The 144,179-nt window shown below is 43.4% G+C and overlaps 2 protein-coding genes across 3 annotated transcripts in view; both read left to right on the forward strand.

Moving 5' to 3' along the window:
- The first annotated feature begins 12,586 nt into the window (after positions 1–12,586).
- Positions 12,587–50,127, forward strand: PPP4R3A (protein phosphatase 4 regulatory subunit 3A). Of its 2 annotated transcripts, none has more exons than XM_047080213.1 (15): positions 12,587–12,866; positions 23,851–23,906; positions 27,253–27,351; positions 30,990–31,607; positions 35,456–35,533; positions 35,615–35,731; positions 36,155–36,310; positions 38,125–38,256; positions 38,358–38,460; positions 40,189–40,347; positions 45,546–45,715; positions 46,851–46,993; positions 47,573–47,763; positions 48,148–48,374; positions 49,397–50,127. In XM_047080213.1, exons 1-15 carry the CDS (start codon positions 12,725–12,727, stop codon positions 49,505–49,507), a joined length of 2,502 nt encoding a protein of 833 aa, XP_046936169.1. In that variant the 5' UTR covers positions 12,587–12,724; the 3' UTR covers positions 49,508–50,127. The 2 variants fall into 2 exon arrangements, with proteins under 2 accessions (XP_046936169.1, XP_046936170.1); XM_047080214.1 differs by having other exon boundaries at positions 36,155–36,271.
- Positions 50,128–92,316: 42,189 nt separating this feature from the next.
- Positions 92,317–144,179, forward strand: part of CCDC88C (coiled-coil domain containing 88C) — a 130,497-nt gene continuing 78,634 nt past the window's right edge. Inside the window, exons 1-3 of the mRNA XM_047080215.1 lie at positions 92,317–92,459; positions 93,194–93,294; positions 100,291–100,399. Of these exons, the coding sequence (XP_046936171.1) occupies positions 92,400–92,459; positions 93,194–93,294; positions 100,291–100,399 (270 nt within the window). The 5' untranslated portion in view covers positions 92,317–92,399. The remainder of the gene's footprint in view (positions 92,460–93,193; positions 93,295–100,290; positions 100,400–144,179) is intronic.

Raw genomic sequence — 144,179 nt, forward strand, 5'->3', positions numbered from 1 at the left:
TCCTCTTTGGTAAAATGCTCATATCTTTGGTCATTTTCTAATTGGATTGTGTGTGGGTTTTTTGTTATTGTTGTTTTGAATGTTCTTTTTATGAAAAAATATTTTGTCTGACATTATGGTTTGCAAGTAAATTCCCCCAGTCTCTATCTTTTCATCTAGAATCTATCATCAAGGAAGTTTCTATTTTTGATGAAGTGCTTTTTATCAACTTTTTTGATAAAATTGGAGTCCAAGAATTTTTCCTTCTTCGAGTTCACAAGGAATTTCTCTTTTTTTTTTTTTTTTTTTTTTTTTTTTTTTTTTTTTTTTTTTTGGTAAATGGGTTATAGTTTTACATTTTACATTTAAAGGCAGGGTCCAGGGGCGCCTGGGTGGCTCAGTCGGTTAAGCGTCCGACTTCGGCTGAGGTCATGATCTCGCGGTCCGTGATTTCGAGCCCCGCGTCGGGCTCTGTGCTGACAGCTCAGAGCCTGGAGCCTGCTTCGGATTCTGTGTCTCCCTCTCTCTCTGACCTCCCCTGTTCATGCTCTGTCTCTCTCTGTCTCAAAAATAAAAACATTAAAAAAATTTTTTTAAAAATAAAAAATAAAATAAAAATAAAGGCAAGGTCCATTTTTAGTTAATGTTGTATAAGGTGTAAAAATTAGATCAAGTTTCTTTTGTGTATGTGTGTGCCTATGGATGTCCTAATGCTCCAGCATCATTTGTTGCAAAGGTTCTCTTGCCTCCATCAAATTAATTTTTGCACTTTTGTAAAAAAAAAAAAAAAATTCAGTTGGACATATTTACATAGGTCTATTTTCTGCGTTTATATTCTGATTAATCTCTATGTGTATCCCTTTACCAATACCAATCTTGATTACTGTGGCTGAATGTAGTAGGCTGAATGGTGGCTCCCAAAAAGACATGATCACATCCTAACCCCCAGAACCCACGAATATCCCCTTATACAGCAAAAGGGTAATATTACATTATATGACAAAAGAGGTCATTAAGGATCTTGATAGGAAGTTTCCAGTGAAACATCTGGGCCTGAAGATTTCTTTCGGGGGAGATTTTTAATTACAAATGCATAGGGTTAACAACGCTAGGGCTATTCAAATGATCTATTTTATATTAGGTAAGTTGGGGTAGTTTGTGTTTTTCAAGGAATTGGTCTATTTCATCTCAGCTGTCAGATTTATGTGCATAGAGCAGTTGATAGTATTCCCTTCTTACCCTTTTGATGCCTGCAGGGTCTGTAATGATATCCCATTTCATTCCTCACTTGGACCATTTGTCTTTTTTCTCCTTTGTCAGTCTTTGTAGAGGTTTGTCAATTTTATTGATCTTTTCAAAGAATCATCTCTTTTTTTAATTGACTTCCTCTATTATTTTTGCTTCCAATTTCATTGATTTCTGCTCTAACCTCTATTCCTTCCTCTTTCCTGTACGCTGTGGATCTATTTTGCTCTTCTTTTCCTAGGTCTTGAGGTGAAAGGTTAGGTGATTATCTGAGAATTTTCCTCTTTTCTAACCAATGCATAACTATAAATTTTCCCTCCACTGCCTTAGCTGTGTCCTACAAATTGTAACATGCTATTAAAATTTGTATTTTAGTTTTCATTCAGCTCATTTTTATTGTTAAAATAATGTATTTTTATTGTTCTTCAGTTAATTTGTTTTTTTTAATTTCCCTTGAGACTTCTTCTTTAATACATGGGCTATATATACATATGTTGTCTAGTCTCCATTTGCTAGAGACATACCTGTTCTCTTTTTGCTACAGATTTCTAGTTTGAGTCTATTGTGATTGCAGAACACACTCTGTATGATTTCTATTCTTTTATTTTTTAAAAATGTTTGTTTACTTTTTTATAATTTTGTTTTTATTATTACATTTCTTTATTTTTGAGAGGCAGAGAGAGACAGAGCATGAGTGGGGGAGGGGAAGAGAGAGAGGGAGACACAGAATCTGAAGCAGGCTCCAGGCTCTAAGCCATCAGCCCAGAGCCCGATGCGGGGCTCAAACCCACGAACTGTGAGATCATGACCTGAGCCGAAGTTGTATCCTTAACCACCTCAGCCACCCAGGCGCCCTGATTTCTATTCTTTTAAATTTATTGAGGTTTGTTTTAGGGCCCAGGATATGATCTACCTAGGTATATTTTGTGGGCACTTGAAAAGAAAGTTCATTGTGCTTTGTTGGGTGGAATTCTATAAATGTTGATTGGATCCTGTGGTTGATGCTGTTGTTGAAGTTCCTCGACAACATTGCTGATTTTCTGTCCAGTTGCTCTATCAATTTTGAGAGGGTGTTGAAGTTTCCAGCTGTAGTTGTGGAACTGTTTATTTTTCCTTTCAGTTCTATCCACACATTCTGAAGCTCTGTTGTTTGGATCATATACATTTAGGATTACTATGTCTTCTTGATGGATTGACCCTTTTATTATTAAATCAAGTCCTTCTCTGTGTCTGGAAATTTTCTTTGTTCTGAGTCTTCTTTTTCTGATCTATAGCTCTGCAGCTTTCTTGTGGTTGTCTGCATGATACTTTTTTTTTTCTATCCTTTTACTCTGTCTACATTAAAAAATTTTTTTTTAAATGTTTATTTATTTTTTAGAGAGAGACAGAGCGTGAGTGGGGAAGGAGCAGAGACAGAAGGAGATACAGATTCTGAAGCAGGCTCCAGGCTCTGAGCTGTCAGCACAGAGCCTGTTGCAGGGCTCGAACTCATGAACCATGAGATCATGACCTGAGCTGAAGTCAGACGCTTACCGACCGAGCCACCCAGGAACCCAACATTGTTATATTTAAAGGGAGTTTCTTGTAAATGACATATGCTTGGGCTGTTTTTAACCCACTCTGCCAATCCGTGTCTTTTAATTGGTGTATTTAGACCATTTATATTTTATAATTATTGGCATGTTGGGGCTTAAGTCTGCTATTTCATTTTTGGTGCTTAGCTGTTTTCTTTTTCCCACTATTCTATGGGGTTACTTGAGTAGTTTTTAGAATTCCATTTTGATTTATCTGTAGTGTTTTAAGTGTGTTTCTTTGTATGGCTTTTTAGTGTCTGCTCTGTGTGTTTGTGTGTGTGTATATGTATATACATACACAAGAATGTGTGTGCATATATATGTACATATGCAAGTATGTATATACATAAATATAAATTATATATATATACATATATATATATGTAGTCTTATCATAGTTGACCAATGTCATTTTACCAGTTCAAGAAAAGTGTGGAAAGTTTGCCTATATCCCTTTACCCTGTTGCATATATTTATGTTAGGTGTTTCTTCCTTATACATTAAGATACACATCAGACAGTGTTATGATCTTTTTTTCAACAACCAAATGTACTTTAGAAAACTCAGTATGAGAAGGGAAGCCGGTTGTATTTATCCATATTTTTGTTTGCCACGTTCTTTTTTTCTGATGTTCCAAGATTTCTTTTATTGTTTCCTTTTTCCTTGGAGAATCTCATTTAGTCATTTTCTTAAGGTAATTTTCCACCAACAGATTGCCTCTGTGTTCCTTCACCTGGGAATGCTTTGATTTCTCCTTCACTCATGAGGAATATTTCCCCTGGGTATAGGATTCTGGATTAACAATTCTTTCAGCACGTGAAAAATGTTGTGCCATTTCCCTCTGGCCTCTTTGGTTTCTGATGAGACATTTGCTGTCATTCAAATTGTTTCCCCCTATAGTTAAGGTGCTTCTCCCTGCTTTCAATACTTCTTTAGTTTTCAGAAGCTTGACTATAATGCAAATGGTGCTGTTTCTCTAGGTTTACTGTGTTTGGAGTAGACTCAGTTTTTTGAATCTGTAGGTTTATGGATTTTGCCATATTGCAGGAGTTTTCAGCCATTATTTCCTTGGGTACTTTTTCAGCCCGGTCTTCTTTCTACCTGTCTTTTGAGTCTCCAATAACGTGAATGTTGGATCTTCGTGAAGACCCACAGGTCTCTGAGGCTCTGCTCATTTTTTTTCCCAGCCTATTCTCTCTATTGCTCAGATTGAGTAATTTCTATTGTTCTGTCTCCAAGGTCATGGATTCTCTCCTCTGTCTCCTAGATGCTGCTACTGGGCTCATCCATTGAGTTTTTTATTTTAGTTTTTCACTATATTTTTTTATTTCTCAAAATTTCTAATTGCTTCTTCTTCTATTTCTTTGCTGAGACTTTGTTTTTTCACTTGTTTCAAGTGTATTCATAGTTGCTAGTTGAAACATTTTTATGATGAATGCTTCATAATCTCTGCCAGGTAACTCTAACATCTCTGCCATCTCAGTGTTGGCATCTGTTGAGTGTATTTTTTCATTCTATTTGGGCTCTGCCTGGTTCTTGATAGGACAATGATTTTTTAATGGAATCAGGACATTTTAGATAATATGTTATGAGACTCTGGATCTTACTTAAACCCTGTATGGCTTTTTCTGACCCCACTCCAGCCAGGGAAGGGAGTGCTGCCTCATTCCGGCCAGGTGGGGGTGAAAGTGCAGGTTTGCACTTGGCCTTCTTGACTTCCAAGCTGAGACGCTCCTCATGACTGCTGGGAGAGAATGGGAGTTCCAGCACCCCCACTGATAACTTCCCTGTTTGGGAAAGAAAAGAGTAATTGAAATCCACTCCTACACCTCTCTACTCACTGACACTGCCTTAAATTCAAGAATTTGTCATTTCTTGCCTAACTTGGGACAGTTAATTTATAAATGGACCCTTCTGCTTTGATGTCACTTCTCTTTAATTCTTCCTCCACAATGCTTCCAGAGGGATCTTGAAAAAGCATAAATCCAGTTATCACATTCCCCTACTTTTAAAATACTTTCATGGGGTACCTGGGCAGCTCAGGCGGTTAAGTGTCAGACTCTTGATCTCAGCTCAGGTCACGATCTCATGGTTCATGAGTTCAAGCCTCACATCAGGTTCCTTCTGATGGCATGGAGACTGCTTGGGATTCTATCTCTCCTTCTCTCTGTCTCTCTCAAAATAAATAAATAAACTTAAAAAAAAATCCTTTCATGAATCCCTGTACCCTCCAGAATAAAATCCAAAACAAAGAGAAGCCTTCAGGATGTGGTCCCCACCAAATTCTAGCACCATCTCGCTCTACTATAGCCCCCTGCACCCCAGCCACATCAAACTACTTGTCCCTGACAGAACTGAAGGAAAAAGAGGACAAAAGAAAAAATACCACAATCACTTTCTCCTCTTATTTCTTCCCTCAATAATCTCCTGCCATTCCTCCTACCAACCGGAAACAATGAGCCACAGGGCAAGAGAGTCTGGGTGAAACCCTCCATGGGGATCAGTACCCAAGCCACAGACCCAGGGAAGGCAGTCAGGTGAAGAATAACTAGCACATTTGACTTCAAGCCAAGGTAAATCCTAGAGTGGCTATAAACCAAAGATTTTATCTTGCCAAATGCTATTCTCATCCCCTAAGATCCTGAAATTTTCTGACAAGCGTTCATCAGTGTGTGAGTACCAGCATCCCAGACCTCAATTCAAATAATATTAAATGTGTTCTACAAAATTCCATTTTTATTTTCTGGTTAGAGCCATGGACAGAGTGCTTTGTTCTCTATGGTTTCAAAATTCTTCATAGTTCAAAAAGGAATTAGATAATTATACCCAGGGTCAGAATCTGGTGAGTGGTATAATACGGATGGTTAAATACATGCCCAACTATTCTCACTGACCAAAACATCATTTTATCACACTTACAATAGCCATTTCTTAGGATGTGAAATGTTTTTATGATTTTCAGGCGGAAAAAAGAGTTCTTTTTTAGCAGAATGACTAAAATCTACCCAATGGGTTTTAAACAAATTGATATGTTTGCCATTATGTATAGTTATAAGCTTCATAATTGCTGCTAGAATCTGTAAGCAGAGGAACTTGTACTATATGCTTTGGATACCATTAAGCAAATATAAAAAATAGATTTTAAAAATAACTTTTAATATTTAAAAAGAATATGAAGTATTTACACTCTCAATAAATTCGAAAGCTAGATTTTTAGACCGGATTCACCCAGGTGTGACCTAATAGCCTCCACAGTTGTGTGTCACATGCTTTTCTCCCTTCCCTCCCCAGGGCCTCTCCAGTGCTGTAGTGTGGGGGTGCCATGAGAAACCACTCCAAGTCCAACCGTGCATAACTCAGAAGTGAACACAGTTGGCGAACTTTTGACTAGGGACATGGGAACTATGGATAAATGCCCCATTTCACCCCCCAGATTAATGGTTCGTGGAACCAAAGAAATCTTCATCCGCGGCGGTGGCGATGTTTGGGGAACACCTCCCCGTATTGGTGCCTCCTGCCTTTTACCCCTCTTCCTTGCTTTTCTTCACATTCTCCAGCCGAATACTGATTTTCAAGTCTTTGTCTCAGGCTCTGCTTTCTGAGGTACCTTAGCTAGGACACCTCAACTTCAACTATGCTTCAGTTCTCTCCTTTCCCACACTAATCTGGCAAGCTTGTGTTCTTTGTTTTAATCAGTCCTGCTCAGAGCCTGAGAAAGGAACACTGACCTTTAACTGTCTCTCGGAGAAAACACAGTGTTCTCGTAGTCACTGATAGAAAGAAGGTTCTGCCCTCATTTTTTATCATCATCTCCCCCTTCCTTTTTCCCCCTTTGATCCAACTTCAGATAGAAAGAATAAGTGAAAGTTAAGTTTAATGAAACAAAATTTTCAAGGCCAGTTTTGTAAAATAAAATAAAATAAAAAACACCAAAACAGAGATTTTCAGTATTATAAAATATCCATACAGTTCCTATAAGGTTGATTTAATAAGATCTGATCTATATTTCCCAAATCAAATTTTGGAACCAGAGTCAGGTATTTGAATCTAGACTGTGTCCTTGTATTTGCTTAAGAGTTCTACAAGGAACCTATCAGAAGAAAGGTTTTTAAAAATGCAAAACAATTTAAATTCCATCTATTCCACCCCTGGAAAGTGTACTGCTACATTTCTTTGTGATTAGAATAAATTACCCAAGCAAACCTATGCTCTTGTTACTACTGCTATGTAACAAAATGACCTAATGCTATGTAACAAATGACCTCAGTGGCTTACTGTGGCCATTTTATTTTGCTCTCGATTTTACACTCGGGAATTGGGGAAGGGTTTAGCTGGGTAGTTCTCGTCTGAAGGTTGCTGTGTGGTTGTAGTCAGATGGTTGTGCCGCTGTCATCCAAGAGCTCAACGGGGCCATGGTTGTCTAAGATGAAGCATTCACAAGGCTAGCAGCAGTTGACACTGCCTGTCAACTGGGAGCTCAGCCAAGACTGTCTACCAGAGCGGCGACATTCAGCCTAGTAGGAGAGGGGAGCTTCTCACCTGATGGCACAGAAAGCATTCCGAGAAAACCAGGCAGAAAGCACTCCAGAAAACCGTTGCCCCGCCTCCAACGTCACATAGCGTCGCTTCTGCTTCGTTTTACTGATTACAAACAGGTCACCAAGACCAGCCCAGATTTTAAAGGAGGAGACAAAGACTCCATTTCTAGTGGGGAAAAATGTCAAAGAACTTGAGGGCAAGTTTTTAAACGATGTTAGATGATGTTTACTCATGGAGTTCTAAGGAAAGAGATTGCATTCATGACCAATCATACAAGGGAACTTTCAGAGGCCAAGATAGGGTATAGATGAAAGGACTGGTTCATCTCTCTTCTTAATAGACCTCAGAACCTCAAAAGACCTGGGCACTGCATTCCAGTATGCTTCTCCCAACCTTCTCTCCCTCTTACTTCGCTCAGGATTAGACGCATGCCTCTCCCAGCCATTCTGGCTATTTCCTTTCAAATAGGTGTTTCCTCAAATAAAATCCTTACATGTTAATGAGTTATGAGTTAATGAGTTGAGTTGAGATGAGTTGAGATGAGATGCGTTCTCTTTTTGAAAAAAGAGAATCTCTTTTTGTATTGCAAACCTACAGACAGAAATCAGAATTCTTAAGAAAGATCAGAGAAAGAACAAAGTGAAAGTTGTATTTAAAACCTTCTCATCCTGGGGGGCGCCTGGGTGGCTCAGTAGGTGAAACATCCGATTTCAGCTCGGGTAATGATCTTGCATTTTGTGGGTTCAAGTCCTACAACGGGCTCTCTGCTGTCAGCACGAAGTCCACTTCAGATCCTCTGTCCCCCTCTCTCTCTGCCCCTCCCCTGCTCAAGCACACACTCTTTCTCTCTCTCAAAAATACACATTAAAAAAAAAACAAACCTCATTCTGTAGAAAAGCTTTAGCAAAGATTATAAAAGTCAAATACATTAAGTACATATCAACTCTCAATATATAATTCAGCAGGCCTCAACATAACCATAAGTAAATTTTTGTTTTCTCATTCCTAGTTAAAATCTCGTATCGTGGATAAATCAAGACTTATCCCTTTTACATTTAAAGACTTACTGCATCTAAGAGCTGAATTTAGCACTAGTCTGGGTCCTCCAAAAAGCACACACCAAGAGCAGATTAACATGTAAGGATTTTACTTGAGGAAACACCTATTTGAAAGGAAATAGAGAGACAGAATGGCTGGGAGAGGCATCTAATCCTGAGTGAAGTAAGAGGGAGAGAAGGTTGGGAGGAGCATCCTGGAATGTTGTGCACCCTAAGGAAGGTTTGGCAAAGCTGGTCAGGGAGTCCTTGAGCCAAAGTCAGCCTATAGAAGAGATGTCTCCCAGGACAACTGCCTTAGTATCCTGCTGCATCCAGTCACTGGTGGGGAGCACCTTGTGGGAGGTATGCTGTACCTAAGCACCGTGATAAATTTCAGAGTGCAGCAGCTGGGGTCTTTGGTGAATTTTGTTCCTTGTAAAAAGAGGTCTGCAAAGGCATGTTCTCGTGACTGCCACATTGGCCATCACCTGAATAATGCACACAGCTAGAGCTATTCAAACACCTAGCAAGCAGCAGAAAGGGGCTGTCCATTTGTAAGCACACAAAGCATTTCCCCTGAGGGAAATGTACAAAACTAAGAAAGCATGTGTGCACTGAAATTCCCCATGGTTAATTCCAATACCCATCTCCTCTTTCTCTTTATTGCTCTAAATATTTCCTTTGACCATTCCTTAGGAATCCTTGCTTTTACTTCTGGGTGCTTGGGCTGTCATGCATGAGGGCTTGGGAGACAAGTGGGAGACTGTGCAGCATGCACACTGAAAGAAGTCTCTGGGTTCTCCGTTGCCCTGCAAACTAATATAAATGCTGATGCTAATTAACGCTGCTACTTTCTGCTAGTGCCTGGGAGTGTTTTTCACAGGGCTCTGAGCAGCTGAATATCAACAATTTCTGGACTTACTTCTTGTAACTTAGTTGGAAAATTTCAGGTGCAACAAATCCTAGGGTGATGACCAAGGAAATAAAATAGCAGAATCAAATCCAGGGGATATGAAAGAGAAGTAAGTTAGCAGGCCCTGGTGAGGGACTCCGTACAAAGGTGAAAAAAACGTGAAAATGACTCACATTTTTACCTGAAGTATTAGAAAATGGTTGTGGACTAAATTGTTGCAGACAGCTCATTTCAAATCTTCATTAAGTACCTATGCATCTCAACCAAATAAAGCACTCTTTGACACCAGTCTCGAAAAAGGTGAGAGAGGAGACTTATTTGTCAGAAGTGGTAGAGAAAAAGGAAAGGATACATGGGCATCAGTCACCTCCCCACCTCCCCAACCTGATTCCCTTCCCCTAGATCGAAAGCAGTTTCAGGAACTGGGTTGTCTCTCTCAACACAGATATGCCTGGTGAGAGACAGGACGCTAATGGCCCATTTCAGACCATGATTTAGTCATTGTAGACCTCTGTTTTCAGGTGCTGGGCTTGTTCTTAGCTGGGAAGTTGGCTTGGCTACAAAAGAATCCACTTAAGGAGCACGTTGTATGCCACAGCAGCACCCACCTCCTGAGTAGAGACACCAAAGTTACCCTGTTGCGTTCCACAGGTCACCTCCCAGTAACACCTACCCATTATGGCAAGGTCTGATTTTCACTGGTGCCCTCAGAAGGGAGAGGAGCTTTCTTTCAACGGCTCAAGTTCTTTCTCTTAACCTAGAATGGGGAAAAATACAAATAGTAGAAATAAAAACATATTGGCTGGCTAGATTGTACTTAACTCGGACAAATCACCACCAGTTATAATATACAGCATGTTTTAGGAGGGAGGTGAGAGTGAAGGCAGTGACACCAGCTGATTTTCCCACAAATTATTTCATGTTTGGTTTGAGGATCGAGTAAATAATAATACAAATACATGTAATGACGTCTTACTGCATCCAAAGTGGACAAAATTGCTGTCATGCCCTGATGCTTGAAATTATAGCATTTTACATTTTAGAGAAAACTGCCTTGTTTTTATCATTTTCCACTTTTGTTTGCAAATAAAAGTCTGCAGCTGTTCTTTGTAAGCGTGTCTTTGCATTTGACTGGGAGGTGGGAGGGAGGAAAGGTCCCAACTTCTGATTTTAAAACAGAAAATCCCACATCCTGGGGAACTCCTCAGCACTGGTCATGCTGTCAGGGCCTCTTTCTGAATGTAGATGGGTGTAACACGAACTGCATTGCAGGTCTGAGATGAGATTATTGGTGATGTAAGCACCTGAACCTGCCTTAACAGTGGCCACTAGACACAGGTGGCTACTGAGCACTTAAAACGTGGCTTACCCGGGAATGGGGAACTGAATTTTAAGCTTTATTTCATTTTAATTGAATTTTACATTTAAAAATTGATAGTTGTTTTTGGAAAATCATTTTTGAAATAACTTGAGCATGTAAATCTACTTTTTCAGTTGTAAATTTAATGAACTTTAAATACAGATTAGGTATTTGCGATGAAAATTTGCCTTCCAAGTAGACATTTACACCATGAGTAAGCCACACCTCGCATCTTGAACTTAGTTCGGAAAAAAAAGGTAAAATGTCATTAATTTCGTATGAGTATTTTGAAGAGACTGCATTCAATAAAACACATTAAAATAAATTTCAGCAGTTTCTTTGTACTTTTTCAAAAAGCGGCTGCTGTAAAATTTTAAATTACAAGGAGTTCATTTTATTTCTAGTGGACAGCAATGACCTAGACGGCCTGGCAAACAGGAAAAGCCCTCCAAACGGCGGCTTTTACTATCATGAGCGTAAGAATTTGGAACGAGAATCTGATTCCTTTGTGAAGATTAGCAGTGTTTAACATCTAACGTTGGGAGTTACTCATCCCGATTACATTGTATCGTATCCGTATCTGGTTTCGTAAACCCTTCACGATCTTTTTTTTTTTTTTTTTTTTTCTTGGCAACATGGAGGACTAGAAAAGAACAGTTCTGATGAAGACTAAAGGAATGGCGGGAGTAGTGGGAATGTAAGGGGAGGTTTTAGACTTGTCACTTCGGGTCTGGCGCCAGCCGTCCCGTTTCTGGATTAGCCACACCAGTGCGTGCCCCATGGCGGCTCCCAAGACCTGCGACTGACCTCGCCGTGCAAACCTGCGGCCTTTCCCGGAAGCTTTTCAGCTTCTCCCCAAAGGAGAAACGCCTGGAGTCCGCAAGGCTCCGGCGCCTCCCGGACCCTGCGCTCCGGGAGCCGAGGCCGGGAGAGGATACTCGCGGAGGCGGACACGCCGCGACGGGGCCCCGGGGCGACGCGGCCCGGCGCCTGCCTGCAGGCCAGGCAGGGACAGCAGCTGCCGGACAGTGAGCCACCGGGGAAGGCGGCCGCACTCGGAGCCCGAGACGCCAGGCGCGCGGCGGGCACACAGCGGGCAGGCGCGCCGAGGCCGGAGGCGAGTTCCACGCCCCTTTCGAATCCCCGAGCGGGGCTGATGACGAACACAGGGCGCGACGGCGCACACACCGCCCCGCGCTCGCACGACGGTGCGTGCAGGGAGCGCGAGGGAGCCCCGGGCCGTCACCGGCGCGACCAGCGTTCCGCCTCCTCCGCTCCCTGCGCTCCCGCCACCTCGGCAACTCGGCGCCCGCCTCCCGCCTCCGTCCGCGGCCTCCGCCGCAGCGAGGCTCCCGGCCTCGCTCCTGTCTCTTTAAATGGTGGGGCCAACGGGCCGCCCCTGCAGCTGCTGCCTGGGTGGCCCCGCGCGCCGCTATTGAGGGGCGAACCAAGATGGCGGCGGCTTTGGCTTCGTGAGGAAGACGGAAGAGGCGGTGGCAGCGGCGAAGGGAAAGGGACTTCCAGGAGCCAGGAGCGCTCGTGCGCTTGGGGGCTCTCGCGGTCTCCCGCGCAGTGGTAGCAGTTGCAGCAGGAGCAGGCACCCCTCGGCTGGGGACATCTGAAGCAGGGGAGCGGAGCGGAGCCACTGGCTGCGGTGGCAGGGCCAGGTATAAGGAAGGAAAACATGGCGGCGGCGGCCTGAGGAGGCGGCGGCGCGGGAAGCGGCTTCGCGGAGATCATGGCGGAGGCGGGAGCAGGGCAGTGACCGGCGCCTCGAGTTCCTACCGCATCGGGGCGGGAGGCTGCGAAGCGCTGCGCGCCCCTGTCGGGGCGGCCGGGCTCGCCGGGCCTGGACAATAGCGCCGAGGAGTCGGAGGCGAGGAAAGGCCGGGGCCCAGAGCTCGGGCCCAGGAGCGGGCCATGCGGGCGGCCCCGCGGCCCCGCAGCGGCCAGCGGCGGTAGTGAGGCTCGGGAGTCCTCCGCTTGCGGGCGTCCTCCTGCCTCGGCTCCCGCCTGTCCCGGCCCCCCTTCCTGGGCGACGCCAGCGGGGCCTCTGCCCCGGCCCCCGGGCGGCACGATGACCGACACCCGGCGGCGGGTGAAGGTTTACACGCTCAACGAGGACCGGCAGTGGGACGACCGGGGCACCGGGCATGTTTCGTCGGGCTACGTGGAGCGGCTGAAGGGCATGTCCCTGCTTGTCAGGGCCGAGAGCGATGGTAAGTGAAGCCCTTTGCGGCGGGACCCTTGCTTCCCCTCCCTCACTCCACCCCGGCCCTGGGCCACCTCCCTGGTTGGTTGGGGCTAATGCGAGAACGGAGGGGGCGACTGGGGCTGGGGGCGGCTGCCGCCCTCGGGGAGGACGGGCCACCAGCACCCCAGTCCTCCCGGAGCTAGCTAGCTGCACGGGGAGCGCTCGAAATGTCTTTTTCCTCCCAGCGCTTGGTAGCACTTGCGGGGACGAGGGGAGCCCAGCACGCTTGAACTGTGCTGCCTGGGCGTGTGGAGAGGTCGGGGGCCTAAGATCGGGAGCCCGGACTGTTCTTTTGCACTAGAGTGACCTTGAGAAAGGCACTGATTAATCCGATCTTCTGCCTTAGTTCACTCATCTGTAAAGCAGGCGTGAAACTTTCTCGGAGCGAAGAAAGTTCTTAGGTGTTTCAGTCTTCGGAGAACGTTTTGCTGTGCCCTTTTTTTTTTTTTTATTTTTTTTTAACTTTTTCTGCTACAGTTTTTTGATCGTGTTGCAGGTTGGCAACACTGGTTCATGAATCCGGCAACTCTGCATTCAGCAGAGAAAATGCTGCTTTGCCGTGAGAAGATCGATTTGTGTTCCCCCAGTGTTGTCTTTTCCACAAATACAGATTTTTGTGTATTGTTTGTGTAAACTTCTTGTAAGCTTGGAATAATTTTATACGAGCTGTTTTTGTTTGTTTTTGATTGCTTAAATGTATATTCATTATTTGGTTCAATTAACAGGTGGGGAGAAATTGGCCAATAACTTTAAAACCTTTTGAATCTGCCTTAGTGCCTGTGCTTCACATGTTTTGAAATAGCCCTCCAGGTTCAAAGACCCAGTTGTTTGAAAATAAGTGTTTCACATTTTTCAAGACTTACTTTATTTAGGGATTGCCACTTCTCTCTGTGGCATAGCTTGGGTTTCACTTAAAATGTTCACGTCAGGTGAAAGTGTTTTCAAATTGTTTCTCCCGAATTTGAAAACTTGTCTTGTTACATTAGTCTATAATTTCACTCTAGCTATTTGTTTATTAGGATTGTAGTTGTTCTGTATCAGAATTATTACAAACTCGTTTCAAGGAATTTTAATTGGACTTTCAACCCTGAACTCCCCATTCCATGAAAAACAAACAAGACTCACCCTTCTGTAATTGAACACTCAAGGGACATCGATTTTCAATCTGATTTGAAAAATTGTAATTTGGAGTTATATTGGCCACAGGTTATCTTTATAAGGCTACCCAGAATAGCCTAATTGGAGAGATTATTTCCTTTGGTAGGGATTTAAAGGATTTTGAATACATTGGGAATATTTTTCTGAGGCCTCTTATTTGCCTCTTAAAAATACAAGTTTGAATGTGTTAGCATGCTTTTGTGTGACTATCACAAAGTCACCACTACTCTAACATCTCCTCCTTTGCATGTTTGGAAAACTTTTTACATAATGAGTTGAAAGAATGGGCTTTGTAGGTTCAGTTAACTTCCAAATGAAACTGTGGGTAGATTTGAGGTCAATTCTTTGAAATCTCATAACTTAAAATAACATGTTTAACATTCACATCGTGTATTTAATTGGACTCATTATGCAGAGTGTTTTGTTTAAAGTATTAAGTGTTATGTTTTAATGTCCTACTATCCTAGGGAATCCTCCTGTTCTAATGTACTGATGTAGGGATCTGGTTGTTTCCCATTTTTATTTTTACCTCTTTGGAAATAGCCCCTAAACTCCCTTTCTCCCTTTGGAAAGTTTGGAACTCTGCAATAAAACAGGTTGAATGGCAAAAACAAAATGGTTTTAATTTTTATCCATTAGTTTTATTTATTTTTATTTATTGATAGAGAAAAAGCTGAACTAAATATAACTGATGTGCCTTTGTTACATTTAAGATAAAGGAAAACTAAATCCAAAGAGTGGGTTTAGAAAATTCCAGCACACTTATGGCATAATGTCGTAAATAATCTCTAGTTTGGGGGCACCTGGGTGGCTCAGTCAGTTAAGCATCCCACTCTTGATTTCGGCTCAGGTCATGATGTCACAGTTTGTGGGATCGAGCCTTGCACCAGGCTTTGCACTGATAGTGCTGAGCCTGTTTGGGATTCTCTCCCTCTCTGCCCTCCCCAACTTGCGCATGCTCTATCTCAAAAATAAATAAATATTAAAAAAAAACAATTTAAATAATCCCTAGTTTGGTTAATGCTTTTTCTAATAGGAAAACTCCAAATAGGATTCAAAGTAAAAATTTATTGAGTACCTGCTATGTGCCAGAGACTGTTTACTTGTGTCATCTGGTGTAGGTACTATTATTAGCTATATTTTGCAGATGGGGAAACTGAGGCTCAGACAGCTAGCCTATGGCTTGAGACTGTTATTATTTAATTATCATTAACTGTTTATAGTGTGTTTTAAATTCCCATTATTGCTGTCTACTTGCATTTGCTGCTTTATACTTACAGACTCAAAGCTTATTTCAAAGAACATAAAAAAAATTTTTAGCCTAAAGATATTTAAAATTATAGTTTATCTTCACGCCAGATGGAAGTTTTTATATGGACTGCTAATTTGGGTCATCCATTATTGTGTGCTTCTCCCATTCTCCATTATAGGATAATTGAGAATCTCTGTATTTATTGTGGTGAACAAAATGGAAAGTATTTCTGATTTTCCATAAAATGAGCCTTTTATCTTGTTAGAGGCCTTTATACACTACACCGAAAATCAGGAAGGCCACTTCTGAATGGAAGTACTTGTGGCCTCTCTGTTGACAGGGTGCATCTTTGTATGTAAGTATGTGCCTTTCCCCTCTGAACTGAGTGGCTTGGCAAATCTGTAGCCCACCTTGCCTTGGAGGAAGGGATGTCCTGCAAGCTATCGAGCCCATTTTTTTAGGGGTTCCTTATTCATTAGTTCATACTGGTAAAATACTTTGTATGAACACAACCCTTTCTTTAATGAAGATAGATTACTTCATTTCTCAGGTACCTGCAAAATTCCATCTAACAATAAAAATTACTTGGTATTGTGTTTTTTTTTTTTTCTTCTTTCAACTTCTGTACCTGTTAAGTTGCTTGAAGTGAAGGATAATAATGTCATCCCTTACCTTGCCCTCTCAGTTTATTATTTCAGATCATTCTAACGTCTTATTGTGGCTTTTACCACTTCCATCTTCCAATTTTAGAATTGATAAAAGAATTTGGAATTTCTCCACACAGTGAAGGATGTCTTTTTTACATAAAATCATATCCATGTTCTTTTTTTCTGGATTACTTGCCAAGCATCAAGAATAGTGTTCTTACATTTGGTTTTTACCTTAAGTTATATTAAGTAATTTTTACATTTCAAAATAGTTTCCCCTATTGTCTGACTTACCTATTTCAGAGTTTAGAAGGTTAAATTTTCAGTATTACTTGGAGCATGAAGAAAATGAGACGGGGAAGTGTTTTTGTCGAGGCAGAACTGCTACTGTGGCGAAAACTAGAATCCTGTACGTCTGCCTCTTGTAGAACGTAGTAGTAGGTAGTGGCTCACCCCCACTATAATTAGAAAAGGAGGTCAGAACACTTTAGGTGGAAAGCTTGTTTTGTTTGGGCTGTTGTGGTGATTTGAACAGAGATAGTAACAGCATTTTTTTTTCTCTCATAAATTAGTAAGTAGTATAGAATCTTGTGTACAGTTGGCATTCCAGATTTAGCTGCTAGGGAGAGCTCGGTATCAGTAGTGGGAGAAAGATTTCACTTTGAAAAGTCCATTTAAAGCCCCCTGTTTTTTTTTTTTTTTTTCTTATGTAGACCTACTTTTGTAGAAAATCAGTAGGCCTAGGGTGAGCAAACCCTTATTTATCATCTGTTGTGGGTGGTAACTTCGACAGTTTGAAGTCCATCAGCTAGGTCGGGTATAGGTGATCGGGCTGGAGTGTAGTGAAAGTTTGACATAGGCGTGGAACCTCTTAATGTAATGCCACCATTTTTTCCCCCAGGCTTCATTTCAGTTTTTAAACGCTGTGTGTAACTTGAGCCACAAAATCAGGAGAGAGGGACTTGGAACACAGAATTGCTATAGGTTTAAAGTGTATGCTGCTGTCCTATCCAGATGATATTTTGGACTTGAAATAACTCATTTTTGATGGTGTTTTATTTCCTCTAATGAAGCACAGTACTTAAGCTCCTGCCCTTAGTTTTGAGCATTAAGGACAGTATACCAGAGATGAGTAGATGTTAAACTGCTTACTGTGGAGTGACAGCTGGATCTGTTCATTCTGAAATCTTTAATTTATCCAAATCTAAACTGTTTCTTTTTTCTTTTTTAAAAATTTTTTAATGTTTATTTATTTTTGAGAGAGACAGACAGAATGCGAGGTGGTTAGGGGCAGAGAGAGGGAGACACAGAATCCGAAGCAGGCTCCAGGCTCTGAGCTGTCAGCACAGAGCCCAACACGGGGCTCGAACTCACGAGCTGTGAGATCATGACCTGAGCCAAAGTTGGTCGCTCAACCGACTGAGCCACCCAGGCGCCCCTAAACTGTTTAACAACCTGAACTTGATTCGTTGGTTGATACTGAAAATAGAACCATAAAAGTTACAGAAACTGTAACATCTCATTTCTCCAGTGAAAGGAAATGCTATCTTCTAATCCAGTGAACTTTCTAGCTAAATAACACTGTATCAGAAGATTAAAAATCTTAACAGTTTTCTTGGAGTGTTTTCTAAGTATTATTTGCTACAGTATTTTTCTTAAGCAATATAAACCTGTTGATTAATCTTTCATTGTAATATGTTTCTGGATCATTGTTGTTACTAATTTTTCTGCTATTCAGCAGCACAGTGATGCCAGTGAAATGATATTTTGACCATGCTTTAAAAAAAACAAGTACCGAGTGCTGGTTATGTAGTAGATGCTGGGGTTGGCACTTGAAATTTTTGGTTAATACAACAACCCTAGGGATATCATGTTTTCTAACCATAAGTCTTGCTCTAGTGACTCTTTGATTAAATAGTTTAGTTCTGTGGTCTTTTTTTCCTGCACTCAGCCAGAAATCTAGATTTTTTTTTTTAATGTAAAGTCTTTGCATTTTAAAACATTTTCATGAATTCAGTGTATGAATGTGTGTTAGACTGCAACCCAAACAGGCTGTCTGCTGGCTGGATCCAGGCGGCAGGCACTAGTTGTAGGTTCTCTGATTCAGACACTTTTGGAATGATGCTTCACTGGTGTGCTACCAACTACTTCTCATCCCACTCCCTGGAGGTATTTGTTTTGATCGAGGTGTGTTGGGAATTGGCAGCAGGATACAAGAATAGATTCAAGGATACATTTCATTTTACAGGAGGAACAAAGATGTCATGAAGCAGGGAGGTAAAGTTTTTAATGACCTCAAATCATCTATACTCATTGTTGTACTAAATGTTTTATTGTCCATCATTCTTGCTTATCTATGTTTGACAACTTCTACTTACAGTTGTCTTGGTGATGTTCTGAGTGGCATTTTCCTTCCTATACCATTGTTCCCCCGTTTCCTGAGTGTACAGACCTCCTTTTTTGTCTATATATTTAGGGCATCTATGTTAAGATACACAGATCTGTCATCTAAAAGCATAGTAAATCATTGTATATGTTTAATTCCTGCAAGTATACTGTTGCTGGCATAGAGTAGCATTTCTGTAACTTTCTTCCCCAGGAGATCTTTATACTGTTAGAACTTGGGATCCCCCAAAACTTTTGTTTTATGTGGATTGTATCTACTGATATTTGCCATATTAGAATTTAAAACTAAGACTTTAAAAAGCTTTTCTTAAGTCAGAATTTAGTGAGAAGAGTGTCCCTTGTTTCGTAGTTTTACAAATCTCTTTAGTGTCTGGTTTAATTTCTTAACCTGCTTCTGCATTCAATCTTTTGCAATATCAGTGTCAACACTGAGAAAAATAAGGGTGAAAAAGGTAAATAATATTTTAGTCATATTATGAAAATAGTTTTGATTTTCCAGACTCCTTGAGGTCCCCCACTTTGAGGACAGCTGGCATAGAGATTGTTTCTACGTTTTTACCATTACGGATGCTGCTAGTGACCCATTTGTTCGTATACTTGGCACTGTGTGAACATGTAGGCTAATTTCCAGAACTGTTAGACCAAAGAGTAGTATGTGTTTAAAAGTCTTTTAGATACAGATAAAATGACCCTCCCCAAAAGTTGTGCTGGTTGTCAGTCTTGGTATTAGTAAAAAAAAGAATTTTTTTTTTTTTAAGAAGTCTGTGTGCAAATATGGACTCGTAGGCCTATCAGAGCTTCTTTGACATAGACTCCGACAAGCATTTGCTGTGTAGGAATACACTTTAGCTCACCTGAGGGTGTTTGATTTTGCTACTGGTCTGAATGATAGATTCTGCAGTGACAAATTGAATTCCATGTATTGATGCATTCCTTTTAGTTTGATCATGGTCTTGATTTTTCTTTGTGTCCAGTATATCCTTGCCAACTGGCTTTTCTCAAGTCTTTGATATTGGGGTTTGCTGTGTAGGCTTGTCTTTCTCTAGTCTGTGTGACAGAGTGTCTTTGTCAGACGAGGAGGAGGTGTCATGGAGAGGGTGAGAGTGAATTCTTCTTGGGGATAAGGCATCTTTTATTGGAGAGGATGGGTATGTTTCTCAAATGAAGTTTGGGTGGGGACTCTTGTGCATATGTGCTTCAGTTATTAAGCTAACATTGAACCTACCTGGTATCAAAAGCATGTGTTCTCCTTAATGAGAACCAACTCTACCTCCTGCAATGTTGCTTGAGGTCTGCTGCTACGGATCATCTTCCTCATTTCTCCCCTGTTGTCTCTGCTACCATGATAAATGCCTCTCACCTACAGTTGAACTCTATATCCCCAGCCATACCCATATATTACTAGGATGAAATGGCTATTCCGGGTACTGTAGCTATAGCAACTGAGACAAGTAAACTTGGGAGAAAGGATTGTGTTAATGCGTATTAACACTCATCTGGTTCTTTTTCAGTTAATTGGAGAAGTGCTCATAACTTGATCTAGTAGAAACTAAGATAGGGGAAGGGAACCTACCTAATAGATAGCCTAGATATAAAACTAGAAATATGTCTTTGTTATTATCTTAGTCCCCACACTAAAAGGAGTTTCCATGCTTCACCCTCTGCAGCCTACTTACTGCTTTCTTAGGGAGCATGGTATTTGGGGACCAGAGCTGGACTTCCTAAGGTGGTATATTAGGTCAAAGCCATGGGATGTGACTGAAAATGTGTTTCAGAAGATACTTCCCTTTAACATCTTGAGCGGCCCAGAAAAAAGAAAAACTTGCCAACATCAGAAGCTTCTAGTTATGTGCTTATTCTTGCTTTAGCTAGGGCTTTTGGAGGGAACACTTGAATTTGTGGTTTTTCCTTTCTAATTACCCTTAACCCTGTAATTTTATGAAGAGAGAGTTTTGAAGCAAATGCAAAGGAGTTGGTACCTGAAAAATAATAGTTGTACCACTACCACTTTTTGTTCTTAGAGCGGCCAAGTCAGGTGTGTGTTTTTCTTCCTTCCTTCCTTCCGTCCTTCCTTCCTTCCTTCCTTCCTTCCTTCCTCTTTCTTTTTCTTTCTTTTTATTGAAGTATAGTTGACACACCTTTACAGGTGTGGTTTTCGAAAGCACAATTTGAAGTGATAACTCCACCCCTCTGTTTACCCCTACTCTTGAACTTTTAAAAAAACTTTTCAAGTGTAATACATCAAAAAGGCACATAGATCGTAAGTATTCCGCCTGATGAATTTTTGCAAAATAACCAGCACTGTGGAAGCCTGTCCCTTCTCAGTCACTATCTCCACCTGTGTATGAACACCACAGGTTAATTTTTGCTAGTCTTTAAATTTTATGTAAATAGAATTATATGGTAGATATTTATAAGATTCACATATTTGGTTCACTCATTAACACTGCTATGTGGTATTCTACCAAATGAGTATTTACACTTTTTCAAAAACATTGTTCACATGCCATATAATTCACCCATTCAGGGTGTATAATTCAGTATTTTTCAGTATATTCACAGTATTATGCAACCATCACCACAATCTAATTTTAGAATATTTTGTCCTCTCTGAAAGAAATCGTGTAACCATTAGAAGTCACTACCTATTCACTCCCCTTTCCTCCCCAGCCCTAAACAATCACTAACCTATACCTCTTTCTCTGATTTGTACACTCTGTACATTTCATATAAATACAGTCATAGAATATAGGCCTTTATGATTGGCTTCTTTCACTTGTAATGTTTTCAGGTTTTATCCATGTTATGGCGTTTTTTTTGTTTTTTGTTTTGTATAGCTGAATAGTATTTATGCATTAGTTTTTGGACATTTGGATTGTTTCCACTTTTTTGCTGTTATGAAAAAGTGCTGCTAAGAAACTACATGTACACATATTTGTGTGACCATACATATGTTTTCATTTCTCTTGGGTATATACCTAGGAGTGGAATTGCTGGTAACTCTAGCAATTGAGGAACTGCCAAACTGTTTTACAAACTGGATGCCTTTTTACATACCTCAAGCAAAATGTATGAGGGATCCAATTTCTCCACATGGTTGGCAACACCGTCTTTGATTATAGGCATCCTAGCAGGTGTTAAATGGTCTTATTTGTGGTTTTTGTTTGCATCTCTTTAATGACTAATGGTGTTGAGTATCTTTTCTTATGTTCATGGTCCGTTTGTATATCTTTGGAGAAATGTCAGTTCAGATTTATTGACCAAAATTGGGTTGTCTTTTTATTATTTAAGTTGTCAGAGTTCTGTATAAAAATCCCTTAATCAGATCTATGATTTCAATTATTTTTCCCCACTCTATGGGTTGTCTTTTCACATTCTTGATGGTGTTATTTGTAGCACAGATTTTGATTTTGATCCTGTCCAATTATCATTGATCAATGATGTCCAATTTTTTCTTTTGGGTAGATCATGCTTTTATTGCAGCTTAACTTGTTTTTTTTTTTTTTTTGGTTCATTTATTTTGAGAGAGAGTCCACATGAAAGTAGGGGAGGGGCAGAGAGAGAGAGAATCCCAAGCAGTTCCTGTATGTCAGCAGAGTTTGACACGGGGCTCAAGCCCACGAACCATGAAATCAAGACCTGAGCTAAATTTGGACACTTAAATGACTGAGCCACTGGCGCCCCTGTGCAGTTTTAACATTTATTCATTCATTCATTTAAACATTTGTTTATTTTGAAAGAGAGAGAGACACAGAATCCAAAGTAGGCTCTGAGTCAGCACAGAGCCCGATGCGGGACTTGAACCCGTTGACCGCGAGATCATGACCTGAGCCAAAAAGTCAGATGCTTAACCAACAGTACCACCCAGGCGCCCCTAATTTTAAAGAGGCATTACTTATTTTGGTTGTAAGACACAAGACCTCTTGGATCTTTAATCCAGTTTCAGTCTGTTATTTATGTAGTTTTTTGAAGATGGATTGTTTTTGAGGATGTGATAGGTATTTCAAGTAGGTTTTGGGAATGTATTTTCTGCTAGAAACCACGTTTTGAGTATAATTGTATGCTACAACTCATCTATAAAAAGTTAAGTTTGATCCATAATGTACCTGAATACTCTGATTTCACTGGGAAACGACAGATTGCAATTTCTGTTCTAGTATTTACAGGAAACAGTGGAGGAATATTTACAAAGATAGTTGAAGGCTTTTAATAATGTTGACTCTAGATATTCATGTCCTTGCTGCTTTTTCGTGTTATGAATGCAACACTAGACAACTTCTAATTACAAAATTTAAAAGCCCAATAATTGTGCATAAAGAAAATTGAAGCACGGAGAAATTTATCAAAGTTTATTTTTTTTTTTTAATTTTTTTTTTCAACGTTTATTTATTTTTGCGACAGAGAGAGACAGAGCATGAACGGGGGAGGGGCAGAGAGAGAGGGAGACACAGAATGGGAAACAGGCTCCAGGCTCTGAGCCATCAGCCCAGAGCCCGACGCGGGGCTCGAACTCACGGACCGCGAGATCGTGACCTGGCTGAAGTCGGACGCTTAACCGACTGCGCCACCCAGGCGCCCCCTTCAAAGTTTATTTTTTAAGGGGAGTCTTGGTGGCTCAGTCGGTTAAGTGTCTGGAGCCTACTTCGGATTCAGTGTGTCCCTGTCTCTATGCCCCTCCCCTACTCATTCTCTCTCTCTCTCTCTCTCTCTCTCTCTCTCTCTCTCTCTCTCTCTCAAAAATAAATAAACATTTTTTTTTAAGTTTACTTCTGAGATAGAGTGTGCAGAGAGCAGGGGACAAACGGAGAGAGAAAGAATCCTCAACAGGCAGCACAGAGCCCGACGTGGGGCTCGAACCCACGAACCGTGAGATCATTACCTGAGCTGAAGTCAGACACTCAACCGACTGAGCCACCCAGGCGCCTCAACAAAGTACTAGTTATTTCCTGAATATCGCAAGTCTTATGATATGGCCAGGGGGGAAAAATACAGAAATGTGCAAATTAAAATTAGTTTACTATCAGAAAACAATTGATTATTTGAAGATGGAGAAGTGTGGCAATTCTGGAACAGAAGTAAGAGACTTTCTGAAGGTGAAGCATAATGTGGGGATGTACTGGGGAAATGGATCGTATCCAAGTCCTGATGTGTTTCAGAGATTTAAACCCAGGTCATCCTGCTACGTGCTGTGCCATGTCACTACTCTGTGCTGCCCGTAAGGTGTTAGATTTCTTTTACCACCCATTCCTCACTCTTCAGATAATTGTGTTCTTCTTGTTAAAAGTAAACATAATATATCAAGTATTTGTTGGGTTACAAGTTTTATTATATTTAAAATTGTTTTTAAAACACTGTTTCCTTAACTGAAGTTACATTTGTATCAAGTGTTCAGGAAAGGAAATGTGTGTGTATGTGATGGAATGTAATTGTGCTGCTTTGCAATCACATAATGGAATGTTTTGTTTTGTTTTTCTTTTGTTTCCCAGGTTCTCTGCTTTTAGAGTCCAAAATAAATCCTAACACCGCATATCAGAAACAACAGGTAAAAATGTGAAGATGTTATGTTTTACCTTGTATGTTATCCTCTCAGTTTGGTGATTAAATGAAAATTTACCATTGATTACTTGCAATGAGAAATTCAAAACAGGTTACAACATACTTTCCTAGTCTAATTCTAAAATGTGATTTCAACCAATCTCTGTATAAAGCAATCATTTTATTTTAAATAAAAAAAAATACTTCAAGTTAAACTTAGTTTATATTTCAGATATTCTAGCAACTAAGATTTAATTCTCAAAAGTTAAAACTAAAACAGTATAGTTTTCTGGTTTCTCCCTAAAGAAAAAAGTGGCTACTGATATAATCAGCTATTAACACAACGAAATGGTAGAAACTGCTTTCTTTGCTGTTGTAGATGCTAGTGCAGAAGGGATATTTCTGTCCCTATACAGCAATCCAGTGTAGGTAAGAGTCTGATTTCTTACATAGCCTGAATAGGACCTTATGGTAATATAACAGTGATGCAGTTTGTTAAGACAACTTTTAGTTTCAGTATGCTCTTTCTTGTATCCTTCAGAGAGCAAGTGATACCTGAAAGTAAATCTTTCTCTATTTGGTACCTAGTAGCACTGTCATCAAAGGGTATTTATTCAGAACCCACACACACACACACACACACACACACACACACACACACACACACACACACACTCACACTGAGTGCTGTACAAAGCCAGTAAAAGCAGTATCAGTCCCCGCATTACCCTGAAGGTATAGATATAAAATAATTTAGACTAAAGGCTATTACCAATGCATTCATATGTGTATATTACTTTATAAATATATTAACCTATAAATAAATTGTAAAGTGCTTTGCTTCATCACTGACCATTAAAATACTACTAGAGGAAAGTTAGTGTTGGCTTTACTTTGCACATTAGATCCCTAAAGATTGTGACTTGGTTGAGGTCACACAGAGAGTATATGGGAAAGCTGATATTAACTCCTAAATCTGTTTAGTGGTGATGTATTTGTCCAACAAACATTTGGTACAATTGAAATATTTTCTTGATAGTCTAATGTTCTGCTAACACCGTTGCATTTAGTGATCTTAAGAAAACCATTAAGAACCATTAAGATTGGTTGATTCGAGTGGCTGGAGACTAGAGTATTTGCCATTGCTATTCCATCCCTAAATACATAAATTAGTGTTTTGAGGTTTTAGTTAGTTGAAGAATGGAAGTCATCTGAAGGAAAAGGAAAGATCAAGTCTATTTTGAGGATGAATGAAGAGCTCCGTATGTCTTAACCTATAGGTTAATGTTGGATGATAAACAAGATGATTTTAGGCTCTTTAAGGAAAACAGAAGAGCGATTCCTAAAAATTTTCAAACTTCTAAATTTGTCAAATGGACAGTTAAGAGCATATGTCTAACTGTGCACTGATATTTTTTTGAAGGTTATTTCTGTATTTTTATTTAACTTTATTTTTTATTTTTTAAAATTTACATCCACATTAGTACATAGTGAAGCAATGATTTCAGTAGATTCCTTAATGCCCCTTACCATTTAGCCCATCCCCCCTCCCACAACCCCTCCAGCAACCCTCAGTTTGTTCTCCATATTTATGAGTCTCTTTTGTTTTGTCCTGTTTTGTCTCTTAAAGTCCTCATATGAGTGAAGTCATATGATTTTTGTCTTTCTCTGACTAATTTCACTTAACATAATACCCTCCAGTTCCATCCACGTGGTTGCAAATGGCTGGCTGTGCACTGATTTAAGCCTGTAGATGAATCTGAATTTACATTGTACCAGAGTAATTGCTTATGGTTGTATTAAATCTGTCTTATTACTAATGTGATCATTGGTTTTAGGTTTGTTCAGTAGGTGTTCTATTATCAGCAATTTTCATAACAGTATGTATTCTACCTATTTTAAAGATGAAGCAGACTCTAGGGGGTTTCCCAACTGACTAATTTCTGGTGTGTTGATCTTACAATGTTAATATAAATTATTTTGAGTTTGAACTGCTACTCAGTCACTGTGGAACAGGTGCGTGCCTTGTATCTATGATCTCTAGAAGTTCTTGAGGACAGTAAAAAGGAGTCTTTGAGCTGTTTTTTAAAATTTTGAATAAAAATTGTGGATTTATTCTATTAGTAATACTGCACAGCCTATTCAGATGATCATTTATTTACTTCTGGTTGGCATCACTGTAGTTCAGCAAGAGACTACTGGTCCTCATGATGGACAGTTACATAATTGACTGAAAGGAATTAATATGCCGGTTAGGAGACAAATTTTTAATCAGGGGATCCATCTGTGTACAATAAGGGGTATCTTTGATAGGGAAAAGTATTAGAAGCTTCCTCCATGTAGACATATCTTTTAAGTTACCTTAAAGATGGACTAGCCATGTTTCCTTCTTAATACAGGAACCTTTTATCATTCTGGTAGATGCTCACCTAGCCTTTGCTTGGCTCCTTGCAGTTATTTCTTAGATTGAATTATGTTTTCTTTATGTTGTACTCACATCCTCCTAATTCTGACTTCTCCTAATTCTTTTCTTTGGACCAGCCTGAAAAAAAAAATGCTATATGGTAGCTGTTCCATTAGGCTTCTTTTTGAATGTAATTCTCCTTGGTACCATTCAAAATTTCATATATGGGTCACAAACCTCTCTCAGTTGGAGGGCTTATTTTTGAAATAGTTGATGACTCTGGAACAGTGTATATGCTTATTACTGTCAGTAAGTTTGAAAAGATATCTTAGACCCTGTAAATATTTTTACTATTCATTAAACTTATTACCATTAAATAAAAGCCTGTCCAAGTAGGAGCAAAGGAGTTGTGGGTGGTAGGAGCATCTTGCTTTTTGAACTACAGCACTTTGGTGAAGGTTAAAAAACTTTCTGCCCAGATAAGTGCTCACATATTACAGATTTAGCCAGTAATTTCATGGGCTTCAGGTGCCCCAGGTAAAGAACATCCAATGTTGACAATAGAGAGATGAGAGAAGGAATTTTGTTTATTAATCCCATCCTCCTAATGTGCCCTAATTAATGAATGCTCAGGCTTCCTTTCTGGGCATTGTGACTAGAGCATAAAATGTAACTAGTGTGCAGGCAAAGGATTGACACAGTGTTTAGGTATGTATCTTTTAGTACATTTAGATTGGTCGCTTTGTAGTACTTTTTATTTGTTAACTTCTCCTTAAGGAAAACATTGTTTTCATTTTATAGCCAGGTATACAGAGGCTTGGGAATTACCAGTATGGATGTTGCTGAGTACTGTTCACTCGCATGAACAGTTGCTTTGTTTATTTAAGCCTTATACTTTAAAGTAGTTTGTGATAATTGATACTAATCAGACTTTTTTTTTTCTCTCAAGGATACTTTGATTGTGTGGTCTGAAGCAGAAAATTATGACTTGGCCCTTAGCTTTCAAGAAAAAGCTGGATGTGATGAAATTTGGGAGAAAATATGTCAGGTAATTTTAGGAAACTAGAAAGTTAACATGCTCTCTGAGTATATTGTTTTTTTGCTGCGCTTTTAGCTAATGCCCAAGATTTTAAATAGCATTTCATATTTCTTAAATTCACTGTTGGTCTGTGAAAAGCTTGATTTATAGGCAAGTGCAATTTATCTACCTCAAATCTGTGCTGAACTCCACACTTTCATATCCAGCTGTCTTTGAGAGCTCCTCTGTGAGTGTTCACTAGTGTCTCATTTAATAGTTCAGAACCGAACATAATCTCCTCTGAATCTGTTCATTCTCCCATCTCCCTCATCTCAGTAAATGCCATCCAGTTGCTGAAACCAGAAACTTGTGGGTCATATTTATCCTTCCTTCATCACTTAACATCCATTCAGTCCTTCAATTACAAATTTTAAATTCGTTCACTTCCCTTTATTTTCACTGCTATCACAATTTACTAAGCCACTGTCATTTCTTGCCTTGTTTATTGCTTTCACCCTGACTGGTCTTCGCAAATCCATACCACAGCTAGAAGGATCTTTTTAAAAATGGCAATCTGGGGCGCCTGGGTGGCACAGTCGGTTAAGTGTCTGACTTCAGCCAGGTCACGATCTCGTGGTCCGTGGGTTCGAGCCCCGTGTCAGGCTCTGGGCTGATGGCTCAGAGCCTGGAGCCTGTTTCCGATTCTGTGTCTCCCTCTCTCTCTGCTTCTCCCCCGTTCATGCTCTGTCTCTCTCTGTCCCAAAAATAAAAAATAAACGTTGAAAAATAAATAAATAAAAATGCCAATCTGATCTCACTTTGTTCAGTAACTTCTAGTAGTTCTTGACTATCTGTTCCACCTCATCTTGCGTGTTCTCAGTTGATTCTGGAATTTCCTAGTGACTCTGGTACCTCTAGTCACATGATCTCCACCGTCTTGTCGGGTATGCATTTGTCATGCAGTCTGTTTTGCATTTATTATATGCTAAAGCCACTGGCTCTTGTTATAGACTCATTTAAACGATTGCATCCTAAGGACAGTTTCTCAGTCTCCACACTTATTTTAATTGGAGAATAATCTTTAGCAGGTTCTTTAATTTATTGGTTCTCAAAGTGTGGTCGTCAGACCAGCAGTGTGACCTGAGAACTGATAGAAATGCAAATTCTGAGACCCCCACCCTGAGACCTACTGAATCGGAAGTTCTGTGAGTAGGTCCTAGTAATTGTATTTGAATTACATTTGAACAAGCCTTCCAGGTCACGTTTTCTCTGTAAAGGGCGGGATAGTTGTTGGCCATGCAGTTTAACAGCCATTCAACTCTCCTGTTGTAAAATGAAAGTAGCCACACGTGATGCATACCTAAAGAGCGTGGTTCTCTGGTAATAAGATTTATTTACAAAAATTGGTGGTGGGCCATGTTTGGCTATCATTTGTCAGTTCCTGTTTTAGGTGATTCTCAATGCCCCCCGAAGTTTGAGAGCCATCGCTTTAATAAAACTGCAGTGTCCTTGAGGCACGGTGTTTCCTTATTTGCAGAATTTATTTCTGCTTGATCGCCTATTCAGCTGTGTTCTTCACATATTAACGTGACCAACAAACTGTCCCTTTTTGCTAATGTGTGAAAGACTGACATTTATATCTGAATTCCTTTTTCTTCATTCTTGTTCTTTGCTTTCTTTCCCATATGTTTGTTTTCATAGCACTTGCGTCCAGATTTTGTCCTGTGTGTAGTAGTTCTCCCATAGAGAGAGGAGATTGAAGAGCTCGGTATACTAAGGGCACCCACCCATTGCTCAGACAGACCTTGTTCTCCTTCACTTTTCTGAGTTGAACAAGCTCACCCTGGACACAGTCTATTAGGGCCAATACTCACACCTGGGACTCCATGTGTTGCTGTCATGACACGCTTTAATAAATTTAATAAATTGCCTTTAATAAATTGTCACATCCTCACTATACGTATCCTTAGGCTGTAATTCTTCATTTACACTTGGGCCATAGGTAGTAGTATTTGTATACTTTGTCTCTAGTAACTTTCCTAGGACTCACTGGCTATTTTATGATTTTCTGATCTTCCCCTTCAACTTGTGCATACTTTAGATTCAAATTGTTGTTTCTCAGTCACAGTCTTTCATGATCCTGTCTGTACTTCTTAATTTCTAGATCCTAGCTCTGAGGAATGCATTACCTTTTGCTCTTTTGAGATCTTAACATGTTTTTCTTACTCTTGAACTCTGCTCGTTTCTTGATCTAGAAACAGCAAAAAGTCTCCCCCATTTTCTAGTATCCTCCTTGATAGTAGATACTAGGTTTGTATATATCTCTTCTTCCTTACACTTTTCATGGCCTCCACATTCTCATTTTCATTTCGTTTCTAAGACTTATCCTTTCTCTTAAGGAAGACTTGTAGCTTATTCTCCCTTTCTTCTGTTTTCATTCTTCATTACTTCTTCTCTGAAAGTAAGACTGAAACGTATTTGTCAAATCATTACAATTCCACCTTGATTCCCTGAGTAGATCAGATTCCAAGAATATCCTAACCACGGGCCTTTTTGATTCCCTTCATATTTGCAGATAAACTCAAGATAGCATTGTCATTACAGTAAGGGTTTTTGTCCCTTTACATTTGGTTTTTTAATCAAATGCTACTGTATTTCTATAGGTAAAGGCATAGCCTGAGTATCAGGAATCTAAAGCTGTATTGAGAGTTTATGTAGTTAACAAATCCAAAGCCAACTTGAGACTATGGCTGGTACAATCCGTGAATGTGCCTAGTTGCCTTTCAGTGGTTGTTGCCCACTGGGTTAAGGTCAAGATGATATCAACTTGGAGCATAATTTCAAAACCTATTCCAGGCCTTCTCCCCTTCCAATATCCATTAACAGTCTCTCTTAACCATGCTAAGCAATTTCAGTTTCTTGGCCGTTTCATAAAAGGTCTAAGTTTTCCATGCCTTTATCATTCAACTTGGCCTGTTGGGCTGCTAAATTTAGTGACAGTGTCTCAAATTATAGGGCTAAGATAGCAAAACTTATTTTATTTCAAAATAAGTCTATGCCCTTTGGTAAAAATATCCTTTTACCTTAAAATGTATTTAATTGTGAACCCTGAGAGCCCATATATTGACATTAAGTTGGGGCTTACAACACTTTTCGGGCTTCTTGGAAGGGATCATGAAACCTATAAATTTGGGTGAACAGAAAGGAAAACTTCCATGGTTTGGTTACTTTTAGTAGATAATCTTGGGGACTCTTCTCTACTGTGCTCTACTACGTGTATGTTACAGTTGCTTTTTATAAATAGTTTCACTTTTGTGTAAATATGCTTGTTTCCCATAGTTTTTCTTAACTGATATTTTGGGGCCACCAACCAGCACTCATAGCATATCACTGACCCACTTTGGTCCAAAGCCAGTTTGCACATGTCATTGGCCCTTGCTTTCAGGAATTGATATTAAAATTTTCCTTGTAACTTATAATTAATTACATGTTTTCTGTGATCACAACATTATGATGTTTGATATTTATTTGAATTTTACTTAAACTTTGGTGGCTCTCCTGGCATACAGTGCTAGGATTCTTAAAACATCTCTTGTATTCATCTAAGAATATCATTTAGATTTGCTTGATTATATTCTATGACAGCCATCGTAAATCTTATTTAATAGGTTCAAGGAAAGGACCCTTCAGTGGATATCACTCAGGATCTCGTAGATGAATCTGAAGAGGAGCGTTTTGATGATATGTCATCACCGGGTTTAGAATTGCCATCTTGTGAATTAAGTCGCCTTGAGGAAATTGCAGAACTTGTGGCATCATCTTTACCTTCCCCCCTGCGTCGTGAAAAACTTGCACTAGCACTGGAAAATGAGGGTTATATTAAAAAGCTCTTAGAGCTTTTTCATGTGTGTGAGGATTTGGAAAATATTGAAGGACTGCACCACTTGTATGAAATTATCAAAGGCATCTTCCTCTTGAATCGAACTGCTCTTTTCGAAGTTATGTTTTCTGAGGAATGTATAATGGACGTCATTGGATGCTTAGAATATGATCCTGCTTTATCACAACCACGAAAACACAGGGAATTTCTAACAAAAACAGCCAAGTTTAAGGAAGTGATTCCCATATCTGATCCTGAGCTGAAACAAAAAATTCATCAGACATACAGAGTTCAGTACATCCAAGATATGGTTCTACCTACCCCTTCAGTCTTTGAAGAAAATATGTTATCAACACTTCACTCCTTTATCTTTTTCAATAAGGTAGAAATTGTTGGTATGTTACAGGTGAGTTAGATCATTTTATTTTCCTACTTACAGAGATACTTCTTGATTGATACCGTTTAAACTGTTAATTGATTTAGCAGAAGTAATTTATTGTTCCTTGTAAATACCTAAATTGAGTTTTGGTTTTTGTCTGAAGGTATGTATGTTGGTGTTATTAGAAGAGACTATAATATTTAATACTGTGGGACCAGAGGGGTGTTATGTTTACGTCAGGGAAGGTAAATGTGATAAAGAAGTCTAGCTTGAAGAAGTTAAGGGAATGGTCTTAATGAAATGGTTGAATGTAGAATTAACTGAAGAATATAAGTTCTGTAGAATTGGTAACGCTGCCAGGTAATTATATATAAAGGGACCCAGTTTTTAGGGTCAAGGGAATACAGATGTTGGCAAATTATAGTTGCGTCTCTCCTTAGCAAAGGGCATGCATGCTTCTTTATTAGACGAGTGGGGGGAAGTTGGATGTGGATATGAGTTACAGCTCCACCTGTCACTTAATAGCTATGTGACTTGGGCAACTTTCTTAACCTCCTGAAGCTTTGGTTTCCTGATCGGAAGGATGGTGATATTAGTATCTACCCTGTAAAGTCATATGACGATAAAAGATCATGCATGAACGTGATGTAAGCCTTTTGAGCATTATTTTAAAGTATCTATTAATATTTGCCTTATTAAACCCCAAATTTTCTTTTTACAGTATCCCCAGTCTCTCAGGTCTGGTGTTTTAGGTGTGCTTGTATCAGAATTGCCTAGGGTGTAATGTTTCCTGGATTCTGCCCAAAGCACAGAAATCAAAATCTATGAGAGCTAGCCAGCAATCCACATTTGTAACACCTTCAAGGTCCAAAAACTTCTCAGGATATTATCCTATAGTGTAGGAATTAGTCTAGTCTAACCGAGATAAATCTTTGCGCTATGCGCAAAGTTCTATGATTTGTGCACCTGCCATGTTTTTTGTTTCTTTGATGCCCATGATATTGTAAGAATAACAGACAGATGATATGACTTGGAAGATATAAGACTTTACCTCAGATCTACAAATAATTGAAACCTGGTTTTGTTAAAGGAGGCAAATGTCGGTAAGAGCTGCTTGATAGGACATGTTATGAATAAAGTAGTAAGTTTAATTTTTATGGTTGTTCCTTTTTAGAATATTGATGTATTTTCAGGGTTCTTGCCTTTGTCACCTTAAAGAAACAAAACTATAAGTTCAAATAAAAAAGTCTTTTTTTTTTTTTTTTTTTTCATTTTTATTTATTTTTGAGAGACAGAGCACAAGTGGGGAGGGGCAGAGAGAGAAGGAGACAGAATCCAAAGTTTAGGCTCTAGGCTCTGAGCTGTCAGCACAGAATCCGATGCGGGGCTCAAACTCACAAACTGTGAGATCATGACCTGAGCCAAAGTTGGACGCTTAACCGACTGAGCCACCCAGGCGCCCCAAATAGAAAAGTCATTTTACTAACACTGCTGTCCTGGAGCTGGGAATAATTCCAGTTCATGTTGACTGATTTGACATGTTCTCCATTCTTTTTAAAAGAGACATTTAAACAAATAATACAGTCAATACAGTAAAGGACAATAGTAATCTCTGTACAGTATATTGTGATTGATATAGACCAGGGAGAACGTTCCAGTACCAATTTCTATTTGTTCTTTGATAAGCATCTAGTTTTTACTGGAGGCTCTTTCTGGTTTCCTTGATAGTCCTGAGTGCTTCTGGTCTTTTCCTTTAGCTCCACGTGATTCTCATTTTGTTATGCAGGGATTTGTCACTTCTGTGTTTTCTTGGTCTTCATACCTGTGAGATGCCAGTTTTACTCATTAAGTATAAGTAATTTGAAGTTATTGAGTCTGTTTCCCTACAGTATGCTTTGCAAAATCTTGGCTGCCAATGCTGTAGTTTTGTTTCTCATGATGCGGGGCCACTTAGATCCAAAGTGCTGGTACGAAGGAAAGAATTTTATAAATTTTGAAAAGGGATGATTGAGATATAATTTAAACCAGGTTCTACCCACCTTATGTACACAATCATACTCTCCCCTTACTCTTAACTGCTCTGTGTAACATTATTAGATATTTAAAAAAAATTTTTTTTTAACATTTATTCATTTTTGAGAGAGCATGAGCGGGGAAGGGGCAGAGAGAGGGAGACACAGAATCTGAAACGGGCTCCAGGCTCTGAGCTGTCAGCATGGAGCCCCAACGCAGGGCTCGAACTCAAAAACTGCGAGATCCTGACCTGAGCCGAAGTCGGACGCTCAACCAACTGAGCCACCCAGGCACCCCATATTAAACATTTTTTTTTTTTAAACATTCTTATTCTCTGAACTTCTGTATCCCCAAATAGAGCAATTCAGAGAATCTTTTTCAATCATTTGATTTCCACTTGGTGGGATATGTTATATCTGGGATGTGTCTTAAATTTGGGTGCCACTTGAGGTATGGTCTGTTTGTATATTTTAGAAAAAGTAAAGGTAGGATTAACCAATTTAATATCACAGAAGATGTTTCCTGAGCACGTACAACAGAGACTATGGAGTTTATGATCTAGTGGGAGATTACATACACACATATGTATATATCTATACATACGTACTAAGTATATATTTTTAACTTAGGCATGTCTGTAGGGCTGAAGTAGTGGTTGAATCTAACACTAGCTGAGGTAGTATGGAATTAAAGTATAACAAAGTTTTTTATATCGATATAGATATTTTAAGTTTATTTTGAGGGAGACAGAGACAGCATGAGGGGTAGAGATAAAGAGAGAATCCCAAGCAGGCTCTGTGCTGCTAGCTATGGAGCCCAATGTGGGGCTCAAACCCACAAACCATGAGATCATGACCTGAGGTGAAACCAAGAATCGGACGCTTAACTGAGCCACCCCAGTGCCCCAAAGTATAATAAAATCTTAGTGAAAAATAGTGATGGAGGGGCGCCTGGGTGGCTCAGTCAGTTAAGCATCCAGCTTCGGCTCAGGTCATGATCTCGTGGTTTGTGGGTTCGAGCCCTGCATCAGGCTCTGTGCTGACAGCTCAGAGCCTGGAGCCTGCTTCGGATATTGTGTCTCCCTCTCTCTCACTGTTTTTCCCCCGCTCACAACACTGTCTCTCTCACAAAAATAAATAAAGCTTTAAAAAAATTTTGTTTTTAAAATACATTTTTAAAATGTTTTATTTTTGAGAGAGAGAGAGCATGGGAGTGTGAGCAGGGGAGGGGCAAAGAGGGAGGGATAGGATCTGAAGTGGTCTCTGTGCTGACAGCAGAGAGCCGACATGGGCTTGAACCCACAGACCATAGGATCATGAGCTGAATGAAGATGGAATGCTCAACCACATGAACCACCCAGGCACCCCAAAGGAAGCTTTTCTTAATTTTTACCTTCATTTGAGAGGTTGTAGAACCTTACCCTCTAAAGGTAAGGTTTTAAAATCCTATGTAAATGAGGGGGTTGCGAACTATAGCCCATATCCTTTTTTATAAATCAAGTTTTATTTGAACACAGCCACGCTCATTTACATATTGTTTACGGCTGTTTCTTACTATAACAACAGAGTTAAATGATTGTGGCAGGGACCATATGGTCCACAAAGCCTAAAAATATGCACATGGTGGCCCTTAAATAGGCTTAAGAAATTAAAGCCTTGCCCAAATATAAAGAAGAATTTTCCTTGATAAATCCCCAGTTTCTCCTTTAATAGTTTGGTTTTTCCTTCTCTCTTTTAAAGAGTACCATTACCAATACCATCTTTCCTTTTTCCAGTTATTCAGTTTGTACCTTCTATAGTATCTGAAAATTATGTTTTAATATACTCTTACCATTAGCATAAATTTGTCCTTTGATTTAACAGGAAGATGAAAAATTTCTGACAGATTTGTTTGCACAACTAACAGATGAAGCAACAGATGAGGAAAAGAGACAGGAATTGGTAAGAAATTTGATACTTATGAAAGGCATAAAACTAAAACAACAGATCTTTTATATTCACTTGTCCTTTTCCTTCTTTTAGGTTAACTTTTTAAAAGAATTTTGTGCATTTTCCCAAACGCTTCAACCTCAAAACAGAGATGCTTTTTTCAAGACTTTGTCAAACATGGGCATATTACCAGCTTTAGAAGTCATCCTTGTAAGTTTGTTTCTGTTTATATTTCCATATTTTTAATCCACAAAGATAATATATTTTTATGTTACATGCAATTATTTGGTTATAGCCAAGATTTAATATTAGCTGTGTATTATTACAGTAAAAACTATGAAATTCTAGTGTTAGAGAAGAGTCCTTAAACCTTATTGAAAGAATACTCAGGAATTTTCCGTATTTTTAATAATAAATTGTTAAATTTGCAGCCCATTGAAATGTGACAGAAGAAAAGTGAACAGGAATAAAAGAAAGTATAACTTTATCCACAGAACAGGTTCTACGTGCCAAATTACCTTGACCTCTTTCTTACTGCATTGTTTTCTTATAATTTGTTAGGTTTTGGGTTTATGTAGCTGTAAGTTCCATATTTTTATAATCCTAGGAGAAATAAGTGCTTTTTATCTGCAGGGCATGGATGATACACAGGTGCGAAGTGCTGCTACTGATATATTCTCATACTTGGTTGAATATAATCCATCCATGGTACGAGAGTTTGTCATGCAGGAGGCACAACAGAATGATGATGTAAGTAAGAAGTTAACAGAGCAAAAAATAACCAACAAGGTAAATATTATTTGCGCTAACAGTAAGTATTTGTACATGGGGAGCTGTAACTGTATTTATTATTCATTTTTAAAGATTCAAATAGCTAATATTTGGGAAAAGTGTAGCCATAATACACATGGCTTTTTCTTCCCCTAAATTGGCTCCTTAGTTTAGAAATTGTGTCTTACAGCAATTATTTGTTAATGCTCACCTTAAGTTTCTTTTTAAATTTTTGAGATCACATTTCTTAATTCTGTCATTAACTTGATATGCTATCTTATTTGAATCATTAATCAATAAATTGCTCTTCTGTATGTGGAATTATAAGTAACTTCCCTAGGAAAACATTGGCTTTGCTAGGGATAGATTCTCAAAAACACCAGGAGTGAAGAAAGGAAGCACAGTCCCTTGGAAAAGTATTTAGGGTACTTTCTTTACTGCCTGACCATTAGGGAACGAGCTGTGGCCTTGTTTACTCGCACGCGCGCGCGCACACACACACACACACACACACACACACACGTCAATTTTAAAGTGAGAGAATCCGTAGTGTGAAGCGTGCTCCTGGAGTGTGCTATATGGCGTATGCAGCAGCCCCAAATGTGTGTGCTCTTCTGTTTTATTCTTAGATATTTGATCCAATGATTCTGAATTTTTTTTCTTCCTGCTCCCATAAAATTTTAGAAGTGACTTCTAAAAATAAACTAATATGTTTTGCCCTCAACTGCATCTTGAAAGGGGAGGGAGGCATTTAGGAAAAAAATATCTATGCAGAATTCTTGCATTGTTTACAAATTGAGAAAATAGATTTTACTTTTTTATAAAGTCTTAAATAAAATGTCAAAATGAAGTGGAATGCCTAATAATTTTCTGTATTTAAGGGTTGCTCTTTTTGTTTGTTTGTTTTTTAATCGTAGTACCAGGGTAAGTGTAGAAAAGTACCAGTTTGGACTGTTAAATGTTATGTCACATTTTTCTTTTATAAGTAGTCCTATCCAGAAAACCAAAATACCTGTATTATTAAAAATAAAGGCTATTCTTGTTGGCCCTGAAACTCACTAGTTGCACATACATTAATTTAGTATGTCACTTTCATGCAGTAGGCCTCTTAATTCCCAATTTCGATCTTTATGTCCATCCTGCTGCTGAATATACAGGCAAGAGCAGAGATTTCCTCACTGAATCCCTCTCTGTTTTTATTTTACTCCTTGGGCTAGGAACTGCAGTCATAGAGCTTCAGGAAAACTAGCAATCAGTTTTCATTGACATTGGGAATCATTATAATACATTTGTTCTCTATGCTATCTAAATACCATAATCTTATTTCTTCTAACTTCACACATTTAGGTACCAACTAAATTTATTTTTAATGGAAATTTTGTATCATTTCCATAAGTGGAGAACACATACAGATATCATTTGCCATAAGTAGAAAGAATCTATAGAAATGCAGTGAAAATAGAACAATGCTGTAAATTCTAGCTAAATATTCTATGAAACTGAAAGCCCATTAGCTTTCTTCAGAAGGGAAATTTTGTTATCAAGAAGTACAAAGCTCTACGGGCACCAAATGAACTTTGTGTTTGCCTTAATCAAAGGGATTTAAAGATCAGAGAGAAAGAAAGAGACTTTCTTTTCTGTACTACTTAGTGTAAATGTGCCTGTAGCGTGCTTGAGGGAAACACTGCCATATATCCTGTTAAAGAAGTTAGTCATTTCTTTTGTTTGCAGTTAACAAGGCAGCTAGTATAATGCTGTAACGTGTCATAGTGTGTGCTTTTACATTCTCACTCATAGTAAGTGATCCTTATTGTATGTACTTTTCTCACCAGGATATTTTGCTCATCAACCTCATTATAGAACATATGATTTGTGATACAGACCCTGAACTTGGAGGAGCAGTCCAACTTATGGGCCTGCTTCGAACTTTAGTTGACCCAGAGAACATGTTAGCTACTGCCAATGTAAGCCACAGGCATTTTTCTCGTTTTCATACTAGTATATTGTTTATAGCTGGTAGGAACCAATGCCGTTAAAGTTCATGGAAGTGTTTTTGATTCCTTAGAAAACAGAGAAGACTGAGTTTCTGGGTTTCTTTTATAAGCACTGTATGCATGTCCTCACTGCTCCTTTACTGGCAAATACAACAGAAGACAAACCCAGCAAAGGTAAGATAATGCAGGTTGGTAGTGAAGTTCTTTGTTCTTGAATTCTGAAATTCAGAGTTGATGTAGAGTAATAGTCTTTAAAAGTTCAAGCCATTTGGATACATTTTCAAAAAAGGTGCTCAAGGTAAAATTTCTTTAAAAGTGCTATAATTGAAGACAATAAAACGTAATAGGAGATAATTGTTGCTTTCAGAATTTGAAAAGTTTTTAAGGCAATATTCATATTTTTTTATTTTTATTTACATAGGTTAAAAAATAGAAGGAAGTAATTATGAACAAAGTAATTTTGTTATTTGCACTCCAGATGTGCAGAGCAAGGCTGTGCTCACTATTAAACTCTTTCTTTCCATTTGGGGATTATTCATATACTGATGACTCATTATTTCTGCATTTCATTCCTTTAGCTTGCGTGTGTGTATTTCAGAGAGGTTTTTTTTAATTTTTTTTTTTTAATGTTTGTTTATTTTTGAGAGAGAGAGACAGAGCATTGAGCAGGGGAGGGGCAGAGAGACAGGGAGACACAGAATTGGAAGCAGGCTCCAGGCTCTGAGCTGTCAGCACAGAGCCCGACGCGGGGCTCGAACTCATGAACTGTGAGATCACGACCTGAGCCAAAGTCGGACACTCAACTGACTGAGCACCCAGGTGCCCCCAGAGAGTAGTTTTAGGATGTTCAAGGGAAATCCTTTATTGATGTTTCGAGAAGATGATTTTGTTCTCGATGAATTATCAGTACAATATAACTTACCACTTAGAAAATAAATATTAAATTTAGTTTTTTGTGACTCTAGGATTAAGTCTGGGAACATGATAATTCATTTTTCTGTCTACTTTATTTGTACTAGGTAAAGCTTAACCTAGTTCCAAACACATTTATTTAGTTATTTAAACATTTATTAAAAACACATTTATTTAGTTTTTTTCCAAACACATTTATTTAGTTCTTTAAACATTTATTAAAAACCTGTTGTGTGGAAGTTACTGTGCTATATATAATCTTTAGGGGCTAAATGGGGGAAATGAAAAAAGTAAGTAAAATACTTCCAGAAGCTTTCTGCCTGGTGAGGAAGAAAGATAAGCCAATGATTATAACTCAGTGTGGATTCATCCTGTGTAATAAAGGAGCCACAAAACATAGTGGAATCACAGGAGCAGAGAGAATAATTCCACCAAAGACCAGATGGTATCTTTCAAGCCCTCCTATGCCATGTGTACTGTCCATCTTATGAGGGATGTGTTAAGACATGGTAGAGCATTCTTGCACCTTGGAATAAAGCAGATCTAATAGATTCATGTCTCATCTCTGCCTTGCTGTTCATACTTGGGTTTTGTGAAACAAATTCCTCTTAGAGTTGCTGAAGAAAATGTAAAGCACAGTTCTTGGCACATGGTAGGATAGGAATCCATTGTTTGTTCCCTTTTCCTTAACTTGAAATTTGGGGTTGGGGCACCTGGGCGGCTCAGTTGGTTAAGCATCTGAGTTGATTTCAGCTCAGATCACAATCTCAACGGTTTGTGAGGTCAAGCCCCCTGTTGAGCTCTGCGCTGACAGCTGGAAGCCTGCTTGGGATTCTCTATCCACCACCCCCCCTCCTCCCCGCCAAGTAAATAAACATATAAAAAATAAAATTTTGGATTGATAGGATTTTACTTGATTGGAATTTAGATACTTACATTTGGAAAGGAAAAGAATATTAGTCATTAAATATAATCGTGTTTTGTTTTTAGATGATTTTCAGACTGCCCAGTTGTTGGCACTTGTACTGGAGTTGTTAACATTTTGTGTGGAGCACCATACCTACCACATAAAGAACTACATTATTAACAAGGACATCCTCCGGAGAGTGCTAGTTCTTATGGCCTCAAAGCATGCTTTCTTGGCATTATGTAAGTGTTACTTCTGGTAGAATTAGTTATTATTGATATATTATCATGTTGGTACCTTTGGGTCTTAACTGCCTAAGAAAAGATCATGGATTTCAGGTCAAGAGACCTACATTCTAATAGGAAACTACACTGATTATATAATTTCACCACATTTTGAGATGATTTTCCTCATTTGCATATTTCTCAGTTATATAAGCAAAGGGATTGGTGTGCATCTACAAAATTAATATTAAAGTATTCCATTATTAAAATGGCACCTTAGATCATTTTACCTCCGTAACTTTTTTAGGACTGCATTACTAATTATAAATTAGGCGTTCCTGGGTCTCACACTAAATCATGAAGAATATTTTTGTAATTTGGAAATTTATAGCTAACAGCACTGACTTCCTAAAACACATTCCGAGTTACAAAATGCCCAGCACAAATGTCTGTAGATGGTCCATTCATTGACTGCACAAATACTTTTTTCTCATGTTTATTTCTATTTGACAATATAACATTTTTTTAAACATATAATTTATTGTCAGATTAGCTAACATACAGTGTATATACCGTGATTCATCACTTTACATACAACAGCCAGTGCCGGACAGTATAACATTTTATTACCTCTGACAATTCAGAGCGAGAGGGGCAGACTTCAGAGGTGACCAGATCCAGGCTGTGGTCTATTTTTGCACAACTTACAAGCTGAAAAGTGGTTTTCATGTTTTTTAAAGGGTTGTTAAAAAAAAAAAAAAAAACGCTACAGATGCCATACATATGTGGCTTAATAAAGCCTAAAATGTGGACTTGTAAACCTTTATGGGAAAAGTTTGTCAGCTCTCTTAGAGCAACACATGGATTGTTCTTAGTTGTACACGTTTTTCAAAACTTAACTGTTAAGGCCCTATTTGTTGAAATAAAACATGTTTCAGAATTGCAAATAGGTTATTTGAGAATGTACTTGATCATGTAGCAGCCAGCCTTTGGTAAGTTGACAGACCAATGTGGGGGGGTACCTTAGAGGCTCGATAAAATGTCTGCTGGTAATTTGTCTTTTGGTTTTTATGGGTAAGTTTGGTTGTTTTATCATTGTTTAAAGGCATCACAGTCATTCACTAATTGAAGGCCTGAATATATGTATATACATGTATATCCATTTTTTGCTATTTTTTTAACTACTTTTACAATTTTTTTACTTAATAGATTTTTAAAATATCCTTAACATTATAAGAACATTATTTTTATAAGGATGTGTCTGATGTTGATTTGCTCTACAATATTTTATCTTTAAAGTAGTAAGTAGAAGTACATTTCCTTCTAAAAACATTAAACATTTTTATCAGGGTAACCGCTAGTTGACTTAGTTTTTCGGGCCAATGTACACACAGCAGTATGGACTGAGACTACACGTAGTCATAGCATATTTTCATTTTTCAACTTTCAGATATTTAGTAAAATTAGTTTCTGTTGATTGTCCAGAAACTTTGATGCTACCCTTGGTAAACTTTTTCAGCCAAAAGTAACTCGGAGCATGTGTGGCATTAATCTAGACTGCTAAGAACAACAAAAAAATAAATGGGACAACAAAAAAAACAAATGCATTATTTCAGTCCTGCCTTACTAATGTACTATCCATGAGCTCAGCATTTGCAAAAGAAGGGCTTTTTAAACTCATTCACTTTCCTTCTATACCAACCACAGCAAAAGTGAGAGCCCCCTGACTAAATTGAGAGTGAATTCATAATGAACACTTCTTTCGTGTTAAAATAGAAGGTTTTGTTCAAGTGCGGGGAAAGGCAGTTTAGGACAGAATGGAAAAACTAAATAAATGAGTATGTTGATCATTTATTTCAATAAATGTATCAAGTACCTACTATCCTATTTTGTCAGTACTAAGCTCTGCATTTTAGACATTTGTCATCTGTGAGATCAAGGTGAGTCTTAAAATTAATGGCATGTTGTTGTGAATGATAGTTTGGTTTGGTTTTCTTAGAGTAGAAAAAGTTTCTTGTAATCAGTGGCATCTTAGACTTGATGAAGTATGCTAAATACCTGGTACAAAGAAAATGAAGATGATTAAGACCTGGACTCAGCTGTCAAAGGGATCAGAGTTCATTAGGAGATAGTCCTGTAAAAATCAAAATACAATGCCCTAAGTACTATATTGAGGTGTGTTTGGAAGCATAGTGGAAAGAATTTATTCTCCACGAATGAGTCAGATCAGGAAAATTTTGCAAAAGAGGTAAACTGGGTTGCATTGGTCATGGGAGAATGTGGCATGCTTGGTTGAACACACAGCTAATGTGCAGATGTGGGGAAAGTGTGACATGTTAATGGTTTGGTGTAGGTAGAACACACGAGTCCAGTGGGAGAGTGGCAGGAGAGGGATAAAAAAGGCTTTTGGTTCGCAGTTCTTGATCTCATTATTTTGCTTGCAGTATCATCAAGAAAAGGTCTCAAAATTTAATGAGAACGAGGAAGAGATTTCATTTCAGGGAAGGTTTGTATTGTAGGAAAATCTTAGTTATGCTTTATTCTTCGCATTTTCCAAACGGAGTTAGCATTAAACCTAACTCACTCTCAAATTATTCTCCGTGTGGCTGTCTTCCCAGATTGAGAACGTGAGTAGTTTCTGGAAGAGGATGCCAGTCATAAGGAATAAGCACTCTAGGACTGGCTGTAGAGTATAGAGTAGGAGTTTTTGATCGAGGATTTCTTAAAGAACGAAGTATAAATTTGAGGAGATGTAGAACACTTTCAGTCTGCTAACATCACATTGAAAGAAAATGTTAGGTACAGTGTTCATTATAAGTGAATTTAGACGCCAGATTATAAGGACAGCAGGTAACGAATGAGTGGTTAAATGTAAACAAGTTGGGAACTTCACCGAACTTGCCTTTTTTTTTTTTTTAATATCCGCTGCTTATTAGAAGGCTTTTATCCTAAAGCCAACAAATCGGTTCTGTAGGGGAGACCAGCAGTCCTTTCACAATGTAGGCCTTTATAGGTTAGATATATACATAGAGCAGTTTTATCCGTCTGATTTCCTTGGTTTTTCAGGGTTCATGTCTAGTTTTTTTGTTAAAGATGTGGACATCTATAAAAGGAATGAAATAAAAATGTTACTGTAGATGCTTTATTTGGCCATCATTAGTTACATATGAGGCAAGAAGTCTCAACTTGTGACACGAAATCTCCCGTTGTGTGAGGTGAAGAGGAATGACTTTAGAGATGATTGAAACGAAGCACCAGAGATTCCTGGAATGTTGATAAAGTTTAGAGGGAAGCATGGAAGCAGAGTGCACTTTACATCGAAAGTCCTCCAGTTACGCCACTGTGGCCTCTCCCAGAAGCTTTCTCTAATTTACTCTGAGCAACTTGACTTGATAGAACTCACTGGTAAATTTTTGAAAGCAACCTTTATTCAACAGCAAGTAGTGGTTGGATACTCTTGATGCAGATTTGCTTTTGGGGAAGACTTTGAGTGGACGTGACCCACTTCTGGATATAAATAAATGAGGGCAAATGGAAAGGAGGAACAAAACAAAGACCAGTAGAACCGTCTTCCATCTACACCAGCAGTTTCTGGACAGAACTGCTCTTGAGGAAATAGTGGTCCCACTGCACACCTCGGTCTTAGTGAATTCTAGGAAGGGAGTTTCTTACCAATTACCTAGGAACCGCACGCAGACCACAGGGTGCAGCTAGCGTGTGTTATGGTAGGACACAAGTCTCCACAAAGCCTGCAGAGTTCAGAGTACTGATTCTTGAAACAATAGCTCGTGCCTTAATTACTAAAAACAACATCTGGCCTGAGCTCCAATGGATTGTTTTTTATTCTGACAAATGGAACTGCCTCACTAAGTTCCTTTGTCAAGTGACATCACAAAAAAACCAAACTCTAAAATCACTGTTTTGGGAAAATAAACCCTTGTTAGGCTTGACTTAACATACAGGTGCCTCTTACTGTTTAAAATGTCTTAATTTCACCATGCTTTTGTATTTGAAAATAATTCAGTAGTTGAAAAAAAAATGCAATTACTCTTCTATACATTATTTTGAAATTCCCTGCCCAGAGTGTCACTTTAGAAAGAGACACTCTTCAATAAGTTGCATTGTTAAGGCAGTTTATAACCAGCTTGTACCTAAATGGGCATTCACTTGTGGACCTCTTTTCTGCCAACTAAAGAAAAATTGAGCTGCTTTACTCCTCTGCCTTCCCACCCAGAAACCGTGTCAGCATGGTTGCCTGGCTACCTGCTCATGAAGGACTTGATTAATAACAAATTGGCAATTTAACGAGCCACTTCCATGATCTCCAAAGAAACCAAAATACAAACACAATAATTAATCTTGCCAACCGAAGACGATGTGACTGCATGAAGTGAGTATGCTTTTTTGAACTGTTTACAATAACTGGGGCATTAACTTACTGATAAACTCCATTTAGGTAAAGAGGGTTTGTCTAGCTGTCTGAGTATATTTGGATCTTGACGAATGGTGACTTAAGTAACTCCCCATACCTCAAGATGTAAATATACCTTTTAATCTGTAAGTTAAAGCCTAATTAATTGTAAAAAGGAAAATTAGGAAAAAAAGTTAAAAAGCATACTCGCTGCAATAAGCCTAGAGGACCACGTTTTAAAAGCAACATTCTCTAAATTTATTTCAAAATTATGGGAAGGCAAGTTATGGGTCATGCAGAGTTTTGTGGGTTTATAGTAGTGCTCCTGACACATTGACAGATCAGCCATCGTAAACCCAGAACTCTGATGCAGAATAGTAAGAGTGTCCAAAAATAATGAATATCAAATTATACGTGGATTGCCCTAATAAAACAATGGTTTTTGTTGTTTTCAAGGTGACTGTAGAAGGACATATTTAGAATTTTCTCATCTTTAGTATAAAGCTTAATTCATTTGTCAGCCCTGTTTTAGCTCTTATTTTAGATGTGAAGTACATTTTGGTCATTAGTAGGTTCCAGAATTTTTCCACTCTCTGAGACTTGTGTTCTATCATGACATACACTATTTCCAGAATACATTTTTCTGGTAACCCTTTTGTGATCCCTGTTCCTTAGGTACATACTTCTGGAAGCGGTAACCTAACACTGCACGAAGAAATATTTATTACACAGGTTTTTTTGTTTTGTTTATCTAAAATATGGAAGTGGGGTATATAATTTGAACAACGATGCCTCTGTGTTTCAGGTGCTCTTCGTTTTAAGAGAAAGATTATTGGATTAAAAGATGAGTTTTACAACCGCTACATAATGAAAAGTTTTTTGTTCGAACCAGTTGTCAAAGCGTTTCTCAACAACGGATCCCGCTACAATCTGATGAACTCTGCCATTATAGAGATGTTTGAATTTATTAGAGTGGTAGGTTCTGTATTTTCCAGTTAGAATTTTGGTTTTAATTGAGAATACTGAATATGCATTATTGATATTGTGGCTTGAGATTATACTTGGAGAAAATTTTAAAAAGAAAACCCATGTAACCAGAAGCTTGTAAGGGATTCAGTTCAAAGTAATACAGTCTCTCAGCAGCTGTGAATCCTTTACAGGATAGTTTGACGACTGATTTAACACCGTCATGGTAATCATTTTAAGAAAGTAGAATTAACAAAAACCACATCAAAACTTTGAGGGCTTCTGAATTGTGACTTTTCCCTATATACTTTCAAAGAACAATTTCAGGGGTGCCTGGGTGGCTCAGTTGGTTAAGTGCCGACGTCAGCTCAGGTCATGATCTCACAGTTTGTGGGTTTGAGCCCCGCGTCGGACTCTGTGCTGACAGCTCAGAGCCTGGGAGCCTGCTTCGGATTCTGTGTCTCCCTCCCTCTCTGCCCCTCATCCACTCGTGCTCTGTTTGTTTCTCAAAAATAAACGTTAAAAAAAATTTAAAGAATAATTTCATTACAGACTTCTGAATCTTTAGTAATAGAGTAGGCTAGTGGTTCTCAAACAGTGTGTTAGAATTATCTGTGACATGCTTTAAAATTATGGTGAAACATACATAATGTGAATTTACCTTTTTAAAAAAAATATTTGAGCATGTGTGCAGCTCATGACCTGAGTTGAAACCGAGTCAGGTGCTTCACCAACTGAGCTGCTCAGAAACCCCCAAAATTTGCCTTTTTAAAAAGCGTACAATTCATCGGCATTAAGTGCACTCACACTGTTGTGCAACCATCACCACCATCTGTCTCTAGCACTTTTCTGTGATGTGCTGATCCCACCCCACACTTACTTAAATTTAAGAATCATCTGGGGGTGGGACCTGGGCATTTCCTTTGGGAAGACCCGTTAATTCTGAGATACACCAAAAATCAGAGACACTTTGGTACGTAGCATAGCCAATTATGCCCATTTTCAGCATTTGATTAAGACTGGCTTATAATTTTATGAAGTTCATCTGTTTGGAGCAGGTTATTGAATTCTCTACAATTAAGCCTCCTCTCAGCAAAAGTAACATTTTCCTATTGTATGTTTTCATTATAATTCTTTTCTGTAGGAAGATATAAAATCATTAACTGCTCATGTAATTGAAAATTACTGGAAAGCGCTGGAAGACGTAGATTATGTACAGACATTTAAAGGATTAAAACTGAGATTTGAACAACAAAGAGAAAGGCAAGATAATCCCAAACTTGACAGGTAAACTACTACATTTTTTAAACTATTCATTCAAGTTCGACGGTGGTGCCTCTTTCTGGCCTGGCTGGGGGAGGGAGGGATGGGATAAGCGGGAGTTGTAGTTTTCTGCAATGGCCAACGTGAATGTTGTCCTGAAGGTGTAGGTGGATATTGGCTTGGTCTTGGACTCTTGTTTAGGCATTTATCAGACTAGATAGTAAAAAAGAAAACCCAACACTTATGTGGCAGTGGGGCTTCATTGATTTGCTTTGAATTACTTTGTTACCAGTTACTTAAGAAATCTTGTATATTTTTCTAAATGCATGAATTCACATACTTACGGTAGATTTTAAAATCCACGAATTAGGATTAATTCCTGATGTTAACAAGTTTAACAAGTGATCCATAATACTAGAGATGGTGGACTTTTTCAATCATATATGAAAAATCTGGTTGGGTAGAGTCTGGTTCTTCATTAGCCTGTGTATAAATCTGTTCTCTCCTTGCTCTGTTAAGACGGTCTAATTCGGAGCACCACTTTGAAGACTGTCTAAAGGAGTCTGTGGAGGAGTCGGTTTACTTTCTTCTCTTTACTCCTAGCATGCGGTCCATTTTGAGGAATCACAGGTATCGAAGAGACGCCAGAACACTAGAAGACGAAGAGGAGATGTGGTTTAACACTGATGAAGATGACATGGAAGATGGTGAAGCTGTCGTGTCTCCATCTGACAAAACTAAAAATGATGATGATATTATGGATCCAATAAGTAAATTCATGGAAAGGAAGAAATGTATGTTGAAAAGCTGGGCAAAAATGACAGCTTTCCCACCCTGGTTTCTTTCTCTCTTTCTTGAGAAAACGAGTATCTACTTTGTGTCGTGTCCTAGATTTCAAAGACTTAGTTGCTTTACAGAATGTGACTTAATGGCTGGGGGTGAAAGCATGGACTAAATTTTCTTAATTTGACTTGACTTAGGAGAACTAGATTATTTCGGGAAGGGTGGAAACACTGGATACAGAAGGAAGGTTTCATCCCTTCTCAGTAGTGTGTTGAACATGTGTTTTCCCCCAGCAAAGGAGTAAGCTAGGAAGTTGTGTTTAGTGCCACCTCATTTGGGGGGATTAAAAAAAGACAAGTATGGGTGACAACTATTGACAATATTCTTATTTTTAGTAAAAGAAAGTGAGGAAAAAGAGGTGCTTCTGAAAACGAATCTTTCTGGTCGGCAGAGCCCAAGTTTCAAGCTTTCCCTCTCTAGTGGAACAAAAACTAATCTCACCAGCCAGTCACCTGCAGCAAATCTGCCTGGTTCGCCGGGATCCCCGGGATCCCCAGGATCTCCAGGCTCTCCTGGATCTGTCCCTAAAAGTACATCTCAGACGGCAGCTATTACTACCAAGGTACATTTTGACTTCCAGGCCTTTCTCATTTAATCTGGTTCAACAGTAACTGTGACTGAGATTTCCTTTGGGTACTGTCTTTTGGAACTGATCAAACCTTTCTGAACTAGAGGGAATGAATAATCCTCCCACTACTACCTGAACGTATGCAGAACTTGAGCAATTTCTGAAAGTTTTTTATGACCAATACCAAAGTCTGAATAAATTATTTTGGTGGTTTGCGTTTTAGAACTCCGGTTCAGATTTGTTTCAAAACATACACAAAATTTTAAAGTTATTCTTTATCAACTTTCCCAATTAACACCCAGATAAAGACTTGTGTGGAAGAAAAATAAATACCTGGACATTCCCAACACTATTTTTCCAAGCAAGGTATATAAGAAAGGATCAAAATTTTAACACCAAAAATGTGGACAAGACATAATCTTAGGATAAAAACCTATTCCCTGGGTCACCTTATGCTGCCCAGGACTAGCAGACTGGGCATTTGGAATTCGTTGATCTAAATTGGGAATACAGTGCCCCACCCACAGTTGTTTTTTCTTTGACAATTGCACGAGACCCCTAAGGGCTAAGAAGTGAATCTGAGAGATGCTGAAGTGAAGGGACCACAGAGCAGTGGGACTTCTTCCACAGCCTCCTAAATAGAGCTGCAGTGGTTTCTGGCAAAGGCACGGGTCTAAAAGGAAGCTGGAAGGAAAGGCAGACTCCCTTTCCTAACTTCTAATGGTCTGCCCTCCTGGTCTGTTGATCTTCTGTAGTTTGTTAATGCACTATTAAATTTTAAAACATTTTTTCAATTCAGTAATTACTGATTCCATCTCCTGGGTGATTTGTTAGGATTATAGACTAAAAATTTTATTACGGAAAACTTAGGGAAAATACAGTGAATTTCAGTTGCATCTAATCTCACGTAACCACACAGTATATTGGGAGGGGGGAATCTGTATCCTTTATCTAGACTTAAAATATGTGCTGGAAATGTAGTTTAAAAAAAAAAAATAAACCTTATTTCCGAACAGGGAGGCCTCGTGGGTCTGGTAGATTATCCTGATGATGATGAAGACGATGATGAGGATGAAGACAAGGAAGACACGCTACCGTTGTCAAAGAAAGCAAAGTTTGAGTCCTAATAATGGCAACTGCCTCTGATCAGTACCTGTTGAGAAAACTGGTTCTCTACCCCTCCCCCCTACAAAATCCACAACAAAGCAGTGGTCTCTTGTGAATGACTGATCCAGATCAGCCTCCCACACTTGACTTCTGCTCATCAAGTGCCAATTCAATGGAGCAGGAGGAGGGGATATTATACATTTAGGGGAAAGACTTAAGCCTTTGAGCTCTCCAGCTTGGACCACACATTGCCCTTTTCTCAGGGAAGGAAATGGAAACAAAAAGCCAACAGGGCAGGGGTTTTGTAAGTGGAACTCTGGATTGACTGGTCAGTTGCTACAATCAGAATATGCTTTCTCGGACCACGTTTGAGACTCAGAAGAATAGGCTCTTGTGCCCTGATTCTTCACTAGTTAAGAATGCCAGCAGTTTCTTTGTATAAAGAGACCTGCCTTTAAAATCATACATTCTGAGCATTTTAGTCAAGCTACAACAGGTTTGGAAAACCTCTTTGGGGGAGGGGCGAATATAAAGTTTCCTCTTTTTTATCTGTTCCCTTTGCCCTTCAAACTGCAGATTTTTTTTTTTTTTTTTAAGTGGGGATTTGTCCCTACTTGATTAAAGATTGAGTGGAATTCTAGATGTGGTCATTTGTGTCATAATTTTTTGGTTTCATTTTGTTTTTGATTTTTTTTCTCCCCTGAGTGTATGCTTAGTTGTTGAGTATATATATTTGGGACCATTAAAACTTTTTTTGATGTAATATAACCTAACGTTGTGCTGGTACCTGTTTTACCATGTGTAATTTTTGTTCTACATCACAGTTCTTAATTTGTTTAGAGTTTTATGAAAGATGGTATAGTTTTTATTGACAAAAACAAAGTAATCTTACAACTATGTGCATACAAAAGCAATACTATTTTGTGACTAAATATTTTATATTAAAATTTACATCAGCAACTGTCTTGAGAATTCAGGGAAATAGAGTGGAATTTAAAATTTCAACCATTTTGTTAAACCTAGAAACGTGAAATTAGTATTCCAAAGAGATTCTGAAATTTCATATCTTGGGAAAATGACGGTACATTAAATCTAAATTGAGGTTGGATGATTTAAAAATAACATATTTGACTTTTGAATAATAAAAAGAAAAGTGAAGAGTAAGAGAAATTGTATTAGTTGTATGTTTCTTTTCTTTTTTTTTTTTTTTTAACTACTCCCTTTGGAATACCAGCTGGAGTTGTAAGTGGTGGTCCCTAAATAAATACGTGGCCAAAGGACCATCAGCTATCACCTTAGTGCAACAGTATTTTTAAATAGGTTCCTTTTATTGTCGTAGGTGTTAAAATTCTTTTAAGGAAGTGAAAACATACCTTGACATCACGTACCCTCACTTTTTTTTTTTTTAAATAAGCTTTTAGAACTTAAGAATGGGTTTACAAATGTGAATAAAAATCCATATCCAGGAAATGATACTATTTTAAGTATCATACTTTTAACTGAGTTAATCTAACAAGCACTGTGTGCTTCTACTCTTTTGCTTAGCCCTCAGTAAATTCTAACATGTGGTACCAAAAACAAGGTTATATTTAATAGTTGGAAAGAAAACCAGGAAGTGATAACTTGTTACAGTCATGAAACAAGTTTTATTGTTGGCTGTTTTTTTAAACAAATTTTGGGTGCATAATTAACTATAAGCGTTTAAGTGTATTTCACTACAGTCTAGAGATACTTCGGAGACTCCAGTTCTGGCTATTAATAATTGAAGTTAATCAAGTTACCTTATCAATAAAGCAAAGAAAGATCTTAAGTTTAATTATATTACGTCTTCCTTTGTTACCTAGCAAGTCCCATGTTTGTGCCTTAACCGTACAGTTTAAACTCACTGCTGGTTGGGCTCCTGGAACACTTGTCTTGGTGTTCTCACAGCTCTGAGTAGAGGGGAGGAGCGCCCCATGCTTTCATAAATTCCGGTCCAGTAGTTAAATTAACTATTGGCCCTTAACAGGTAAGAGATACCCCTTCATTGATGGATAGCTGCATTTTCTCAGCTATTAGCAATTACAGGTACTGAAGCAGAAAACTGACACCAACTGCTATAATAGAAATTAGTTCTAAAACAGCTGGTCACTTTGCAGAGGGAAACTTAGCAATAAATTGCTAGAAGGACAACACTTGAATTGACAGGTCCACCTGACTCAAAAGCCTGTACTGTTGAATAGATACGGTCTTGAAAATAGATGTAAATATAATGGTGTGAAGTTAGAAATTCTTATTTTCCATTTTAATGATACCTATTGGCTCTTTTGCTCATTTTGCAGTGCTTAAAATGAAAAACAGGGGCGCCTGGGTGGCGCAGTCGGTTAAGCGTCCGACTTCAGCCAGGTCACGATCTCGTGGTCTGTGAGTTCGAGCCCCGCGTCAGGCTCTGGGCTGATGGCTCAGAGCCTGGAGCCTGTTTCCGATTCTGTGTCTCCCTCTCTCTCTGCCCCTCCCCCGTTCATGCTCTGTCTCTCTCTGTCCCAAAAATAAATAAACGTTGAAAAAAAAAATTAAAAAAAAAAATGAAAAACAAAAATTGCATTTCTGTGGGGTGATTTCCCAACAACTTCTGAAAAAGACTTACAATTAACTGCATGAAACACCTTGATATCCTGTCTGGTCCAGAAATGCCACCCTGGCTTTTTTTTTTTTTTTTTTAAACAGAATTGAAGCCTGATAGTTTTTTCCCTGCCTGACTACACTCAAATCTTGCACATGATTTTCTCTGGAAGTCAGTTTTTGTGAATTTGGAAATGAAGGAGAGAAGTATGGAACGGGGGACACATTCCTCCTACTTTTGTCCTTAAGCAGTAGTCTTCGTAAAGTTACCAAGATAAGAATAGAATAGCAAGCAGTTGATATTAGAAGATCTCTTTAAGTGGAAAACTTTTCAGTTTCTCAACAGAGTTTTGGTATTTATCATAACTGTTTAAACAGCACGGTCAAAATCACTTTTGGAGGAAAATTTAGGACCTTCAAAATTCTTATATATACAAGGTTATATTAACTTTTTCTGCCATAATATCCATTTTGAGCAAGAGGATTATAAAAACAAATTTGTATGGGCTGGATTATTGTCTGCTGTTATACTGGGACACTCAGAGAACACAGGGAAATGGGGAGATAGTATATTGTGATACCCAGTATAAACTGGTAAGCCAGTTTGATTCCTTTCTCTGCCTTTCATCTTGGCTCCTGAGAATAGTTCTGAAAGGAAACTGTAGAGCGCCTCTCTTCAGACAGATAAATGTCTAGTGGAGTCAGATGTCTTGGTCCTTAAAATAGCTCTGGTTGGAGACAGAAGTTTACTTGACCTTTTTGCTGTCCTAGGTTAAGTTCTTCCATCGACTCGTAGGGAACACTGATTTCTCCAACATGATGCTGAATGGGTTTTGATTTAAATTCTATTCCTACTATTCCAAAGACACTGCTCTAGTGTAAGTCACATTCTACCTACAAATTTGGAGTGGACCCTTGTTCCATCCTTATGTATATTTTTTAAAGTTTATTTATTTTGAGAGAGAGCGAGAGGGGCAGAGAGAGAATCCCAAGCAGGCTCCGCATTGTCAGTGCAGAGTCCCACGCCAGGCTCGATCTCACGAACCATGACATCATGACCTTAGCCAAAATCCAGAGTCAGATGCTTAACTGACGGAGCCACCCAAGCACCCCTCCATCCTTATGTTTCTTGACACTTAGGTCAAATCTTTAAGCACGTGGTGTTAATAGAGGCCAAGGTATGGAGAAGACCGTGGATAGTAGCAGATGCTCTCTTCCTTTGACAGCTCCCTTGTTTATCCCTTAAATGCTGGGATTCTCTACTGCCCCGTCTTGGGTGCTCATCTTCCCAAGCTCCAGCCAGGGCATGTTAATGTCCCTGTCCAATCATGCTGTGCCCTACAAGACTGCCTAATCTGTCATGTGCCCCTTTGAATGTTCTTATTGCTTTGCCTGCTGATAAACTTATATTCATCTTTCAACCTTGGGAAGTGTGCTCCTGACACTACTCCTTCCTTGAGGAAGGGGTTATATCCTCTTCAACTTTGTTTCCATAGTACCTAGCAAGATACCCTAGCCCACAGATGGCTCTCCAAAACGTTTACTGGGTGAATGAAAGATGGAGTAAGGTGCACACAGATTATACACACTGGGGAAGTCTTTTGGCTGATGCCCTTACGTAGTTACGAGTCTGACTCCTTGACCATGAGATTCCCACTCTGTGGATATAAGGGGAAGACTCGAGACCTCTGTCCTGTCTCCTGTCCTGCCTCAGGTTAGAAATACCAACAAAGGGCTATCTCAAGTTCACAGAATTACCCTATATTGAGTTATTTCAGCAACTCCTAAAATTCTGTTTAGGCTTTCCTGGTCTGTTCATCCCTGGCTCCAGCACCTTTAAGTCATTCTCTCTCTTACTGGTCTTTCGATCATAGATCTTCGCCTGTAAGTACAGACCCCTGCCTTTTATCACTGGACCAAGCCATGAGCTACCAATTCCAAACAACACTTGCCTGTTGGGATGGAGTGTTTATTAAGCCTCATTCTATTAAACTTTTACATCTTGGCATATTTCCTGGAACGTGAGATCCTAGAAGGCGGGCCCCAGATTTATGCGATTCTCTCTTGTGCAGCTATTAGAACACAGATGGTAGGTAGACGGCACGTAGGTCAGGCAGATAGATTTCCTATGTAGGATTGATCAACTGATACTTCTCAGTAACTTGATAAAAGGGATTCCTTTTCTTTATTTCTTAAAGAATAATTCATTTTAGATAAAGAGCCTGAAAAATGTGATCAAAAATTGCAGCACTTAATTTTATCACCAAATATCTTTCTACAGGAATGTGTTTCTGTTGCCTTACAGAAAAAAAAGCAGATTAATTTTACTTTAATGTTACTGTAATTCGTGAATTGCTACCTCAGGTGTTCTCATTCTAACTTGTAAAGCACTACTCTCGAGGAGCATAAGGAAATCATGAGACAGTTTATTAACCAGCCTCCAAGATGGTTCTGTCGGGTTTGTACTGTGAGGTAGGAGTTCCATCAAAACTAAGAGCCCAGAAAAATTTGGCCTTTAGAATTCCCAGGTGGCTTTCAAAAAGTTTAGGTAGGGAATGTGAGGAATTGCTATTAGTGAAAACCTTTCACCAAAGTCCACCCCCAAGCCCCTGACCCTGACCCCTTTTGAGACCTCAGGAAGAGGTCTATTCTGGAAGACCGTGATGGGGGTAGATAAAATAAAAGAGGCTGAAGGAGCGCTCAGGAAACCTCACAATATGTGCTCCATGCATACCGAGTGGTGACTAGATTCTAACAGCAGGTTTCCTGGTAGAAAGTGGTGAAAAGCCGAGGGCATGGACAAAGTACCTATGTGGCAACAGCATAGTCAGAAAGCTGTGGGTGTGAACAATCACGGTTATTCAGACCATGGGCAAGTTCCTTGAACCTTGGTTTCCCCGTCTGTAATGGGAGTGACTTCACAAGCTTGAGGACGGCAGAGCGGATGTGTACACGGACAGCAACTCCCACGGGCAGCTTTTCCAGGGACAGCAGCCATTTAATATGGTGCACTAATACAGTCCCCACCTGGAGGGAGATGGGCTACGGTGCGGACCTTTTAAAACCTGAAACTGCCTGCTTTTAGAAGTCGCTCGTAGTCTCTGCAGTGTAGGGACCAGTATACAATATACTAGTTACGATTATACATCCAGGGATGGCCCGGGGTAAGGAGCCTGGCCGATCTTCCCTCAAAAAGCAATTTAAAAATGGCAAAATTGTTACAGTCAACCATTTCAGGGCTTTCCAAACTAGCTGAAGACACGTAACAGACTGAAAAAAAGTTCACTCGAGAATCTTCAGACCGGTGAAGAGTCTGTGCCATTTGGACCTGTGGTGACTCATCCCCACCCCTGCTCCTCCCTCAGCTCAGTCTGCTAGGAGCTCTACCAATGCAGTTTCCTAACTGGAAGTGGCTCACTTGGAGTACAGGAAAACACACACGTGGTTGTTCACAGAAACAGGAGCTTGACCAAGAAAAATGATTCCGATTATTCAATTCAGAAATGAGAGACATTTGGTTGGGGCCATCGTTATCCACCTTACAGAAAGAAAAAGAATTAGAAAGGAATATTATGATTAACTGTATGCCAATACACTTCGGTAACTTAGGTAAGAATGGACCCAGTCCAAAAAGACACAAAACTACTGAAATTAAGTCAAGAAGAAATGGACAAAAATCTGAACAGACCGGTAATCAAAAACTTCCCAAGAGAAGTCTAGGACCAGATGGCCTCACTGGTGAATTCTAGCAAACATTTAAAGAAGAGTACCAATCCTCAAATTCTTCCACAAATTAGAAAAGGTAGGAACAACTTCCAAATTCATTATACAAAGCCAGCATTGCCCTGAAAGCAAAATCAGACAAGGACACCATAAGAAAAGAAAGTGACAAGCTAACATCCCTGAAGACCACGGATGCAAAAACTGTCAACAAAATATTATCAAACCAAATTCAACAATACATTAAAAGAATCATGCACCACGACGAACCTAGATTTATTCCAGGCATATAAGGGTTCAATATCCACAAATTCAATCAATGTGATAAATCAATAAAATGAAGGATAAAAATCATAGGATCAGCTCCGTGGATGCAGAAAAAGCATTTGACATAGTTCATCTAATTATGATAAAAACTCTCAGAAAAAATCAGGCATATATATATAAAGATATCCCAACATAATAAAGGTCATATATAACAGGCCTACAGCTAACATTCTTGGTCAATGGTGAAAAGCTAAAAGCTTTTCCTCTAAAATCAGTAACAAGACAAGGATGCCCACTCTTGCCACTGTTGTTCAATACAGTATTGGATGTCCTAGCTGAAAAAAAAAATAAGCAAAAAGAAAAACACAAGACATCCAACTGGAAAGGAAGTAAAACTGTCACTATTTGCAGATGACATGATATTATATAGAAAAAAATGAAGGCTCCACCAAAAAGCTATTAGAAGTACTAAACAAAGTCAGTAAGGATGCAGGATACAAAATCAATATATAAAGCTCTCTTACATTTCTATACGCTAATAACAAACTATGAGAAACAGAAATCAGGCTCAGGACCAAGGCAGAGCAGAGAGATCCTGAGCTCACCTCCTCCCGCAGACATGCCAAATTCTACGACTACACACACACACAACCACCACCTCTGGGGAGGAACCAAAACCAGCAGAACAGATCACACCCAACCAAGGAGGTAAGGAAAAGCCACGTGACACACCGGAGGGGTGGAGACACGGTTTGGTGGGGACCCGCACTGTAGGAACGTAGAGGCCCTCCCTAAGGAATGAGGGGTCTGGGCCCCACATTGGGCTCCACGGCCCGGGGACCTGCATTGGGAAGATGAGCCCCCAGGGTGCCTGGCTGTGAGAATGGAGGGGGCTTACTGTCCGGGAGAGGAAGAGCAGTGGGAAACCAAGACGCTGCTCTCGAAGGGCACGCCCACAGTCTCATCGCTGAGTTCCAGCAGAGGCAGCAGTCTGAAAAGCGCCTGGGTTACATGTGAAGGAAACCCACGTGCTAAATGAGGGCACTGTCAAAGGGGCAGGGATCTGCTGGAATGCTTGCTCCCTGGCAATGTGAGAAAAGTGGTGGGCACCATTTTGTGTTTTGTTGTTCTGTTTTGGCACTTACCTCCCACCCGGAGGCCCAGTGCCGGCAGGCGCCTTTTCTGAATGTCACCATCTACTGTGCCACCACTGCTGGCCCCTCCCAGGTGCTCCCCTGCGGACGTGCTCTGTCAACCCTGGAGCCCCTCCCCAGTGGCTCCCTACCCCACCTCATGTGCTGGGCAGGCTCAGCCAGCCCTAGAGCCCTTCGAAGCGCTCTTACCCCACAGCAACGTGCCTGCGGCAGTGGTGGCCCGGCCTCTGAGCCAGACAGGCCAAGGCCACACTCGCACACCCATACCACGTGCAGCCGAGCGCACAGGCAATCACTCTGGGGGACAACCCCACACACGAGTGAGCCTGCGCCAATGCCACCCAGCCACGACAGGAGGGTGCTTGCAGCCCACACGGACACTTCTATGGTGCCTGGTTTGGGTGACTGGGGCGGGGGGCGGGGGTTGTGTTACTGGGCCCCAAGAGACACCTTCTGCATAAAGCCACTCCTTCAAAACTGGGGGAAGTAACTGATGTAATACATTACAACACATAATAATAAGAGGATTGGGCAAAGTGAGGAGATGGAGAAAGATGTTCAAGATGAAAGAACAAGACCAAACCTCAGGAAAAAAGAAAAGGAAACAGATAAGGATGTTCAATGGACTTGAGAGAACAACAGATGACCACAGTGAGAACTTCAAAAAACAGAAAATGGAGAGCCAACCAGAGCTGGAGAATATAATAACAAATAAAAAGAAAATACACTAGAGAGACTCAACGGCAGATAAGAGAATACAGAAGAAGAGATCAGTGATCTGGAAGGCAGGGTAGTGAAAATCATCCAGGCTAAACAACAATAAGAAAAAAGAATATTAAAACATGAGGCTAGGTTAAGGAACCTCTGGGACAGCATCGAGCATACTAACATTCACATTATAGGGGGCCCAGAAGAAGAAGAGGGAAATGGGCAGAAAACTTAATTGAAGAAATAATAGCTGGAAAATTCCCCCGAACTGGGGAAGAAAAAACATCCAGGTCCAGGAAACATAGCCCCAAACAAGATAAGCCCAGGCAGGTCCACATCAAAATACACACAAAAACAGGACCCATCTGAATACTGCCTGCAAGAGATGCTTCAAACATAAAGTCTGATACAGACTGAAAGTGAAGGATGGGAAAAGATATTCCATGCAAATGCTAAACCTAGGTTAGCAATCCTTACATCAGAAAAAATAGACTTTAAGATAAAGATGATACCAAGAGACAATAAGGTCATGACATAATGATACAGTGATCAATCCAACAATACAGAAATTTAAGGTTTATGAACCCAACATAGGAACACCTAAATATATAAAGCAAATATTAACAGACATAATAAGGGGAACTCACTGTAATGCAATAAAAATAGGGGACTTTAACACCCCATTTACACCAATGGATAGATCATCCAACAGAAAAATCAATAAGTAAACGATGGTTTTGAGTGACACATTAGACCAAATAGACTTACCAGATATTTACAGAACATCCCATCCAAAAAACAGCAGGCCACATACCTTTTCAAGTGCACATGGAACATTCCCTAAGATTGAACACATGGCAGGCCACAAAACAACTCTCAATAAATGTGAGAAGACTGAAATCATACAAAGCATCATTTCTGACAATAGTGGGATGAAACTAGAAACCAACCATAAGGACAAACTGGAAAAACACAAACATGTGATGCTAAACAACATGCTATTAAACAACCATGCAATACATTAACAAAAAGGTAAAAACCATATGACCAGCTCAAAAGATGTAGAGAAAGCATCTGACCATATTCAATATCCATTCATGATTTAAAAAATTATCAGAAAAGTGAGTATAGAGGGAACACATCTCAGAATAATAAAGGCCATATAAAATAAATTATACCCAATGGTTAACATCATAGTCAATGGTAAAAAGCTTAAAGCTTTTCTTCTAAAATCAGATATAAGACAAGGATGCTCACTCTTGCTACTTTTATTCAACAAAGTATTCGAAGTCTGAGCCACAGCAATCAGACAAGAAATAAAAGGCATCCAAAATGGAAAAGAAGTAAAACAGTCACTAATTGCAGATGGCACGGTGCTATATATGGAAAATCCTAAAGACTCCATTAAAAAGCACCAGAATAAACGAATTCAGTGAAGTTGAAGGATACAACATACAAAAATCTGTTCATTTCTAGACACTAGTAAAACTACCAGAAAGAGAAATTAAGAAAGCAATAACATTCACAACTGTATCAAAAAAAAAAAAAAAAAAACCCACAAAGGGGCATCTGGGTGGCTCTGTCGGTTAAGTGTCTGACTTCAGTTCAGGTCATGATCTCATGGCTCATGAGTTCGAGCCCCGTGTTGGGCTCTGTGCTGACAGATGGGAGCCTGGAGCGTGCTTTGGATTCTGTGTCTCCCTCACTCTCTGTCCCTCCCCCACTTGTGCACGCACACGTGCTCTCTCTTGAAAACAAACATTAAAAAAAATTTAAAAACTCCACAAAACAACATAGGAATAAATTTAACCAAGGAGAAAGACTTGTAGTCTGAAAACTATAAGACATTAATGAAAGAAATTGAAAAAGACACAAATAAATACAAAGATATACCATGCTCATGGACTGGAAGAATACTGTTAAAATGTCCACAATACCCAAATAATCTACGGATTTAATGCAATCTCCATGAAAATCATCATAGAAAAGCAAATAAAAATCTCTTTGAGTTATCAACTCACACCTGTCAGAAAATGGCTAGTATCAAAAAGATAAGAAATAGTAAGTGTTGGTAAGGATGTGGAGAAAAGGGAACACTTATATACTATTGGTGGGGATACAAAATGGTACATTCACAATGAAAAACAGTATGGAGGTTCCGCAAAAAATTAAACACAGAACTAGCATATGAACCAGGTATTATCCAAAGAAAACAAAAACACTAATTCAGAAAGATACACACACCCCTATGTTCACTGCAGTATTTACAAAGCCAAAATATGGAAACAACCTAAAGCGTCCTTCCATCAATAGATGGATGAAAAAGATATGGTGTGCGCGCACACACACACACACACACACACACACACACACTGGAATATTACTCAGCCATAGAAAGTATGAAATCTTGCTATTTGCAATAACAAGGGTTGACCTAGAGGGTATTGTGCTAAATGAAATAAGTCAGACACAGAAAGGCAAGTCATACACACACAAAAAGATATGATTTTACTTCTATGTGGAACCAAAAAAGTAAAACGAATGAACAAACAAAAACAGACCAACTGATACAAAGGACAATCTGGTGGTTTCCAGACAGGAATAGGGTAGATGATGGGCAAGATTAAAAAGGCATTAAAGGTACAAAATTCCAATTATAAAGTAACTAAGACATAGAAATACAATGTACAGCACAGGAAACAGTTAACAATATGTACCAACTTTTTATGGTGACAGATGGCAGCAAGATTTATCATGGTGATCACTTTTAATATACATTAACGTTGAATCACTATGTTGTACACATACAGTCAATATTCTACGTCAATCAAAATGAAAAAAAAAAAGAGAAATTAAGAAAACCATTCCATTCAGGACTGCGTCAAAAAGAAAACACCTAGAAATAAATTTAACTAAGAAGGTGAACAACCTGTACGCTGAAAACTATAAGACACTGATGGAAGAAATTGAAGACACACATGGAAAAAGAAAGTATTCTGTGCTCATAAATTGGAAAAAATATTGTTAAAATGTCCACACTACACAATGCAATCCACAGATTCACTGTAATCCCTATCAAAATTCCAATGGCGTTTTTCACAGAAATAGAACAATCAATCCTAAAATTTGTATGGAACTACAAAAGACCTCGAGTACCCACAGCAATCTTGAGAAAGAAGAACAAAGTGGAAGGCATCACACTTCTGTTTCACATTGTATTACAAAGCTATAGTAATCAAAACAGTATGATACTAGCATCACAACAGAAACATAGATACCTAGAACAGAATAGAGAGCCCATAAATAGCAGGGAACAAAGGCGCTGGCCAGTGCCATCTCCCTCTCCCATCCCCCAGCCGAAATCCCAAAGGGAACCAGTTCCCGACACCGAACTTGCTTGCACCACGCAAACACCCAACGCTGTGCTTCTGTGGATCCATCCCTCCGAAGGGTCGGCCTGCCTCCCTCCGGTGCTGCAGGGCCCCTCCCACAGGGGACCACCTACGGCAAAGCGAGCTAAGCCTGCCCCTCCTGCCCCTGTGCACCTTGCGGATCCACCCCGGCTAATACGCCAGATCCCATCAAAGCAGCACCACAAGCCTGGCAGTGTGCAAGTAGCTCAGACAGGGGCCACACCACTCCACAGTGAGTCCTGCCCCTGGGAGAGGGGAAGATAAGGTAGACACCAGTCTGACTGTGGCCCCAGTGGTGGGCTGGTGACAGACATCGGGTCTGACTGCGGCCCCGCCCACCAACACAAGTTACTCCAGACAGCACAGGGGAAGTGCCCTGCAGTTTGGCCCCACCTCAGGGACTACCCAAAACGACGAAACAGAAGAACTCTCCTCAAAAGAAACTCCAGGAAGTAGGGACAGCTAACGAAGTGATCAAAAACAATTTAAGCAATATAAAGGAACAAGAATTTATTATTTTATTTTTTTATTTAAAAAAATTTTTTTAATGTTTATTTATTTTTTTTTTGAGAGAGACAGAGTGTGAGCCGGAGAGGGGCAGAGAGAGGGAGAGACAGAATCTGAAGCAGTGTCCAGGCTCCGAGCTGTCAGCACAGAGCCTGACACAGGGCTCGAACCCACGAGCTGTGAGATCATGACCTGAGCCGAAGTTGGATGCTTAACCGACTGAGCCACCCAGGCACCCCAAGAATTTAGAATAATAGTCATAAAATTAATTGCTGGGCTTGAAAAAAGCATAAAGGATAGCAGAGAATCTATTGCTACAGAGATCAAGGGACTAAGAAATAGTCATGAGGAGCTAAAAAATGCTACAAATGAGGTGCAAAATAAAATGGAGGCGGCCATAGCATGGATTGAAGAGGCAGAGGAAATAGGTGAATTAGAAGATAAAATTACGGAAAAAGAGGAAGCTGAGAAAAAGATTTAAAAAATCCAGAAGTATGAGGGGAGAATTAGAGAACTAAGTGATGCAATCAAATGGAACAATATCCGTATAGTAGGAATTCCAGAAGAGGAAGAGAGAGAGAAAGGGGCTGAAGGTGTATTTGAACAAATCATAGCTGAGAACTTCCCTGATCTGGGGAAGGAAACAGGCACTGAAATCCAAGAGGCACAGAGAACTCCCTTCAGACGTAACTTGAATCGATCTCCTGCACAACATATCATAGTGAAACTGGCAAAATACAAGGATAAAGAGAAAATTCTGAAATCAGCTAGGGATAAACATGCTCTAACATATAAAGGGAGACCCATAAGACTAGTGACAGACTTATCAACTGAAACTTGGCAGGCCAGAAAGGAATGTCAGGAAATCTTCAATGTGATGTACAGAAAAAATATGCAGCCAAGAATCCTTTATCCAGCAAGTCTGTCATTCAGAATAGAAGGAGAGATAAAGGTCTTCCCAAACAAAAACTGAAGGAATTCATCACCACTAAACCAGCCCTACAAGAGATCCTAAGGGGATTCTGTGAGTAAAATGTTGCAAGGACCACAAAGTACCAGAGACATCACTACAAGCATGAAACCTACAGACATCACAATGAGTCTAAACCCATATCTTTCAATAATAACACTGAATGTAAATGGACTAAATGCTCCAACCAAAAGATACAGGGTATCAGAATGGATAAAAAAACAAGACCCATCTGTTTTCTGTCTACAAGAGACTCATTTTAGACCTAAGGACACCTTCAGATTGAAAGTGAGGGGATGGAGATCTATCATGCTACTGGAAATCAAAAGAAAGCTGGAGTAGCCATACTTATATCAGACAAACTAGACTTTAAATTAAAGGCTGTAACAAGAGATAAAGAAGGGGATTATATAATAATTACAGGGTCTATCCATCAGGAAGAGCTAACAATTATAAATGTCTATGCGCCGAATACGAGAGCCCCCGAATATATAAAACAATCACAAATGTAAGCAACCTTATTGATAAGAATGTGGTAATTGCAGGGGACTTTAATACTCCACTTACAAAAACGGATAGATCATCTAGACACAGGATCAACAAAGAAACAAGGGCCCTGAATGATACACTGGATCAGATGGACTTGACAGATATATTTAGAACTCTGCATCCCAAAGCAACAGAATATACTTTCTTCTAGAGTGCACATAGAACATTCTCCAAGATAGATCACATACTGGGTCACAAAACAGCCCTTCATAAGTTTACAAGAATTGAGATCATACCATGCATACTTTCGGACCACAATGCAATGAAGCATGACATGTGGTTCATGTGGTTGACATGAACCACAGGAAAAAGTCTGGAAAACCTCCAAAAGCATGGAGGTTAAAGAACACCCTACTAAAGAATGAATGGGTCAACCAGGCAATTAGAGAAGAAATTAAAAAATATATGAAAACAAATGAAAATGAAAATACAACAATCCAAACGCTTTGGGATGCAGCAAAGGCAGTCCTGAGAGGAAAATACATTGCAATCTAGGCCTATCTCAAGAAACAAGAGCCCATAAATAAATCTACACATATATGCTCAATTAATTTACAACAGAAGCCATGAATATATAATGGAAAAAGGATAGTCTGTTTGATAAATGGTGCTGGGAAAACTGGACAGTCACATGTGAACGAATAAAATGGGACCACTAACTTAGACTATACACAAAAATTAACTCAAAATAGATTAAAGACTTGAACGTAATACCTGAAGCCATAAAACTCCTAGAAGAAAACAGGAAGCTCGTTCCTTGAGAGGAGTTTTGATGATTTTGGGGGGGGTCTGACAGAAAAAGGAAAGACAACAAAAGCAAAAATGAACAAGTGGGACTTTGGCACACAAAAATGCTTCTGCACAGCAAAGGAAACCATCAACAAAATGTAAAGGCAATCTACACCAAATGGGGGGAAATATTTGCAAATAACATCTAATTAAAGGATTAATATGCAAAATATACAAAGAACTCCTACAACTCAACACCAAAGGCTCATACAATCCAACTAAAAAGTAGGCAGAGGATCTAAATAGACAGTATTCCAAAACAGACATACTGACTGCCACAGGCACTTGTAAAAGTGCTCAACATCACTAATCGCTGAGAAATGCAAATCAAAAACCAGAATGAGATCTTACCACACGCCTGTTAGAATAGCTACTATCAAAAAGAGATAACTAGTGTTGGTGAGGGTATGAGAAAAGGGAACCCTCGTACACTGACGATGTCAATATAAAACTGCCCCTGCCAAAAAAGTACGGAGTTTCCCCAAATTACAAAGAGAACTATCGTATGATCTAACAATTCTATGTCTGAGAATTTATCTAAAAGAAATGAAAACATTAACTTGAAAGATACATGCACCAACACTGAATCTTCCACGTGGGACCACTCCCCTAGAGTAATCAGCCAGCTACCTGCTAGTAGGTTAACTACACTGGATGCTTCCATCACGGAAAGGCAGGATTCTTTTTCCTTGCTAGAATACACACATACTCTGGACACAGGTTTGTCTCCCCTGCATACATGCTTCTCCAAAAATCATCTGTGGACTTACAGAGAGCCTTATACACCACCACGGTGCTCCGTATCATTGCTTCTCATCAAGGAACTCACTTCACAGCCACCGAAATGCAGGCATGGACTTGTGCTTGTGGAATGCAGTGAGTGGTCTTCCCACATTCTTCACCACCGTGAAGCAGCTGGCTTCACAAAGGATGCTGGAATGGACTTTTGAAGACATAGATACAGCATCAGCTAGGTGGCAATACCTTGCAGGTTGGTGCAAGTTTATTAGAAAACTCTATATGCTCTGAATCGGTATCCAATATATGGTACTGTTTCTCCCATTGCCAGGACCCACAGATCCAGTAATCAAGGCTGAAAATGGGGGTGGCACCACTCACTATGACCCCTTGCGCTCCACGGGCAAAATTTCTGCTTCCTGTCCCTACAACCTGATGCTCTGCTGGCTTAGAGGCCTTAGTTCCAAAAGGAGAATCGCTTTTACCAAGACGATTTCATTAAACTGGAAGTTAAGACTGCCACCCAGCCACTTTGAACTCTTTGTACCCTTGAATCAACAGACAAAAACGGAGTTCTGTGCTGGCTGGAGTGACTTGATCTAGTCACCAAGGGGGAAATGGGGCTGCTCCTCCACAATGGATGTAAGGAAGAGTATATATCTGGAATATAGGAGATCTCTTAGGGCATCTCTTAGTATCACCATGTCCTGTGATTAAAGTCAACGGAAAACTACAATTCAACTTATGCAGGACTCCCAGTGGCCCAGACCCTTCAGGAATGAAGGTTTGAGTCACGCCGCCCAACTAATGAAGGTCAAGAGCCATGACCACGTCAGGTGTTTACTGAGAGCAAAGGAAATGTGGAGTGGCTAGTGGAAGAAGGAAGTTATAAATAACAGCTATGACCAAGTGATCAGTTACAAAAGTGAGGACTGTAACTGTCATGAGTATATCTTCTTTATTTTGTTATGAATGTGTGTATCTCAAATATATTTTTTTGTCTCTCTTACCCTTTATCATCTTACCCTAAGGTAAGAGGTCCTGACTTCATATACTGAAGTGTTGTTAATGACATCAGAGTATTTCAGTTATAGGACTTCAAGTACAACAGGTCATATCACACAGGACTTTGTATTCTCTTCTAGGGAAAAGTTCGGCCCAATTTTAGTTGTGCACAGGACGAGTGTTACCATGTTAGGCAGAAACATAACCTTGTTATTGTCTTTTTTCAGAGATAGAGTGTGGTTTAAGAAGATGTGTTTGGGCACCAAGCTGATTAAGTGGTAGATTTAATCAGTTCATTGCGATAGTTCATTTTATGTGCTTACTTAGCTAGGCCGCAGTACCCAGAGACTTCACGGAACATCTGAATGTTGCTGTGAAGGCATTTTTTAGATGAGATTAACATTTAAATGGGTGGACTGTGAGTAAAGCAGATTTCCCTCCAGAGTGTAGGTGGGCTTCATCCAATCAGTTGAAGACACAAAGAAAATAACTGAGGTCACTGGAGGAAGAGGCAATTCTGTCTCTGGACTGTCTTCAGACAAGAGCTCCAACATCATCTCCTCCCTGGGTCTCTAGGCTGCTGCCCTAAACCTGCAGGTATGAACCTGTCAGCTCCCACAATTGCATGAAACATTTCCTTAAAATAAATCCCTCCCCCCATCCTCTCCCTCTCTCGATACACTGACATGTACACACACACGTGTGTGTGTGTATGTATGTGTGTATGCACATATCAAATATAAATACACATACAAATATAGATACACACATCTTATTGGTTCTGTTTCCCTGGAGAACTCCGAGTGATACAGATGCCAAGCCAAGATCACATCATTCAACGGGGAAGAGTATTTTCTACAAATGGTACTGAAACAAGAGAGAGCCACATATCAAGAATGAAACTGCATCCTTACCTCATACAAAAACCAACTCATAGGGGCGCCAGGGTAGCTCAGTTGGTTAAATGGCCGATTTCGGCTCAGGTCTTGATCTCATGGTCTGTGAGTTCGAGCCCCACACCAGGATCTGTACTGACAGCTCTGAGCCTACAGCCCACTTCAGATTCTGTGGCTCCCTCTCTCTCTGCCCTTCCCCTGCACGCACGCACGCGCATGCACACACACACACACTCTCTCTCTCTCTCTCTCTCCCCTTCAAAAATAAATAAACATTAAAAAAAATCAACTCATACTGGATCAAAGCCCTAAGTGTAAGAGCTAAAACTATGGAATTCTTACAAGAAAACATAGGAGGTTCAGCATTTTGATCTTGGATTTGGCCATGAGCCAAAAACATGAGCAACAAGAGAAAATTATATAAACTGGTCTTGATCAATATTTTAAGGTCTTGTACTTCAAAAGACAATGCCAAGAGAGTGAAAAGACAACTCACAGAATGGGAAAAATATTTTCAAATCATACACCTTATAAAAGACTTGTACCTGAAATATATAAAGAACACTTGCAACTCAAAAGCAAAAAGACAAATAATTAAAAAAACAGCAAAGGATCTAACATTTATCCAAAAGATATACACAAATGGTTGATAAGCACATGAAAAGATGCTCAACATCATTAGCCCAGCCATCAGGGAAATGCAAATCAAAACCACAATGAGATGATACTTCACACCCACTAGGATGGCTGAAATCCAAAATGTCAGATAATAAGTGTTGGCAAGGATGTAGAGAAATCATACCCCTCATACATAACCGGTGGGAATATAAAATAGTGCACTTTGGAAGACAGTCTAGTAGCTCCTAAAAATAAATAAAGACAAAGTTACCACATCACCTAGCAATTCCATTCCTGGGCATACACCTTAGAGAAATGAAAAAACAGGTCCATACAAAAACTTGTACGTGAATGTTTATAAGAACATTACTCTTCAGAGCTAAGAGGTGGAAATAACCCAATGCCCATTAACTGATGAATGGATAAATAAAAAGTGGTATGTCCATACAATAAAATATTCAACCAGAGTAAGGAATAAAGTACTAATACAAGTTACCACATGAAGGAACTTTGAAAATATTATGCTAAGTGAAAGAAGCTCAGAACAAAAAACTATACTATATGGTCCCACTTATATGAAATGTCCTGAATAGGCAAATCTAGACAGATAGAAGGTAGATTAGCGGTTGCTTAGGGCTGGGGGAAGAGAGGAATAAGGAGATGATAGCTGGACCAAGATGGCAACATAGGAAGATTCTGAGCTCACATCCTCCATGAATTTACCAAATCTGTATCTATGTATAGAGCAATTTCTCCTGAACTAGAACTGAGGGCTGACTGAACGGCTTCTGCACAATAGAAGACAGAAGGACCACATGGAAAACAGGAGAGACAGAGACAGGGTAACAATAAGAACCACCCCACCAATGCTCTGAACTGCAGTGGGAAAGGATAGTACTGTGGGACTGGAAGCAGATTTATCTGTCCTGGGGCACAGAAATAAAAGTTGTGGTTTAAAAGGGCAACTGAAATACAAAGGAACTAACCTTCCTATTAGGTGGGGGAGCCTGCTGGAACTGTTTCCAGGTCAGAGAGGCTCATGAGCGCCACTGTTTACACTGCCCCTCCACCATGAAGGTACAGACAGGAGCAGGATCTGGGCGCCCCAGTTGGCTTGCCACCTGAGCAAAGCTCCAGGCCCCTAGCCTATACCAGCCCAGCCTTTCCATCAAGGAGGAGGCTCCAGCACAATGCACATGAGGACACCTCTGTGCAGTGTCCTCTACTGCTCCAGCCATCTTGCCAAGGCAACACAGGCATAAAGCACCTTGGGAAACCCCAGGCTCCTACCTGCTTCAGCTCCAGACTACTCACCAAGGTACCTGCTGCATGGAGCATCCTAGGACCTCCCAGCCCACACGTGGTTCAGCTCCAGCTTTCCTGCCAAGGCACCCGCTGCACAGAGTGCCTGAAACCTGGGGCTCACAGCCTCCTCAGCTCCAGCTAGCCAGCAGGGCTGCCTCAGCTCAGAGCACTGGGACCCCCCCCCCCCCACCCCCAGCAGCTCCAGCCAGCCAGCCACAGCCACCATGCACACACAGTGTACACAGGTAATGTCCCTAGGCAAAGCCATTACTTCAAGTTTAGGAGAAGTAGCTGTTCTGCTTAATTCATGGACACAAACACAAACAAAATGAGGAGACAGAGGGATATGCTCCAAATAAAAGAACAAGTCAAAATAGGAGAAAAAGAAATAAATGAAACCGAATTAAGCAATCTACCTGATAAAGGGTTGAAAGTAATGGTCTTAAAGATGCTGACCAGACTGGAGAAAAGTGTGGATGAACTCCGTGAGAATTTTAACAAAAAGGCAGAAAATGTAAAAAGGAAAAAGAGTTAAAGAACACAGTAAGTGAAATGAAAGAGCAATCAACAGCAGATGACAAGATATGGAAGAATGGATCAACAATCTGGAAGACAAGATAATGGAGAGCACCTAACTTGAACAGTAGTAAGAAAAAAGAATTCCTAAAAAAATGAGAGCAGGTTAAGGGAACTCTGGGACAACAGCAAGTATGTGAACATTCGCACTACAAGGAGTCCCAGAAAAAGGAGAAAAGAACAGAAAACTTACTTGAAGAAGTATTAGCTGAAAACATCCCTAACCTGAGAAAGAAGAGAGACATCCAGGTCCATAACATAGATGACCCCAAATAAGATGAAACTAGGAGGTCTACACCAAGGCACATAATAATTAAAATGTGAAAGATTTGGGGCACCTGGGTCACTCAGTCGGTTTAAGTGTCCGACTTTGGCTCAGGCCATCATCTCATGGTTCGTGGGTTTGAGCCCCACATTGGGCTCTGTGCTGACAGTTCAGAGCCTGGAGCCTGCTTTGGATTCTGTGTCCCCTTCTCTTTCTGCCCCTCCCCTGCTCACTCTGTCTCTCAAAAATAAATAAACATTAAAAAAATTTGTTTTCAATGTGAAAGATTAAAGATAAAGAGAGAATCTTAAAGGCAACAAGAAAAAAACAACTATTTACAAATAAGGGAAACCCAATAAGGAAGTCAGTTGACTTTTCAGCAGAGATGTTGCGGGCCAGAATGCAGTGGTAGGATATACTGAAAATGCTGAAAGGAAAAACCCTACAACCAAGAATACTTTACTCGGCAAAGATACCATACAAAATTGAAGCAGAAATAAAGAGTTCCCCCAGCAAACAAAAGTTAAAGAAGTTCATCACCACTAAACCAGCCTTATAAAAAATGTTAAAAAAGGGGCACCTGGCTGGCTCAGTCAGTAGAACACGTGCCTTGATCTCAGCATCGTGAGTTTAAGCCTCACGTTGGGCATGGAGACTACTTTAAGAAAAAAAAAAAAACAGATTTATTTAAGTGAAAAAAGGCCATAATTAAAGGAAAATTATGAAAGGAAAAAATTTCATGAAAAGTAAACATATAAAGGTAGTAAATCCATCTTAAGGGGACTCACAAAATAAAAAGATATAAAAATGTGACAACATATACATAAAACATGGGGAAGGGGAAGCAAAATTGAAGTTCCTTTAGAATGCATTGGAACTTAAGTGACCATCAACTTAACACAGACTGCTATATATGTAGGATGTTATATACAAACCTCATGGTGACCACACACCAAAAACATATAATAGATGCATGTAAAAAACAGAGAAAGGAATCCATTCACAACACTAAAGAAAAGTCATCAATCACAAAGAGAGCAAGAGAAGAAGAAACAGAGAAGCACTACAGAAACAACCAGAAAACAATAAAATGACAATACATACCTATCAATAATTACTTTAAATGCAAATGGCCTAAATGCTCCAATGAAAAGACATAGGATAAATGAATGAATGAATAAAACAAGACCCATTTATATGCTGCCTCCAAGAGACACATTTAAGACCTAACGACAAATACAGACTGAAAGTGAAAGCATGGAAAAAGATATTCTCTGCAGATAAAAACGGGGGCGGGAAGCCAGGGTAGCAATACATCTGACAAAATAAACTTTATTTTTCTTTATTTTCTTTTTTCAAAAAGTTTATTTATTTTGAGAGAGAATGTGTGCATGTATGTGTGGGAAGGGGAGAGAGACAGAGAGACAGAGACAGAGAGAGAGATTCCCAAACAGGCTCCATGCTGTCAGTGTGCAGTCCAACGTGGGGCTCAATCCCATGAACCATGAGATCACAACCTGAGCTGAAATCAAGAGTCAGACACTTAACTGATTGAGCCACCCAGGTACCCCAAGACAAAAATAACTTTAAAACAAAAGCTGTAACTAGAGACAGATCATTAAATAACGATAAGGGATCAATCAATCAGGAAAATATAATAATTATAAATATCTATACACCCAAAAAAGAACCAAAATATTTAAGACAAATATTAGCAGACATAAAGGGAGAAACTGACAGTAACACAACAATAGCAGGGGAATTTTCACACTCATTTACATCAATGGATACATCATCTAGACAGAAAAACAATAAGGAGACAGTGTCTGAATGACACATTAGATCAAATAGACTGAACAGATGCATAATTCCATCCAAACACAGAATATATATTGTTTTCAGTGTACATGGAACATTCTCCAAGATAGATCACATGTTAAGCCACAAAACAAGTTTCAATAAAGTTAATCACACTGAAATCATATCAAGCACCTTTTCTGACCACAATGGTTTTAAATTGGAAAGCAACTACAAGAAAGAAAAACCTGGAAAGAACACAAACATGTGGATGCTAAACAATATACTACTAAACAACCAATGAGTCAACAAAATAATTAGTTTTAAAAAGAGAAAAAATATATGAAGACTAGTAAAAATGAAAACACAATGGTCCAAAATCATTGGGGTACAACAAAAGCAGTTCTTGGAAGTTTATAGCATTGCAGGCCTACCTCAAGAAGCAAGAAAAATCTCAAACACTAAGGTTACAGTTAAAAGAACTAGAAAAAGAAGAACACGCAAAGTCCAAAGTTAGTAGAAAGAAGCAAATAATCAAGATGAGAGTGGAAATAAGTAAAACAGAGACTAAAAAAACAATAGAAAAGCTCAATGAAACCAAGAGGTGGTTCTTTGAAAAGATAAATAGTGACAAACCTTTAGTCAATGCATCAAGAAAAAAAGAGAGGGGACACAAATTCAGAAATGAAAAAGGACAAGTAACAACAAACACTACAGAAATACAAAGGATTACAAAAGAGTACTACAAAAAATTGTAATACCGACATATTAGGCAACTTAGAAGAAATAGAGAAGTTCCTAGAAATATACAATCTTCCAAAAGTGAATCAGGAAGAAACAGAAAATCTGAACAGATCAGTTACCAATAATGTAATTAAATCTATAGCCAAAAACACTCCCAACACACAGAAGTCCAGGATTAGACGGATTCACAGGTGAACTCTACAAAACATTCAAAGAGAAAGTAAGTCCAATTCTCTTCAAACTATTCCAAAAAATAAAAGAAGAAAAGAAAATTTCCAAATACATTCTATGATGTCAGTCTTGCCCTGATACCAAAACCAGACAAAGACACTATAAAAAAAGAAAACTCCAGGCCAATAACCCTGATGAACATAGATGAAAAAATCCTCCACAAAATATTAGCAAACTGAATTCAATAATATATTAACAGGATCATTCACCATGATCGAATGAAATTTAGGGATGCAAGAATGGTCCAATCTATGATCAATCAACATGATATATCACATTAACAAAATGAAGGCTAAAAATCATATGATCACCTCAATAGACGCAGAAAAAGCATTTGACAAATTTTAACATCTGTTCATAACATAAACTCTTAACAAAGTGGATTGAGAGAGGTATTTACTTTATAAAGGCCATATATGACAAACCCACAGCTAAAATCATAATTTAAGATCAGGAACAAGACAAGGATGCCCACTCTTAGCACTTTTATTCAATATAGTACTGGAAGTCCTAGCAATCAGACAAGAAATAAAAGGTATCCAAATAGGTAAGGAGGGAGTAAAACTCACTATTTGCAGGTGACACTATCCTATATATGGAAAACCCTAAAGACTCCATCAAAAAACTATTAAAACTAAAAACTCAGTAAAGTTGCAGGATACAAAATATATAGAAATCGGTTGTAGTTTTATACAATAATGAAGTAGCAGGAAGAAAAATCAAGATAATTCCACTTTTAACTGTACCAAAAAAAAAAAAAACCCTAGAAATTAATTTAAGAAGGAAGTGAAAGACCCATACTCTGAAAATTATAAAACACTTAAAGAAACTGAAGAGGATAAATGGAAATATATACCATGTTCATGAATTTGAAGAATTAATATTTTCAAAATGTCCATACTACCCAATAGAATCTACAGATTCAATGCAATCCCTAAGAAAATACCAAGAGTATTCTTCATAAAACCAGAACAAACACTAAAATCTGTATGAAACCACAAAAGACTCTGAATAACCAAAGCAAACTTAAGAAAAAAGAACAAAGCTGGAGGTATCACAAATCCAGGCTTCATGATACATTACAAAGCTATAGTAATCAAAACAGTATGATACTGGGACACATAGATTGATGGAACACGATAGAGCCCAGAAATAAACCAACACTAATCTGCTCAATTAGTATACCACAAATGAGAGGAGAATATACAATGGGGAAATGTCAGCCTCAAAAGATTGTGCTGGGAAAACTGCACAACTACATGCAAAAGAATGAAACAGGACCACTTTCTTATACCATACACAAAAATAAACTTGAAATGGATAAAGATCTAAATAGGAGAACTGAAACCATAAAACTCCTTAAAACATAGGCAGCGATCTTTTTGACATCAGCCTTAACATTTTTCTAGATAAGTTGCCTCAAGCAAGGGAAACAAAATGAAAAATAAATGACCATGACTACACCAAGATTAAAAGCGTTTGAAGGAAACCATCAATAAAACAAAAAGGCAACCCACTGAATAGGAGAAAATACTTGCAAATGCTATAACTGACAAGGGGATAATATCCAAAACTCATAAAGAACTTATACAACTCAACACCATATACAAATAATCTGATAAAGAAATGAGCAGAAGACCTAAATGGACATTTCTCCAAAGACAACACACAGATAGCCAACAGAAATATGAAAAGATGCTCAACATCATTAATCATCCGGAAAATGCAAATCAAAACTGCAATGAGATATCACTTCATACTTGTCAGAAAGGCTAGTATCAAAAAGACAGGAAGTAAGTGTTGGTGAGGATGTGAAGAAAAGGGAACCCTTAGGCACTGTTGGTGGGAATGCAAATTGGTGCAACCATGGCGGAAAACTTTATGAAAGTTCCTCTAAAAATTAAAAATAGAAATACTGGGGCATCTGGGTGGCTCAGTCAGTTAAGCATCCAGCTATTGATCTTGGCTCAGGTCATGATCTCAGGGTTTCATGAGTTCAAGCTCTGCATTGCGCTCTGCACTAACAGAGCAGACCTCCTTGGGATTCTCCCTTGCCCTCTATCCCTCTCCTATTCACGTGCTTGCGTGCTCTCTCTCTCAAGTTAAATAAATAAACTTAAAAAAAAATACTATATGATCTAGTAATTTCACTATGGTATTTATCTCAAGATAAGCAAAAACACTAATTCAGAAAGATACATGCATCCCTAGGTTTACTGCATCATTATTTACACTAGCCAAGATAGTGAAGCAACTTGAGTCCACTGATAGATGAATGGATAAAGAAGATGTGGTATATTTACACAATGGAAAAAATATTCAGCCATAAAAAAACAATGGAGATCTTACCATTTGTGACAACATGGATGGACTTAAAGAATATTATGCTAAGTGAAGTTAGAGAAAGACAAATATCATATGAGGTCACTTATATATGGCATCTAAAAACCAAAAGAAGTAACCAAACAAAACACAAAACAGAATCATAAATACAGAGAACTAGTGGTTGCCAGAGAGGATTCTGGGGAGATGAGCAAAACAGGCGAAGGAAATTAAGAAATGCTAACCCACTTACATTGTAAATATTAAGTCACAGGGATGTAAGCAGAGCATAAAATATAGTCAATAATATTGAAATAACATTGTATGGTAACAGATGGTAACTACACTTACAGTGATGAGCACAGCTCAATGCACAGAATTCTCCATTCACTATGTTGTACACGGGAAGCTAATATAACATTGTATTTCAATTATATTTTAATAAACAAAAAGAAGGTGGTAGCAAAAGGATCCAGGGTCTCTTTCTGAGGGTAGGGAAAGTTCTAAAATTGTGGTGATTATTGTGAAGATCTGTGACTACACTGAGTTGTACACTTCAAATCGGTAAATGGTCTGGTATGATAATTCTGTCTCAATACACCTATTTTTAAAAATAAGAAAAAATATCTTAGATAGAAACAATGATCTAGCTTCCACTTTAAGAAACTAGACAAAAAGGTAATTAGGCCCAAATCAAGCAGAAATAAGAAAACGGAGAGAAGAAACTGATGAAATTAAGAACAGAAATACAACACACAAAATTTTTTTCTTAAAAAAATACAAAAGTGGGGAGAAACTGTCGGTTAAGCATCTGACTCTTGATGTTAGCTCAGGTCTTGGTCTCAGGGTCATGAGTTCAAGCTCCATCTTGGACTCTGTGCTGGGTAAGGAGCCTACTTAAAAAAAAAAAAATTCAAAGTTGATAAATTGAACTAGCCAAATTGACCAAGGGAACAAATAGAGAGAAAAGGCAAACAGCAAAAATGAAAGGAAAACCAATACTGACATTACAAATGTTAAAACGATAAGAGACTAGTATGAACAACTTTATGCTGATAAATTTGACAATTTAGATGAAACAGAGAAATTCCATAAAAGACTCAAACTACCAAAGTTTAATCAAGAAGAAATAGATAACCTGAACAGTTTGTGTCTATTATAGAAAGTGAGTTTGTAGTTTAAAACCTTCCAGCAATAAAAACTCCAGGCCCAGGTGTCTTCACTGGCAAATTGCACCAAATATTTAGGAAAATATAATGCCAACTCTACACAAACTCTTGCAGGATATATAAAGAAGGAAACATATCCTAAGCCATTCTATGAGGTTAACATTACCTGACACATAAATCAGAAAAAGACCATCATAAACAAATATCCCTCACGAACACAAATGTGAAACTTCTCAACAAATTACTAACAAAATGAGAATAAAAGCACATAAAAGGAAACAATCAACACGGCCAACTGCGGTTTATCCCAAGAATGCAAAGTTTGTTCAGCATTTGAAAATCAATCAATGGAGGGGCACCTGGGTGGCTCAGTTGGTTAAGTGTCTGACTTTGGCTCAGGTCATGGGTTCAAGACCGCAAGAGGCTTTGTGCTGATAGCTCAGAGCCTGGAGCCTGCTTCGGATTCTGTGTCTCCTTCTCTCTCTCTCTCTCTCTCTCTCTCTCTCTCTCGTTCTCTCTCTCTCTGCCCCCCCTGACTTGTACTCTGTCTCTCTCTCTCTCAAAAATAAATAAAACATGAAAAAAAATTTTAAATACTAAAGTAATGATCATAAAGATACTCACTGGACTTAAAAAAGAGTGGAGGACATCAGTGATATCCTTAAAAAACAGAGATAAAAAAGACCCAGTCAGAGATGAAGAACACAATAAATGAAATTAAAATTACACTGGATGGCATATATACCAGGCTAGAGGAAGCAGATGAACAAATTAATGACTTGGAAGACAGAGTAATAAAAAGTAACCAAGCAGAGCAAATGAGAGAAAAAAAATACGCAAATTGAAAACAGTTTCAGGGGACTATGACTCCATCAAGCATAATAGAATTCACATTATAGGTATCCCAGAATAAGAGAGAGAGAAGGGGGCAGAAAATTTATTTAAAGAAATAATAGCTGACAAATTCCTGATCTGGGAAAGGAAACAGATACCAAGATCCAGGAGGCACAGAGTTTCCCCCCAACCCCCGCCACCAAAATCAACCCAAGGAGGTCCACATCAAGATACAGAGTAATCAAAATGGCACAGTGGTGATAAAGAAAAAATTTTTTACATCAGCAAGAGGAAAGAAGACAGTTACATACAAAGGAAACCCCATAAGGCTATGAGATTTGTAAGCAGAAACTTTGCAAGCCAGAAGGGAATGGCATGATATACAAGGTGCTGAATGGGAAAAATCTACAACGAAGAATACTGTATCCAGCAAGGCTATCATTCAGAATAGAAGGAGAGTTTTTCAGACAAACAAAAACCAAAGGAGTTCATGACCACTAAACCAGCCCTACTAGAAATATTAAAGGGGACTCTTTGAGTGGAAAGGAAAGACCATAAATGAGAGTATGAAAAATATGAAATACAAAAGCAGTAAAAATAAATATTTCTGTAAAAGGTCAAGGATTCACAAAATAAAACAGTGTAAAATATGACACCAAATACCTAACGTGAGGGGTAGGGAGAGGAGTAAAGTATGAGTTTGAACTTAAACAACCATCAATTTAATACAGACTGCTATATGCAGAAAATATGATATATAAAACTAATGGTAACCACAAATCAAAATCCACTGATATGCAAAGAATAAAGAGAAAGGAATCCAAGTATATCACTAAAGAAAACCAGCAAACCATGAAGAGAACAAGAGGTCAGAGAAAAACTACAAAAACAACCACAAAATGAGTAACAAAATGGCAATAAATATATGTAAATAATTACTTTGAATGTAAATGGACTAAAGACGCCAATCAAAAGACATAGGGTAAGTGTGTAGATTGAAAAAACAACAAAAAACAAAAACCCATGCATATCCTGCTTACAAGAGACTCATTTCAAACCTACAGACACACCTGCAGATTGAAAGTGAGAGGCTAGAGAAACATTTATCATGCAAATCGATGTCAAAAGAAAGCCAGAGTAGCAATACTTATACTGGACAAACTAGACTTTAAAACAAACTGGAAAAAGAGACAAAAAGGACACTACATAATAATAAAGGGGACCAGCCAACAAGATTTAACAATTGTAAATAATATGCACCCAAAATGGGAGCACCCAGATACATACAAGTTAATAAACATAAAGGAATTAATCAATAGTAATAATAAGGGTTTTTAATACTCCATTTACATCAATGGACAAATCATTCAAACAGAAAATCAATAAGGAAACAGTAGCTTTGAAAGACACACTGGGTCAGATGGATTTAACAGATAAGTTTCAGAACATTCCACCCTAAAACAGGAGAATACATATTATTTTCAAAAGCACATTAAACATTCTCCAGAACAGTTCATGTATTAGGCCACAAAACAAGCCTCAACAAATCTAAACAGATCGAAGTCATACTGTGCATCTTTTCTGACCACAATGTTATGAAACTAGAAATCAACCACAAGAAAAAATCTGGAAAGAACACAAATACAAAGAGGTTAAATAACATGCTACTTACTGAACAATGAATGGGTCTACCAAGAAATAAATAACTACATGGAAAGAAATGAAAACAAAAACACAATAGTCCAAAATCTTTGGGATACAGTAAAAGTGCTAAGAGGGATATTTATTTAATACAGGCCTACCTCAAGAAGAAAGAAAAATCTCATAAAAACCAACTTAACTTTACACATAAAGGAGTTAGCAAAGAACAAACAAAACCAGCAAAAGGAAGGAAATAATAAAGATTAAAGCAGAAATAAATGATTAAAACTAAAACAAACAAACAAAAAAACCACAATAGAACAGATCAATGAAACCAGAAGCTGGTTCTTTGAAAAAAATCAACAATATTGATAAACCTCTAGCCTGACTCATAGAGAGAGAGCGAGAGCAAGCGAGCAGATGCGCAAGAAGTGAGTTCTGTGACCCAAAGAAACAAAATCACAGATGAAAGAGAATAACACTACTATGGAAATACAAACAATTGTAAGACAATATTATGAAAAATTATACACCAACAAATTAGACAACCTAGAAGAAATGGACAAATTCCTAGAAACATATAACCTACTGAAACCAAAACAGGAAGATATAGAAAATTTGAACAAACCAGTTACCAGCAATGAAGCTGAATCAGTAATCAAAAAACTCCCAACAAGCAAATGTCCAGGACCAGACAGCTTCACAGGACAATTCTACCAAACATTTAAACAGTTAATACCTATTACTCTCAAACTATCCCAAAAAATAGAAGAGGAAGGAAAACTTCCAAATTCATTCTGAGGCCAGTATCACCCTGACACCAAAACCAGATAAAAACACCACACACACAAAAAGGCCAATATCTCTGATGAACATAGAGCAAAAATCCTCAACAAAATACTAACAAACCAAATCCAATAATACATGGCAAAAATCATCCACCAAGATCAAGTGGGATTTATTCCCAGGATGTAAGGGTGGTTCAGTATTTGCAATTAATCAATGTGATACATCATATCAATAAGGATAAAAACCATAAGATCATTTCAATAGATACAAAAAACATTTGACAAAGTACAACATCTGTTTCATAATAAAAACTCTCAACAAAGTAGTTCTAGAGGAAAATTACCTCAACAGAATAAAGGCCTTATATGAAAAACCCACAGTGAAAAGCATACTCAGTGGGGGAAAAACAGAACTTTTCCCCTAAGGTCAGGAACAAGATGAGGATGTCTACTGTCCCCACCTTTATTCAACATAGTACTGGAATCAGATAAGAAAAAAAAAAAAAAAAGCATCCAAACTGGTAAGGAAGAAGTAAAACTTTCACTATTTGCAGTTGACATGATACAATGCATAGAAAACCTAAAGACTCCACCAAAAAACTAGAACTGACAAATGAAAATTCAGTAAAGCCACATGATACAAAAATCAACATACAGAAATCTGTCACATTCCTACATGCTAATAATGAAGAAACAGAAAAGTGAAATTAAGAAAACAATCACGTTTACGACTGCACCAAAAACAATAAAAAATCCAGGAATAAACTTAACCAAAGAGGTGAAAGACCTGTACTCTGAAAACTATAAAATGCTCATGAAAGAAACTGAAGAGGACACAAAGACATTCCATGGATTGGAAAAATATTGTTGAAATGTCTATACTACTCAATCCATAGATTTAATTCAATCCCTACCAAAATATCAACAACATTTTTTGCAGAACTAGAACAAATAGTCCTAAAATTCGTTTGGCACCACACAAGATCCCAAATAGCCAAAGCAATCCTGAATAACAAAAGCAAAACTGGAGGTATTACAATTCCAGACTTCAAGTTATGTTATAAAGCTGTGGTCATCCAAACAGGATGGTACTGGCATAAAAACAGACATTAGATCAATGAACAAAATAGAAAACCAGAAATAAACTCACAATTATACAGTCAATTAATCTTTGACAAAGGAGGAAAGAACATATAATGGGAAAAAGACAGTCTCTTCAGCAAATGGTGTTGGGAAAACTGGACAGCGACATGCAGAAGAATGACAGGACCACTATCTTACACCATACACAAAAATCAACTTCAGAAAGGGTTAACGACCTAAATGTGAGACCTTACCATACAAATCCTAGAAGAGAGCAAAGGCAGTAATCTCTCTGACATTGGCCATAGCAACATTTTTCTAGATAGGTCTCCTGAGGCAAGGGAAACAAAAGCAAAAATAACCTATTGGGACTACATCAAAATAAAAAGCTTCCTCATAGTGAAGGAAACAATCAACAAAACTAAAAGGTAACCTACTGAGAGAAGATATCTGCAAAGAACATATCCAATAAAGAATTAGTATCCAAAACATATAAAGAATTTATACAGCTCAACACCCCCAAAACTCAAATAATCAAATTTAAAAATGGGCAGAAGGGGGCACCTGGGTGGCTCAGTGGGTTAAGCATCTGTCTCTTGATTTTGGCTCAAGTCACAGTCTCACGCTTCCATGAGATAAAACCCCGTATTAGGCTCTGTGGTAACAGCTCAGAGCCTACTTGAGATTCTTTCTCTCCACCCATCCCCCATGCTCTCAAAATAAATGCTTTTAGAAAAGATTTATTAACGTTTATTTCTGAGAGAGCGAGAGAACAAGTGGGGGAGGGGCAGAGAGAGAGGGAGACACAGAATCCAAAACAGGCTCCAGGCTCTGAGTTATCTGCACAGAGTCCAATGCTGCACTTGAACTCACAAATCATGAGATCATGACCTGAAGTGAAGTCAGATGCTTAACTGACTGAGCCACCCAGGAGCCCCAAATAAAAACTTTAAAAAAAAATGGGCAGAAGACATGAACAGACACTTCTCCAAAGACATTCAGATGGCCAACAGACACATGAAAAGATGCTCAACATCACTTATCATCAGGGAAATGCAAATCAAAACTCTAATGAGATATCACCTTACACCTGTCACAGTGGCTAAAATAAAAAAAATACAAAAAAGGACAAGTGCTGGTCAGGATGTAGAAAAAAGGAACCCTCATGCACCGGGTTGGGAATGCAAACTCATGTAGCCACTGTAGAAGACAGTACAGAGGTACCTCAAAAAGTTAAAAATAGAACAACCCTGTGATCCAGCAATCACACTACTGGGTATTTACCCAAAAAGTACAAAAGCATGAACTCAAAGGGATACACGCACCCCTAGGTCTTCTGCATCTGCAGCATTATTTACAATAGCCAAATTATGGAAACAGCCCAAGTGTCCGTCGATAGATGAACGGATAAAGAAGATGTGGTATATCTATACATAATAGGATATTATTCAGCCCTAAGAAAGGTATCTCGCCATTTACAACGACATGGGTGGAGCTAGGGAGTATTATGCTAAGTTAAACAAGTCAGAGAAAGATAGTATGATTTCACTTGTATGTGGAATTTAAGAAACAAAAACTAACAAAGAAAAATAAGAGAGAGAAACCAAGAATTACACTCTAGAGAGCAAATGGTTACCAAAGGGAGGTGGAGGGTGGGTGGGGATGATGGCTGAAACAGGGGAAGGGGGTAAAGAGCACACTTGTCACCATGAGCACTGAGTAATGTATAGAATCGCTGAATCACTATACCATACACCTGGAACTAATGTAACACTGTATATTAACTATCCTAGATTAAAATTAAAAAAAAGACTTAATTTTAAAAAAAGTGCTAAAAGACAATAACTTCCAACCAAGAATACTCTGCCTGGAAAAATTATCATTCAAAATTAAAGGAGAGATGGAATTTTCTGGACATTCAAAGCCAAAGGAGTCCATCCTCACTAAACCAGCCTTAGAAGACATGCTAATGGGACTTCTTTAAGCTGACTAGCAACAAGAAAACACAGGAAAGCATAAACCTCACTGGCCAAGGTAAATATATAGTAAAGGTAGAAGATGCATTATATAAAACTAGCCTAAAGGTTAAAAGACAAAAGTAGCAAAAATAACCATAATTACAATAATTAGTAAAGGGACACACAACATTAAAAGATGTGACATGTGACATCAAAAACATAAAACATGAGGGAACAGTAAAAATGTGCTTTTAGAATGCCTTTAAACTTAAACTGTTATCAACTTAAAATAGGCTGTTATAAATATAAATTCTTATATGTAATCTTCATGGTAACTACAAGCAAAAACCTACGGTAGATACACAAAAGATGAGAAAAGAATCTAAACATGCCACTAAAAAAAATCATCAAGCCACGAAAGAGAGCATGAGAAAAAGAAAGGAACAGAGGAACTATAAGATACAAATAAATGGAAAGATATTCATGCACATCAACTGGGAGAAAATTGTTAAAAGGTCCATGTAACCCCCAAAACAATAGATTCAATGCCATCCTATCAAAATTTCAATAGCATTTTTCTTTTTCTTTTTAAGTTTATTCATTTTGAGAGAGAGAGAAAAAAAAGAGGAGAGGAGAGGGGAGGATCCCAAGCAGGCTCTGCACTGTCAGTGCAGAGTCTGACAAGGGGCTCGATCTCACGACTGTGAGATCATGCCCTGAGGCGAAATCAAGAATCAGACTTTTAAGCAACTGAGCCACCCAGGCACCCCTATTTATTTTTGAGAGGGACAGAGCATGTGCACATTAGCAGGAGAAAGGCAGAGAGAGAGGGAGAAAGAATCCAAGGCAGGCTCTGCATTGTCAGTGCATAGCCTGATGCAGGTGTCTCTAACCCACAAACTTTGAGATCATGACCTGAGCTGAAACCGAGAGTTAGATGCTTAACTGACTGAGCCACTCAGGTGCCCCTCCAATAGCATTTTTCACAGAAATGGAACAATCCTAAAATTTGTATAAAACCACAAAAGACCATGAATAACCAAACCAATTTTGAAAAAAACAAAGTGGAAAGCATCATGCACCCTGATTTCAAACTACACTACAAAGCTACAGTAACCAAACAGTATGATAGTGACATAAAAATACACACACAGACCAATGGAACAGAACAGAGAGCTCAGAAATAAACCCATGCATATATGGTCAATTAATTTACAACAAAGGATCCAATAATATACAATGGGGAAAGGACAGCCTTCTCAATAAATGGTGCTGGGGAAACTGAACAGCCACATGTAAAAGTATGAAACTGGAGAGGTATCTTCCACTATCCACAAAAATTAATGCAAAATAACTTAAAGACTTGAACACAACACCTGAAACCATAAAACTCCTACAAGAAAATATAGGCAGAAAGCTTCTTGACATTGGTCTTGGTGCTACTTTTAAAATCTGACACCGGGGGCGCCTGGGTGGCTCAGTCGGTTAAGCGTCTGACTTCGGCTCAGGTCATGATCTCACAGCTTGTGAGTTCAAGCCCCGCGTCGGGCTCTGTACTGACAGCTCAGAGCCTGGAACCTGCTTTGGATTCTGTGTCTCCCTCTCTCTCTGCCCCTCCCTGGCTCACACTCTGTCTCTCTCTCAAAAATAAATAAACATTAAAAAAAATGTTTTAAAAAAATAAAATCTGACACCAAAAGCAAAGGCAACAAAAGCAAAAATAAACAAATGGAACTATACCAAACTAAAAAGCTTCTGCACAACAAAAGAAACCATCAGCAAAATGAAAAGGCAGCCTACCAGATGGGAGAAAATATTTGCAAGTCATGTATCTGATGAAAGGTTAGTACCCAAAATATGTAAAGAACTCAACCCAATACCAAATAAGAAAAAAAAAAGTCCACAAACAATCTGATTTAAAAATGGGCAGAATATCTGAATAGACAGTTCTCTAAAGAGACATACAGATGGCCGATATACGAAAAGATGCCCAACATCACAAACCAACAGAGAAAAGCACATCAAAGCCATGAAGAGATATCACGTCACACTTGTCAGAATGGCTATTATCAAAAGGACAAGAAATAATAAGTGTTGGTGAGAATGTGAAGAAGAGCAAACCCTGTGCACTGTTGGTGGAAATGTAAATTAATGCAGCCCTATAGAAAACAGTATGGCGTTTCTCAAATAACTAAAAATAGAACTACCATATGATCCAGCAACTCCACTGCTGGGTATTTGAGGAAAACAAAAACATTCAAATTCAAATTTGAATTCAAAAAAGATACATGCACTCCAATGTTCACTGCAGCATTATTTGCAACAGACAAGATATGCAATTAACCTAAGTGTCCATCAAGGAACGAATGGAGAAAGAAAATGTGGTACACATGTACAGATGGCATTATTCAGCCATAAAAAAGAATAAAATATTGCCATTTGCCACAACATGGATGGACCTTGAGGGCATTATGCTGACTGAAGTAAATCAAAGAAAAACAAATATGATATAGTTTCTATGTGGAATCTTTAAAAAACAAAAACAGGGGTGCCTGGGTGGCTCAGTGAGTTAAGCGCCTGACTTCAGCCCAGGTCGTGATCCTGCTGTTCAGGAATTCCAGGCCCATGGGGGGTTCTGTGTTGACAGTTCAGAGCCTGGAGTCTGCTTCAGATTCTGTCTCAGTCTCTCTTTGCGCCTCCCCCGCTTATGCTCGGTCTCTCTCAAAAATAAATAAAAACACTAAAAAATCAAAACAAAACAAAAACAAAAACAAAAACAGGGGCGCCAGAGTGGCTCAGTCAGTTAAGCGTGGTACTCTTGATTTCAGCTCAGGTCATGATCTCATGGCTCGATTCATGAGGTCCAGCACCGCATTGGGCTCTGCACTCACAGTCTGGTGTCTGCTTGGGATTCTCTCTCTCTCCCCCCCTCCTCAGGTCCCCCCTCCATCTATATGCTTGCATGTGTGCTCTCTCTCTCTCTCAAAATAAACAAACTAAAAAAAAAATAAGTAAAAAAACAAAAACAAAAAAACCTAACTCATAGATACAGAGAACAGATTGGTGGTTGGCAGTGGGACTGTGGGTTGAGGGGGGTGAGTGAAATGGGTGAAGGGAGTTAAAAGGTACAAATTTCCTCCTGTAAAATAAGTCAGGGGAATGTAATGTACAGCTTGGTAACTATAGATAATAATACCGTACTGCCCGTACTGCATGTTTGACAGTTGCTAACAGAATAAATGTTAAAAATTAAAAATTCTTACAAGAACACAAATTTGTAACTACATACAGTGGCAGATGTTAACTAGACTTACATGTGGTCATCACTTTACAACACACACAAACACTGAATAATTATGCCGTATATCTGAAACTAATATAATGTTAATTATATCTCAAAAAAACCCACAAGAAATAAAAAACACAGACGAGGAGGGAACATTCCTGAACCCATTTTACACGGTTGGCATTACCTTGGTATCAAAGCCAAAAAGCATACTACCAGAAAGGAAAACTATAGGCAAATATCCCTGATGAACTGAGATATAAAAAATTCTCAGCAAAATAACTAGCAAATTGAATTCAGCAGCACATTAAAAAGATCATTCACCATGATCAGATGTGATTTATCGCTGGGATGCCAGGATGATTTAATACGTACAAATCAATGTGATACATCTTATTGAATGCAAGGAAAAAAAAATCCCATGGGTCATTTCAACAGACACAGAAAAACCATTTGACAAAATTCAACATCCATTCATGATAAAATCTCTTTATAAATTAGGCACAGAAGGAATGAACCTCAATAAAAGCCACAGAAGACAAGCCCACCGCTAACAACATACTCGATGGTGAAAGGTTAAAAGCCTTTGCTCCAAGATCGGAAACAAGACAAGGGTGCCACTCTCACTACTCCTATTCAATCTAGTACTGGAAGTCCTAGCCAGAGTAATCAGGCAAGAAAAATATAAGGCATCAGAAATGGAAATAAATGAAATTTTCTCTATTCGCAGATGACAGGAATTTATAGATAAAAAATCCTAATGATTCCACCAAAAAACCCTGTCATATCAAATTCAATAAAGTTGTAGGATACAAAATTAACATACAAAAATTAGTAGCATTTCTATACACTAATGATGAACTATCTGAAAAAAAAAATCCCATTTACAATAGCATCAAAAACAAAAAAAAAATACTTAGGAATAGTTTAGCCAAGAAGGTGAAAGATATCTACACTGAAGACTATAACACAATGAATAAAACTGAAGACACAAATAAATGTAATTTGGGTAGGAAGAACTAATATTGTTAAAGTGCTTACACTACCCAAATATATCTATAGATTTAATGCAATCCCTATTAAGTTCCAATAGCATTTTTTAAGTAAAAAAAAAAAAAAAATCCTAAAATGTATGTGGAACCACAAAAGACCCTGAATAACCAAAGCAATCCTGGGAAAGAACACAGCAGGAGGCAGCACAATCACTTCCTGATGTTAAGCTATGCTATAAAAATATAATAATCAAAACGCTATATGGCATAAACACAGACGAAAGGAACAGAACTGAGACCCCAGAAATAAACCCATGCAAATACGGTCAACTAATATTTGACAAGGGAGCCAACAATACTCAATGGAGAAAAGACAGTCTCTTCAAGAAATGGTGCCATGAATATTAGATATTCGTAAAAAAAAAAAAAATGAAACTCAACCCCTATCTTACTTATACCACTCACAAAATTTAACTCAAAATAGATTAAAAATTTAAATGTAAGACCGGAACCCATAAAAATCCTAGAAGAAAATATAGGAAAAAAGACCTTTTCCATGGGTTTTGGCATTGATATTTTTGGACAGGACACCTAAAGCACAAACAACAAAATCAGAGATAAACACGAGGGACTACATCAAACTAAAAAGCTTCCGCACAGCAAAAGAAATGATCAAAATGAAAAGGCAACCCACAGAAAATGTTTGCAAACCATGTATCTGCTAAAGTTTAAAATTAAAAATATATAATGAACTCATATGATGCAATAGCAAAAGAACAAATAATCCAATTTAAAAATGGGCAAAGGATATGAATAGATATTTTTCCAAAGACAAATGAAGGGCCAATAGGTACATGAACAGATACTCAATATCACTAATCATTAGGGAAATGCAAATCAAAACCACAATGATATATTATCTCATGCCAGTCAGAATGGCCAGATGGGAGATAACAAATGCTGGCAAAGATGTGGAGAAAAGGGAACCCTCGTGCACTGTTGGTAGAAATGTAAATTGTACAGCCACTCAGAAAACAGTATGGAGGTTCTTCAAAAAAATTAAAAATAGAACTACAATATGATCCAGCAATTTCATTTCTGGGTATTCATCAAAAAAAAAAAAAAAAAAAAAAAAACCCAAAAACCCTAACTCAAAAAGATATCTGCATACCCATGTTCATAGCAGCATTATTTACAATAACCTAGACATGAAAACAACCTAGGTGTCTACTGATGGATGAATGGATAAAGAAGTTGTGGTACATATATACAGTGGAATATTAGTCATAAAAGAATGAGATGTTGCCATTTGCAACAACATGGTTGGACCTTGAGGGCATAATGCTAAATGAAATAAGTCAGAGAAAGACAAATACCATTTGCTCTCACTTATACATGGAATCTACAAACAAAACAAACAAGAAAAACCCCACACATTTTGTAGAATAGAAAATGTGGTTCCCAGAGGCAGAAGCTAAGGGGGAGGGGAAAACTGGATAAAGGTGGCCAAAAGGTACAAATTTCTAGTTATAAGACAAGTCAGTACTAATGCATAACATGGTGATTCTAGTTAACACTGCATATGAAGTGTTGGGTGTTAACTACTTGTGGTAATCATTTTAAATGTATTAGTTAAATCATTTGCTCTATACCTTAACCACTGTTGTAGTTCAATTTTATATCAAATTGGAAAAAGAAAAATTTTAAAGCCTACTATAAAGCTACAGTAATCAAAACACTGTGGTATTTGTATAGAGGGAGGCATCTTGACCAATGGAATGGAAAATCCAGAAATAAACCCGTGTGTATACAGTCAAATGACTTTTTATGAGGGTGCCATGACCATTCATGGGGAAAGGATGGTATTTTCAACAGATGATGCTGGGGAAACTGGATTATCCACAGGCAGAAGAATGAAATTGGACTCTTAACTAACCCCACATACAAACATCAACTCAACGTGAATCAAGTACCTAAAACAATAAAACTTGGAAGGAAACATAGGACAAAAGCTTCAGGATATTGGATTTGGCAATAAATTCTTGGATATGATGCCACAGGCAACAAAAGAAAAAAAAGGCAAGCTGGACTTTGTGAAAATTTAAAATTTGTACATCAAGAGACACTATCCAGCGAGCAAAAAGGCAACCCATGGGATGAGAGAAAATATTTGTAGATCACTTACCTGATAAGGGATTCATGTTCAGAATATATACAGGATTCCTTAAACTCAACAACAACCACAGACATTCAAAAGTAGGCATTTCTTCGAAGGGGATATACGAATGGCCAGTAAGTATATGAAAAGATGCTCAACATTAATCATCAGGGAAATGCAAATCAAAACTACAGGGAGATCCCACTCACATCCATTAGGATGTCTCCTACCAAAAAAACAAAACAAAACAAAACAAAACAAAAAACCAGAAACAGGTGTTGGTGGGGATATGGAGAAATCAGAATGCTTGTGTTCTGCCGGTGGAATGTACGATGGTAGAGTCACTGTGGAAATCAGGAGGGACGTTCCCCCAAAACTAAAAATAGCATTACCATAGGATCCAGCAATCCCACTTCTGGGTACATACTCAAAAAAGAATTGAGAGCAGGGTCCCAAGGAGGTATTTTGCACACTTGTATTTAGGGCAGCATTATTCACAATAGTTAAGACAAAGAAGCAATCTAAGTGTCTATTGACCAATAAGTGGATAACAAAATGTGATGCATACATACCACGGAATAATAGTTTTGAAAAAGAAGGACATTCTGAAATATGGTATAACATCGATGAACCTTGAGGACATTACGTTAAAGGAAATAAGCCAGTCACAAAAAGATAAATACCGTATGATTCCACTTATATGAGGTACTTTGAATAGTCAACGTGATAAAGACAGAAAGTAGGATGGGGGCTGCCAGGGGCTGGGGGAGGAGAGAATGGAGAGCGACTGATAGGTATAGAGTTTCAGATTTATAAAAGGAAAAGAGTGATGGTGATGAATGGTAGTGATGGCCTCACAACAATGCAAATGTATTCAATTTTGATAAACCGAACACACTCAGTGGTTAAGATGGTGAGTTTTAGGTTAGGTCTGTTTTGACGTACGAAAAATATTTTTAAATTATGAAATACACACTCATTCCAACAAAAACCAAATACGAAGACACATTAACAAAGAGCCATTCCTGACCCCCACCCCCAAGTTGCACAAATAATTTAAGCTATCAGGTAACCTAGATATGCCATTAGCTGACAGTGCTGAGCCAGCATTTTCCAAGAAGGGAAGGAAAATTCCTTTTCAGAATGAAGAACATAATTAAAGTAGTCCTAAGAAGCAATGTCTAAAGCAGAGAAATTACTTTTTATATAGAAACAAGCAAGAAAAAAAATTAAAGAGTGAAGTCTCAGACAGATGGAGTGAAAGCCAAAGGGTGTTCAGGTGGGGATGGAGAGGCTCTGCTTAGTGGTTAGCAGATGGTCTGTGTGTAGGCTCCCTGAAGCTATGCTCCAATCCAACGGAGACTTCAGGGAAACGATTCTTATTTAAGAGTATTCTTTTTTTTAATGTTTATTTATGAGAGAGGGAGCACGTGCACAGTACGACAGGGAGGGGGAGTGGGACAGAGGATCCATAGTGGGCTGCGCGCTGACAGCAAAGAGCCCCACGCAAGGACTGAACTCGCAAATCCAAGATCATGACCTGAGCAAGTCCAAAGTCCGATGCTTAACCGACTAACCATCCAGATACCCCAATGAAAGAATTCTTATTAAAGTGGTGATAGAACCCTCTGCAAAAGATCAGCAAGAGACTGTCATTATGGATTTTTATAAATCCTTTCACATGCACCACCTTGGGCCTCAAAATTATATTTTAAAGTCACATAGGGGAAAACGTTCTTATTTCAATTTTAGAAATTAAAAGGCTTCTAGGAAGTACCTTGTACAGGTGGTCCAGCCTTTCAAAGACTTTCAACCCTGTAACCTGGGCACCTTCTGGATTACCTGACCCCCTGCCTCTCAGGAAACAAGAATGCTGAGCAGTCTCTGAATAGGGTGAGGTTAAGGTCTAGGCAATGAATGATGGATACATCAATGATCATGAACCAACACGGCAGCTAATTGACCCCAAATCAGAAATTTCCGACCTGTGGCCCAGGGATTACCAATGTCCCCAGGGACAAATTCTCTCATCATGATGAGAAATGTCTCATCCCCACTGTCACAAAGCATTCATTAGTTCAATGTGTTTCTTAGCACAAAACAGTATGCTTATCAAATAACTTTAAAGATCCCTCCTTGTGTCTCCAGAAGAGTTGGGGGCAATGTGGAAAACACTCTGGTCCTTCAGGCATTCACTACTTTACAGAACAAAGACCTTCCAAGCAAAGATGGATGTAGATACATGCTACACCTGTTTTCCAACCGATTTTACAATTAAGGGCAACTAGGGAATTAATAAATTTCTGGTGCATGGGAAAACTACTTGGGTTAGAAATTTTAGTTCCTTCGCAGTGTCCCAGTTGTTTCCTCAGTTACCTTGACTTCCACATTTCTCTTTAGGAACTCTTAATCACCCACTTGGCTCTTGGGGCCGCAATGTCACCCCCTTACCAGCCCAAGATGAGAGAACTCGGCTGCAATACCACACTTCACCGGCAGATGCCGCAGGCTCAACACCTGGCAGCCAACTTCGAACTGACTACCAACTCAGCTATTTGATGCCTACTGTATACTTGAATACACTAGGCGCTTCAGGTCAACTCCACACCGGTTGGTTCACCTGGACAACGCGTGAGGATTAGATTAAATCGCATAAAATGCTTTGAACAATGAACTGAATTGTAGTGTGAAATTATTACCAGCCCAAGGTGAGGTGGCAGACAGGAACTTGGGTCCACCGCATTTGTCTCAGCAGACTGGTCGGGTCCCAGGGCTTGCTTTCCATCCAGTTGGGCCCTTTTCCTTTCTCCTGTCTTCCTCCACTAAACTGCTGCTACGTCCTCCAATTTGGAATCCGATATTTGGCTCCTCTACGGCAAAGACGCGGTAGTTTTGAGGGTCGGGATCACAGTGGGGCGGGCCCAAGGAGCATCACCGTTCACCTACTGGAACTTTTAAAAGGGAGGCAGACCGGGAGGTGGCGCGGCGGGACGCAAGAGGTCGCGTTCTTACGGTCTAAACTCAACACTAAGTTTCCTCCTGTGACCTCCGGGCTCGCGCCCCATCTGCACGCGAGACCGACGCCAGCACGTGAGGGGGGGCGGGCTCCGCTCTTCTGCCACAGGCCGGGGCGGGGCCTCTGGCGGCACCTGGGCGGCTGGAACTCCGCGTGGCCGAAGGGCTGCACCTGCCCGGGGCCGGCGGTCTCGGGATCTGGCTCTGCTGTGCCCCTAGCGTGCGGTAGGCCAGGGACGACCCTCGGAAGCAGGGCGCCCGAGTCTCCGGCGCGCCTCCCGGGTAGGCACGGGGGCGCCAGCGCCCGCGCGCTCTGGCCCGCACTGGGAGTTCGGGCCCGCCGCAGGCGCACGCGCGCAGGGAGGCGCCACGTGCTGGGGCCCCGAGCGCAGAGGCTGCTGCGCTCAGCGTGGGTGCGTGGCTGCGGCCCCACGTGGGGGCAGCCCCGCCTACCGCGCGGACACCCCCTCCCCCCGCACACGTGCGGGCCTTCGCCCCCTCCCTGCTCCCAGCGCAGCAGCGCCAGCGTCCGGGATCCCGGCTCCGGCACCGCGAGGCGGCGCGCCGGCTGCCAGGGGCTGCTGAGGGGCGGGGCTGCCGCCCGCATTGTTCCTCCCCGAGTGGCGGGCCCTCCCCTTCCCCCAGCCCCGGGCGGGGCGCGGGGCCGCCGTAGCCGCGGAACGTGGGCTCGCGCCCCGCCTTTGTCTCCCGGGCGCGAGCCGCCGCAGCCCCGCGCCCGCCGCTTGCTGCCAGAGCCGCTTTGTGCCGCGGCGCGGGGGACCGGGGCGTGGAGCCGGCGGGCGCAGCCTCAGCATGGACGTGACCGTCTCGGAGCTCATGGAGCTCTTCCTGCAGAGCCCGCTGGTGACCTGGGTGAGTGCTCCCAGCTAGCTCCTTGCCTTATTGTTGGTGCACCGGCGGTAGCCGTACGTTCTCTCTTCCCGGGGTACGGGGTAGCTTCCGGAACGCGAGGGACTCCGTAAGTGCTCCTGGCCAGGGTCGGGGTCTGAGCCCCGGGGTCCGGAGGCATTTCCAACTTGGGAGCCTTTGCGCCTGTTCCGACCGGGGTCTGAGCGGGTACACCTGTTCCCACTCGGGCGCTGGGCTGTGTCCCTGGAGTGGACAAGGTCTGAGTAGTCACCTGGGCCCCCCCATGACTTGATCACTCGAGTAAAGGACCCACTCTCCAAAAATATCCTCGTGTAGTTTCTGAATCCCTGAGGCCGGGTGGATGGCGGTGGGGATTGGGGGTTTCCGAGTGAGAACGTTTATAGGCTGGGGTCGGCGCAGTCCTTTCCAGTAGATTTGAGACGTGAGAAATTTATTGAAAACTCCCTTTTGGGTTTTTTTTTTTCTTCCCCCTCCGCCCTGGAACGCTGGAGAAAAGCGGGGAGGAAGTTTTCCTCCTCTCTGGCTTCTGTTGCCTGGCACGTGGAGCGGGTAGAGGCCCTAGAAAAGGGTGGGCTTGGTGCCTGCTGAAGGGTGAGTGGGTGTGGGTGACCCCCTTTTCCTACACCGTCCCCACTCGCCTTTACCCGAGAGAGCTTTAGACTGTGCGCTTGGGGGTGACTTTTCCTGTCTTTCTCTTTATGCCCCTTTCCTGGCAGGTGAAAACTTTTGGCTCATTTGGAAGCGGCAACCAGGACAACCTGACAATGTACATGGATTTAGCGGATGGCATCTTTTTGAACCAAATCATGTTGCAAATGTAAGTTATCTACAAGGAGAAAGGAAAAAATGATGCTTCAGAACGTTTAAGGTTGTAGAACTGGAACATGAAGTTGAAACAGGAGGGTTCTTTGCAGGCAGGTCCCTGGTATTGCAGTATAGTATGAAGGTGACTTCTTTCCCTTGGGGATATGGAGAATTCCAGGACAGCAGGTTGGCAGCTTGTTTGGTACATTTGAAATTGAACGACTATCATCCTCTTGGTCTAGATAGCACAATTGACTTCAAACTCAGATACTTGAGGTTTGAACTCTGAAATAAAAAAACAAAACAAAACCCTTTTTGGGGGCAAGGAACTGTAACGGAGAGTCTGGTTACAGGAAGTGTCTAGGGTGGACCCAGAGCATCTGTGAGGGACTATAAAGTTCCACTGTAGGTTGGGATGCCTGTGTTTCTGAGCTTTCCATTTCATCTTGTTTTCAATTGCCCCGAAGCAAGTGCAATTGGTTAAGGCCCTTCCCCTGTATTGGATTTGAAGTCACTGTGTTAAGAGAGGCCCTGGGAGTCTCAGTGCTGTGGTACTGTTTGTCTTGAAGCACTCGCAGCTTAAACAGGGTCTTGGTGGAAGTTACACTTGTTAGCATGTATTTCTGACCACATCCTTTCCTGTTGCTGAATTCTGCAGAGCCTGTTTGATTGACAGCCTGCCACACGTAGGTGTTGGCTCTCCACTGCGTTCTGTTTTTAACCCAGAAAGTGCAGGGAACACATTGGAACTGAGTGTCAGCATGATTCACAAGCGCTGGAAGCAAAATAAAACATTCTAATGTTCTCTGTGGATCGGCCCCTTGTGCTCACCTACTCACCTGCAACTAAGCAAGTTGTCATACTTGAACATGAAGCCATTAGCTAATGAGAATCAGCTTTGCGGCCCACACAGGAGGAGCACTTAGCTTGGGCATATTCAGAAAGTGGTTTAAATAGATCCACCTAAAAAGGCCTGTTTTTTAAAATTCCCTGGCAACACTGCTTCTTTTAGTAAGTCATTGGGTGTCATGTTGTGTGAGAGACACTTCAGTTTGCCTGTTTCTTAATCTTACCAATCTTGTGTTTGGTTAGATTCTAAAAAGACAAATCTGTTGCCACTTTGGCAGCTCTTGTCTGAGAACATTGATGAAAACGAGTTTTCCTAGGGTTGTCAAGCGTCATATTTAAGTCCTGGCAACTCTACCCCCATTTTGGTGGACCCCGAAAGTTACTGGATTTCATTGGTTCGGTGACCAGTGTGTAACCCAAGCCCAAGACTGTTTAATTAAAAACAGCAGTATCCTCAGCCTTTTCATTCAGTTTTTACACCCAGGCGGAGGGGAGAACAAAAGCCCTGGGACTGTTTCTCTTTCTTCCCTGACCTTTGGAATTCCTGAAGCGTTTACCACTTGCTTGTAAATCAGGAGAGCCTGTTGGACCATTCCTTTGAGAAATGCCAGCTCATCACTTGTTCACACTTGGCCCGTGGCTAAATTCAGTTTGAAGGGCTTCTCCACTTCCCTTGACAATTTTACATGATCTCTCCTCTGTGATATGCGAAGATAATCATTCTAGAAATGGGAGCTGATAAGTCCTCGCAGCTCTTATGGCCTCAAGCAGTGTTTCTGGTGCCTTCTGGCCAGGGTCAGGAACAGAGGAAAGGACACCAGGAAGCTGTTTGGGTGGCTTTCTGAACAAGGAAATCAAGGAGTGAATGGCTTCAGCAGCACACCGTTTACAGAATGACCCTGTTCCAGGTGATAGCAATCAGAACGTTGTTTGCACCTGGAGGTGGGTGGGGATCGTCTGGAAAGGAGACACAGGTGAACTTTTAGGGACGGTAATACTGATCTGTACATTGATCAGGACATTGATCATGAAATGAAGGACATTTCATTTTTCAGAACTCATCAAGCTGTAACTTACGATCTGTGCATTCGCTCTATGTAATTACCTCAATTGAAAAAAAAAAAAAGTGTTCCAGCCCTAGTGTTGACAGTCTAGGTAGCCAGCCAGGGTTTGAACCCTAGGTCAGCTTACACTCGCCAGGTGAGGCTGGGCACACACAGCTCAACACTTCAGTTTGCTCATCTGTAGAATGGGAAGTAAATTGCCTCCTTTAAGCGATGTTTGTGAGGATTAAAAGGGATGATGTGTTAGCGATTAGCACAGTGCTTGCCACTTAACAGGTATTAGTATCAATTATATATGTGCCATCTTAATCCAGAACGGATTTGAGGTGCCCCTTAGGAGTTTTTCCAGTCTACCTTTCTCCTACGTTGTTAGTCTCCTAGATTACTGCGTAGCTCATAGCCTTGGTCCTCTCTCAGCAAGTGCTAGGGCACAGCTGGACGCTGGGACCCGAGTCCAAGCCCCATATTTGACACTGTCTGTAAGCCTTGGTGTTCACTTGTGCCAAATGGAGAAATGTCAGGCTAACTAGCAGGTAAGTGATAAGGCGATTCTGCCTTATCTCCTATGCTGATAGCTCCAACTGTGTGCTACTTGCCTATTTTGGTAAATTCTCCCCAAGTTGGTAGGACCTGGGAAAATTGTAGAGAGCAGTGTGCTCAGTGGGTTGCTGGAGCTCAGATAAGAGGCATGTTACCTAACACTTCAGAGCCATATGGATGCCGGCGGGGGTCACGTGGCTGCACCTAGGCTTTGTCTCCGGCAACTGAAGAAGGCCACGGTAGTAGTCTCTTGGCCCTGGCCTCACGGTGACATCAGTGCCTGGAAGCAGGAAAGCCCTGTGGGCTCAGCTTTCAGGGGAGGCCCAGGTCTAGGAGAATTCTTGAGTGAAAGGCATTGAGTGGCTTGGAACAAGATGCATAGGGCACCCTGCTGAATAGTGCCTCTGTAAATGCAGTCTTTCTGGGTGATCTGCTGGTACCCAAGGGAAAACAAGATTTCTGATTCACTTTGGACACGTTTCTCACTGTCTCATAGCAAAAGTATTTAAGCACTTGTCTGCCTGATGTTTCAGGGACCAAGTTCACGTTCCCTTCTCTGCCACTTACTAGTTCAGCCACCTTGGGCAAATACTTACATTCTCTAAGCCTCAACTTCGCTATCAGTAATAAGGGGATTGTATTTTATAAACTTGGGAGGATTGAATAAGATGTGTATAGAAAATGCCCAAAAAACGTCCATCATTGTTGGGAGTGAGGCCTGGGCCATGTTCGTGCGTGCACCCCCGTGCCTGCTCCAGCGTGCATCTGTACTTCTGAGAGCAGACACCTTCTGATTTGAGGCTGTGGCTGTTGAGTGCAGTTGGGAACTTGGGATTGGGACTGAGAGCCTGTGCCCTTGCAAGGCCTGTGGGAAGTCCAGCACTATTTGCTTTATTCAGACTCCCTTCTTTACCCCTGGTGCTCACTGCAAAATTCAGGATCTTTTTCAAGGGTTAGAAACCTCCTCAGGCCTAAGTTTCTAAAAGGCATTTGAAGGATAATTTTTTTTTCCCCTAGTGTGCTGGAAGAGGAGTTCTATTCCTATTCGGTATCTGTGAAAGCTGAGGATATAAGGGCAAATACTTGTTGTTGAATGAGTTTGTGTTGGCAGGAAAGTGTTGGCGCAAAAATTTTTACTTGTGAACTTAAGTGATTTCCTTTTTTGGCTACAGAGTATGACATGGGGGCTTTGAGTCCTTAAAAATAACACCAAGGGGGGCACCTCAGTCAGTTAAGCATCTGACTCTTTAGCTCAGGTCATGATCTCACGGTTTCTGGGTTTAAGCCCTGGGTCAGGCTCTGCATTGACAGTGCAGAGCCTGCTTGGGATTCTCTCTCTCCCTCTCTGTCTCTGTGCCTCACGCACTTGCTTGCTGTCTCTCAAGTTGAAAAAAAAATATATTTAATTACACCAAAAGTTTACACTCGTTGCAGGAGAATAAGAAATGGTGAGCAAAATAAAATTACCTATAATTTTACCACAAAGAGGTAGCAGTGCTAATCTGTGTCTTCTGAATGTCTATAGTAAATAGGTGTATGTTCCTTAATGTATTTTTATGCAAACTTGGGCTCATGCTGTTGTTTTTTTAACATCCTTTTTTTTTTTCACCTGTGATATATTGTAGACATCTGTGTCAATACGTTTCTTGACTCAGGTTTAAATTTTGGAAGCCTTTGGAATATAACCAAAGTTGGGGGCTGGCTTTCAAAAAGGAGGGGGGCAAGATTGCTATAAACCTAAATCATAACTCTCTTTAAAATTCTAGGGCAAGTTGATTTCCTTTTTTCTAGTTAGAAGTTTTTATGAGAAGGAGGCCCTGGGGGCCCCACACTTTGGACTGGGAACTCTCCGAGATGGGACACACTACCAGATATTTGCACCCCCAGTGCCTCTCTCCTGCCCTCTGACATCTAGATATTGTGGAAAGAAGATCTTGTTGTTAATGATGGCTTTTGGGGATGTGCAGTTGGTGCAATGGTTATATGATGTCCTTTCTGGGATCTAGGACCAAGTACGGCCAGTGCGACCTGGCCTTCACAGAATGACAGTCTAGGGCTGGAAGGATCCTACAGTCATTTTGCAGATGAGCACCCTGGGGCCCAGAGAACCTTGGCCAGTCCTGTCCCCCGGACTGGAGTCTGTGCCTTCTGACCCATTTCCTGCAGCATAGAAAGGTGGAGGTTACTTAGTGCTGGGAGAGTGAGGATGAGCCTTACTTAACCCTAGTTGACTTTTGTTTCCAGTTGTTTCCTCATAACCTCTCTACCCTGGGATGGGAGTACTAATGATCGTGATAATGAGTCTAATTACTCATATGGTAAGCATCGAATGAGGCTCTTTTGTAGTGTTGTTTCTCTTAGCTGAACTGGGAGAACAAAAGCCGAGATGGTCAGAGGCTTCCCTGCTGTTATCTGAGGGGCACCCAGGTCCCCACCGCCCCCCCCCATCCCTTGTGCGTTGTGCCTTTGCTCACGCAGTGAACGTGTATTCCACCACGTGTGCCGAGACCCTCTGACTCAAAGCTGGGACCGCAGTAGCAAAACAGAAAAAGTCCTGCGTGTTCTCGGAGTTCAGTTTTAAGAAGTACTTTAGTCACATTATGAACTTGTTTCTCATCTCTTGAGATACCTAAGCAGAGGAGAAGTGAGCCTTTGAGATAAATTATTTGTAATGTTAGGTATACTTCTGTAGCTAACAATGCCTTTGCGGTTTACGTTCTGAATGCCGCCTCTATTCCTAAATTAATTTCCACTGAACTGTTAACCTTTGTTTTCTCAGTAATGAATGGCTCCAAGAGAAATCTAACGTGCAAATGGCTTGGCCAGGCTCCATTACCGTGTGGGGACAATAAGACATGTTGTCACATGACAGTTGAAAAGAGATTCCCTGGTTGACCCAAGGTACCCATGCGATTATTTTAGGGGATACAGGGTGTTCAAACAAAATCCATGGCTGACAACATGTAATGCGTAAAGGGGTTTGCGTACACATGAAACAGGGTAGGGACTCGTGGTGTATATGTCAAATGTTTAACGGCTGAATTCCAAACAGCTCATGTTATTAAGAAGAAGATTATACTTCCAAAGTATATATACTTGAAAAGATATACTTGAAAAGATATACTTGAAAAGATTTCTATTTGTAAATTTTTTTTTGGTCAGTTTTGTGTTGGCTTTGGGATGAGTCGAGTGGCATTGAGGTTGATTTCCTTAACTCTCCCCCCCCACCCCCATTCCTGTGCTCCTGTCTCCTTGTGGGCCGATTACTGAGGAAGAGGCTGACTCTGCCTTCACACCACCCCGGGGAGTTTCAGCACCCTTATCACGGAGCCAAGATGACAGATGATGAAGCCCTGAAAACAGCCCTCATTTCAGTTAGCTCTCTTTGTGGAGGATGGGAAAGGCACCTGGGAGGGAGGGCTTTGTTGTGGAAAGCATCGCGTGGTACCTGGGGAGGCGGAAGCTGAATTTCTTTTCCTGACTCTGTTCTCTTCACATAAACATTTTTGAAAAATGTTCTGGACGTAAATGAGAGGAATGATAAATCACTTGATTCAGATTTCTAGTTTCATCGCAGCTGGACCTGACTTTTGCCTGAGATTGGAAAATAAATGACGCTTTGGGGGTTTCCCACATGAATTATTTATATCTCTGCTCTTAGCCTTTCTCATAGGGTGCGTGTATGTCATGCCCTGTCACAGACTCGGGTTTTTCGGGGGTAGAGTTGTGTCCCTGAAATGTCAATCACCGGCAGGACCAGCCTAGACCAATCTGGTTGACGGGGTGGGGGAGGGGGAGATGGAACTTTAATAATTTTGATTTATTGTCAGAAAACATCATTTTTTTTCCTTGTCTTTCTTGGTATTTAGTATATTTTGGTCTGTTCAGACTTGAACATTTTATTTTTTGTAAGTCTGTTTATTTTGAGAGAGACAGCGTGGGAGGCGGGTAGAGAGAGAGGGAATCCCAAGCAGGCTCCCCACTGTCAATGCAGAGCCTGACACAGGGCTGGAACTCATGAAACCGTGAGATCATGACCTGAGCCAAAGCCGAGAGTTGGACACTTAACTGACTGAACCACCCAGGCGCCCCTTAACCTTTTTAATCTTGAAATCTTGGGATGGGTTATTGGTTTTTATACAGTATAACCTTTTGGGTCTGCACTGGCGTTTGGTGGTGGATTATGGGTGTTGCTAGCAGTAGGGATGGAAATAGCATTGACTCCAGCCGGGGGATGGGGAAGCAGGGAGGTGATGCCCGCCCCGCCCCCCCCAAGGTCTGGGACTTGGCAGTAGCAGAATAAGGAGAAATAGCATTGACTCCGGGCCTGTGATGGGCTAGGTGCTGCGGGATGGGGAAGCAGGGAGGTGATGGGGCACCCCCACCCAAGATCCGGGGATTGGCAGTAGCAGAATAAGGATTTGACTCAATCCACAGTCATAGCTGCATAGTAACCGAGGCTGGAGGGGAGGACGGGAGGTTCACACTTGCCTGGGAATGGGGGTGCGTGGCAAATGATGCGATACACAGTTTCCATTCTCCTCTTCCTTCTCTAGTGACCCCAGACCAACAAATCAGCGCATCAACAAGCACGTTAACAACGACGTGAACCTCCGCATTCAGAACTTGACCATCTTGGTGAGAAACATTAAGACCTACTACCAGGTAAGGGCCAGGAACTCTGTCCCCCCAGGGTTCTGCTGTGCATCTGGCAGTCTCGTCACTCAGGCGGTTTCCCCACAGGAAGCTGAGAGGAAACGGTGTTCATGGTTAGGCATCTACTCGCTAACGCTTGGTGTGTTTTCACTTTTGTATTTTTTGGGGGTGTCATGAGAAGGGTCTGATGTTGGATTACTTTGTCTGGTGAACGTCCTTTGAGCTGTGTGCCCAGCATCGTGTATGGTGTGGTGGGGGTTCCCAGAGATGGCCCTCCATTCATAGCCGCAGCCTCAAGCATGCAGCTGAACGGAGACTGGCTCCGGGGGGCAGGGCGGGGGCACCCTGACGTGGTGTCACCCACAGCTCAGTGAGCTTTTGTTCAGGAGCAACTGCAAGGGTTGGGGTGGGGGGGACCACAGAAGGGTTATGCTTGAGCCCCCAGCTTGCAGACAGGGATTCATGGTGAGGAGTGTCTGTTTGTTAGGGTCTCCCTGTATCTCACTGGCAGATAGGTGATGGGCTGGGCAAGGGGGCCTGCCGGGGAAGGCCTGTTAAAATCCCCATCCCAGCCTTGGGAAGGTCAGGTGAGAGTCTTTGATATTGATTGTAAATGGATGTGTGTAATTGATTGTAAATGGATGTGTGTAATGTGTGTGTCAGAACCCTGGTTTCCCAGCTTCATAGCAGTGAAACAAGAATTCTTCCCTCTGCATTTTTCCTGAAGCCCCAAGTGAAGCCCTAGTGACTCTGATTGACTTGACAGGTCCTAGTGGTCTCTACTCAGCTTCCCTCTCTCCCTCTGGGGATCTCTGTGGTTTCCCAGGACCCCAGGGAACACCATTTGAGAACGACTGCTCAAGAACAAGTCTTTTCCAGAATTCATGCTGGGGCTTCCCTGATTGCTTGGGCAGACTCTGCCTCTGAGACCTGTTCTTAGCATCCACTTTCTGGACTGTAACTCCGTCTTGGTGCTGGGGTTCAGGGGCATCTTTCAGAGTGGAGAGATCCCTCCACCCTTTCAGAGTGGTAGGCTCCCTCTCTGTCCTGTGTGGTGCGGTGGTTGCTGGCTCTGAGGTGAGCTGAGGCCTCATGCAGGGCCAGCTCCTGCTGAGGGCTGTGGTGGCTGCAGGGGTCCTTCTTCTGACTCAGTACAAATTTGGGAGCAGATGGGAGAGGGAGAGGGAGGGAGTGGACTGTGTCCGGGGTTTTCCGAGATGATTGTTTCCACCCTCTCATTGAGATCGGGGTGTGTGAGAGAAGGCTTCGGTGCTAGGACACTTTCCCTGAGCAGCCAATTCCACAAGCCACCTGAGCTCATTCCATGGACCAGCACCTTGGACTCTCTGAGCAGCTTCTGGGAGACTTAGGTCCAGCCCTGCCCTATTAGTCCCAGGTAGATGCCAGCTGTGCTGAGGAGAGGGCCTGAGCCAGCTGGATCTGTGGGGTGAAGTGGGTTTGTTTCCTCATCTGAGGGGTGCCACACTCGGGGCCGGGCGTGCTGCAGGCAGGCAGGAAATACTCAGCGAGTGTTCCCCTGGAGACGGCCACAGGCAGGGGAAGTTGGGTAAAGGTGATTGGCCTGCCAGTGAACTTGAGTCTGGGCGTGGAAGGGGCTGTTCAGCATGTACTCAGGGCTTGATCCCTGTCTGAAGGTGCCTTCAATGGTGTGTGCTAAGTGCCTGGAGAAGTGGATGGTGCAGATAGTTGGGAGAGACCAGATCTCTAACCCATGCTGCAGGGTTGGAGAGGGGGAAGGCTTCTTGGAGGAGGGGGCACCTGAGTGGAGTCTTGGTAGGTGATTGAGTTTCCAAGTTTGGAAGGTCATGGGAAAGAGAAAGGGGAGGGGTGTAGAGGTAGAGGAAGACATGGAGGCACGAGACAGGTCTGTCCTCGATCTGTCAGGGTCCACATTTTCTGCAGCTGCTCAAATGAAGGTTTGTTTCACTAAGTTTTAGATGAATCAGAACTGGAGAGGATATGAACATAAGAGATCCCGAAATTCAGAACCGGTGTGCAAGGCTGGCCAGGGCTAACAGCCCTGTCGATAACTTGACAGGTGTGTCTCAGGCCCGAGGCATGGCAGGGAGGTGGTACCCTCTCCCTGGTTGGTGGCAGTGATGAAGCTCTCAAGTGGAGGTGATGGCCATGCAGGGGCTGTCCTCTGCTCTTGCTGGTCCAGGAGTTCACGTGCTGATGGTGGGCAGTGGCTCCTGACAGTCCAGCCGAAGGGAGTTTGACGCTTATTTGAGACAGTGTCCGTTTGGAGGCGGATTGCTGCTCTGTGTCAAGTTCCAGAAGGTGAGAAACTGGGGGGAAAAGATGTCTAGTCCATGTTCAGGGCCCAGGAAGTCTCAGAGGTAGAAGGGAGGACCCTGCATCCTTGTTCTGCTTCTGCACTGTTAACCCTTCGAGGGCAATGCTGTTGTGCATTAGCAGCCCAGTCCAGAGTGAATATTTGCTGAAGGCACTTGCTCAAGGCTGCAGAGCCGTTCTTGCCCCTCAGTCCTGCTTACGTGGAGAAGGCCAGCAGGCCATTTGCTCTCTGGGCTGGCACACATTAGACGTGGGCAGTTGTGTATATTTTTTCCTTCCGATTTATTGTAAAATTAAGCTCTAGTTCTGTAAGTAATATGTGCTCTTTGTAAACAACTTGGAAAATAAGTAGCAAGAAGAAAAGAACACCCACAATCCCACCACCTAAAGACAATCCCTGTTAACGTTTTTACTGTTTCCTTCCAGTGTTTGCATGAATAGTTTTTGTTTTACATGGTTGTGGTCATGCCATATATACAATTGCATATCCTGCCTTTTTTCCTTCCACCTGACATTCAAGTGTAGACATAATTGGTTATTATTATAAAAGGTCACTCAAGAAAAGTTTCCAAGAGAAGTACTGCCCGAGTCCCTTTGTGAAAGTGGCCTGGCAGGTTGTGAGGGCTCAGGATGAAGCAAGACAAATGTCATTCCTTATTGTTACAAGGGTGGCCTAGAAGGGTGAGAGGCTGCCCCCAAGGGAGTGGGACTCCCACTTGGCTGTGGCTTTTCAGTAGACTTGAGACATTGAGTCTTGCCTGTGGCTTTTCTGAGAAATTGAGGTCACAGAAGCCAGCCTTGAGTGTTGTTTGCCAAGCAGTGGTTCTGCCTTTGGCGGTCCCCTTATTTTCAGAGGCACCATGGGACAGGGACAGTTAGAAAGGATGGGGACCTCTCTTGAATAGCGTGGGCTTCTGTCACAAGGAAACTCAAGTTTTGGCTCTGAAAACCTTCGGAGACAACGATCCTTGACCTTTTGCTGGGGCAGAACATAGACGGTGGGTAAAAATAAGCATGGCCAGTCTCAGTCTGACCATTGGTGTGTCAGCCAGATCTCAGGCTGCCTTCTGACCTGCCGCTTGGACTTCTCTGCCGTTGGGGCCTAGATTCTGCATTTTAGAAGTTCTCCAGCTGTTAGTCTTGCCATCCTTCCAGCAGGATTGGGAATCACTGGGCTTTCTCAGAGTGTGGTCCCCAGGCCAATGGTATTGACATGGCCTAGGAACTTAGTAGAAGTGGGGATCCTCAGGCCCTTCTGCAGACCTCCCCAGCCCTACAGTCTGTCTTAACAAGCCCTCCAGGTGATTCTGATGCACATTCTCGTGGGAACCAAGGGTTAGAGCGTTTCTAGTCATCACCAGAAGAGGCATCTTCAGCCAGGTGTCCCCAGGTGACTCCTGTCCATCACATACAGAGGCACATCTCATGTGTCCTGGGACAGTGAGGCAGAGAAGAGAGTGCCTGGTTCGGTCTCTGGCTTTTGCAGAAGAAAAGGCTGGCAGTCCAAGGTGGAGGTACCTGCTCCAGGATGAGTCTCCGCAGATAGGACATGTGCTGAGGCTTGGAGGAAAGGCAAGCTTAGACCAGAACTGCACGCTGCTTCCGGCCACCTGGCTGGCCAGCTTTGAGCCCGGCATCATGTGATGCTTGTTTCAATGCTCAACAACCAAGCCCTTCTTCATCTGAGTCTTTTTTAAGTTAAAGTTTGGATTTATAGAATGGTTCTTTTTTATATTCAGATTCTTGAGTGTTTATGTTAAATGCATGTTCATTTGATAGTGGAGCCAGTAGGAAAATATGGCTAGTATAAGCAGAAATCCCTGGTGCAGCAGTGGCTGTGTGTTTGTTCTTTGGGTTTTGTGCGTGAGTGTCCCATTGCCGTTACCTGCCCTGGATACCTGCACCCTTGTTCTGCCTCCTGACAGTCAGGGCCTACTTGTCATGTGAAGTTTCTGAGGCTTTTTTTGGCTTTATGCTGCTGGGAAGCATTTCAAACAGAGGCTTGGATAAATTCACTGTGTGTTGATCTTTGTTGTCAGGTACACATATAGATCTCTGTCCTGAAATCGGGACCCTCAGGTGGATGTAGAGACCCACCTGCAGAACTTACCCTGAAATGAGAAATTTGCGGGGTTTCTTTGAGCTTCTCACCTTAACTGATCATGTACCGGAATAGTCTGCGTTCCCTCTCTGGGCCGCCTGAGTTCTCATCTGTCAAGAAGTGGATGGGCCCTCATGGGCCTCAGATTCCACAGTCACACAGTGGCCGGAGACATCTGACATGTCACCTCAAGGAAGCTCTGTTTTATGAGTTCCTTGAACTTGGCTCTTCTGAGCTCTCGTCTCTCACCATGGTCAGAAGACTAGAACCAACCCAGAATACTGTTTTTTATCTCAGAAGAAAAGCAGAGTAGAGAATCTGGGGTTGCCTTTTATCTTTTTTAGTCTCTTTCCTTTACTGCCTTGAAAAACAAAAGTAGTACGGATGGTCATAATGCACCCTTGTGTCTCTGTTAAAAATAAATGTGAACATGTGAGTATTGTTCATATCTGCTTTAGGTTCCCCGCCCCCCCCCCCCTACGTTTCTCTGATAGAAGTCCCTAGGATGCCTCTAGTGAATCGAGTTCACCTTCCCTCCCTCCCTGGAGACGACCCCATTGTTAATTTGGTGGGCGTCCAGTTCATGGCTTTACACTCTTGTGTGTATGTATGTTTATGTGTATGTGTGCATATACGTTGTTTTTTGTGGTACCTTTAGATAAAACTTCATGTACCGTCTGTACCTTTTCCCCACTCAGCCAGTTTTTGCTATCTGTCTGTTTCCTGTAGTGGTTGTATTTGATAAGCATGGGCTGGCTAGTTAAAATTAGAAGTATCTCTAGAAGTGTGTTCCCTCAGTTGGAGAAAGGAAAGACTTTTATCAAAAGTAAGAATAGAAGGAAATGTACGTTTGATATCATTGGTGGGAACACAGTAAACTTCATAGGTCCCTCTCGAGAATTCATGTGGTCTGTAGTGTTTAGTGTTTAGTTCAAGCAAAGCCTCCTTAGGTGGGTGTGACCTGCTTTGATGGATAGGGACAGTGCTCAGGAGAGCTTAGGTCCACACAGGCCCTTTCTACAGTACCAGTACCGGCAGAATTTGCTTTGTGAAAAATACATTGTATCAGATTTGCGGGGGAGTACTTATCTTCTCCACTTTTGGTTTTATAGAGGACTGTGAGGCTTCACGGGAGACGGAGGGGGGATATTCTTTTAAAAATTTTTTTTCTTTTTTTTTTTTTTTTTTTTTTTTTTACATTTATTTATTTTTGAGAGACAGAGCACAAGTGGAGGAGGGAAAGAGAGCGAAGGAGACACAGAATCCCAAGCAGGCTCCAGGCTCTGAGCTGTCAGCATAGAGCCCCATGCGGGGCCTGAACTCACGAACCGTGAGATCATGATCCGAGCCGAAGTCGGGCGCTTAACTGACTGAGCCACCCAGGCGCTCTGGAGGGGGGGATGTTCTTGATTTTGTAGCTTATATTTACGTTTTGAAGATGTTAAAAGTAACATTTTTTATTATAAAAATTTCTGATCGCAGATGGGGAGAAATCAGGAAAAGTAAGTTCACCCATGATCATGCCACTTAGAGCTGCTGTGGTTAACGTTTTGGTGTTTATGTGTACATAGGTTTCACAGTGTGGGTTATATCCTCTATGCTGTTTGTAACCTTTCTTTTCACTTACTGTGCAGTGAGCATTTTCCCACGTCACTAAGTGTTCTTTCATTACATGAATTTTAATGTCTACATGGCACTTGATGGCTCCACCATTGTCGCTGGTACGGAGTTATTTCTGTCTCAGAATTATAAACAATACAACCATGAACATACTTGGTACTTGAGCCTTTCAACAAATGTTTTCATTTCCTTGGGATAAATTCCTGGTATGGAATTGCTGGGTCAGAGGGCATGAATACTTGGAGGACCCCGGTTGCTCACTGCCAGAATTGCCTTGTTTTTCTGGCCGGATTGCCCGTTGGCGCCCTTTGCGTATTAAGATGTGCAGTGTTTCATATCGCTGCTGAATGAATAATGAAGATTTCTGTGTCTCTGCCGTGTGGATGAAGGTCTGAGATTTTTACTGTATGCCTAGGCACGTTTCCTTGTGTTGGAGTATTACTGGATGCTGGTCTGGAATCTCCAGCAGGACAGCCTTCCGGCAATTGTGGTGTGGTGACCGAATGTGGTCATGAGCTGTGCGGTGCAGCCCCAGGCCTGGGAGGCCTTCATTAGAGAGGCCCCTGTGTCCTGTCCCCAGTCAGGGGTAGGAGCTCTTTTTCTGTTAATGGGCTTGACCCGGGAGCTTGCCTACTTCCCTGTGACTATTCGCGGTCAGTTTAAAGTGCAAGAGGGAACCTTCCAGGCTGTGTTGGGAAGTGAGCCTGAGAGGGGCGGTGGTCTACACGGACCCCTCCTTTCCTCTTTCCTTCATCTCACTTCCTGTCCCTCATTGTCTCTAGTGCAGTGATGAAATGTGGGCTGAGGAAGCCCTGGGGGCCCACAGGGGAGGGTGTCACTCACCAGGGGTTGCCTGGTTCCTTTCTCTTTCTTGTTGTTAAAGCCTTTCTCCAGACCTGAGGTGCCCACCTCCAGTGGGCAGAAGAGAGGCCACAGGGCACAGGAGGGAGTTCCCCAGCCTGGGAAAGGGCAAAGCTCATGGGGAGCTTTCTGTAGGGCGTGACACTTGTACTGAGTCTTGGAGGATTGGCAGGGAGCTAGGCTGGCTGAACATGGGGTGCGTGGAAGGGGGTGTCCTGGGAGAGGAAAAGCACCTGCAAAGCTGTGGAGACATAAGACAGCCTGAGGACTGATTGAATCACTTCAAGGTGGCTAGAGGTTGGGTGTCTTTGCGGGTGGTGATGGGGGGAGCCTGGAAAGATGAGGTTTCAGGGAAGTGGATGCCACGCTAATGAATTTGAACTTCATCCTAAAGGACTTGGGAGTCTTTGGAGAGTTTTTAAAAGGGAAAGTTTAAAAAAGGCAATGCTGGCACCAGCATGAAGAACAGATTGGTGTCAGAGGGAGTGGGGAGTCAGGGCAGATCATGGGGGTCTGGACCAAGGCAGGGGCGAGGGGACGAATTCTGAGAGACTCCGTGGGGTGTTGCCCATATGGGGCTATGGATAGCAGCGTGCTTGGTGCCCCACCTGGAGCGAGCTTCTGAGGGGAGGGCAAAATGCATTACCAGACCCAGGACCACTGAGAGCTGCAGCAGATCTGACCCTCCCTCCCACCAGGGTCCTGGGGTTCAGGACCCGCCCGATGGGGTGGCCGTGACTCTGAGTCAGCTGGAGGGGGGCAGCTTTCAGGGCCACTAGAATTCTGTTTTTCTACACTAAACAGAAGGTATTTACTCCTGACCTGTGACCCTTCCTGTCCTGCTGACCAGGGTGGGGCAGATGGGGCTGAAGCCCCAGGGTCATGTGCTTTGCAGTCCCAAATCTACCAAAAGGCAGGTTTTGTTTCCGCAAAATGGGAGACTAAGTGTCAGTTGAACTTGATTTGTTTTTTTCTCCTTTTTGTTTTAGAAGAAATGCTGTCGAGGCATATGAAATAGCAAGCAGGAACTTCGAGACTTAGTTTTTACCCCCGTCAGAAGGCTAGAAGAAGATAACCGTGCTTCCTATGAGCCAGGCCCTGGCATAGTGGGGAGGAAATTGCTGTCCCCATTTTACAGATTAGAGAAGGGAGGCTCAGCAAATAAGATATGGAAACAGCGCCGGAGAGCTGCAGGGTTTCTTGGTCTTTGGTTGCTTGGTGAAATGCCTTTCTAAGAAGCCTCCTGTAGTCTGTTGTGTAGGGAGATAGCTTGCTGTAGGTAGAGAGTCTGTTTTATAAAGGTTGGCAGGGCCACCAGGAAGGATCTGCACTGACACCAGAGTGAGGTGGATCCTGAGCTCAGAAGCTTTGCGTGGTGGGCCAGGCTGGGAGCGCTGCTTCCTGAGGCTCTCCCGTGTTGAAAACTAGATTTCACACTAGCCTGGAGCCCCAGAGGAAGGGACTGGATTGCTTCAGGCACCTTGTGAGTTCAGCAGTTCCGGGGTTGGGCGGTGGGTGGGATGGAGGGAACAGCTGGCCTCAGACTTCATCCTGCACCCCCAGAGCAGCAGGAAGCAGAGAATCGGGGTTAATTGCAGAGGGTGGGGAGGGGTGAAAGGTGGGTCTGATGTAATTAGTGGAGCTGGAATTTGGCCAGGCCATGGAGGCTGAAGGCGAGGAGGGGAGAGAGAGAGACACACACAAAGACAGAGGAGGCGGGGGAGTATGTGTATAGACACCATCCTTTCTGGTCTGTGTGGGCTCCCCCTCCTGGCCTTGAGTCCAGACCTTGAACTGTTGGGGCTTTGCCTCCTGTCCCTGAGCTGCCACACCTTCCCTCCCAGGTGCTGAGGGTGCCACCCAAGGCCCCTTGGGCTGCCAGCTGGCTTTGGGCTGTTCACAGCACGGAGCCCAAAAACCTGGTACAGGATTGGCCCAAGGGACCCACTCAAACCTCTGCTTCTGCGAATCCGAACTTTGTCCCGGCTCCTCTCCTTCTTCTGAATGGCCCTTCTTTCCTGAATCCTGTTTCTGATACATGTTCTCTCGCCATGAATTTCCTTCTCCACTTTTAGCTCAAGTTTTCTCATAGCCAGTGGCCATTCGTTTAAGAAGGGTCTTTTTGTGAGCCCTTCTCCGAAGGTCTGGGCACAGAACGGAGCCGGGGGTGGAAGCTTGGCTGGGGGCGGTGGGGGGGGGGGGGTCACCCCACCACCGGGCAGGTGTTCTGAATTTGTGCTTCCAGCAGAATATTGGCTAAGCCAGGCCGCGAAACTCTCCGATGCCGAGGATGGGCCATGCTGCTTGTAGGTGGAGCGAGTTGGCGTCCTTTTCAGTTAGCTCTTGTTGCTCACACATTCAGAGCAGAGCCGGGAGTGTTGAGGATCCAGCACTGCCGGGTGAATGAAGGTGGTAGAAACAACTTTCGTAGTGCACTAGGCACCAGAGACGTAGGAAGCGGTTAGAGGCACCGATGCCCTTTGTGACGAAAAGGAGGGAAGTGGATTTCTCAAGGTTTGAGAAAAAAAGAAGGGTCTCTCCCTCGCCTTGGGTTTTGGTGTTTGGTGCCGAGATCAGCATGTGGGATGTTACAACTCCTTTGTCAGGAGGAGTCCCTGAAGAACTTGCCCGGGCAGGCTTCGCCCCTCCGTAAAGCCGCCCGCGTGGCTCACGTCCAGGGCTAATGGCAGTTTTCCTTATTCAGCCTTTCTTTCTGGAAAGGCATAGTTTTTCTCCTACTTGGCCACAGATTCAGGGCCTTGGTCCTTAATCTTAAGATAGAATTGCAGTCGTTTTTCTGGTATTGAGGAGGAAGACCAAGGAGGATGAGGAAGTGCTCTTAAATCGGTGGGTTCAGCAAGGTTGATGGAGGTGTTGAAGAGGCCCCCAGTTCTGAGTTTGTTGGTGGTATGTTGACGGAAGGTGGAGGTTTTGGAAGGGCTGTGCCAGCTACACCCTGCAAGGTTTCCATTGGCTTGGGATTTAGGTTTCTCAAGAGGTTAAAGGGGGGAGGGAGGTGTTTGAAGTATAGGGCCATGCTCTGACCCTATACTGACCCTATATCCTATACTGATGGGGCACAGTGCAGCTTCGGGGGGGTTGGGGGGAGCCTCCCATTGCTTCTGTCCACCTAGAAAAGGAGGCAAAACTGAAAAGAACAAGCCCTTCACTCAGGGTCTCAGGATTGCAATTCAGGGAGCACCAAACATGACCGAGTAACCAGAGAGTCCCACTTGTGTGGGGAAAGTAAGGGGTTTTTATGAGAAAGAAGAAAAGGGGGTGATTACATGATGCCGATAGGGAAAAGGAGAGAAAAAGCCTGCTAACGTAGGCCTGACGGGTTGAGCTGCTTCTGATGACTTATCTCATAGATTATTTTATTGAAGCTACCAAACACAACCGTCCCTGATGTGTATTAATTAATTTTACTGTCCTCATATGATACAACTGCCAGTTGCTCTGTTGAAAGTTTATGAGCAACTGCTAGTAAAACTGTTGCCACTTCTGGCCCAGTTCAAGAGTTCGTATCAGTTGGAAAGGAAAATGGAGCTTGAAAGCAGGGTGTCCAGAAACATCGTATGGTGGCACACTTCCGTTGGCTGGGAGGGGGTAGTCGGGTTTGCTTTCTCAGCTGGGGGCAGGATGTTAGCCACTGGCCCGTGGAATGGATGAGTGAGCTCTGTGGGGCGAAGGCCAGGAAGGTGAAGCCAGAGGGGGAAGAACCAGATGGAAGCTGGGGGGCGGGGGCAGAAGTAAGGGCAGACTCCACTGCTTTGTCAGGTTGGGTCATGTTATTCTTTCAAGGGTCTAGAAACTTGTGTGTCCCTGTTCCTACCGATGTGACTTAGGCTGGATCATTGAACCTCCCCTGTAAAGTGTGGGTAATACCATATTGCAGGTTGTCATGAGGCTCAGGTGAAATAGTGCCAAGTTTCTTGAGTCTGTGAATGCTCATGGCAGTGGCTCCTCTCCCAGGCTGACCTGGCATTTGGTCAGTATGAAGGGGCCAAACACAGCACAAAAAGGAACTGTAAGCCTCTGTCTGCAGAGGCTCGGGATCCTGCAAGCTCACCGCTCAGATTGGTGACCTCAGGCAGCTTCATCTCCGAGAGTGTTTATCTAAAAACGAGGATATGAATAGCGCCTGCCTCAGAGACTATGAGGAGGGTTGAATGAGGGCCTTGTGCAGGTTCCCTGCCAGCCGTGAGGATAAGATGCGCACTGGTGGAGCAGAGGGTATCGTGGGCAGGTCTGCCTCTCTGGGCGTGCTTCATTGATTTCTTAGTGGGTGGCTTATGGACGGGCCCTTCCAAGAGGTGCACTGTGATTGGTTTGGGTTAGTCCAATGAGCATGCACGTATGTGCTTGACTTGCCATACATATTTTTTCCTATATGAGCTTTTTAAAAAGTTTACTGTGTGCTCATGGTGCGGAGTGTCTTAGGCCTATTATCTTACGCATATTATCTCATGATTTTATCTGCCACCAGCAGTGAAACACGTTAAAAGTAGGCATTACATCTTTGTGTCTCACCCCATCAGCATGGAAACATTTCAGCGTGTGTTAGAGACAAGATACGAAACAACAGAACAGACAAGAACGACTCACTCTGGAGTGAGTCTGGAGTAAGTAAATTCAGAAAGTAAGTCCTGGCATTCAGGGAATTCATTACTGTGCTGGGCTTGGACCCAGGATCCTATCTCTAGGCGAAAATAGTCCTACAGAGTTCCCTGACCTGTTGCTTCTTTCTAGACTAATTGGAAGACAGGTCCGTGTGTGTGTGTGTGTGTGTGTGTGTGTGTGTACATATATGTGCATATATGTACATTTAATGTTAATTTTTGAGAGAGAGCAAGTGAGCACAAGCAGGGGAGGGGCAGAGGGAGAGAGAGACACAGAATCCGAGGAGGGGCTCGAGGGGCTCAAACTCACGAACTGAACCATGAGATCATGACCTGAGCCAAAGTCAGAGGAGCTTAACCACTTAACCGACTGAGTCACCCAGATGCCCCAGGGCCTTGCTTTTTTCATTCTGTGTGTCCCTTGAGTGCCTGACACACATCAGGGACTGGGGACCTGACTGTTGAGGAGGTCACTGGGGGCAAATGAGATCGAAATGGGGTGGGGTGGCTGGAGCCTTTGAATCCCACTCTTAGAGGGGACCCCCGCTGCTTTCACACCAACCTGCAAGCTTTCATGTGGTGTTTGCTTTGTTGATGGAGATGCCATCTGTCAGGTACTAGGGAGGCCCAGTCCCTGGGGGGTGGAAATTACATTGATTGTTTTCAACTTTGTCTAGCCAGCTTGGCTCCCCTGAGGTTAGTAATGTTTAGGCTTAATGGCTTTAAAACTTTAAAAATGAATGCCTCCTTTCCAAACCACAGCAACCAAACAGGCTTTTCCTCCTGCTCTTGTAACCAGTCAGAACAGTTTACTTTCCTTTAAAATGTGGAATTGTGGCTGCTTAAAGTATCAGAAACTCTGAGGGTGCCTGGGTGGCTCAGTTAGGCATCTGACTTCAGCTCAGGTCGTGATCTCACAGCTCTTAAGTTCAAGTCCTGCCTTGAGCTCTGTGCTGACAGCTCAGAGCCTGAAGCCTGTTTCAGATTCTGTGTCTCCCTCTCTCTCTGCCCCTCCCCTGCTCCTGCTTTGTCTTTGTCTCTCTGTCAAGAATAAACAGTAAAAAAAAAAAAATTTACAAAAAATATCAGAAACTTTGAAGCAAGTTGTCACTTCTTGTGCCAAGTTGGTCTTCTAGCCACTCTCTCTCTCTCCTTTTTACGGTGAGAATTCTGAATGTTGGAATTTTATAGCATAGAGCTTACAAAATTGGACTTTTCAGATGGAAAGGGACTAAGTCGCAGCTGTACATGTCCCAAGGTTGAGATGCCAGAAGAATGAAGAGTGGGTGGTTTCTTTAGCTGCCTAGGGCAGTTAATCCAAAATGGCTTGCCCCCACTTTCCAAGGAAGGCAGATGGGGACTGAAGTATAGGTCGCCTGGGAGGAAGAAGTGCTTAGATCTGACCTGCTTCTCTTTCCATCATCTGTCATCATCCTGGTTTCTTCCTTTGGGAGGTAAACTCTCAGGCTGCCTTCACCTCATTTGCCCCCAGCCCATGTGCTGGGGCCTGGGGGGGGGGGGTGGTGCTCTGGACAGTGTCCTTCCTGGACAGTGTCCTCCCCAATGTTCTGTAGACAGTAGACAGCAGGGTCTTTCCTCCCCTGGCGCAAGCAACCTGACCCCTCTAAACCATTTCCTCCTTTGTCTAAGGGAAATAATTGAACTTGACTCCCTGGGTCAGAGTGCTTGCACCCCCGCGTGGCACCTGCTGCAGAGCTGGAGGCTGGTGCCGGCAGACTGTGCCTGTTACCAGGCTGCAGTACTTACGTCTTTGCCCCACTCTGTGCCCACCTGCCTCCCCCTCCACTCCTGTGTCTTGGTACTTTCTCCTGTCAGAGCACCTTACCTTGGTCCTCCTCTGTGAACCTAGGTTTATTTATCTTCCTGAGCCCTGCCATTTCAGCTCCTACCTGCTTTTCTGGGTCCTGCACCCGTTTCCAGCTTTTTTCTCAGGGCAGGAACTGGCAGCCTTGGACTTACCAGGGACTGGGGGCAGTAAATGCCGACTGATGGGCCGCCCGGCCACTTGGTGTCTGAAAGAAGCAGTGCGCCTGCCCCACCGGTGCCTCCCTGGCCTGAGGGTCCAGGGCCAGCCTGAGAACTGCTGCAGGCAGCTTTAGGTGACAAACTAGACTCCACTGTCCCTGCTGTGGTGCATCGCCTGCATTGAAACTGGGTCTTTATCCATCCGGCGTTCAAAATCTGGGAGAAATTGATTTCTTAAAAACAACAAAAACAAAAAAAAGAGGTCAGAGTGGGAGAGAGCCAAAGCATAAGAGACTCTTAAAAACTGAGAACAAACTGAGGGTTGATGGGGGGTGGGAGGGAGGGGAAGGTGGGTGATGGGTATTGAGGAGGGCATCTTTTGGGATGAGCACTGGGTGTTGTATGGAAGCCAATTTGACGATAAATTTCATATATTAAAAATGAATAAATAAATAAAGGCAAAGCCACTTTGATGAACCCTTTCACAGCCTTTTTAAACAGAGAGTAATTGGAATCGTCACCAGCGAAGGTTTCCTCTTTTCTTTTTTCCTTTTGAAAGTGTCTTCCTCTAGTTCTGAATGACTGAGGTTCCTTCCCTGCTCTGGGAGGTCAAGGTCAGGACATAGGACTTCCATTTCCATAACCATCCCCGTCCTCCAAAGGGTCCAGTTGGGTTGGGTTCTTTTGGGAGGGGGGCACGTGGTGAGAAGGGATGGTCGTGCCAAAGTCCATAGGTCATTTAAATTCCCAGGTGTGTGTGAGCTCCCAGGTATAGTCTCTGGAAAGGAGAGCTTGAACCACTGGGGAAGATCAGGTCGGCAGGAACAGCGTCAACTGGGAGCAGCTATTATGGTGGTCCTGATGATAGCTGCCACCCTGAGAGTCCCCAGAAGGCCTGGAGCAGCCAGATGGAGCTGGGAGGTGAATTCATGATGTGACTTTGAAATGTGAGTGTATGTTCACATTTGGATGGGAAGAGCTTAGAAAGTATGAGGTAATTACCAAAAAAAAACCAAACCAAAACAAAAAAAACATGGTATGCTCAGGAAAATTGAACTTTTAGGGGTGCCTAGGTGGCTCAGTCGGTTGAGCGTCCGACTTTGGCTTAGGTTGTGATCTCAAGGCTCGTGAGTTCGAGTCCCGCCTCAGGCTCTGTGCTGACAGCTCAGAGCCTAGAGCCTGATTCCGATTCTGTGTCTCCCTGTCTCTCTGCCTCTAACCCACTCGCATTCTGTCTCTGTCTCTCTCAAAAATAAACAAACATTTTAAAAAAATTAAAAAAAAAAAGAAAATTGAACTTTTAGCCTTTAAGGAGGCTGCCTGGTTTTAGAAATCCTCTTTGACTTAAAAGGCAAGGAACGCCACCCACGTTCACAGCAGCATTATTCACAATAGCCAAGGTGTAGAAGTAACCCAAGTGGGTGGATGGGTAACAAAATGTGGTGTGCATACAGACAATGGAATATTAGCCTTAAAAAAGAAGGAAATTCTGACACCTTCTGCGACATGGATGAACCTGGAGGACATTAGGCTAAGTGAAATAAGCCAGTCACAAAAAGATGAATACTGCTTGATTCCGCTTACATCAGGGACCTGGAACAGTCAGATTCATAGACCTAGAAACCGTTAGGATGGTGGTAGGTGCAACAGTGTGAATGCGGTAACGGTACTGACCCGTACGCTTAAAATTGGTTAAGGTGGTAAATGTTAATGTGTATTTTACTTGGTTTTAGGTTGTGTGTTCTACCATAGTCTTACCCCAAAAAAGGACTGAACCCATTACCCTTTCCTTCTGGAGGCCCCTGTTCTCTCCTCTCTCCAGTCCTTGGGAGAATCATTGTGTTGTTTCGATTTTTTGTTTTGTTTTCGGCTCTGGGAATCCCCACAGTAAAGTGAGACCAGCTGTTGGCTTTTTGCATCTGGTTCCTGGAAGGTGGCTTCAGTGACACTTTTCAAAGGGTGCTGCGAGGGTAGCTGTGGGCTTTACCTCTCAGGGTCTGGCAGTGTGGATTTGAAACAGCCAGTTAGCAAACAAAGAGATTGAACTGGTGTGTGCCCCACGAAACCTCACAGCCCCACAGGTTTCTGCGGTTGAGGGGCTTTATTTAGTGTTGATACCTGTGAGATAGCCAGCTTGCATGATTTCTGCATTTAACACACAGCTCATGGCATGCTTTGGGTGTTGCGCTGAGTTAGATGGGTCCCCACCCTCTCTAGTATGGTAATGAGGTAGAGATGCTAAAAGCATAAATGGAGAGGATGATAGGAGGTTTTTGTGGAACATATGGCTCTGTGCCAGATGCTGGTCTCATATTTTCTGGAGGAATGAGGAGAGTGTCTAATAAGAACATACGTGATGTTAATCATAAAGGGCTTGAGACCCCAGCCCCAGCTTAAAAGTGCCGTGTCTCTGCCCCGTTTCGATGGCTTAATGACAATGGGGGGCTACTTGAACAGGGTCAGTCAGCATTTCTTTTATTTTCCTTTCCTTCCCCGCACCCCCCCCCCGCCATCTTTTTTCTTCTTGTTTATTGTAAAGGAATAACCTTTTCACCTGGAGTCAGTGTAGGGATTTTTCCACATCAAAGCAATTAATCTTGAGTCCTGGCAGCCAGGATACTCCTGCTGATGATGGATAGTCCTAAGATATGAGGACTTTTTAGAAGTTCCTTCTTAAATCAAGCCAGGATTAAATTGTCAGACACAGAAGCATCCCTTTCCCCTTGAGGTCTTCTGGGTCTAGGTCAGTGACTTCATTTTTGAATTGGAATCACATCTGTCCAGAAGAGAAGTTGGGAGGCAGTGAGGGGGATGGTGGTAGCAGAGGTGAGAACACACAACCCCTCCAATTCCCATTTTAGTGTCTGGACTTGGAGGGAGAGTGGATGGAGCCATTTTTCTTCTCCCCTTACCTACCCCTCCATGACCTATAAAGGCCCCGCTCGGCTCTTAGCTGCTGAGGCCGTAGTATGAACTAATCTGACCCTCTTCCGGCGGAGGACAGGAATGCTCCCTGTGCACCTCGGTTTTTCTTGGATCTGCTGCTGGTCTGTCATCCAGACTAATGTCCTGCCTTGGGCTGGTGGGCACATGCTGGAGGGAGGGGTCCTTTTCCATCTGGAAGTGAGCCTTCTCTGCACCCCCATGAAGGAGACCTTGGCCTGCTCTGCAGAGCGAGGTACCTGGATGCTTGCTTTTCTGTCTTCTGTTGTTACCACGTAAACGATGGTCATCCGAGTAAAACTTCACATTAAAGGACAGAAGGCAGATGTCTCCCTGCCTTCCTGCCATCTCAGCACATCAGAGGGGCTCATAGTTCACCATCCTTCCCAGCCAAAATCTCTTTGCTAAGAAGGGAGTCTCTGGCTTTTGTGGGGACAGCTGGCGGTTATTAATACCCGAGGAAGTCCGTCACACAGGCCCCAAAGGGGAGGAGTTAGCATCTCTCTCTCCAAGCATGCTTCTGAGGCACAGCCTGCTGTGAGAACAGACCTCGGTCTTTATTTGGTTGCAACGTCATGTGTTAGAGTGTTCCAATCCTTTTTTAGTCATTTTCTGTGCTTCCCAAGTGGCTGACAGCTTGCCATGTGTATTTCTTGTTTACAGATCCGTTTGAGAGCTTATTGTGAGCATCTGAGTGCTGTCCTGAGCAGCAGACACACTCATAGTGTGCTCTTGCCATAGCTTGTGTCACGCAGGAACGTCTCAAGTCCTCGGCTGGGATCTCGAGTCCCTATGGTGGACTGGGACAGATGCCTTAGCCTGGGATGTTGCTGGGGCAAGTGCCACCTGGTTCCTGCCTGGACCTCCGAGTGTAGGAAGCCCAAGGTTTAGAGGCAGCATCAGTGCTCTGGAAAGCTGGGCTGAAGCCCAGAGCTACCCTCATTCTACACAAGCAAGGGGGTCAGGGTGGGGGAACGGGGGGCGGTGGGAGAGGGGCTCGGCTGGGGCTATGCAGCGAGTTAACAGCAGAGCTGGAACCCAGCTCTCATGTGACATTACAGAAATCTGGTCATGCGGTGACTGGGGCTCATTTACCACCCCGATCCTCTCTCATGCTAGCCAGAGGCACGGCTCAGACATGCCTGGGGCCTGATAAATGTCCCTCTGTGGTGTTAAGGCTCAGGAGACTGTGACAGAGGGGTGTTTCAGAACAAGCCCTGCTGGGGTGTGGCTGGCAGAGGGTTAAAGCCAGGAGGGAAATGAGAGACCCAGTGTGGTGGTGGGGGGTCTCACCCCAGAATACCTAACATATGCTGCACGTGTTCCCCGCCCCCACAAAGTGAGAGATTTGGCTTTTTTTTTTTTTTAATTTTCTTATTTATTTTTGAGACAGAGACAGATGATGAGCAGAGAGAGGGAGACACAATCTGAAGCAGGCTCCAGGCTCTGAGCTGTCAGCACAGAGCCCGACACAGGCTCGAACTCAGACTGTGAGTTCATGACCTGAGCTGAAGTCGGACGCCTAACCTAACCAACTGAGCCACCCAGGCACCCCCGGGAGATTTGGCTTTTAACTGGCCTACGTGGGCTTGGGTGTCAGTGTTGTTTAAAAGCTCTCTTGGATGCTTGTAATCAGATGATTGTGATGCGCAGCCAGGCTGAGAACCACTAATCCTGTTCCGCCTGCTCCTCGCTCCTCGTTTAGCAAATGGGAAACAAACACAGGGCCTTTGAGTGGTTTCCTTTTGTCCCTTCTGTGATTCGGAGGCAGCGGGCAGCTGAGTCCGTCTTGGCTCCCTTCTCCCAAGATTGCTATCTCATCTCCTATCCCTGTTTCCCCATCAGGCATCAGCCCGGGATCTTGGTGAGGCTGTGGAAAGTTGCCGGAGCAGCACTGGGGAGCCTGTGTACTTGGTGTAGACAGATCGACCTGAGAAGGCCTGAGTGTGCTTCCCGGTGCCTTTCTCCAGCCTAACAAGACAGGGCAGGATGGCTTGGGTGTTTCAGTTTGCACCTGGCTTTGGAACTTTGGGGGAGCCAGAAAGTGAGCTCTCTCCCATGCGCGCGGCAGCCGTCAGCCCTGTGCCAGGGTGGTTTTGTCTAGAGAGTGATTCCTACAGTGTGTGCTGCTCATGAGGCTTGGCCTGGGCGGGTTTCTGGGAGAGGACACAGTGGAGCTGGAAACATGGCCTGAGCCACTTGGCCAGGCCTCCCAGGCTGGCGACTGCCTCCTCTGTCTCCTCCCCATTCTCCCCAGCGAGGCTCTCAGGAAAGCACTGAGCTCTTAAAGCAGGAGACTGTGCATAGCCTCCAGGGGCTTACCTTCTCAACACAGGGCCCTTTGAACCAGAACTGGCTTGTCTTAGAGCCCCGACCTGCTGTTGGTAGAGACCTTGGAGGTTGTTCTTAGGCAAGCGTATTGTTTCTGTTTTGGTGGCCACATGGTGTGATTATCCCTCTTTGAGCTTTAACCATCCAAAGGGGTTATTCTGTCCAAAGGGTGGCGGATGCTTTCCTCCCATCTAGCTCCTTCTCCTCTAAAAAGGCTTTTGCAGAGAATCCTGGGTGCTCACTGCCCCCCAATCACTACTACTCAGCTCCAGCTGGCTTCCTCTCAGAAGACCCTTCCTCTGCTGAGTGCCTACTGTGTGCCCACTGCTCTCACGGTACCCCTGGTTCTGCAGATGCAGGACCTGAGGGGCTGAGAGGTTCAGTAATGTAACCAGGCCAAGGCAGCACCTTCACCAGCTTCAGAGCCGAAACTCTCTGATGGCAGACTTCACAAGCAAGTTAAATGATCTTTGCGTAAACCTTTTCTGTTTCCAACCATGTAGTTTATTTTCTTTTCCAGCACAGGCCCTTGTGTTCGAGGCCAGACATTTTGATTTGATGTGAATGGTTGCACCAAAAGCTGGTATCACCTTGGGCTTGTTGCTCTGCATGTTCATGCCTCAGTTTCCTCATTTGTTAACTGAGAATCCTAACAAGATTGGACTGAGGATAAATAAGTCAGTATATTTAAAACACTCAGGGGGGGTGCTCACTCAGTTATGACCTGAGCTTGATTTCGGCTCAGGTCATGATCTCAGCATGGTCAGATTGAGCTCCATGTCAGGCTCTGTACTGGGCGTGGAGCCTGCTTGAGATTCTGTCCCTCCCAGGGCGCCTGGGTGGCTCTGTCAGTTAAGCGTCCGACTTCAGCTCAGGTCGTGATCTCGTTGTTGGTTAGTTCAAGCCCCGCACTGGGCTTCATGCTGACAGCATGGAGCCTGTTTGGAATTATCTCTCTGCCCCTCCCCTACTCTCTCAAGATATGAAACTAAAAAAAAAAAAATATGTCTCCCTTTCCCGCTGCCCCTCTCCTGCTTGTGCTCACATTGTCTTTCTCTCTCTCCAAAAAAGAATATAAATAATAAATACTCAGAAGAGTGCCTGGGACTTAGTATAGAAGTGGCAATCACCGTTCTTGCATCTGATGGTAGAGGGTGCCCGGCCCAGTCTATTGCATTGGGGTCTGGCTCCCTTCTCTGGCAGAGGTGCTGTAGGTAGAGATCTAAGGCCCCCGAGGTGGTCTGAGGGGCTAGACTGGCCCTCTGGATCCCTCAGGTCATTCTAGTGCTGAGTGTGAGGAGAAAGGGTGCCAGCCTACTGGGGAATTGGTGAGGGTTCCCTTTGGTCTGAACAGTCACGCCCCACATCATGATGTGCCACGCAGGCTGCATGGGCAGAAAACAGATTGGCCTCTAGGACAAACTGTCAGCTACCAGGGCAATGAGCAATCAAGATGTGATCATGATGAGGATGTGTGTGTGTGTGCGTGCATATGCAAATATACACAAATCCTGTTGGTTCTGGCAGGAGTGTGCTGGCTGCATTCACTTTAATTGTAGGTTCATCGTAGGATAGAGAGAGAACACTCATCAGAAGATCTATAAAAAGTATGAGGTGGGTGGTTCAGGTATCATGACCCCCATTTTACAGATGAGGAGATGAGGCCTTGGCTTCGTTTCTGTTCCTAAGTGGCTTACTCAGGGTCACAGACAGCTCGTGGGTGTCAGACCTGACATCGGAAACCTGATCTTTCTGCTCCTGGTACGGTGTTGTCTTCTGTGCTTCATGGCCTCTGAAATAAAAATGCACGTGGATCAGTTTTCTAGGCGATGGGGAAGGTGGGTAGAGTTGTGTCATAAGCAGCAAGCCCTGTGCCCCGTGACAAAAATGGGCTTTTAATACTCCAGAATATCCAGACCCCCTTGGGCACACCCTGAACTTCCCAGGAATGGTACCACCTTCTGGCCTCAAAGCCATCCACCACCTGGTGACCTGAAGCCCATCTCCTAGCACAGGTTTCCTAGGGGGCCATGTAGGGATGGAAGCCCCCCACCTTGGAGGGCTGGGCAAGTTGAAAGATGCCTGACACCCTGCTGGTCCCCATGCACTGGCTCCCTTTCTTATTGAGGCTGCGGGAGGCTCCCAACTTCATAATGCTGCCAGGAGACTGCTGGCTTTCAGAGCTGGTGGTGGTCTGGGCCACAGGCCTGATGGGGAGGGCGTGGTGGCAAGTGCAGGCACGGGGGCATTTCTTGTGTTAAGGTTCCTTGTTTGGGCAGGAGAATGCCGCATATGGGAGAGATGGGGGAAGGCATGTTGGGGCTCTGGTTGGGTGACATTCGTTGGTAGGCTTCTTGTTTTCTTAGATTGTTAGAAGTATTCAGAATCCTATAGATAAACCCTGGCCGACAAACCACTTTTCACCTGGAGTTCTGATGCTTTGGTATCTTGCAGACCCTTGAACCTAAACCTCAAAGCAATACCAGCCTGGGGCACTGTGCTCCTGGTGGGCCTTGTCTGTTAGAAAGGGAGAATTTGTGGGTGCTGGTCTTACCATGTGGTTCACTGGAATAGGCTCTTGGGGATCTCCGTGATCACACTGCAGTGTTTCGTGGGGAGCAGTAACTTTGAAAGAGAACAAAGGAAAAGTTTGGAGAGTAGGCACCGTATTGCCCTTTGATGCTGGGTGGGTGGTGGCCCCTGTGCTGTGGGTTTGGGGAGCAGGGTGTGAGGCGTCACTAGATTCAGCCGCGTGTCCTCCTCTGGGGTTCTCTGGTGACCGAGGACACAGCGGGCCTGGATGCACGTGGGCCGTGACCAGGCAGGAAGGGAAGTGAGGATAGCAGAGCCCAGATTCCCTATGTGACTTGTTAGCACCACACTGATGAGCCTGATTCACCAGCCGGCCAGTGGAGCAGCCGAAGCGCAGGAGAGTGTGGCTGAAGGGGTTCCAAGGTGTGTGGTGGAGGAATAGCGAGCTGCCCTCTCTCCCATGTGCTAGCGCTTAGTTCACAGCAGAGTCGTGAAAGGCAGGGTGTTTTCCTCCTGAGAATATTTGGATGATCCTCAGGGTTTGGATTTCGATGCACTGATTCTCTCACCTTAGTCTTACTGGATGCACTAGAGCACCATGATCCCCAGGTGTGGTGCTCCCGGAACGTCTCCCCAGGATGCACCAGTGCACCGTGGTCCCCACGTGTGGTGCTCCAGAAGGCCTTCCCTCACATGGGGTGCAGAATTGGTCTTCAAATTGGAAATGGAGAGACGCAGCCTTTCTGCGGGCTTCACGGTGTCACCTGTTACTGGAAAGGTTGACACACACAAGTAAATGTGTTTCACTGTCTCACTGTGAGAAAGATGGGTCTCCTACTAGAGTTTGAGGTGATCACATTTCCGTGGTACATCCTCTCCATTGGTGGCCCCAGCTCCCTGTCGGAGCGCGCAGCTGACAGTAAAATGGTTTATAACCTGTGGGAGTGCTGTGTCTTTTCCCAGTGCTTCGTTTCCCCCAGAACAGTGTTGTTCCCAGGGGTGTCCGGTTTCCCACTGCCATTCACCAAGCTCGGTCTTTAAGCAGCAGGAACTGGTTTTGCAGAGTAAACTGATACTTCCGTGGGGATCCTCAGTGCGACTAAGGATGGGGAAGCTTAATAAGTTACTGGCGGACCTTTGAGGAGGCCAAATGACCCTGGCTCCTGGCCTTCTCCCCCACCCCCTCTTCCTCCTGCTCCTTAACACTTGAGTGCACAAGCAGAATGAGGGAGGGCCTTCCCTTTCCTAGGCGTTGTGGGGGGAAGGGCTTGATCATCAAAGCCAGTCTTGCCTGGGGCCCTTCGCCGCAGGACCCCCCACTGGAGCAGGCAGGCCTGGGCTTCAGACAGACCCCTTGGGAGATGAGGCTTTCTGTCCACCTGTCTGCTCCCAGCTGTAGTGCTCCAGAGCTGCGGTACTCTGGGCTGATGGTGAGGAGAAGCGGGCTCCTGCAGGCAGCTGTGGGCTTTTAAGCTTTTTGCGAGGTTTGGCAAGAAGGCCCTGGGGCTTGGGAGCGTGTCAGGTGCTGCCAAAGGAGGGGCAGTGAAGCGTGGGAGCCAGACCCGGGGGGTCCCTCAGCCGATCTCAACCTGCCCTTAGAGGCTGTTGTCAGTAGTACTAGAAGCTGGGATGAAGGAGAATGCCCCCAGCCTGGGAGGGTGGAGGGCAGGGAGTTCAGGTGTGAGGACTTCATTCTCTCCCTGAGGGCTCGGGGGTAAGGGACAGGTACGGCCGCCTCCTTTCCCTTCTATGGCATGAGTATTGAAAGAGGCACAGTCAGAAGAGGCCATGTGTCCTGATAAATCAGGATTTAAACTTTGTGTGGGCAAGTCTGTGCCTCATGTCGGAACGGCTGTGGTCTCCCCCTGGGTTTTCTGTAGGAGACCAGACAGTCTGTGTGACCCCAAGGGGCTTCCACTCATGCCTCGCGCCCTTCTCAGGCTGACATGAGACGAGGTTTTATCTCTCCACCTTGGCGGCTGTGTCTCTTCTCTGCCCTCTCTCTCAACTGCTGGATGATTTCCTTAGGGCGCAGCATGAATTGGGCTCGGCCCTGGGCCCCGAGGCGGGTGGAGAGATAGCCGACCTCACCCCTGCTGGAGGAGCTTGGCGTTAAGATTCCTTCGAACACGGTGGAGGCAGAGCTGAGCTGGAGATGAGACTGCCTTGTAAGGGCCTTCATCTGGAGAACTTCAGAGTCCATTATTCCCACCAGAGGTGGCCATTTCAGAGTCCAAACACTGTCAGGGAGGATCTCCTGTTCCCACTTTTTGCATGATCTTCTCTGGGTGCTCTGTTGTGGGGCCCACTGTATTTACAGCGTCCTTGGAGACCATCTAGCCCAGGGAGTGGCGGATGAGCTCACGCTGAGGTACAGATGGAGCAGGTGTGGCCGCGCAGAGAACTGTGTGCAGAAGGGCCGGGAGGCCTGGATCTGTGGGAAAGAGGGCTTCCTTCTGTAGTATGTCTGCCATGGAGGGAGGAGGAAGAGGACAGTGCTGTTCCCTGCATGGCTTCATTTTACACATGAAGAAACCGAGGCCCCGAGAAGGTATGATCTCTGTGTTTAATGGTGAGTCTGGAACTAGAACCCAAGGCTGCTGTGAACCTCAGCTCTGTGCTCTTTCTGCTGCCCGGACATGGAAGAACCTATCCTAGCTGGAGAGGCCAGACGTGCAGATGTGAAACAGGAGAAGATAGCAGACTAACCCTGATGAAATGGGCTGTTAAGAAAATCCACTGAAAAAAGGAATCAGAAAGGAGATCTGGGGGTGGGCTTGGACCAGAGAGGGGAGTGAGCTGGGTCTTGTAGTAGAGGCCTGATTGGGACGAAGGCAATTAATTGTGCAGTCGCCTCTGCGAGGCAAAGCCTGCCACCTGGGGCAGAAAGTACAGAAGCTGCAGCCTTCCTCTTGATGTGTCAGGCTTTAAAGCCTTGACCTTCAGGGCTCTTTGCCACCTACTTTCTGGAGCTATCTCTGCTGGAGGCCAAGGCAGCAGGATGGGAGCCGGATTGGCACTCAGCTGCGGCGCTGAGCCTGGCGCACTGCTTGCTCGATGGGGCGGGCTCCGACTTGGAGCCCGTGCTTTGCAGGCATGGCTCAGGGACCTACTTTCCTGGTCACAGTCCTTACCGTCTCAGAGAATGAGAGACCTTGTGGTGGGGGGAGGTGCACCCAGACTTGATTTTTCTGGATGTGAGAGAAAATGCTGTGCCTGTCTAGTCTGGAGGTGTCCGAGAATGAGGTGTTTGTCCAGATTCGGGGACCTTAACCTTGTCCCGGGGTGGAAGATAGAGCATCTTCCTGGCCTCAGAAGATCCTGTGTCCCAAGGTTGAGAATGAGAGGTGGATCAACCTCGAGTCCCCCAGCTGCCCTTCTGGCTGCAAATGGGGTGTCCAGAGGGGCGCCCCCCACCTCTCTGTTAACCATTTAACTGGATGCTAAGGTGAGTCCTCTTTTTGCCCAGCCTGTCCCTCCCCCAACCCCCAGGGTAGAGCTGGATGTCTGTCCATCTTCAGCCCCCCTCCTGCTCTCCACTGGCCTCATCCTGCGGGGGAGAATCGGGGGTCTGACTGTCCTTGGCACCCTCCAGGCCAACCTCCTGAGACCCCCTGATTGGTCCGAGGACAGGATGTCTTCACTGCTGCTCCTGCACCCGCCTCAGGTTCTCTGTCTCCCCGCTGCAGCCCCGCGGAGCTGTGCTCGCTCAAGCCTTGCATGGCCTGCACTGTGCTCCAAGGCCCCATGCCCGGCAGTGTAGCCATTCCTCAAGTGCGCACAGCCCCAGCTCCAGGGCACCAACCTCGCTGCCGCCTCTTGCTCTGCCGCCCCCAGCCCGGGCCTCCCTGAGTCTGGACACCCCATCAAATAAAGACTCCCCGTGTTTATCCTTCTCCCAGTTCATTAAAAGAGTTTTTTATTCTGGGGGGAAAAAAAAAAGCCTTGGCCTTCAGTAGCAGGAGGAATGTGTAACTTACTTCATGGGCATAGAGAAATGCGGAGAAGATAAAACCCTAGACCCAAAAGATTGTTTCCGTGTTGGCCAGCTGGTTTGCCGCACCTGCTGTGTCTCCGGGACCTGGGCTCTGGTGTTTTTGAGACTTGGGGTCCCTCCTCTCCATGCGACCCCTTTGGTAATGTGCAACAGGTCTGGTGGGTCACAGGCCCCCTTCCTGGGATAGGCGGGGGATGGGAGACTCAAACTCCCCACAGAGAAAGCCCTTAAACCTTTAACTTCTCCCCATGTTACTACATCCTTCCATGTCCTCAGCCCCCCAATCTCACATGCTCCTTAGTCAGTGGTTAGAGTCATGGAAGAAACAAATCTGCATGGGGCATGCACATGGGGAAACCCCTCCCTAGAGCATACTGCAGGTCTCACATGAAACCTGTATCCATGCTCTCCCTGCTCCTTCCCCCCTCCTCCCGCCTCCCCTCTCTCTCACTTCCTGGCTGGACTCTAGAAACATACAGAGTGCTTCATTTTAAGAAGCACGTAGGAAAAAGAAAATAGCATGTAATTGTGGTTATGTAAGAAAATGCCAGTGTTCTTGAGAGAAACATTCTGATGGAGGGCTGAGATGATGTGATGCTGGAGGTTGTGTGAAAATAATTTTATAGCAAAGGGAAAAATGACATATGAAGCTGATCTTGCTGGCTGCTGGGTACGTAGGGCTTATTGTACTGTTTTTGTCTCCTTTTATCTACTTTTTGAAAATTTGCACAATAACCATGTTGTAAAAGTGTATATATAATAGGATTCTTCTGGAAACTTTTTGGCTTGCATGTAATTTTGGGTGCTCTTGCATTAAACTGGTCTGCCCGCTTTGAGAGGCATGTCTGATGCCACACTGGCACTTTGCTCTTATGTCCTTGCTTCTGCTGCATGTTGAAGCAGGTGTGCTTCCCTGTGTAATGCTTTCCAAAAAGTTGCAGAAGAGTTAACCACCCCAAGATGACCAGAATTCTATCCATAGCATTTGACAAAGATTTTTTGGGTGCTCTTGTATAAATAGCAATGAGAGTTTTGTTTCTATTGGACAAGTATTTATTGAGCATCTATGTGTGAAGACAAAACAAACGTGAGGAAATGACTTTGGGGGGGTGCTGCTAGTGTCAGGATGACAACTTGAAGCTGGAAGGTGAGTCCTCGTGGCATAGCATGGAGGTCCTTTCTCATAGTGGGTTTGTCCAGTCCCCACCAACTCATCTCGTTCTGATGTCCCACGACACTTATATTCAACCCCAGACCCTTTGGCCTTCACTCACATGTTTGCAGGGTGGACCCTTTCTCCAGTAACTAAACTACTGACCAAGAAGATTCAGTTTTTTATGTGTTGATTTCAGGCAGGCCCACTGGAAATGACTGGAAGTGGGAACAAATGAGGCACTCCAGTGGAGGGCCCAGGCACCAGTGTAGGTACCTGACCTGGCCATGGAGAGCCATCACTGTCACTTGTCCCTGGAGCCAAGAATGAGAGCAGGAGCTGGGATGGAGTAGAAGGAGGCAAGCTCAAGGAGCCAATACTTATGTGGCCCCATCTGCCACCTCGTCTGGTGGGCTTGCATTGAGGCAGTTTAAGAGTCAAGGGCAGTGGATGACAGAGTGAGAAAATGTCGGCCATTGAAGACCAGTCAGACTTGGCAACAGCTCATCCCTGGCCCTGGGTGACAAAGGTAGGATCCTATACAGACTGGCCTGGCGTGTCTGTGTTTCAGCCCTTGACCCTGAACTTGATCCTGTTGAGGTGTCTTAGATGTAATCCTTGCCCTTCCAGCCTTTTCCCTCTGGCAGGAGTTGGCCTGTCAAGTGGGGAGGTCTTTGTGGTTGGGAACACGGGATTTTAGAGTCCAGCTGCTGATGGGTCAGGACCTGGCTCTTGCACGCAGTAGGTGGTGGTGCTGGGTCGGTGTTTGCTCCCAGTCTGACATGAGGCTACTGGGAGAGAACTGGTGAACTCTTGTTGTGTGGCCAGTGTTGGCTGTTCTGTTTCTCATCCTCTGCTGGAGGGAGTGCAGATTGGTGCAGTTACTTTGGAAAACAGACTGGCATTAATGGCAGAAGTTCAGCATCCACATACCTGATGGCCCAGCTCATTTTACGCCTAGGTGTATACCCAAGAGAGTCTCTGGCACGTGAACTCTGGGAGACTTGTACAAGGATATTCACAGCATTTCTGTTCACAACAGCAAAAACCTGGAAACAGCCCAGATGCCCATCAGTAGGGGAACGGATGAATACACGGAGATGTGACCACACAATGGAATATTATACAGCTGTCCAAACAAATTAACTGCAGCAACGTGCAGTGATGTAGATGAATTTTAGCAATATCATAAATATTAGGTGAAAAGAGCATATGCTCTCAAAGATTACATACACCATCATTCCTTTTCTTCTAAAGTTAAAAAGCAACTAAATGTGCTTTTTAGGAATATTTACAGATGAAGTAAAGCTGTGAAAAAGAGAGCAAGGGAATGTGCACTTGTGATCCAAGATGGTGATATCTTGGATAGAAGGGGGGGTGGAGGTGGGATGGAGGAACCATCTGGTTAGATGGAGGTTATTGTCAAGATCATAGCCTGTGTTTGGGGTGGTGGGTTTGCAGGTGGTTATTACATTGTAAAAAGTAACTGAATGAAAGCGAGCCATGTGTGACCACAGATGAGTGTCATGAGCCAAGGATTATGTTTAATAATTAACCTAGTTCTGTGCCTGTTAGGTCCAGCTTGCCCCCCCCATCCCCCACTGCCAAGTTAGTTTTAGCAAAGGCTGTGATGGCCCAGTGTTCACAGGGAGGGGGGGGAGCGATCTGCTTTTCCAGAGCTGCCTTCCCCCTGCCTCTCTCTTGCCCCCCTTGCAGTTCAGGCCTCCCTCTTCCACTAATGCCTGCTGGCTGTAGCAACCTCCACGGCCCATGGCTCTGTTCTGCCTTAACCACTTGTTTCCTGTGTGTCAAAGTGTCTTGTTATAGGTGGCCTCACCCACTAATCATCTCCACATGTGTGTATATTTCTAACGAGACGGTAATTTCCATGAGGCCAGAGGTCGTGTTTTATCGCCTGTCTTATGTGGCAGATTATCCCCCAGCTCCTGTCCACTCTCCCCCTTCTTCCTTAATAAAAGAAGCCCCAGCCTCCCCTCCAGCCGGCATGGCTCTGAGGTCAGGATTGAGTGCCACTTCTGGGAAGCCCTCCTTGAACGAGGGGGCAGTATGCCTTTCTCAGAAGCTCCCTCCTGCCCACTGCCTGGAATGCTTCGCAGTGCTCGGGTCCCTGACACCTAGGGCGTCACTGTTTTCAGGTCTTCATTACTCCCAGATGACTGTAATTCTCAGGGATCTGTCAGGTAACCGCCCCCAGCTCCATGGTTTCTAAGCACCGCAAGGTGCATAATGACTGGACCGAGAGTCCTGTGGATTCTAAAAGGTCAGCAGGATCTCACATTGGCGTCAGGATTCCAAGGAATTGGCATTGGGTCCCACACTCCACTCACCCGCAGGTAACCTGGGCATCACCTAACTCCTCTGAACTCCGCTGGCTCATGGGGTTAGGACGGTGCCTGTGGATGCCAGAGTTAATCAGCACCCGTAGACATGTGCTGTAATTTTCACAGCAGCCCCACGAGCTCAGGGACTCCACTGTGGAGGCATAACGTCACCTCTCGGCCTGCCCTCCGTGGCGACCCCACTTCCCAGGAGTGGATTTAGGGGCCCTTTGACACACCTGCGCCTGTCGAAGGTGCTCTGTTCCCTGCCTGCTGGTGCCAGCCCTCGGCAGCCACCGTGAGCCCTCTACTCTTTAGAGGAAGCTCTGGGTGGGTGGTGTGAGATGAGATGAGCTTGCTTTTTCAGGTGGGGGTGCTTTGTCATGGCTTCTGTTTCTCTTTATTTTTCTGGCTGAAAGCAAAGACCAGTGTCTTAGACACGGGGTGAGAGCCCCTCTGTGCAGAGGGAGGTGGTGGCGATGCTAATGGAGGGGCGGCTCATGTGTGCGTGGAGCTGCAGCCAGAGTAGCCGGCCAGCCTGCCTGCCTGGAGCAGTTCTGTTCCGGGCCCAACATCCGGCCTCGTTTTCTGGGTCTTAATGGCCAGGCGAGCGCAGTGTGACTGTTGGAGTAAAGGCCTTTCCTACCACTGCAGGCCTGGGCTGTACCTGGGCAGTCTGCCGAGAGATGGGCCTATCCTGTGGCTCCACCCGTGGTCTTCCCTCGGGCCTGTGGTCCTGGCTGGGAGCGCACAGCGCGTCCCACTTCCTGCATCTTTCCTCTCTGCTTCCGGACGGGAGATGGAATTTATGATGACCGGCTGCTGGCTTTGCAGTATTCCATCTCTCCTGTACGTTTATTCAGGAAACGTTTACTTGGAGCTTTCCCTGTGCCCGCCCACAGCGCCGTTCCTGACTGAGCTCACTCGTGAGGGTGGTTGATAAATGCCCGTCTCCACCAGGAGTGTGTGTTCACTCACCATCATCACGTCCCCGACCCGAGCACACTGCCTGGAATAGACCTAGGCTCAGTAAATACTCATTCAGTGAATTAGCTAATGAATGTAAAAGTGAGGCAGTCCACGAGTGTGCAAGGCACAGAGGACCATGAGTGCATTCTGGAAGACAGATGCACTCCCCAAAAGCCAGGTGTAAAACAGACACCTGCCCCACTCAGCCCACGACAGCATGTACACACTTGGACCAGAGCGAGATGTTCTACACACAGACACACACACACACACACACACACACACACACACACACACACACACACACACACAGTAGGTGCTCAGTTCATGTGCACAGATGGCATCTTTTCTCATCATCTTTTGGCTTGGGCTGGAGGAGTCCACCTGCCATGGGGTGGGATGGGCACAAACCGTCACCCTGCTGGATTTGAGCTCAGGAACAGGTGGCCAGGATGCCTTTATTTGTTTGAAGGGTGGGTTCTCAGCTGGCCCCACAGGCAGCCTGAGCAGCTGGGCCACCCCGTGGCCAGGTGCTGGGGTGGGTCTGCATGCCTTAGTTTTCCCACCCACCCCCCCCATGTTCCTGGATTCTGGTGGTCCTCACACCCACCTTACCCACATCTGAAGGGAAGCCTCCCTTTTCTTTTTTAAAAGGAAAAGAAAGGTGGTTGCTTTGTTTTGTTTTTGTCTTCAGGTCAGATCCTCACCCAGAAAGGCCCAGTTGGTCTAATTGAAGGCCATCCTTTCTGCCTCTGTCCTTTAGGGACCCACAGTCGGGCTGTTCACACAGCATGCATGCCAGCCTAGCTCATCCGATTGAACACTGAGTGAACCCCTCCTCGTACCACACCCTGGGCAGCTGCAGGGAGGGAGATGGTCCAGATCCCCACCTTGGGGACCCCACAGCCTGGTATGGAGGCTTCGCAAGTGAAGATGGTTTCGCAGAGGGAGCTCAGTCTGCAGCTTTATAATGAGTGACAGAGAAATGCTGGTCCCTTCCTCTTGTCCCCACGGCATTTTATACCACAAGCGTGTTACAGCACTTTATTACACCGGGCTCTACCAGGGAGTGCCCCCGTGTCTTAATTCCTAGCTCGGGCTGACCTCACTGATCGATCATGGCACTCTCTAACTCTGAGCCCTGGCTTCAGAATCCTTCTCAACACAGCGCTCCAGATAGCCACTAGTCACCTGTGCCTGGTGTCCAAGGCTCAAAAGCTTTAGAACCCCTGTGTCCTGGTGAGTTGCTCATGTGACATTCCTGTGCTGCCTCAGGCTTCAGAGTGGGGAGTCTGACCCCGCGAGTCCACTGCGGGCACTGCTGGAAATGGCACCACAGGTTAGGGTGGGCCCCTGCCAGTGTGCGTCACCCTCCGTGGGACTGCACGGTGTGTTCCAGCCACAAGACTTGCCCTCTTGCAAGACTTGCCTGTGGCTGGAATTCTCTTATTCCACGTGTCCATCTGGCTCACACCCTCTCTCCACTCATGTTTGTTCAACTATCACTTCATGGAAGGGCTTTCCTTTGGCTGCGTGTCTGTAATTTCTTTTTCTGTCACTCCGAATGGTCTTACCTTGCTGATTTTTCTTCTCCGCACTTAGTATTTCTTGGCACGTGCTTATAATACACTTATTTACCTCTTGATTGCCCTCATTGACTGCAGCATCCCCAGCAATCAGAAATATTTGATCGGGGTACCTGGGTGGTTCAATCAATTAAGTGTCTGACTCTTGATTTTGACTCAGGTCATGATCTCACAGGTTAGGATTCTCTCTCTCTCCTTGCTCTGCTGCCCCCTCCCCTGCTCACACTATCTCTCAAAAATAAATAAACTTAAAATATTTGTTGATTAAACAGATCTTGTGTTGGCAAAGAGCCAGCCAGTGGACCTGGGATACCGCCTGCCAGTTAGGACTGGCTTACTGTTCAAAAGCCAGTGTTGCTTGCACTCTGCAGGAAGGGTGAAGATGTAGTCAGTGACCTGAGGTTCTGAGGCCTCTGTTCTCACCAGACCCTTCCTCCTGTGGTCAGTGGGTTTGGGTCAGCCAGCAGCTGGTGACCATCTGTGGGCAGCACGTGCAGAGGCCTGGGGTGGTGGAGGGGACAATTCAGAGATGAGCACCTTACAGCACCCCAAGACCCTGAGGTTCCCAGTCACATTGAACTGACTATAGGGGTGCACGCCCGGGTCTCAGGGGCACAGAGGAGGAAGTGATGATGTCCAACCAAGGAATTTGGGGAGAGGATGGCACTGGAGGTGAGTGTTGCAGAGTGGGGGAGATTGCATCAGGTGTTGGGGGGAGGGGGCGTGCATTGAGCCACCACCAAGCCCTTGCCCAGCTGCCTTGAAGCTGATACCATCTGTTGAGATTTTCGCTTCCTGACGAAATGTTACTCATTACAAACTCATTTCTTAACCTTCCTCCTCCCCAGTTTTTCAACTGTGTCCTGAGTTGCCCTCCCCCAGTTTCCTGCTATAGAATACATTTTTGGTGATAGGAAAATAAGAACCTTTCAGAGTTCCTTACTCTCTAGATGAAGTCTGGCCATGAGTGGCAACCTCCTTTAACGATGCGAAGTGACCAGTGTTTATAAGATTTGTTTGCTTACACCATCTGTTTCTCTGTTTCTTTGCTGTTGTGGTGGTTGTTCCCAGGTGGGTTATTTGTATGATGGGGAAGGCCTCTGATGATCAGACGGATGTAGCAACTGCTACTGTTATTGGAAGATTAATTTTTAGAAATGTTCTGCTTTTAGTAAAACGGGCTAAGTATGCTCCCCCCGCCCCCACCCGCCCTTAGGTCACTTAACATGGATTTGAGGATTAGTTTTCAGAAATCCTGAGGAGTAAATGTGTTCTCCCCGTTTTACTTTTCTAATAACGTAGAGTTATTCTAGTCAGGTTCCCTCCAAATGCAAGGATCCTGGCATTTTTGACCCAGTATATCATTTTGTCAATGCGTCTCATTTAGTTCACAGAAATCCCTCCTCTGGGAGCCAAAAGTCACCTCTTTGTAACTTGTACCTCTGTTTCATCTGCAGCTTTCTGGGAGAGGGAGGCAGTAGTACAGGCCTACCTAGCTCACTTCCTGCTGTGGAGAGTTTGCATTTCCACCTTTGCTGGTCTCGGAGGTGCAAATTCTGTCTTTCTGCCTGAGGCAGGCATCACTAATCAACCAAGCAACCCCCCCCCCCATGCCCAGGCATCACTAATCAACCAGGCACCTCTCTCCCCATCCCCCAGGCATCACTAATGTACCAAGCACCCCCTCTCCCTACACCCCCTCCTCCCCTACAGCCTAGGCCTGCCCTGAGAGTTCTCAGCATAGCACCTGCCAGGCCTTGAGGGTTGAAACCTCTGCCAGCCTTTGCAGTGCCTACCATCGTGTGTGCTTTTCCTCCAGCGACTGGAGGGAAGAGAGAAGTAAGAGCAAGGGAGTAGAGGTGTCCAGGTGTTCCTATTCAGTCCTTTCTGAAGGAGCCAGAGCAGTAGAGAGGAAAAAGGGGTGGGGAGGATTTCTCCATTCCCGAGGACCTCCAGGGTGAACTCCCACACCCACCTCACTGTGGCTGTCTTCACTTCTGGTCTCTGCAGGCCTCCTACATGTGTGCATCCCAGAACTGTTCTAAAGCGGGACCCTTGACGCAGGAGGCAGGCATGTGTTCTCCCTAAGAGTGTCTGGGGGCCTCATTATGTGCCAGGTGCTGTGCTCGGTCTCCTGTGGGTTAGGTGTGATGCCCCCCCTGCCCGCCCAGCCACCTGGTAGGAGTTGGAGCTGAGGCCCAGTGGCAAGAGGCTGCTGGTGGGCCTGGTTTGGGGACTCCAGAGCCACTGCTGCCACCACAGAGCTGAGTACGGAGTGCATGCCGGGGGCCCCAACTCCCTGAGCAGGGGTTCTGCTGCTTCATTCTGGACCGGGCCAGGAGATGGGATTCCAGTGCCCGTGTTGGACACAGGAAGTGGGGGTGGGGGGTGCCTTTTGCTTCTTCCTTTGCCTTTGTTGCCTCCTTTCCCTGCCATCAGCACGATCTGCTAGGCATGTGACACGCCTGGGGGGCACCTGTGCCTCTCTGTTCCATCATAACTCAGTGCCGCCTCTTCCTGAAAGCCTTTCTGGGTGAGCCTCTCCCATGTGCTCCTCAGTTGAGATGCCTCTCATCTCCGCTGTTAGGGTGCCAAACTTGCCAGCAGGTCGGCCCCCTGCCAGGCAGCAGGCTCTTCAAGGACGGAGCCGGGCCCCATGCGCACACACCCTGGGCACCCTCACTGCTCTTACACGTTTTGTTGAGCTTGTCTTTCTGTCTGTCTGTGTATTGTAGATTTGAGGACAGAAGTCATCTCTGTGTGACTCCCCTCCCCCCACCACACACACACCAGCACACCACCTGACACCTATTAGGTACCCCGAAATACAGTGGTGTCCAAAAGAGAGTGATCGGCTGTCCTTCTATTCCCCCTGCCCTGGGGAGATGGGTGTGGAGGCCTGGCTGACTTGGATGCGTTGGTGCCTTGGGTCCTGCGACGCTCACGCTCTGGGTTGGTCTTCCCTCCCTGCCTTTCCCTGTCCTCGCAGGTCCCAGCAGGCTGCCACCTGCTGCTGGAGGCTCCCAGGCACTCTGTCCCCTCCTGCTCAGACTTGTACCCTGGGAGCAAGGGAGCTGGTACAGCACTGTCAGGAACGGGTGAGGGCTGCTAGGGTGTGGCCCCTGCTCCAGCCCTGCCTGGGCTGAGTGATGGATGCAGCAGAATGGGACACAGTGGATGCGTAGACACCCAGCAACTTGCTGGGACAGGGGAGGGCCGCACCCCTCCCACTAAGCTCTGTAGGCGTGCCCAGGGCAGACGGTGCCTGGGAAATCAGCCTAGGGCCCCCAGCTGCTGGGGGTGTAGGGGAGCAGTTTGGGTCCTGTGGACTGGTGGTGTTGGTGGCTCTTCTAGCCTCCCTCCCTTACACACATACCCACACACCCTCACACCACACCCTGGCCAATAGGTGGTCTGCCTGTGAGCCCCACACCCTCCCTTGCCTGCTGATCAACAGAAATGTAGACTCTTCCAAGAAGCTGGAACACAGGGATTCTCCAACTGCTGGTCCACAGCTGTAAGATCCCTCATTGCCATGAAGTAGGGGTCTTGTGTCAGCCCCAAGCACTGATGCTGTTGATGTTGCTGAGGAGAGGACAGGGCGGCCCTGAACCACTCTGGGCATTGAGTGTGAGGACAGGACCACCCCTCCCTCCCCCGAGCCCTTCCTGGAGCATGGTCCTGGGTGTAGGAGGCACCCAGTAGACACTGATGAATGAACTGCTCTCCTTGCCGTGGTAGAAAGAGCTCTGGGGTGGAGGCAGAGGAGACCTGGCTTTCTAGACCTAGGTGTGATGCTGCCCACCCCCCCGCCCTGTGATTTTCCTCTCTGGGTCTCAGTTTCTCTGCTCTGTAGGTAATCTGGAAGCCTCTTGCAGTTTTAAAAGCTAGTTCTCACCAGCCCCTTGATGCTGGCCGGGATCTGTCAGCAAGTCTGCGTGTCCGTCCGTTGGTCCATCTGGAGCCCTGTGCCCCTCCCCCAGCACCTGTGGCTGCTGATGGCTTTGCTGCAGAAGTTGTCCCCTAGAGCCCAACCTTGGCTGCTGGTGACAGGCTTGTGTTTACCATGTAAAGTGGCTCCCGAAACACCATTTATGGGCAGAAATTCTTCTCAGAGGAGCTGAACGCAGTGCCCTGCCCCTGCTTCCGGGGCTACCCCACCACCTTTTTTTGGTCCACGGGCTCAGAACAGGCACTTACCAGCATCAGATAAGACAGCTCCTGCTGCAAAGCAACCCCAGGCGTCATACCAGCCCTAAAGGGAAGGTGACAAGCGTCTGTGGGGACATTTGAGCATCCTGCAGTCCCGTCCCTTGTTGGGTTTCCCCTGGGTTCTTCCGGGACACATGGGCACTTGCCTGTTTTCAGAGTTGGCAGTCCTGAGTTAGTGACCTGATAAAACTGTGATGTGCTCCTCTGTGCCAGCATGCTGTCTCCTTTCCCAGTTCCCCTCCCCCCAACTTCTGAAGGAGCCAGACATCCCTTTAGAGGTGGTCCTAGTCCTGTTACAGATGAGGGTGTGGCTCAGAGAGGGACTGTGGCTTTCCTGAGGTCACACAGCACATAGCTTTTGCCCTCATGCAGTGGTGATTGAGTTTCCAGGGGCTCCTTCCCACAGGTCTCCTCCTCCTCCTCTGTGGAAGGAAATACTTGTTTTCCTTTCTGCGAACAAAGAATGGTGTTGTTTGCTTTTGTGAACAGCCACGAGGGCAAGCAGCTACAAAGCGTTCGGGGCAGGCGGTTCTTTCACGATGTGATAACCACGGATGGCCCAGGTTGGTGGCTTTACATCGCTGGGTCCTGAGATGCAGCGTGGCCTAGTTAGGGGAGCCAGCAGTCTTGGGCTTGTGTGGATCCGGACTGGTTTCAGGCCCTGGGGACCCCAGGATTAATTGAAAGGAGTTGGAACAGATGGATTGAATCTATCAGCAGCTTTACGTGACAGCCTCTTAACATAAAAGCACTTCATTACCCACTCATTTTGCCAGGGCTCACTGCCCCAGTGAGAGGGAAGGCGGCCGGAGCCAGAGCCCCTTGTCCAGATGGAATTACAAGCACGTGGCCCCATGGGCTCAGGCTTTGAACAGGCGGCCGAGGATAAATCATCAGACTTACGTCTCCTCCCAGCAGCTACATTAGAAACTCGTGCTCTTGGCTGTGATATCCCAGAAAGTGGGCTGTGGCACCTGGCCTTGGAGTCTAGTCCCTGTTGCTCTCAGATTGGGTGATATCATGGGAGGCGTGATCTGTCGGGGTGAGGCCGGCAGGCTGTCAGTACCAGGCATCACCATGGAAGGTATGAGGCAAGCCTCACCTGTAGAGAGTGCTCTAGTGTGAGCCACGGGGAAGCTGGCGTGGTATGGGGGAGAGCTCGCCACGCAGACTGCCAGTCTTGGCCCTTGCTCTGGACCCCATGTGAAGCCCCGTTACCTGCCCTGTGCTGTGGTTCCCTCAGATGGGAAATTCTAATAATTCTTGTCCTGAGTACCTCTTGTGAATATTGGGAGAAGGAAAGAGATGGGGCACTTTCTGTGGTTGGGTGTATGTTTGGCAAGGTCAGGCAGGGTTTCTGGCACCTTCTGTTTTGACTGAGGAGTCCTCAAGGGCATTAAGGAACCCCTCTTGGCCAGATGCAGGTGGGAGGTTTCAAGGTATGGTATGGAGGACTGCTAATTGATGACATGAGCACACACTGTGTGGTGTGTGTGCAGAGGACCCCTGGAGCTAGTCCCTGGCTCTGTAGGTCTCTCTGCGGTGCTCTGTGAGTGTCTCATTGTCGGATGCCCACCCGTGTGAACCCCAGCTAAGTGCTCCGCACTTCCTGGACGTGTTCTTGCTGTGGGGTTTAGACATGTCACCTCTTATAGGGCACTGGAATAGACCCTGAGAACATCAGAATTCAGGTGATACCTTTCCTGTCTGAGTCATTTCTGTAGTGTTGGAATTTTTAAATACCCTCGTTCTGCTTCTCTTTGTTCATAAAATGATTGTATTTGGGAATTAACAATCAGAAAGCATGGTGTGCCCAAACCAGCATTACAAATTGACGAGGAGATGTTTTAACTTTTGCCTACATCTGCAGGCTGTTGAATCTTAAGGCATGTGGCAGCCGATTTTGCCAAGATTCCAGGCAGAGACAGTTGAGTTACTTCCATCATGGTGGTGGAGCAAAGCAGATGGGTTTTAGGACTTGGTTCCCCGGTTAGTGTGAGAGAGAGAGGACACCTCTTCCCAGAGGATAACTTTTTTTCATCTTAATATAAATGTTGAGGAATATTTTCTGATCAGTCTGATTTTCTGTCAGCTGTCACTGTTAGCAGCTTTTCGCTGCCTTTGAATGGGGAGTTGATGAAGAAGGCAAAATGTGAAAAGGCCACAGAAGAGGGCAAATGAAGCCTTAAGAATTCAGGGGAAAGAAAATCATATGTGATTAAGGGCATCGGTGGTAGCTGCATAGAGGAGGTGATGTTTTCTGTGAGTTTCGGAGAATGATTAGGATTCTGACTGGTAGTAATCGGGGCTAGGGGTATGTGAGGAAGATTGTGCCCCAGGAGGAACTGCAGAGTATGTATAGTACAGGGTAACCAAAGGCTTGGCTTGTTGGCCACATTTAGCAGTTAATATATTTTTGGGCTTTCTCCCCCGCCTGTGGAACTCCTAAGCATTCTCCGTAGCCCAGCTCAGAAGCCGCCTCCTCTGGGAAGCCTTCCCAGACTTGGTTGCGCTGTGCTGCTCTGACTGACACCTGTCCTTTTGCGCTGTGATTTTCTGCCTCTCTGCCTTTCCATTCAGGCTGAGAGTTCCCCACTCACAGCACGGTGCTCAGTATGTATCTTTGGAATATCTGAACCCCAGTTCTAAAGGGGTGCTGGGTGTATGCTCAAAGCTGATAACACGCGTGTCTGATTTTCAGTATTGGCTCTGAGAACGTGGACAGGTCCACAACAGCACTGTTTCTTTAGCCGTGTGGAAGGCATCTTTTGCTGTCTGGACCGGCCAGACCGCCTTGGTAATGATCTGGATGCCTCTGCTCGGTGATTGTCTTAATTTTGCTGGGATTTCCCCTCTTTTACTCAGCTTCACCTCCCATTTAAACCCCTCGGGGAGGGAGGGGAGGGGTGGTGTCACTCATGGGCCTGAAAACTTGGCTTGTAGTAGCATTTATTTGGTCTTCCTGGCACCATATCAAGCCATAAAATTCAGTTTGATTTTGGGGGGGAGAAAAAATTATTTCAGCAGCTTCATGAAATCCTTGTTCTTTTTTAAAAAAAATTTTGTTAATGTTTATTTATTTTTGACAGAGAGAGCGAGCGAGCATGAGCGGGGGAGGGGCAGAGAGAGAGGGAGACACAGAATATAAAGCAGGCTTCAGACGCTGAGCTGTCAGCACAGAGCCCGATGTGGGGCTCGAACTCACAGACCGCGAGATCATGACCTGAGCTGAAGTTGGACGCTCAACCGACTGAGCCACCCAGGCGCCCCAATGAAATCCTTGTTCTTAATCCCGTAGTCCCAGTACACACTTGTGTTTCTACCCCAGAACTTCTCCAGGACCTCGCATTTCTTCCACCAGGAGAGAAAATGACCTTTCTCTTTGAGCGGGAACAGAGGTCCAGATGGGACCTGGCAGGCTTTGTAAGCCTTTTCAGTGAGGCCTCTGCATTGCCTCGGGTGGTAGATGGGACTTTTCTGGGACCCCTAACCTGAACCTTCAAGGGGCTGATGCTCTGGAGCCCACCCCTTCCCCAGGCCCATAAGTCAGCCCTGTCCCCATCCCTGGCCAGGTCGCCTGGGTCCTGCTGGCTGGTGTCTGCTCTTCCCAGCTGAGGGAGAGGGGGGAGGGGGGCGTGTTTTAAAACATGGGAATCCATTTCATTCATCTTGGATACCTGATGAGTTGTCTCAAAGGAGGTCATTTTTGTGAACCTGTCCTTTCATGGCTTACTATCTGATGAATAGATGCTGCGGACTGTATGTGTGAGAAGCCATATGGGTTAAAATACTTATATGAGCACATTACAGGCCCTTTAGAAAATACTGGAAAACTTGCTTTTGTTCTGACAACACGAGTGAAGAATGTGGTGTCATTCTGGTGCATTCCCTTTGAGGGTTTTTCTTTTTTCAACCCCAGTACTGCACATAGAATTGTGTGTCCTTCTATTCACTGAGGCATCTTGTGTTCTAACCAGGACCACCTACCCATCGGTAGCCTCAGTGTTGAAGTGCTACTCCCGTGTCACACCAACTCCCCCCACCCACACCATACTTCCTTTCATTTGTATGTTGAGGTGTTGGGAGGGGTATGTTAGGGTCTCCGTTTAATACTCTGCTGTTGACAGTTGTGCAGTAGACAGTTTACCAAGAGTTTGGGGTACATGCACTTATTCCCAGAGGTAAGTTTGCAGGGACCTGAGCTGAGTCCCCTGTTCCTAAGCCAAGGGTGGGGTCCTGGGAGAAAGCCCAGGCTCACCTGGGGGCTTCCGGGACATTCAGCTGCGTGAACATGGTTGTGTGGGTGCAGTGTGCATAAGTCCTGAATGGGGACTGGCCAACGTGGAATTAGGGGGCCCAGCTCCCACAGAACCTAACAGTTTAATCGAGTGACTGGACAGACGCAGAAATTGAGCCGCATCTGCAAGCCCCTGGGAGCTGAGGGTGGGGAGGTGCATGAGGAGGGGGGTCATCACATCAGGCCCTGGGCCAGAGGAGGTGGATTGAGGCAACCAGGAGTGCTTGGGTCCATCCCGGGTCCCTCCCAGCCCCTGCTGTGCCGCCCCAGGCCTCCCACTCCCCCTCGCTGTGTCCTCCTGCCTCTAGCAGGACAACCCTGTCCGTAGAGCAGTGACGGAAACTTCCAGATCTTTTCATCCTAAGACTTTGCCCTGCTGACACCCACCAAGTGCAGGCGTTCAGGAGACTTTGCAGCCTCCCTGGGAGGAGTGAGGTTGGAGGGAGCTTGGGGGGGGGGGATGGCCGGTGACAGTAGGGAGTGACGAGGGTGCAGCGTGACACTGTGGAGCCAGCCCGAATTGCCACCTGGGCCCTGAGGTGGACTCACAGACCAGCAGGACCAGTGTTTGGCCACGGGCAGTGAAGCTGTGCCCCGGGTGCTGCAGTGTGGTCCACAGTGGCTGCTCGCTTAGTTGTGCATTGTGTGTGTATCCAGGTACCTCTGGAATCTGTTCGTCCTCATCCTCCCATTGTCCTTCCTGTCACTACCAGCACCCCATTAACTGGAGCCCAGAATGGGGCTCCCGTGTCCCCGGGTTTCTCCCCACTGAGTACATTTGTACTTGTCAGGAGAGGATTCTGATGGGAAGGAAGCCTTTTCCTTGCACTCAGCTTCCTGGTTCTGTTCTTAGAACTTCTCCCCACCGGTGACTTCTGAGAGCCAGGCCACGGGCCCTGGGTCACCTCCGGTGGCCGCTGCCGCTGGAATCCGGAAGCTGGAATCCGAGGGTGGATGAGTCTCTAGGCTTGTTGACAGACACCATGTGCAAACACAGATGCAGCCCCTAACCCCCAGCAACTGGGGTGACAGACGCTTCCAGGAGAGTGTCCCCGCCCCATCCCATTCTCCCCTAGCTTGTAGGGCTCACAGCCCTGGGAGGAGCTTCGGAATTAGGATAAGATTCTCGCTCCTGGACTGGCAGCCTCGCTGGTTGGTGTCCCCTAGGTTCTGTCCCCTTTTTACATTACAGAGCACTTGCCCCGCCTCTGCTGCCCGCAACACCCACCCTCCTTTCGTCCCTTCTTGTGACTTTTCCTTGAATTTGTTTACAGCAGTTACCCATGGGATCCTTCCAGGACACAATTAGGGCAGCTTCATTTATGAAAAGGAGCATCTGGGGTCCCCCTTGCATCTTCTATTAGGATCTGGGAACAAACTTAGAAGGGGAATGGGGAGGAGAAGGAAGAGGTACGGAATCCACCCTGGATCTCGGTATTTAACACTTACCCCACCCCGGTCCCTCCAAAGGGTGGGGTCTCAGGAAGGCTGCACCCTGACCCTGACTCTTCCCTCCTGCCCATCAGGCCACACGGATGGGGTGACCAGACAGAGGCTGCCCTTGTCCTTCATCATTGCCTCGGGATGTGGCATTGGCCTTTGCTTCTGCTTTTTGCAAAGGCCTGGCTAGTGCCAGGAGGGCTTGCTGGCACATTTGAGGGCTGCTCAGAGCACACCACTGGGCTAGTGTTCTCTGTCCGGGCTCTTGCCCACCCCACGCAGCCAGCCAGGGTGTGACCAGGTGCCTGCTGAGCCGGCCAGTGTCAGCTGCGGCCTCCACAGTGGCTTTCTGTTCTGAGTACCAGGCGGGAGGGTCTCCTCGTCAGCAACCACCTCACGTCCCCACTAGATGGAGGGCCTGGCCTGTCGCCTTGGAGGCCCTGCCACCCCGAGGGGACCAGGAGACACAGCTTTCCTCAGGGACTGATGTCTGCTGAGTCCCCTTGTCACTGGTGTCGGGGAGTGTGACAGCTGCTGGCCACATGGGGCTGTTGGGGCCTCCAGATGTGGCTAGTGTGACTGAGGAAGTGAAAGTTAAATTTAAAAACTGATACTTGATTCAGTTATTTAGGAAAACTTTTTTAAGTGTGTTTGGAACATCTTGGGGTGTGTGAAGCTACTTTTGCAGATCAGGTGTTTCCAGTGAGAATTTAGCATCCAAATTGAGATGGGCTTTGAGACCAGAGACCATAGTATGAGAAGAGAATGTAAAGTATCTCATTTATGATTTTATGTTAATTATGTGGTGAAATAATATTTTGGATATATATTATCTTAAGGCATTATTAGGATATTTTCATATAAATACACCTTTTTAAAAAATCTTTTTTTAAGACGGTTACTAGAACATTTGAAGTTAATTTGTGTCTCGCACTGTATTTCTCTGACCTTGCTGCTTCTATCTTGAAGCCTGCTTTTGCTGAAAATGTGATTGGTAGTCCTTGGCGGGGGTGGGGTGGGGGTGGGGAGATGGTTAATGTCTCAGGAGTGCTTTGGGCCCCAGGATTCGATCTTGGGAGACCCACAGTGTGTTTTGAAAGAGACAAATAAAAGATATCTTCTGTTCATAAAGCATTACTTCTTGATTGCACAAATGACCTATTTCTTGTGGGAAAATTAGTACTGATTAGACAAAGTTAAACATGCTGCTTTGGAAAGGGGAGTATGTGGGTGTTCTAGCAATATTTCCGAGCAATGCTCCCAGCAGTCTTCTGCTGAGCTCATCATTAGCAAAGAAATACCACTTTGCGTCATTTCAGAGTCCTTCAAGACGCTTTCATGTTCTGTATCTCTTATAAACGTAAGCACCCCGATAATAGTGCTAGCACACCAGACTCCTGGACGGTGGCAGGGCGAAACCAGCCAAGACTCCAAAAGGGACTATAGCTGGTTGGACAGTGATAACAAGTAAATCCTCCAGAAGTTGGGCTGCGCACTTGAGTTTACCGTTGGGGCAGAGCAGGGACTCCGTGCCAGAATGGGCTAATCTGGCCTGGAGTCCTTCCTTTTGCTGGATGAGCAAGCTGGAAAGTGGATTTTGCTGATTTTACTGTTGATGTGTGTTTTGCCCCAGGGTGGGACTGTGGAATCCTTTGGGGTGAGTGCATTCAATTAAGAGACCGTGTGTGTGTGTGTGTGTGTGTGTGTGTGTGTGTGTGTGTACTTCTTTCAAGCCCTGAAGGCGGGCTGAGGCTGCTACAAGGTTCACACTTCTGTCCAGCACAGGTATTTACAACTAAGACGTGTTCGAGAAAACATGAGGATCTCTGATGTGGTGACCTGTGACCCCATCATCGAGTGGGGAGGGGCCCGGTGTGTTTGGGTCCACATCCACTCCCCCCAAGTTCTGGTGTGGACAGGAGCCATAGAAACAGTGAGGGGGAGGTAAAATCACTTTATATGTTTTTTGAAGGTGTTGGCCTCTTCAGGCATGCCTGCCAAGGCTCTCGCTCTAATCTGATGATTTGGACATCATTCTGGGGTGTTCAGCTGGACCCTGTGGGATTAGGGCATTGTGTGATTGTCCCTCTTGTCTCCATCAGTGCTAGCTGGCAGTATACAGAATACAGAGACCCTCGTGTTGTGCAATAGAGTGACTCTGGAAAAAAAGCTGTCTCACTGGAAACATTTTTAAAAAGGCCTAAGAGGAGCTTTGTTGGTGAAGTTTCTGTAGTGACCACTTTTGTAAGACCAAGAATACCTAAGAAACATATCCCCTTACTGGTCTTCTGTAAATTTAGACTTTTATCTTCTGATTTGTGAAAAACCAGGTACATCTGGGCGGGGGAGGCAGACCTGCCCTGAGAAGTGCTTTGGGCAACATGAGCAGTGGGTCGGAGCCGGCACACTCCCAGGGGGAGCTTGTTAAAGACCCCAGACACGGGGCCATGACTGATGGCTGGTGCCTGGGCCTCCTTTCAAAGC

The sequence above is a fragment of the Lynx rufus genome, unplaced genomic scaffold (genome assembly GCF_022079265.1).
Source record: "Lynx rufus isolate CCGP_SWC_20201006 ecotype Redwood Valley unplaced genomic scaffold, mLynRuf1.p SCAF_17, whole genome shotgun sequence".
NCBI classification, from domain to species: Eukaryota; Metazoa; Chordata; class Mammalia; order Carnivora; family Felidae; genus Lynx; species Lynx rufus.

Excerpts from the sequence above, each read along its gene's own strand:
- PPP4R3A (XM_047080213.1), top strand. The coding sequence starts at position 12,725 with ATGACCGACACCCGGCGGCGGGTGAAGGTTTACACGCTCAACGAGGAC. Across the intron at positions 12,867-23,850 it reads TGTCAGGGCCGAGAGCGATG|GTTCTCTGCTTTTAGAGTCC; the intron begins GTAAGTGAAGCC and ends TTTGTTTCCCAG. Across the intron at positions 40,348-45,545 it reads GCATGCTTTCTTGGCATTAT|GTGCTCTTCGTTTTAAGAGA; the intron begins GTAAGTGTTACT and ends TCTGTGTTTCAG.